Genomic DNA, 144179 nt, shown 5'->3' with positions numbered 1-144179 from the left:
ATCTGATTTTCTCGTAACATATGCGGCGACAGCTCGACGACGCCAAAGTATTTTCTAGTGCGTTTACTCTTTGAAATAACAGAGATGCATATATGCATTCTCCATGGCTGTTAGAGTGGTAACTAGGACAGCTTCTGTAGTATCTGTTGAGGGATTGACGTGTTTCTGAGAGATACATATTTTGCTTTTCTTCTCGCTAAAGCGAGCCATTAACATTTGTGCCGCTAGCAGTTTGTTTGAATAGAAAGAGACTGTAAACGGAAAATAATTAAGACTTGGAATCACCGGAGATCTGGACATGTAATGGTGGTGGATTGAATACACAATTTCCTTCATAAATAAGGTTTGTGTCTTTTTTGTTCTGGAGGGAATGAACGAATCATTTGTTGATCACGTTGGCCCTGTAATTAGTGGGGAAGTTTCAGCTGTGTCGAAGAGAGCCTGCAATCACTGAGTCTGTGTTAAATCGTCCAAAAAGGCTTCGTACACATCTGGAATTCGCAATATTTCGTAAAAGGAACAAATTGTCCACACGATTGATTCTCCCGACTGAATGCAGTGCTTAACAGTAATAATAAATGTAAAGATCTCTTACAGCAAGCCAGCCGCTGAATACCAAGACGGACTCCACCAAAGATTCTATTTGGCTGATTTCACGTAATGAAATATTATATTAAAAACTGTACATAGATAAAGGAGAGAGAGAGAGAGAGAGAGCGCGAATGAAAATAGAGAAAATACTAATAATCCTCCATTAGTCTAACTTTTCGCCTGTCTTATCACGGATCAGCCGACAAAAGGGGAGGCCCTTACTTTACTGTATAGATTTATGTGTGAAGGTGAAGGGATCTTAAAGGCAACAGATACACGTCTATACAGACAAGAGATTACACAAAGTTAGCGGCTAGCTGCATTCATCATCTATTCTTACATGAAGAGACGTCAACTTATTATCCTTAACATTTTTTTTAAATGTTAAATGCTGTGCACGCGAACGAGATTGAAGAGATCGAGGAAGGCTCCAGACGTCGCAGGCTGATGGTAAGTCCCAAAAACACGACGAAAACCCTTTCCAAACCTTTAAACGCGATTCCTTAAAATTTACATTCTTTTCGCTGGGTGGTTGGATTGCCGAAAAACTACTCGGTCGATTTTAATGCCACTTAGCTGCGGTTAGAAACTCTGAAAGCAGCATATATCCAAAGTTATTTTATTTCAAATTCTCGCTCTAAAATGTTTTTGTTATACGGGTGAGTATTTACACTTGTTTAGTGATTTTGCTTAAAATACGTAAGATGTTTGAAATCCTCATGATCGCAACGTTGATGAAATTTTGACTGCTGCGAACATCGAATATTCTATTTTCATTTTCTTAATAGTGTAAATTTCCTTGAAACAAGGAAGCTACTTGTTCCAATAGTGTCCAACAACACCATAGATGTGCAATTAACCTTCCTAAATCGTAATTCTGAACACGTTCCGTGTGTTCCTACTTGGATAGACGCGACCTACGCATAAATTTTGCAAATTATGGACATTTAGAAATCATCCCAGACAATCTTAAAAACTGGAATTCTCTCATAACAAAGCAAATGTCAACCCATTACGTCTGTAAATCAGCCCAAAAAAGCGGCAACAGCACGAAATATATTTTGAAAATTGGATTTTTTTATGTACGTCTGAATGTCCGAACAAAGTCGATTTTTCTTACTTTTCTCAAATAGCCGCTTTGTGAAAGAATGACATTGTTCCCTTTTCACAGGTTCTGACCATAGCTACACTCATATACTTTAATAATTTCTTCGTCTGGCCTGTTTCAGACCACCCAGTTACCTCCACCAGGTCCACCCGCCTGCCAGTGCAAGACGTGTATTACGATCTTCGGCACAAATTTGTTTAATAATCCCTTAATGTTTCTGGACTAAATTTTTTTTCATGCAGGAAAAAGATAGATGAACAAAGGGATGTCAGCACTGTTTGAGCTATCTTTTGATTTCACCTCAAAAAATATGGAATATTTAGTAAAAATCGGAGCTCTAGACCAGAAAACCCCCTCAAGAGTAAACAGCATATATCCAAAGTTATTTTATTTCAAATTCTCGCTCTAAAATGTTTTTGTTATACGGGTGAGTATTTACACTTGTTTAGTGATTTTGCTTAAAATACGTAAGATGTTTGAAATCCTCATGATCGCAACGTTGATGAAATTTTGACTGCTACGAACATCGAATATTCTATTTTCATTTTCTTAATAGTGTAAATTTCCTTGAAACAAGGAAGCTACTTGTTCCAATAGTGTCCAACAACACCATAGATGTGCAATTAACCTTCCTAAATCGTAATTCTGAACACGTTCCGTGTGTTCCTACTTGGATAGACGCGACCTATGCATAAATTTTGCAAATTATGGACATTTAGAAATCATCCCAGACAATCTTAAAAACTGGAATTCTCTCATAACAAAGCAAATGTCAACCCATTACGTCTGTAAATCAGCCCAAAAAAGCGGCAACAGCACGAAATATATTAGTTGCTTACAACCAAACTCGCGTACATGACTTTATTGACTACGTTTTTCTTTCAAGTTAATATTTCATTCAAAATTACTTTGACCATGAGTGAGAAATTCAAGAATGGTTCAAATGGCTCTAAGCACTTTGGGACTCAACATCTGAGGTCATCAGTCCCCTAAACTTAGAACTATTTAAACCGAAATAACCTAAGCACATCAAACACATCCATTCCCGAGGCCGGATTCGAACCTGCGACCGAAGAACGTGCGTAGTTCCGGATTGAAGCGCCTAGAACCGCTCGGCCACAGCTGCCGACGAGTGAGAAATATGGGAGCTGTTACGGAGTAGTGAATAGGAGGATTTGTTCCCAGTCGGCAAAAAATATTTTCACGGGGGGTGAGGGGAGGCATTTAATATGGAGAACATTGAGGAAACACAATAGGCTCTTTCCTGGAACTGAAAGATACGCAGCATAAAACATTTTGATTCAGGAACAGTAAGGAATAGTCTTTGGCTTCAGTTACGTTTGGACGAAACAAGGAAGGATTTGATCAGGTCCAAGCTAGACAGAGGGATGGAAGGTGGTAACGAATTAGCAGTTGGTGGGAAGGCAACGAGAAAGAAAACGCAATCTGATACTTTTATTTTACTTTTATTTAACAGACTTCTGACTGGTTTGATGCAACCCGCCTTTAATTACTCTCGTGCGCCAACCTCCTCATATCAGAGTACCATTTGCAATCTACACTCTAGATTATTTGTTGCATGTAGTGCAATACATGTTTTCTCCCACAGTTTCATCCTATACAGCTCCCTCTAGTGCCATGGAATTAATTCGGTGACGTCTTAACACATGTCCTACCGCCGTCTCCCTTCTTCTTGTCAGTGTTTACATATGTTCCTTTCTTCACGGATTCTGCGTAGAAACTCCGCAGTCCAGCCACTTTCCAACATTCTTCTGTAGCACCATATCTCAGACTCTTCGATTCTCTTCTTATCTGGTTTTCTCGCTGTCCATTATTTACTAGCATACAACGTTGTGTTCCAAATGTACATTCTCAGGAACTTCTTCCTCTAATCAAAGCCTGTATTTGACTCTAGCAGATTTGTTCAGACCGGGATGCTCTCTCTTCCGGTTCTAATCTGCTTTTTACGTCCTCCTTGCTCCCAGTATGAACACTAAACCCAGATATCACTCGCTGCCAGAGTTAAGTGGAACAGAGCCTCAGATAGAGCAAGGAGCAGAAAAGTGCAGTGCGGTTCAACAGGCATCAAGTAGCCTAGGAATGTGCAAAATGATAGCAAGAAAGAAGTGCTGGTGCGTGGTAGCTGTCTTCGGCGAGGTGTCAGCCTTCGGTTACAGGAAAGCTTAGGGACAGTGTACCAGGCCACCAAAATGTAATCACTAAATACAAGGCTGAGGGTATTTAGGGTCTTTAACTAAGGATTTTTCAAAAAAAGGACCTATGAAAATAGTGGATGGGGCGGAAAACAGTTTCAACACGATTGTGTAACGTCCACATTGTACTTCAAATATCTTTAAAAATAAAAGATTCAAGTACAACATTAATCACTCAAATACGTGTCCTGTAGCGCTAAATGTGCGTCTTGTTGTAAGATAAACTCTGTGGAAGTGTCGCAGTTATCGTCCTCCGAAAGCTAAGTTCTGCAGAAGCCAATGTACTTACCTCATGATACACAAAAGTGAAATGCTTTGCGTATAGATATCTTAGTTATTACGCTTATTGTTGTGATGAAGAAAGTACTGTGCTGTAATGTATTGTTGTGCTACGGAAAAGGCTGTCTCATTGTAGCTGTACCACAAAAGTTACTACTACGTCCCCTTAGAACAATTTATACACGACTTTGCTTAACCTGACACACAATATTATTTAGCGCAACGCAATCTGACTATCAAAGATCCCTGCAAAAGAATGGCCCTGACTAACATTAAACTATACCTTTCACAAATGACTTACCTCACAAAAATCTTCATTACTCGAACTACTGCAATACAGCGAGCGCCACTATTGCCAGCTAAATAAAAGATTCAAACTACAGAAGGCACTAACTACTGATAGGGATAGTTAGCAAATGAAAGATATTAATAGAGAACAAACAATGTATTTACCTTAATAGTCATAATATATATGTAGCAGTTCATGAAAAATTACAAAACTCTGCCATCTCTCTCCCCACATCCACCACTGCTGGCGGCTCACCTCCAACTGCGCAACGCTACGCGCTGTCCACATCCAGCTGCCGCTGCCCAACACTACAATGGCAGGCAACAATGCAAACTAGCCACAGACTGCACACAGTACAGCCAGTGATTTTCATACCGAGCGCTACGTAACGTTGTCAATAAGAAAATATAAACAGCCTACTTACATAGCCCCCATGCTCCCCACAAAAAATTTTACAAATTGTTTTGGCCAGTGGCCAATAACGATTTGATAAAATTTTTCATAAATACAATAACAAACAAATCAAATGCACACACTTATTGATACAATGTTGGTCAAAAGCTAAAATTTTCTCACAGTCCATAAAGACAGTCCTGATCATTCATCATAAGAGTAAACCTGCAGTTTGTTTTCTCAAAGTCTGAGCAGTAAAAGACAATGCACACGGAAGTAGTGGATTTCCATGCAGTCGTGAAGAAGTAGTGTTGTCCTTCCAACGGAAAGACTGTGCTGACTCTTGACATGCAGACAGGTAATGGGCCACAACAGAGCAAACCCACAGCAGAGTCATTCGACATTTTCAAGAAGATTGGTAGGTAGGTCATCACAGAGTAGACCCACTGTAGTCCTGGTAGAGAGTATGGTATTGGTGGGTCATCAGAGATGCAGACCCACTGCAGTCCTTGTAGAAATTGTGGACAGGCCCACTGTAGTCCTGGTAGAGATTGTGGTATTGGTGGGTCATCAGAGGTGCAGACCCACTGTAGTCCTTGTAGAGATGGCCAGCAGCCATCTGTTGCGATTGTGCAGGTGCACATTCACCATCGAAGAGTCTTGTGGAGAATTTTACAAGTCCGTAAACCACCACTTATGCACTCACAAAAATTTTGGAATTGTCCTTAGAACCAGCAATGCTGTTATCCAGTCCCTTGCTGAATTCTCAACACACGTGCAAACACTAACAGTCCCTACTTCTCACATATTGTGCATATACTATGACCAACAGAAAAGTGTGCAGGGAAATGAATGCTTACAAGTTACTTAATTTGATGAACTGGTGTCAATTACAATATTACAACATTAGAATACAATTACAAAGGTACAAAATACATCATTAAAGAACATAACAATACAGAGAACATTTGTAGTACAGGCTGTACAACAGAATAGAAATAAACGTATACATCAGTGTTACAAAAATAATGACATAAGTACATACATAAAGATCAGAAGAACTTTTAAAACATCACCTTCACATGTGAGCATTAAAACAAAACAGAATGAATAATGTCTAAGCATATTTACAAGGTAAATAACATATTATTAATGCCAATTATATTCGAGGATAACAGTATTCCTCATCATAGTGAATGTATCTGACTATCAAAGATACCTGCAAAAGAATGGCCCTGACTAACATTAAACTATACCTTTCACAAATAACTTACCTCACAAAAACCTTCATTACTCGAACTACTGCAATACAGCGAGCGCCACTATTGCCAGCTAAATAAAAGATTCAAACTACAGAAGGCACTAACTACTGATAGGGATAGTTAGCAAATGAAAGATATTAATAGAGAACAAACAATGTATTTACCTTAATAGTCATAATATATATATATATATAGCAGTTCATGACAAATTACAAAACTCCGCCATCTCTCTCCCCACATCCACCACTGCTGGCGGCTCACCTCCAACTGCGCAACGCTACGCGCTGTTCACATCCAGCTGCCGTTGCCCAACACTACAATGGCAGACAACAATGCAAACTAGCCACAGACTGCACACAGCACAGCCAGTGATTTTCATACCGAGCGCTACGTAACGTTGGCAATAAGAAAATATAAACAGCCTACTTACAAATGGAGCACATGACATAGGTGATGTTCTGGATAAGATAGCTTCCCTAACTTGCCGTAACAATGTACATTCTCTGGAGTTTTTCTGATTCAGATGGTTCAAATGGCTGTAAACAGTACGGGACTTAACATCTGATCTTATCAGTCCCCTAGACGTTGAAGCGCCTAGAATCGCTCGGCTACAGCGGCCGGCCGTTTTTATGACATCGTGATTGGATACGCCCTGATGCAACTATGAGTCAGATTAGCCAGGCGCTAGAAATGGTATTGATGGCAGTCGATTTTGCGCAAGTTGCTCTGATACAAGCTAGACTCGATAAATAAGGCTTTATTACACATGGCCTGCACCTAAACAGAACTGGAAAGAGAAGATTGATACAACTGATTACTGAAAGTATAGGAGGTTGATCACGGGCCACGAATTTTGAAATACCTATTGTCATAAGTTGGAAGAGTTAGTTTTTTTTTAAGGAAAAATCCAGACAAAACGGTTGCTCTGCCTAAAGACGATTTCGAGTAGTTTAAAAAAGATCTGTGGTAATTATTCTCAACATAGATTTGCACATACTCACTAAATGTCATTCAGAAAAACAAACAATAGGATATTTCACGAATTTAACTGTTCGTCGACAAAATACGCAATCACCAAAAAATTAAACACATCAAATTGAAGTTCACCTACAAATTTCGAACTGTAAAGTAATTTCTCTCGCTAAACTCTGGTGTAGAGAAACAGAAATCCAATATGCAGTGTTATCACTATACGAAAAGGACTTATACTGTAAGAGTACTTGAAAGGATGGAAGACCATGCATTTGTGTCAGGAAAGGAACGTGGTTTAAAGCAAGACATTTCCTTAAAGTGAAGACAAATACTTTGAAACATCAGCTTTTCAATTTATTTAGGTTAACAGCGACAAGAATTGTGTAGTATGGAAATTTTGTTTTTCTATAAATGTATGTAAGTTAGAGCTAAAGTGTCAACCACAAAAGTCAATACAATTTTGTATGCAGAAACAAATATAGGAACAGACATCACAAATGAAAGTAGTAGCAGCCTTATAAATATTCTTCAACGTTTTTCTCATTCTTCCAATTGCTCAGTAGTGTAACAAGAGTAACTGCAAAGACTGCGACAGTAATCGACCACGTGGTCACAAATATGGACAGGTAAAAGTGGTCTTATGCAGCAATAAAACATTTTGGACTCTCAGAACATTATTCCAGATCATAACAGTAAAATCACAAATGGATGAAATAAATATCCTGCACAATTACGAAAGATATTCATCTGAAATCCAAATACTCCATTTTTCTAGAGAATAAGTGAACCAAAGCTGGGAGTAGGTGTACAGGGAACCAAAGCAAACGCAAAATTTTCAACATTATTTAAACTGACCATTGAAAATAAATTTTCCAAAATACCTGCATCAGTAGCAATGTCTCACAAAAACAAAGAGATGACAGCAGAGATTAGGAAGTTTTCCCAAACCTATAAATGTCTCGGTTCCATGAAAAAGGTTCATAATGAAGCAGTTTTGCTTAATTTCAGTCTCGGGTACAAAAATATCTGTAGGAAGGTACTGATTTCTCCGTTGGCCACCGACCTCCTTGAATCCAAACACAGTCGAGGATCTGTGGGAACACATCGATCGGGCTGCTCGCGTCATGGAAACGACGGCACCGGAGACGGCATGGCTCCACATTCCTGTCGTTAGCTCCTAGAATCTCAATGACTCTCATACTGCACGTCCCGCAGCCGTCCGTGCTTCTGACTGGTGGTCACATTTATGTGACTGGTCAGTGTGTATGAATTACGTTATTTTTGATGTTCTTAAATTGTGATAGCACGATATACCCAACATCTTTTTGGAACCACTGCTACTACAATGCAAAAAGACCAAACTTATCGATGAAGTAAAGCTTTCGCTATCGCGATCTATCGCTTGCGCATCTGTCCCGCATCTGTCCCGCATTTTTGCGATTGGTTGGCGTGTTTAAATCGGATTTGGCATGTTAATTTGACAGGGTGGTCGGATGCCCTTCCTGCCGCCTCCCCGTACCCCCCGGGACGGAATCAGAGTACCCCATCTGTCTGCGTCTAGGGTAAATCATGGAAAAGTGCGGATGTGTTGCAAATGTCTGCGAGTCGTGTAATTGAGGCGGGACGTGGGTACCACCCCGGTATTCACCTAGAGGGATGTGGAAAACCGCCTAAAAACCGCATGCAGGCTGGCTGGCACACCAGCCCTCGTCGTTAATCCGGTGGGTGGATTCAAAAATGGTTCAAATGGCTCTGAGCACTATAGGACTTAACATCTATGGTCATCAGTCCCCTAGAACTTAGAACTACTTAAACCTAACCAACCTAAGGACAGCACACAACACCCAGCCATCACGAGGCAGAGAAAAATCCCTGACCCCGCCGGGAATCGAACCCGGGAACCAGGGCGTGGGAAGCGAGAACGCTACCGCACGACCACGAGATGCGGGCGGTGGGTGGATTCGAATCTGGGCCGGCGCGCCTACCCGAGTCCACGAAGTAGCGCATTAGCGCTCTCAGCTAACTTGGCGGTTTCATCGATGTAGTGAAGCATCGTTCGTTAATTTTTCTGCGTTTGAAGGGGAGCAACGCTGCAACAATTTACGCGTAGCTGATGGAAGTATGTGCCATCACGTGATACAGCGAGTAGGTGTTGAAATGCTTCGAGAGTGGTCTACGATGTCTGAAGGATGAAGAAAGAATTGGCAAACCATCTCAGAAACAGGGTATCGTAAGAGGAGTGCAGAACATGGTGCGCGAACAGTGGCATATCGCAATCGACACGACAGTGGGAAAAGTGTAACTCGTCATGAACCAGTTCTCAACATCTTGCACGACATTTTAAATTCAACAAAGATATCAGCCAACTGGTATCCGCGACTTCTCACACAAGGGTAAAACGTCCCCCGAACCGAAGCTGCAGCGGAAATGTAGTTATTTCAGGTCGATATGTATGACAACTTAGCGGCCTAATGACCATGGATGTATGCTGGGAGTATCACTGCAACCAGACAATGTTCTGCAAAGCAAGCAGTGGAAGCATGTGGAATCACCACCACTAAAACAAGTCAATACGCAACCATCATCGGGCAAGTTTACGGTGACAGTTTTTTGCGACTTCCACGCTGTGATGTAAACAGATTAGGCTCGTTAAGGGCAAACCGCCACAGGAACGTACTACCGAATACTCCTGATGTTTGATGGCTTCCAAACGAAAAGGTTACGGGAAGCTGTCCAAGGGGGTAGAGAAAATAACTGGAGCCCGTTCACTCCAATCGTGCTCTTCACAAAAAGTTCTATAGTTACCTCTACAAAAGTGTTAGTGTTTGTATTGGGGAATCACGAGATGCGCGTCTATGATGTCCATACATCTGGATGTGGTGACCCATTAGTACCGTCCCATCTGTCACATGATACACAGAAACGTTTAAAGGGACTGCTTAAGGGCAAAGGGGAAAACGTGCCGCCGTAAGCGCGTGGTAAGAAATATTTGAGCCATTCTGAACGATGGTAGGGCTAAATGGCTGAACCGTTTTAATCTTCGTAGCCCGTCAGTTCTCTTCCTTTAATGCCTCGTGCTTATAAATCACATTACTGGCCTGTTTCGGATTTAGGCCTTTTTCAAATGCTTGGAATATACGAGGGCTATTCGGAAAGTAAGGTCGGACTGGTCGCGAAATGGGAACCACAACGAAAATCAAAAATTTTTTTATTTGCATCAGTTTGCTATAACTTCCAGCTACTTCTCTTCATAGCCGTCGCTCCGACATAGATATTTGTTGTATTATTGTACCATCTTTCCAATATCCTTGTCATAAAAGTCGGACGCCTGGGCTTTCCACCACTTCTCTACACTGGCCCGGAGCCCGTTGTCAGTACTAGAATTTTGTCTTCATAGCCAGTGAGTCATGTGAGTATACAGGGTGGTCCATTGATAGTGACCACGCCAAATATCTCACGAAATAAACATCAAACCAAAAAACTACAAAGAACGAAACTCGTCTAGCTTGTAGTGGTAAACCAGATGGCGCTATGGTTGGCCCGCTAGATGGCGCTGCCATAGGTCAAACGGATATCAACTGGTTTTTTTAAAATCGGAACCCCCATTTTTATTACATATTCTTGTAGTACGTAAAGAAATATGAATGGTTTAGTTAGACCACTTTTTTCGCTTTGTGATAGATGGCGCTGTATTAGTCACAAACGCATAAGTACGTGGTATCACGTAACATTCCGCCAGTGCGGACGGTATTTCCTTCCTGATACATTACCCGTGTTAAAATGGACCGTTTACCAATTGCGGAAAAGGTCGATATCGTGTCGATGTATAGCTATTGTGATCAAACTGCCCAACGGGCGTGTGCTATCTATGCTGGTCGTTATCCTGGACGACATCATCCAAGTGTTCGGACCGTTCGCCTGATAGTTACATTATTTAAGGAAACAGGAAGTGTTCCACAACATGTGATACGTCAACAACGACCTGCAACGAATGATGATGTCCAAGTAGGTGTTTTAGCTGCTGCATCGGCTAATCCTCACATCAGAAGCAGACAAATTGCGCGAGAATCGAGAATCTCATAAACGTCGGTGTTCAGGTTGCTACATCATCGATTGCAGTCGTACCATATTTCTATGCACCAGGAATTGCATGGCGACAACTTTGAACGTCGTGTACATTTCTGCCACTGGGCACAAGAGAAATTACGGGACAGTGACAGATACTTTGCAAGCGTTCTATTTAGCGACGAAGCGTCACTCACCAACAGCGGTAACGTGAAACGGCATAATATGCACTATTGGGCAACGGAAAATCCACGATGGCTGCGACAAGTGGAACATCAGCGACTTTGGCGGGTTAATGTATGGTGCGGCATTATGGGAGGAAGGATAATTGGCCCCCATTTAGCGATGACAATCTAAATGGTGCAATGTATGCTGATTTCCTACGTAATGTTCTACCGATATTACTACAAGATGTTTCACTTAATGAAAGAATGGCGATGTACTTCCAACATGATGGATGTCCGGCTTGCGTGCAGTTGAAGCGGTATTGAATAACATATTTCATGACTGGTGGATTGGCCGTCGAAGCTCCATACCATGGCCCGCACGTTCACCGGATATGACGTCCCCGGATTTTTTTCTGTGGGGAAAGTTGAAGGATATTTGCTATCGTGATCCACTGACAACGCCTGTCAACATGCGCCAACGCATTCTCAATTCATGTGCGAACATTACGGAAGGCGAACTACTCGCTGTTGAGAGGAATGTCGTTACACGTATTGCTAAATGCACTGAGGTTGACAGACATCATGTTGTGCATTTATTGCATTAATGTGGTATTTACAGGTAATCACGCTGTAACAACACGCGTTCTCAGAAATGATAAGTTCAAATAGGTACATGCATCACACTGCAACAACCGAAATAAAATGTTCAGGCGTACCTACGTTCTGTATTTTAATTTAAAAAACCTACCTGTTACCAATTGTTCGTCTAAAATTGTGAGCCATATGTTTATGACTATTACAGTGCCATCTATCACATAGCGAAAAAGTGGTCCAACTAAAACATTCATATTTCTTTACGTACTACACGAATATGTCATAAAAAATGGGGGTTCCTATTTTAAAAAACGCAGTTGATACGGTATCCGTTTGACCTACGGCAGCGCCATCTAGCGAACCAACTATAGCGCCATCTGGTTTCCTCCTCCAAGCTAGACGAATTTCGTTCTTTGTAGTTTTTTCGTTTGACGCCTATTTCGTGAGATATTTGGCCCGGTCGTGATCAATGGACCACCCTGTATATGAACATCAGAAGGAGCTAAGTCCGGGCTATATGGTGGGTGATCAAACACTTCCCATCTAAAACACTGGAGGGATATCTTCACGGGCAACCATACTCGGCGAGAGACATTAATGTTCTAGGCATCTTTACGTGCTCACTGTGCGCTCATTACTGAGAAGAGCGACTTGACGTTTTTTACATCATACTGAAGACACTGCCAAACGTAGCTGTGTAAAGCTTTGTCGTTTCCATTTAGCGACCTATCAGATCTTACTTTCCGAATAGACCTTGCACAAAACAAGGATACATTACAGAAGAACATTAAGCTTGTGAATTACATTTGTTGTTTAAATTACTTACATGACATTAATTATGTGTGCGTTACATTTAAAAAATTTTTCTTACGTATCGTGTGGGGACCGGCAATTTGCCACACAGACACAGGTCCAATGTTGCAAATATAGTCCTGCATATGGCAGTCATGTTAGAACACGTTGTATGAGTACAAATCTTACTTACTGGTAGTTTACTAGTTCTTACTCATTAGATTAACAGCATACCGTGTACTTTTCTGCACCCATACATATACGCAATCATTAACAAATCACAGAAAACATGTGTCATCCAAAGAGCACCCTAAGACCCGTCGTTTTCCAGGGACAAAGGTACTGCCAGACGCAGCTGCAGTCATGTGATCACGGTCTTGCGTACATTTTGTTAATCCTAACTAAACATTTTACGTTATGGGCATTGACAGTACTTATATCGATTATTGGCGTAATCAATCATTTCTTATGGCTGAAATTATGTTGCACTGTATTGCTGTATCATTTTTTTAAAAAATGACCTCAGTTTTCTATATAATTGCTTAAAATAACCGTGAATAGAGATAATAATGTGCAGAGTACGTTAACGCCACCACCAAACTTCACCGTCGCATCCTGATTTTATCGAGGTGATAATTACAATTTTATGGCTATCGCTCGTATTTTAACGAAACAGCATAGTGCTAATGATGTAGCCCTTTACATCTTGTCTTTCTAGCATGCAGTAGAGAGGCTACCAAATACACTGAAGAGCCAAAGAACCTGGTACACCTGCCTAATATCGTATAGGGTCCCCGCGAGAACGCAGAAGTGCTGCAACGAGGCGTGACATGGAGTCAACTATTGTCTGAAATAGTGCTGGTCGGAACTGACACCATGAATCCTGCAGGGCTGTCCATAAATACGTAACAGTACGAGGGGATGGAGATCTCTTCTGAACAGCACCTTGCAAGGCACCACAAATATGCTCAATAATGTTCGTGTCTGGGGAGTTTGGTGACCAGCGGAAGTGTTTAAACTGAGAAGAGTGCTCCTGGAGCCACTTTTTAGAAATTCTGGGTGTTTGGGGAGTCACTTTACGCTGCTGCAACTGCCCAAATCCGTCGGAATGCACAACGGACATGAATGGATACAGGTGGTCAGACATGATGCTTACGTACATGTCATCCGTCAGAGTCGTATCTACAGGTATCAGGCGCCACATATCACTCCAACTGCACACGCCCCACACTATTACAGTCATCAACAGTCAAAAGTCGGTACTGACGGGCCCAGGGCAGTCGTAAAGCCTTGTGTCGTGCAGTCATCAAGGATACAAGAGTGGGTCTTCGGCTCCGAAAGCCCATATCGATGATGTTTCGTTGAATGGTTCGCGCACTGGCATTTAATAATGGCCCAGCATTGAAATCTGCTGCAGTTTGTGGAAGGGTTGGCATCATAACCTGGAGTAGCTCATCATTGAGTAAAAGAGTGTTCATTGCACAAAAGCGAGTAATCAGAATTATTGCCGGAGCTCATCCAAGATCATCCTGCAGACACTTATTTAAAGAGCTAGAGATCGTCACTGTAGCCTCACAATATATAAATTCACTTATGAAATTTGTTATTAACAATCCGAGCGAATTCAAAAGTCATAGCAGTGTACATGGCTACAACACGCAGATAAAGGATGATCTTCACTACTCAAGATTAAATCTAAGTTTGGCTCAGAAGGGGGTAAATTATGCTGCCACAAAAGTCTTTGGTCACTTACCTAATAGCATCAAAAGTCTGACAGATATCCATATAGCATTTAAAAGGAAGTTAAAAGAATTTCTTAATGGCAACTCCTCCTACTCATTAGACGAATTTTTGGATATAGTAAGTGGGTAATTTCCCCATCCCTCAGCAAAAAAGAAATTGTCATGTAATATTTTGTGTAATGTAATATCTTGTATAGACACCTTTTATTAACCTGACACGTTCCACATCATTACGAAGTGACGTATTCATGATCTGTGGAACAAGTACTAATTTAATCTAATCTGTCACGTTGAACGATTCTCTTCAATCGTCGTTCGTCCCGTTCTTGCAGGATCTGTGTACACTCGTGAAATGGTTTTACGGGAAAATCGCCACTGCATCGCTACCTCGGAGATACTGTGTCCCGTTGCTCGTGCGCCGACTATAACACCACGTTCAAAATCACTTAAATCTTGATAGTCTACCCATGTAGCAGCAGTAACCGATCTAAAAACTGCGCCAGACATTTGATGCCTTATATAGGCGTTGCCGACCGTTGTATCATATTCTGCCTGTATACATATCTCTGTACTTGGATACGCATGCCTAATAACAGTTTCTTTGGCGCTTCAGTGTACAATATTAGTGCCGTTTCGACGTTGCGTGATCGCGTAGTGATGCGAACTGTGCAACAGTACCACGCCCTTCAAGAAGTTCCAGAGAAACTTGTTGCAAACTACCATAGCGAAGTCTGTGTTTGCAAGGGGAAAACAGTACGTAATGACTCAGGGTAGCTACAGTCTTCACTGGTGTCCCCAAGTTGGTACAGGGGGCTGATGTGACGGTGGGAATTCTGAATTCGCAAGTCGTCGTAATGGCGGCCGAACGGCAGATCCGGCCGCGCACAGCAGTCGTCGCGCCGAGTTGGGCCGAAGTTCGGCTGAGCCACGCGCCGGGGGCGGCCAGAACAAAGCGCAGCGCAGCGAGTTATCGCGACAGCGCGGCGGTCACGTGGGCCGGCCCGGGCCGCTCGTTAGTTTCTCTAATGAGGGGGCGGCGCCGTCTGAGGCAAAACGTCGCCCGCTGACCGCCAGGGTGGCACTTAGCGTGCGCCAGACTTGCGTCCCGGCCGAGCCGTTCCGCTCAGTTCTGCTCCGCCACCCAACTCCCCGACAGCTGGCGGAACCGGCTCGGCTCTGCTCGGCCGGGCCCTGGCTTCATCTGACCGGCGACGTACGGCTTCAGCCCGCCGCGCTGGACCACCTGCGACGGGCGAACAGAGTTACTGGCGACAGCCGACTCGAGTTCTACACTGCGTTTTTCTTTTCATCTTTCTTGTCGTCGCTTGTACCTTTCACTTCTACAAGACATTTCTCTTTCTCAGCCTCCCTGCCCCACAGCACATTCCTCTGCAGACTCCTTATGTCCAGCACCATTACTAATAAGCTCGCCGGGTAAAATATTAGCTGCCGTCTTAAAGGAGCACACTTGTCATTTAGCAATATTGTTAATGCTGTAGAATAAATATCAGGCAGTCACGTGATAGTTTCATCACTGATATTGGTCTAGGGCAGTGTCTCCCAGCCTGCGACTCATTGCCACCTATGGGGTAAACTCATGTTTTTCTGAAAGGTAAAAACCAAAAGTCAGTCATGAAGCTACATTATTTTGAAAATGTCACTATTAAGGGGGGTAGGACGTCAAATGGGCCGACTTGGAGCAGGAGAGGCACCACAGAACATTTTATTTTCTACTGTCTATACTTTTACAAATAAATTCATAAAACTTTGTCAGCATGACCAGGAAGGTTTCAGGATTCACACTCATAGCAGTGGAAGTGCAAAAACATAATTTTTTTTTTAGATATGAAATTTCATCATTTTTTCACTTACTGTTGGCTGCATTTGTTGCTATAGATTCTTTGACGAATTTTGCACAGCATACAAACCATACTTACAGGTGTATGAAACTCTAGAATTTTCCAAATCTATTAAAAACTGTGGTAAAAATTGAGATAATTAACTACAAAATTTGATTTTTTTCTAAACATAAAGTTTAAAACGTAACATCTCATTCATTTTTCCATAAATTTAATAGATTCTAGAGTTTCAGACACCTGTAAGTATGGTTTGTATGCTTCGCAAAATTCATCGAACAGTCTCTTTTACTTATGAAGAAAAGTGTACCTATAGCAACAAATGCAGCCAATATTAAGTGAAAAAATGATGAAATTTCACATGTAAAAAATTTACTTTGTTATGTTTTTCAACTTCCGCTGCTACGAATGTGAATCCTGAATCCTTCCTGGTCATGCTGACAAAGTTTTATGCATTTACTTGTAAAAGTATAGAGAGTGGAAATTAAAATGTCCTGTGGTGCCTCTCCTGCTCCAAGTCGGCCCGTTTGACGTCCTACCCCCCATAAAGTGACAAAAAAAAATCGCAGCACGTAGGAGTTGTGCGACATAGAATAAAGGTGGCAGGTGTATTTCTACATCTGGACGATGATGTATTTTCAGTTTTCAGACCAGTAGCATAAGAGTGGTGCTAATAGCACTACTATGATGATGCAAATCAGGTTTCCTTTAAATAAACGCTCTAACGGTCGTGAGGATTAGTTGACTTTTTAGATTGGTCGTGTGGGGTTGATGTGAGTCCCCAATGCCTTTAAGGCGATAAAGATGCCATTATCAACACCTCACTGAGTTTGAACGAGGTCATGTAGTAGGACTACGAGAAGCTGTATGTTCCTTCTGCGATATCACAGGAGGATTTGTCAGGAACGTAGCCACTGTAGATGACTGCTGGCAGCAGTGGTCACGGGAATGTACGGTCGCAAGAATACGGGGCTCCAGACGGCCACGTGGCATTATCGAGAGGCAAGACCATGGTATTCGGCGTATGGCTCTGGCGCATCGTACTCCATTGGCAGTAGCAATTTGAGCAGTTTGCTACCACAGTGACACAACGAACTGTTACATGTCGGATAGTTCAAGTACAGCTCCGAGCCAAACGCTCTGTAGCGCGCTATCCACTGATCCCAAAACACAGCCGTTGGCGACTTCAGCTACCTCAAGCGAGAGCTCATTGAAGGGCAGGATGGAGATGGGTTCTGTTTCCCGATGAAAGCTGATTCAGCTCTGTGTCAGCGATGGCAGTGTGTTTGTTAGGAGGAGGTCAGTTGAGGTCTTGCAGCAAAAGTGTCTGTGTGCTAGACACACTGGACCTACACACCTGGAGCTACAGCCTGGGGTGCGACCCTCGTGGTTATCCCACTCACCCTGACTGCAGATGTGTATGCCAGTCTAGTGATTCGATCTGTTGTACTGCCATTCGTAAACAGTATTCCAGTGGGTGTTTTCCGATAGGATAACGCTCACCCACATACCGCTGTTGTAACCCAAAATGGTCTAGAGAGTGTCGACATGTTGCTTTGGCCTGTTCCATCGCCAGATATGTCTCCAATTGAGCACATGTTTGAACTCCATCGTAGCCACCGAACACCACTAAGTGTCTGTCTATTGACCAAGTGCAACAGGGATGGAACTCCATCCCACAAACTGCCATCCGGCACCTGTACAACACAATGAATTCACCTTTGCATGCTTGCATTCAACATTCTGTCCGTTACACAGGTCATTAATGTATGAGCGTTTCACATTTGTAGTGGCTTATCTCACGCTATCATTAATCTGTAATCTTGCAATGTTAGTCACTTAAAAATGTTACTTAGAAAATCTATTTCCGAAATTTCTATACCGTCAGTGAGTTGTCACAATTTTGTAACACTCTAACATTCATTACATAAGTTATTAATAATTAAATTTCTGTCATTTACTAGGATTAATGCGTGACACTATGCAGTGGAGCCTACAAGTGCCTGACATTCTCCACGCACTACACACTTTGTGCTTTTTGTCATACATTGATGACGTTAAAAGTGAGGCATATCCGTAAGGATGCTAAATAGACTATGAAAAAACGAACTGTAGATAGTTCTTGCAATAGACAAGAAATTGTTTCATTACTCAATTCAAAACTGAGAAATGAACTAATAGACAACATGACACAACCGTAACTGTAGTGTCACGCAGATTACTATTATTATTATTATTATTATTATTATTATTATTATTTGGGTGTTCAGACACAAAGCATTGGCAGCTTGATACACTCTGATTTCCTAGAGTTCAGATCTGTATCCAGCTGTTAACTCATTTACAGATTGACAGTACACTGCATACATTTTAACTTGGTTGATTTTAAATGGGCACTGGGTGCGTGGAAGGTGAGTGTCGCTGGGAATAAGAGTTGAGCAGGGGGAGCATATCTTAAAAAAAGTGTGTACCTACACTGTGGATAGTTACTCCGGGAATAGCATCATCATGCATCACACACACACACACACACACACACACACACACACACACACACACACACACACACACACACTCTCTCTCTCTCTCTCTCTCTCTCTCTCTCTCTACCCGAACAGAACACACGGGAAAGACGTATGATATTCTTGATTAATAGATGTCAAAGTAGATTTTTGACTGTAATAGCAATGAAAGGAATGGAATGAATTTTCAGCATGATTAATGATGAGCACTGACTGAGAATAACTCAACCATAAAAAATGTTGTATATAAGTAGTACTGATTGTTTCGTCGACCCATTAGTTTGTGGCTTAATAGAGCACTCCCAAAAACTACATATCATTCATATTTCATTAGTTTAAAAGTTTGTTTTTGTGGGAGCGTACTAGCTATTATGTAATTGCACTCAGGGTAATGGTCTAAGTAAGGTTGGAAACCACTGGTCTAGCGTGTGAAGTGATGTGTATGGTCAGACGGCTATTTTTATTTGTTCTTCTCATTTACAGCTTATTACGTGGTAAGCTAACATAGGACTTGCATTTCTGGTGGTAATAATAAACGTATATACACTGCTGCAAAAGTTGCAACGCCATCAAGGACAAAGTCGTTTTATTGTAAAGTAGGGTGACACATAGTTGACCGTTATAGCAGTATGTGAAACAAACTCAGACGAGTGAAACAGACAGGTCACAGTAAGGGGTGCCCAAACAGTCGCATGGGTACGCAGTGTAATCCACTCTGGCGGCAACGGAAGCGTGTAGTCTCGCATGAAAACGATCTTAAAGGTGCCGAATGATACCCTGCGATAGATTTTCCTAAGCATCATGCACCTTTTGTTGCTATTCGGCAAAGGTTCTCGCAGACAAGTCCTAGAGAACGAGTACGTTCACGCCTCATTATGCTCCAGACGTATTGGCCACTGCTGTTGTTATACATCACGAAGAGCACTTTGTGCCGCAGCAGCCGTATGCCAGCTATTTTAAAAATTCACCTTCCTGTCGAAGAAGTATCAGTAGCACAAGGACAATAGTCTGTACAGGTGAGCGGGCACTGGTTACTTTACTTTACAGAGAAGTCAAACGTGACCGAGAATTGTAACAAAGCCCACACACACACACACACACACACACACACACACACACACACACACACACACACCATCAAGCCTGGGGTATGACCTGAGTGTCTTGGAAGAATAGCCAGATTATCAGTTCTACACCGTACATGTTTACGCCAGTCTCTCGCATACAGGCAGAACCTGGTCACTTCACTGAATACAGCTCTAGTCGAGACTTTCACGACGCCAGAGTAGACGCGGTTGGGGTGGTGTCGTGGCATCAGTGGCAGCATGACCAGAGGCAAGTATACGGTACTAAACGGTCAGTGATGGTACAACAGGCGCAACATGTGCCTGGATTTCGTACCTGGATGAGGTGGGGCATAGTTGTTCATACAATTCAAAATTGCTAACACTCTTCTCCTTTGAATTCAGCACAGTCACTGACTACAGAGTCAAAACAGAGGGCGCACAGACAAGCCTCCTGATCGCCGATGACCTTTACAAATGAATTACTAACACTGAATCCAGTCAATATACACATCTTACAGCTCCGTGCCAGTGAACACGGTCCTTGATGACGTACATTTTTTTCTGGCGTAGTTTATTTATTCCTGCTACTTATAAACACAAATAAAAAATAAAAATACTGATTCCAGAAAAATTCTAATACTACCCCCTACCTCAGCAAAATTACTATGAACGCCTTAACCAATTACCCAACTACTACTACTGTTAGTACTACATATTCTGTTCTGTTTAGTTTCTTTTATTGGTTACAACTGAACTCTAGGTGGTTGTTCCCATTACTGCACGCTCCTTCTTACTATCTAAACTCAAGGTGGTCGTTTCCAATACATCTGCCCTCTTACTATCCAATCAGTAGCAATTGTCTGCTGGATTCTTGGGCATAGCGCAGCAGCTCAGCAGCGTTTCCATTATAACAGGCGATTCCAAGATTCACTGTAACCTCTCAGAATCCCGGTTTCCGTGATCGCTTGCACTAACACGATGTAAAGTCTGGATCAACCATTTCATTCAGTGGCCGTTGACCTCAGCTACTCTCTATCCATCTTTGGAGTTTACTGTCTACCAGGGATGGCGTGATGCTGACGTATGGTTGCATGCCTTATGAAGTCTTCCTTGATCTCCCTGAACACTGCGGCTACATTTGGTCCAAGACGCGCCCGGTTGACTCGTTCATAAGTGTTGCTATAGGACGCACCATCTTTAATGCGTGACGACCATTGAACGCTGCACCTTCGTAGAGGTCAAAGTCCCGCATCGTATGGAGTTCCCACACTACCGCAGGTGCAACCATCGTTTAACTTTCTCTCGATATTTTACAGATACGTAGCGTACGGGTCATGACTGGTCAGGAGAGTGTAAGTCCTCTCGAGGGATGAAGAAATCTTTTATATTCTTTCTCTGATATTAAGGAGAAAGTAATGTGTTCTCCTGACTGTGCCTGAAATGTGCGATTCCTTTTTACACAGTTTTAATATGGCATCTTGCGATAACTTTTTCGTATTGACCTCAGCTCAAAGTAATCTTCGCACTTCAATTTGATTGCCTTTCCTTAACCAACAAAAGGCTCACCTTTTTCTGATTTTCGAGTCCAATGTTCATATCCCTAGAATTACTAGCAACGTATCGGTCGAGATCGAGCAGTAGGCGCCGGTTAATCTTAGTAGTTCTCCTCATTATACTGTTCTGACTAATCAAGGAGGCTTCACAAGCTACGATCTATGAGCCCATACGCTCCCACTATATCCTACAACTGAGGCTAATATGCAGTGGCTGTATGCTCTGAGTCTTTTCAAGGGAAGTCAAAATTGCCCATTTTAACGGTCATAATTTTGTGGATCGCGCCTGTGATGCGTCAGTCTGTTGCAAGGAATCAGTGCAGTAGCATGGGTCGACTTGACTCGTAACAGAAGGGCAGAAAGTAAGGAAGAAAAGATGATTATGGTTTCAAAAATGGCTCAAATGGCTCTGAGCACTATGGGACTCAACTGCTGTGGTCATAAGTCCCCTAGAACTTAGAACTACTTAAACCTAACTAACCTAAGTACAGCACACACACCCAGCCATCACGAGGCAGAGAAAATCCCTGACCCCTCCGGGAATCGAATCCGGGAACCCGGGCGTGGGAAGCGAGAACGCTACCGCACGACCACGAGATGCGGCCATTATGGTTTCGTGCCCCGTCGACATCGAGGTCATTCGAGACCGATCACGAGCTCGGAACCATCAAGGATGGGGAAGGCATTCGACAAATCCCTTTCACAGGAACCACCCCGTTACTTCGCTGGAGCGGTTTAGGGAACTCACGGAAACTTAAAACAGGATTGCCGGAAGCGGATTTGAACCGTCGTTTTCCGGAATGCTAGTCCACTGTGCTTACCAATGTGCCATCTCGCTCGGAGCGATTGGCAAAAAGGAGATATCTTATTTGGACGTGACCTTGGCCACACAGTGAATGAAGTTGTCCGCTTTGTTTGTATATCAGTGCAGACTGTGGACCCCGCACATCCATGAACCACGAAGTGATAAGTGTTGGAATGAAGATGTTAACCGACAGCATCCAGACAGCTCATGCCTCACTTAAAATGCTGTGAATGTTCTATATCAACCAATTTCCGAGCGAACAAGGTGAAAGGAACATCATATAATGGACATTTGGAGACGTATACCATACAAAACTCCATTGGTGACAGCAGAGAATAAAGCTGGGCGCCTTCAGTGGACCAAACAACATAGTAGCTCACTAGAGGCGTGTGTGTTGTGCGTCCACACGGGTTTTACATGTTTCAAATGGCGTGAGGCGTCGAGTGAACCGAGGCCCCAGTCTTGCCTTTATACCTCTGTTTGCGGAGGCAAGATCAGGACACAGGTGGTTCTGTGATGTGTTACGTCCTTTCTCGTTCCTTTCTGGGCAGAATGTTTGTCAAAATTCTGGTAACCATGTGTTGCCCTTTATTCTAAATATTCATGACGAGTATGCTGTGGACAGTATCATCTGCATGAGTGAGAACGGCCGTGTTCTCGGGTCTGCTGCGTAATTTCCTAGGTTTGTAACGCCGGAAATGCATATCCTCCTATTTCCATCTATTGCACTGCAAATTTTTTTTCCTTATTTTGTTACCTGAAGATATAACATTTCTGTGTCTTTGTATATTGTAATTGTTTTACTATTTGTATATATATGCATTTATGTCGATGTATAATTGGTTTGTTTTGTGAATATTATTTGTATTTATACGCTGGGTCTGGTCTAGGGAAAACTATACTATCGAACGAATACATCGATAGGTCGTGTGGAGAACGAAAGTGTTTAGGATCTTTGGTAGTGTTAACTCTGCCGCGTGGAACGCGGGCTGAGCAGAGAGGGTCTGGCTGGGGTGGTGCAGTGGAGCAGGTGTGTTGTGTGAAGCTCCCGCGAGTTGCCGCGCTTTCGGGGTATGGCAGAATGAATTGCGCTCGACTTGCGATGATAGTTTGTGACATGGTGTCGCGGACGGGAAGCATTAGCTGGCGCACATCAAGAGCCCGTTTCGTCTGGTGACCGTGTCGAGAAGAAGGCGCGCCAACATCCATCTTCAGCAACAGCGACGGCCGACAATGAGCGACTGTCGCCACCTCCACAATCGACGGCTTCAAACCTTCAATCAGCCAACAAGGAAGACTGGAAGCACGTAAAGTTTTAGAACTGTATGGCAGACCTCAGCTTTTCAAACTTTTCAAATTGTTGCATCACAAAATTACAGCAACTTAGCATGAACGTTTGTTGCTCATTGTCCCAATTGCATTACCAAGCAGGGTCCCTTCCTTTTCCGGAATGAACCCGAGTGTCGTTGAAATTCAAACGCCAGCATCATTCGATTTCACTGCTTTAATTTCAAAGTTCAGTTAAGGTATTCATAGCTGGCTACAATATTTAGATTACACAAGCACAAATTAAGAGTGCGAGTTTTGTTACCGTATTTTAGCTCACCTGTGACTGTAGCTCAGCTTGGTACGTACTAAATTTTACTAATGTTAATTGTTCAGAATCATTTAATTCAAGTTCAAAGTTAAATCTCTTATTTCTAAATTGCGTAGATTCAAGTAGCTTTTGAAATGATTGTTGATGTAGTCCAAGACTAACCGTATTTTACTGAATTTCGATGTGCTTCAAAAAGAAAGCTCACTATTAACTTCAGTCACTACATTAACTTTCGATTTTCCGGTTTTATTCATTCTTTTGCTAAATTAAGTCAGAGTGTAGCGAAATTTATTACTTCTGACAAACTTTCAGTTATCACACTACACATGTCAACCTTCAGTTGCCACGCTTCTAGTGCTAACCTTTCTTTTTCAGTTACTATAGTAATTGTCCTTAGGACTGGCGACCGTAATTTCCCCCAAATCTCAAATATCTAATTACTGCTAGTTAATTGTTAACGTAACGGCCGCACATTTACTTTCTTTATTAACTTTACCCCTTTTCAAAATTAATTTCCACCAGTTTCATTAGTATTTTTCCTTTCATTTAGATGTAACCCTTTCCTCCCTCTTTACCGACAAATTAACTTCGGTGACGATTGCTTTTCCCAAATTTCCATTAAGTACACGCGGTTTAATTTTTCACTGTCATTAAGGTCGATAAGTGAGGGGGAGGTTACAGGTTGATGAAGATTAAAGGACCCCATTGCAGCTCGACTAGTCCGCTTAATCGATTAGGAAAGTCTTGAACTATGTGAACAAAAGATGAAACGTAAAATTCAGCTTCAAGGCGATTTGGTCGAGTTACATGTTCTAACCATTAACAAAAGAGTTCAGCTGGATGCGGAAAACTTCTCCTCTGTTCCTTTCGGAACTGAGGACATTACCCAGTCTACGGGCGATGTTACACGTATTAGGTTGATGTCTGATGGGTTCACTGCCTTTTGGCCCAGTGTTTTTATGTAAAAAGGTTGAAGTGAAACAGAGAAACAAATATAAAGGGAGAGACCGAAGTGGTAAGGTATGCACTCCATTCCAGAGGGCAGTTGTTCAAAGTCCAATCCGTTCATGGCCTTTGTCTTACAAGAGAAGCGTACTCTCGATTGGTCACCAATTTTGCTCATCTTTTGCACGATTCTAATACATAGTAAGATGTATTAAATGCTGTTCTAGTTCAATACGCTTCGCAACCATTTTCGAGAGATTGAGGATAATAATTTTATGACAAGCTTGAATGTCTTACAAGAGGGTTGACAGTCGAGCAGCCATTGACGCTTTCGTGAAGTATTCAACATGCAAGTAAAACTTTCATCCTCGATCTCTCGAAAACGCTTGATATAGACTCTTGTACTGTAAGGTAACAAGGGAGAGGATGTTGTTATGGGTGGATTAATACGTGAGCATTTACATAACTTGAATAGAGTCCACATGTTTTGGTACAAGCTCATCAGTAATAGACCTCTTGCAGACAATATCGGTAATCTTGCTATTACAAACTTTAGTGCCACTGCTGGAGAAGAACAATCTCCGCTATGGTCGTTAATTTGGTTGCTATGATATGTCGTAACCTGCGATGAACTACACTACTGGCCGTTAAAATTGCTACACTACGAAGATGACGTGCTACAAACACGAAATTTAACCGACAGGAATAAGATGCTGTGAAATGCAAATGATTAGCTTTTCAGAGCATTCACACAAGGTTGGCGCTGGTGGCAACATCTACAACGTGCTGACACGAGGAACGTTTCCAGCCGATTTCTCCTACACAAACAGCAGTTGACCGGCGTTGCCTGGTGAAACGTTGTTGTGATGCCTCGTCTAAGGAGGAGAAATGTGTACCATCACGTTTCCGACTTTGATAAAGGTCGGATTGTAGCCTATCGCGATTGCGCTTTATCGTATCGCGACATTGCTGCTCGCGGTGGTCGAGATGCAATGACTGTTAGCAGAATATGGAATCGGTGGGTTCAGGAGGGTAATACGGAACGCCGTGGTGGATCCCAACGGCCTCGTATCACTAGCAATCGAGATGACAGGCATCTTATCCGCATGGCGGTAACGGATCGTGCAGCCACGTCTCGATCCCTGAATCAACGTATGAGGACCTTTGCAAGACAACCACCATCTGCACGAACAGTTCGACGACGTTTGTAGCAGCATGAACTATCAGCTAGGAGACCACGGCTGCGGTTATCCTTGACGCTGCATCACAGACAGGAGCGCCTGCGATGGTGTACTCAACGACGAACCTGGGTGCACGAATGGCAAAACGTCATTTTTTCGGATGAATCCAGGTTCTGTTTACAGCATCATGATGGTCGTATTCGTGTTTCGCGACATCGCGGTGAACGCACATTGGAAGAGTGTATTCGTCCTCGAAATACTGGCGTATCATCCGGCGTGATGGTATAGGGTGCCATTGGTTACACGTCTCGGTCACCTCTTGTTCGCATTGACGGCACTTTGAACAGTGGACGTAGCATTTCAGATGTGTTACGACCCGTGGCTCTACCCTTCATTCGATCCCTGCGAAACCCTACATTTCAGCAGGATAATGCACAACCGCCTGTTGTAGGTCCTGTAAGGGCCTTTCTGGATACAAAAAATGTTCGACTGCTGTCCCGGCCAGCACATTCTCCAGATCTATCACCAATTCAAAACGGCTGATCGATGGTGGCCGAACAACTGGCTCGTATCAATACGCCAGTCACTACTCCTGATGAACTGTGGTATCGTGTTGAAGCTGCATGGGCAGCTGTACCTGTACACGCCATCCAAGCTCTGATTGACTCAATGCCCAGGCGTATCAAGGACGTTATTACGGCCAGAAGTGGTTGTTCTCGGTACTGATTTCTCAGGATGTATGCACCGAAATTGCATGAAAATGTTATCACATGTCAGTTCTAGTATAATATATTTGTCCAATGAATACCCGTTTATCATCTGCATTTCTTATTGGTGTAGCAATTTTAATGGCCAGTAGTGTATATCCACTCCGCGAGTTTACTGACAGAAGCCAACTGGATGACTGAGTAGGTGCGGACCTCCGGTCAGCGGCGACGGCGGCCTAAATACATGCTGTCGAGAGGTTGTTGCCGGAGTGTTGTCGTCGGTTTGTCTCTGGCCTCTCCCGTTATAGGTGCGCTTGATCCAGCGCCTACTAATCGATCTTGGCTTCATATTTTCCGACTGACGACAGCTTACTCCAGCACTCTTTCAGAGCACATCGTTCTAGAAAAACACTTGAAGCCCCTTACTATGTATTCCAATTGTGCGAAAGATGAGCAAAATCGGTGGTCTGTTAGCTATATGTTTTCCTTTTTAGAGCATGCTAAATATTGAGAGACTAGAAGCCATGGGAAGGCAATTGACGTGGTTTAGTGATCGGCTGCTTATGAACGTATTGCTGTTCTGAGCAGTATTATTTTTTCTTTCCTTTACATTGCCGCTTTATAGAAGGACTGACACTAAATATATATGTTCTTCAGTTCATAACCACAAATACCGGTCTTAATTGTAATAATGCATGTGAATATGCTACAGTTTTTTTTGATACACAACACACACTGCCCGATTAAAAACCAAAAAATAGAAACGCCCAGACGGCATGGTCTGACGCCATTGTAACTCTATACACTTACACACCACCTGCGGGTATATAGCTCACTAAGGTTGCAACTCTCTGAGACAGGTAGCGCGGTCACTAGAGTGCTATAGTGTTGACCGTGTTAATGTTGTCACCAGTCGCCGTAGGGTGTATAAGGGCGGGATCAGTGTCAGATGTTCAGTGATCAGTATGAAGAATACAGAGATGCCGCCTACTCGTCTGAGACAGCTTTATCAGCATACGACAGAGTTTGGTAGGTGTCTCTTTGTTGGTCCCATTTTTCCTTCTGATGGAACCGTGCCATATCCAGATTTTTGAGAAAGTAAGGTGAGTTTACTCGTCGTCTGGATTGCGGTCGATCACGACTCACCACCACAAGGAAGTACTGTCTTATTGTGCACTAAGCACATTGGAAACCTTTCACATATCTGAGGGCAAGTAATTGACTCCCATCAACATTCTGTATCATCCAGCGACAGTCGTCGGTCTACAATATTAGCGCCCCACGAGTAGGCTGCCATTAACATGACAATAGAGACGGCTGTTTTTGAAGTGGTGCCGTGACTGGCATCGCATTAATTTTAGTGGTGAATAGCAATTCTGCACTACCTCGAATAACAATCGTCAGTACATATGGTGGCGACCTGTGAAGATGTACCGATGTTCCCAAGTTTTAGAGATGCGCACGGTGTTAACTGCTGCTGTCGTGGTTTGCTTGGCCATCGGGTATGACTTCAAATCATGGCTGGTAGTGACAGACGGAACTCAGTACGTCAAAGACATCTGTCGTTCTCATATGTCACATTTCACTCGACAGTATTGTGGTGTCATTTTTCAACAGGACAATGCTCGTCCATAGGTTTCTCTATGAACTGTCTGCATGCTGCTCAGGTACTCCGTGGCCAGCAAAATCCCTAGATCTGTTCCTTGAGGCACATGTTTGGAACCAGCTCAGGCATCAGTTCTGTCCCACTACCGGTATCTAGGACATCAAGGACCAGTTACAATAGTCGTGGACTAGATTGCATCTAGAGTGGATACAACGGCCTTACAACATCCTTCCCAACAGAGTCAATGCATGATTTCAGGGGTTGTAACGTCGTACCGGCAAGCAGTCCTTCAACAAAGGAAATTGCTTACACTACGTTAGTTCGTCCAGTCTTAGAGTATTGTTCGTCTGTATGGGACCCTTTCCAGTTGCGTCTGATTCAAGAGATTGAGAAGGTCTAAAGAAGAGCGGCAAGATTCGCAACTGGCACATTTAGCCATCGCGAGAGTGTTACAAATCCCATAGAAAGTTTGCAGTTGGACACACTTGCAGATAGATGACGCGCTAAACGGAAGGGGCTGCTCACTAAATTCCGAAATCTGATCTTTGCCGAGGATGTAGAGCATATATTATTACCACCAACTTTCAAATAGCGCAATGATCACCATTCAAAGACAAGGGAGATTAGAGCTCGTACTGAGGAGTTCAGACAGTCGTTTTTCCCTCGCGTGATCCGCGAGTGGAACAGAGGGGTGAGGTGGGGGGGGGGGAGGGGAATATGGCTTCGGCGTGAATTGTGCTCTGTGCCACACATAGCTTGGTGGCTAGCGGAGTACATATGTAGATGTAGATGAAGATATTTGAGCACGCATGCCTATAACAGTTTCTTTGGTGCTTCAGTGTAGATATTGTCTCACGACGAGGAGCATTTCAGTACACTTAATGGAAGCGGTATCTATAACGGGTGGAGGGTGTCTCTCTGGCTATGTTCTGCCTAGTTGGCGGAGAGGCGTCTTCTTTAGAAAGACGAAATGAACAATAAAGAGATGAGCACCAGGTTGCAAAACGCATCCTTCAGATGCCTTTCAGAAGAATGAGTCGTGTAAAGTATCACAATATACTGACAACTCTATGGAAATGAACAGAAGTGCGGAAGCTTGTTGCCAGAAGTCTACCAGAAGAAAGCTCATTCTCACATGTAGCGAGAGTGAATACAGAGAAAACGGGGACTGTCCCTGCAACACTAGGCAGTAGAAGAAACGGGTAACGTCAATCTCCAGAAATCAGCGAGCAGTTACGGTACACTGTGGATGTGGTCTTCAAACAACTTGACTGAAGACTACATATGGATGACTCCACACAGGAAAGAATCATTGGGAAACTGGAAGAAGGACGAAGGGTGACGGATGTAGTCCAGATATCTGTTATTGCTCACAGAATTGTTTCACATGCTTGGTGAGCATTCTGGGAACCACAAGCACTGCTGCTCAAAGGGGTAGACGTAGCCGACCATGGTCAACTCCAGCAGCAGATGATCTTTACATTGTGCAACAGGCAAGAAGGGTTCTAAGTCAAATAGTGGGTGCAATTGCAACCACACTTAACAGGACTTCAAGGCGCGCAACCTCACGCTCCATAGAGGAAATGGGACTGCACAGAAGTGGTCTCTTCACCCACCGATCAATACGTTGTGTTCTGTTGACACACGTCACCGTTTCTAATGGTGCCAAGATCGTAGGGACTGGACCAACGAGGAATTGGGTTGCGTGCTCTTCTCGAATGAGAGCAGTTTTCGTCTGAGTAGTTCAAACACGTAATTCCATCGGATTTGTTTCCAAACATTATCGTCTTGGTGGTCCAGGTGTTACAGTGTGGGAGGCATATTGCTTCGTTGGTGTACTGACCTCCGAATCTTTGTACACAGTACACTCACTGGTCAAAGTAATTTTGAAACTGTGTCCTGCCTGTCGTAAGAGGCGACTAAAAGGAGTCCCTCCCCCTCAAGGGTGTAGTTTGCGCCTGCGTCCGGAGACGGACGGTTCCACGACTTACACTTGTGGTCATTTTGGTCTTTCGCTTATTCTGGTTTTTTCCTTCCTTTGTTTGGTTCCTTTCTTTGTCCTTCTCCCTCTGTCACTGTCTTCCTTACTTTTTACCTTGCCGTCTTCTCCTTGCCGTCTTCTTCTCCTTGCCATCTTCTTCTCCTTGCCGTCTTCTTCTCCTTGCCGTCTTCTTCTCCTTGCCGTCTTCTTCTCCTTGCCGTCTTCTTCTCCTTGCCGTCTTCTTCTCCTTGCCGTCTTCTTCTCCTTGCCGTCTTCTTCTCCTTGCCGTCTTCTTCTCCTTGCCGTCTTCTTCTCCTTGCCGTCTTCTTCTCCTTGCCGTCTTCTTCTCCTTGCCGTCTTCTTCTCCTTGCCGTCTTCTTCTCCTTGCCGTCTTCTTCTCCTTGCCGTCTTCTTCTCCTTGCCGTCTTCTTCTCCTTGCCGTCTTCTTCTCCTTGCCGTCTTCTTCTCCTTGCCGTCTTCATCTCCTTGCCGTCTTCATCTCCTTGCCGTCTTCATCTCCTTGCCGTCTTCATCTCCTTGCCGTCTTCATCTCCTTGCCGTCTTCTTCTCCTTGCCGTCTTCATCTCCTTGCCGTCTTCTTCTCCTTGCCGTCTTCTTCTCCTTGCCGTCTTCTTCTCCTTGCCGTCTTCTTCTCCTTGCCGTCTTCTTCTCCTTGCCGTCTTCTTCTCCTTGCCGTCTTCTTCTCCTTGCCGTCTTCTTCTCCTTGCCGTCTTCTTCTCCTTGCCGTCTTCTTCTCCTTGCCTCCTCCTTCTCCTTGCCTCCTCCTTCTCCTTGCCTCCTCCTTCTCCTTGCCTCCTCCTTCTCCTTGCCTCCTCCTTCTCCTTGCCTCCTCCTTCTCCTTGCCTCCTCCTTCTCCTTGCCTCCTCCTTCTCCTTGCCTCCTCCTTCTCCTTGCCTCCTCCTTCTCCTTGCCTCCTCCTTCTCCTTGCCTCCTCCTTCTCCTTGCCTCCTCCTTCTCCTTGCCTCCTCCTTCTCCTTGCCTCCTCCTTCTCCTTGCCTTCTCGCCTCCTTCTTCTCCACCCTATGGTCTCCGCCTAGGCGTTTGAGGGAGTCTGTCCTTTCTCTCCCTCTCTCCCTTTTTTTTTCCTCTTCTTCTTTCCTCCCAGTGCGTGCCTGAAGGCCAACCCCGTTCGCACGCGTACCCAGTGACGGGGTAACGCGTAATTCCCCGTCCTGGGTAGACAAGTAAGGCACGCATGTAACCCCTGTTAAAGCCCAGGCCCAGGGAGGGGTGATTGCCTGAGCTGACACCTTCCGACCATGCCGATTGGTCCCTCCGTCCGTTTCTCGGGAGCGGGAGGTGTGACCTGAGGTGTGAACAATCACCTAAGGCGGGAGTGCCCTCTGAGAGGGGCCCCACAAGGAAGGAGCGCGCCATCGGAGACGCTGGCAATCACGGGGGATTCCTCTGCAAAGGAATTCTCTTCTTCTCTCTCGACTTCTGCCCAAAAACGGAAACTCGACCAGCCACCGGTGACAAAAGTACTACCGCCTGCCCCAAAGTTCCTCGTAGTTTCTAGATCTGAGGACGGAACTGATTTTTCATCTGTCAACCCTTTCATTATTCAGAAAGGCATAGATGCCATAGCCGGACCTGTCAAGTCTTGTACCAGGATGCGTAACGGTACCTTCTTGTGAGAAACTGAGAGCGCTTTTCAGGCACAAAAACTGCTTCGGGCCACACTCCTGTACACGTTCCCTGTCCGGGTGGAGGCTCACCGCACTTTGAATTCGTCGCGTGGTGTGGTATGTACTAGATCACTAGACGGATTGACTGACGAGGAGATTCAGTCTTTCCTCACTGAGCAGGGCTTGACGGCTGTCCATAGGGTCATGGAAAAGGTCAACAATGACCTTGTACCGACCCGGACACTTTATTTGACCTTTGATAGTGTTCAGCTGCCGTCGCGCATCAAAGCGGGCTATGAGGTTATTTCTATTCGCCCCTATGTCCCGACACCTACGTGCTGCTACCAGTGTCAGCGTTTTAATCACACCCGCCAGTCTTGTTCCAATGCGGCTAAATGCGTCACTTGTGGCAGGGACGTCCATGAGGGTGACTGTCCACCTCATTCTCCTCCTTGCGTGAACTGTCAGGGTGGCCATGCAGCGTCCTCCCGCGACTGTCCCATCTACAAGGATGAACGCTGTATACAGGTAATTCGGGTCAAAGAGAAAGTTTCCACCTCGGCTGCTCGCAAGCTATTTGCTAGTAGGAAGCCCACGGTGCTCCCAGCGGGGAAATACAGTACTGTCCTCGCCTCTCCTCGGACTACCAGGGAGGTGTCGACGCAGACATGCGGTCTGACCTTTAGCGCTACGGTCGTCCGTTCAGCCAGTGCTAAGATCGCCCGGTCAACGTCTCCTCTTCCTCCCGTCACACATAAGACACAAGCATCTTCATCAGCTTCTGCCAAGACTAAGACCCAGAAGTCAGATGCACGGGCCTTCAAGAAGGAACCGTCCCGTGAAGACTTCCTCCGTACCTCGAACTCTCAGCCATCGATCAGTACTTCGACTAAACGACCTTCGAAGAAAGCTCATAGGAAGCAAAGTTCTCCTTCTCCGCCACGGCACGTTTCTTCTCCTGCGCCACCCAGCGGTTGCCGCCCCAGGCCGTCATCTGTTTCGCCTGGTCGCACCGCTGGTAGCCGAACATCTGGCCGTTCACCGGTGGAGGAAGCTCCCCCTCCCGGCCATCTTAACCAGATGCCCGACGAACCTATTGAACAAATGGACGGTGACCCTCAGCCTATTGATAGCGGCGGCAGTGCTCGCTCGAAGCCAGGTCCTCAGCGGCCTTCGAGGTGACCCCTTCTTGCTTCTCCTTTTTCTTTTTCCTCTCACGATGGCACTTCTTCATTGGAATATTCGCGGCATTCGCTCCAACCGAGAGGACTTAAAGTTGCTGCTACGCTTGCACTGTCCGCTCGTCGTAGCTCTCCAGTAAACGGAGCTACGCCCATGCGATCAAATTCACTTGGCACACTATGCCTCTGTGCGTTTTGACCTACCCCCTGTGGCAGGTATTCTGGTTCATGGACGGGTTCTGTTGCTGGTCCGGGATGATATTTACTACGATCCCATCACATTGCACACTGACCTGAAGGCAGTTACTGTCCGAATTACTCTCCCCACTTTTACATTTTCCATTTATACCGTTTACACTCCATCGTCGTCTGCCGTTACTAGGGCAGACATGAAAATTATTGCTCAGCTACCTGCACCGTTTTTGTTGACTGGAGACTTCAATGCCCACCATCCCCTTTGGGGCTCTCCAGCATCCTGCCCGAGAAGCTCCCTGTTAACAGACCTTTTCAGCCACCTCAATCTAGTCTGCCTCAGTACTGGGGCCTCTACTTTTATTTCGGACATAACTCACACCTATTCCCAATTAGACCTCTCTGTATGTACTACCCAACTTCACGCCGGTTTGAGTGGTACGCACTTTCTGATACGTATTCGAGCGACCACTTCCCTTGTGTTATCCATCTCCTGCATCATACCCCCTCTCCTTGTTCAACTAGTTGGAACATCTCAAAAACAGACTGGGGCTCTTCTCTTCCTGGGCTACCTATCAGGATCAAACCTTCGCAAGCTGCGATAGTCAGGTCGCACACCTCACGGAAGTCATTCTCACTGTTGCTGAATATTCCATCCGGCACACTACTTCTTCTCCACGTCGCGTACCGGTCCCGTGGTGGACCGTAGCATGTAGAGACGCTTTACGTGCTCGTCGACGTGCTTTACGCACTTTTAAACGCCACCCTACGATGGCAAATTCTATCAATTATAAACGATTACGTGCGCAGTGTCGTCGTGTTATTAAAGAAAGCAAGAAAGCCAGCTAGCTGTTTTCACAAGCACCTTCAACAGTTTTACTCCTTCTGTTTGGGGTAGCCTGTGCTGGCTGTCTGGCACTAAGGTCCACTCACCAGTTTCTGGCTTGACGGTCGCGAATGACGTTCTTGTGGCTCCTGAGGATGTCTCCAATGCCATCGGCCGATTTTTCGCAGAGGTTTCGAGCTCCACTCATTACCACCCTGACTTCCTCCCCCGAAAAAAGGCAGAGGAGGCAAGGCCAACTAACTTCCACTCCTCGAATCATGAAAGTTATAATGCCCCATTCACCATGCGGGATCTCGAAAACGCACTTGCAAGGTCACGGTCCTCCGCTCCAGGGCCTGATTCTATTCATATTCAGATGCTGAAAAACTTTTCTCCTGCGGGTAAAGGATTTCTTCTTCGTACTTATAATCGCATCTGGATTGAGGGTCATGTTCCCACATGCTGGCGCAAATCTATTGTCCCGATTCCTAGGCCCGGGAAGGACAAGCACTTGCCTTCCAATTATCGGCCCATTTCCCTTATCAGCTGTGTCTGTAAGGTGATGGAACGAATGGTTAACTGTCGTTTGGTTTGGCTGCTCGAATCTCGACGCCTACTTACCAATGTACAATGTGGATTTCGTATGCGCCGCTCTGCTCTTGACCATCTGGTTACCTTTTCGACCTTCATTATGAATAACTTCTTGCGGAAGCGCCAGACCGTGGCTGTGTTCTTTGATTTGGAGAAGGCTTACGACACCTGTTGGAGGGCGGGCATTCTCCGGAACATGCATACATGGGGCCTTCGCGGTCGCCTCCCTCTTTTTTTCGTGCCTTTTTAATGGATCGACAGTTCAGGGTACGTGTGGGTTCTGTCCTGTCCGACGCCTTTCGCTAGGAGAATGGGGTGCCTCAGAGCTCAGTTTTGAGCGTCGCTCTCTTCGCCATAGCGATCAATCCAATAATGGATTGCCTCCCAGCTGATGTATCAGGCTCCCTTTTCATGGACGATTATACCATCTATTGCAGCGGGCCGCGTACATGTTTCCTGGAGCGCTGTCTTCAGCGTTGTCTTGACCGTCTTTACTCCTGGAGTGTCGCCAATGGCTTCCGTTTTTCTGCCGAGAAGACGGTCTGTATTAACTTCTGGCGCTACATAGAGTTTCTCCCACCGACCTTACATCTCGGTCCTGTTGCTTTCCCATTCGTGGAGACAACAAAATTTTTAGGTCTTACATTTGACAGGAAACTTAACTGGTCTCCACATGTCATATTTGACTGCCCGTTGTACCCGTTCTCTAAATGTCCTCCGTGTTCTCAGCGGTACGTCGTGGGGAGCGGATCGTACCGTCCTACTTCGCCTATATCGGTCGATCGTCCGCTCAAAGCCTGATTATGGGAGCTTTGTATACTCCTCTGCACGGCCGTCCATCCTACGCCGCCTCAACTCTATACAACATCGGGGGTTTCGTCTTGCGATCGGAGCGTTCTATACTAGTCCCGTCGAGAGTCTTCATGCTGAAGCCGGTGAATTGCCACTAACCTACCGGCGCGATATACTAATTCGTCGGTATGCCTGTCGGCTATTGTCAATGCCCGACCACCCGTCTTATGATTCCTTTTTTGACGACTGTCTCGACCGTCAATACGGGTTGTATGTATCTGTCCTGCTACCCCCTGGAGCTATCTTCCGTCGCCTCCTTCAGCACCTTTATTTTTCACTCCCTGCAACCTTTCGAGTGGGCGAGAGCCAAACGCCACCTTGACTCCAGGCTCAGGTTCACGTTCACCTTGACCTCAGCTCGCTCCCAAGGGAGGTTACCCCAGTTTCGGTATACCGCTCCCGGTTTGTCGAACTTCGTTCGAAGTTAATTAATACGATCTTCATTTATACAGATGGCTCTAAGACCAATGATGGTGTCGGGTGTTCTTTTATTGTCGGGGCACACAGTTTCAAATACCGGCTCCATGGCAATTGTTCGGTCTTCACAGCTGAGCTATTTGCCCTCTAACAAGCTGTTCTTTACATCCGCCGCCACCGACATTCTGCTTATGTCATTTGCTCTGATTCCCTGAACGCCATCCGGAGCCTCAGTGATCAGTATCCAGTTCACCCTTTCGTGCACCGGATCCAACGCTCTCTTCAACAGCTGGCGGGTTACGAATTGGACACTGCCGGTTCAGCCATCGCCATCTGGTGACGGCTGCGCCGGCGCCGTTCTGCCCATGTGGGCAGTTGCTGACGGTACGCCACATTTCAACGTCCTGTCCGGATTTTAATACACTGCGCATTGATCTTGGACTGCCATGTACTCTGGATGCCATTTTAGCGGATGACCCAGGAGCAGTTGCTCGCGTTCTTCGTTTTATCCACTTGACAAACCTGTCTAAGGTCATTTGATTATGCTGTTTTCTATTAATCCCTTGCCTGTTAATGTGTCTTTTATAATGTTGTCCTCTTTAGTTGCTGTTTGAACCTTGTGCCTCGCAGTGCATTCATAACTTAGTCTGGGGGCTAATGACCGCTGTAGTTGTGCACCCTCAAACCATCAAAAAAAAAATGTTATCGATATCAATGCGCGACCACCTCGAGCATCACAGGTGGAGGAGCTTTTGAAACGACAGGATATTCTTCAAATGGACGCGCTTGCCCGTTACCCCAACTTAAATCCCATCAAGCACGGGTGGGAGGCGTCGGGAGGGGGCGTGGGGAGGAGGGGGGGGGGGACATATTGTAGTAGCACGTCCACAAACACCAACGACTGTGCACCGACCATCAGTTGTGAAGTGCGCTGGCAGAGGAATAGAACGCCCTATAACAAGAACTCCTTACTAACCTTGTGGCCAGCGTGGGAGCATGAATTGCCGTCCGTGTTGATTGGAAATTTGTGGTATGGTCTTGTGGGACCAAACTGGTGAGGTCATCGGTCCCTAAGCCTACGCACTACATAATCTAACTTAAACTAACTTATGCTATGGACAACATACACACACACACCCATGCCTGAGGGAGGACTCGAACCTCCGACGGGGGGAGCCGCACGGACCGTGACAAGGCGCCCAGACCGCGCCGTTACCCCACGCGGCACCGTGTTGATCACATACCCTATTAAGAACCATGTTCCACTTTTTTGTAATGTCCTGGAGGCCACCACAAATCACTATGGCTTCAATGTAATCACAGTATTGGAATAAAAGTGCCATTTCTATTTGTCTCATTTCTTTCAGTTACCTTCTGCGCTGTGCTTTTACACTTCTTCCTATCTATGGTGCTATTTTCATCGAGCTGTATTACTTAACTGTGACACATCATGCGAAGGTTACTTTCGTTCTCGAGTTCTGCACACCAGTGTAGTTCACAGTACGTTATCAGTGTCACAAACAGTCCTCTTAGTAAACCCTTTATTCCACTGTCTGATCACCGTAGCTTTCGTATTACCAGCAGTTCGTGAGATAATAGTGCATGACAAAAAGTACCTCAACACATTCCTTTACTTTACAGTGCTCTGTTCAAAATGGTTCAAATGGCTCTGAGCACTATGGGACTTAACTTCTGGGGTCATTAGTCCCCTAGAACTTAGAACTACTTAAACCTAACTAACCTAAGGACATCACACACATTCATGCCCGAAGCAGGAATCGAACCTGCGACCGTAGCAGTCGCGCGGTTCTAGATTGAAGCGCCTAGAACCGCTCGGCCACCGCGGCCGGCACAGTGCGCTGTATCCTTCGAAAACATTCCACTTAGGGAACCATTCTTTTCATTGCCCCAATGTCGTAGCTCTCGTATTATTTCCTGACATATTACCTTATGGCCGGCCGGTGTAGCCTTGCGGTTCTAGGTGCTTCAGTCTGGAACCGCGTGACCGCTACGGTCGCAGGTTCGATTCCTGCCTAGGGCATGAATGTGTGTGATGTCCTTAGGATAGTTACGTTTAAGTAGTTCTAAGTTCTAGGGGACTGATGACCTCAGATGCTAAGTCCCATAGTGCTCAGAGCCATTTGAACCATATTACTTTATGGCAAGAAGAAATCTGATACAAACATTCTTTAAGTTCATAGCCCGTGCTATACATCGAAAACAAACACTTTGTCTGGCGCTATTATAATAATGTTACTTCATAACTTTATTTTATACCTTCGCTTTCATAGTAACTGTATTGAATGCTACTGCATGCTCTCTACATAATTTTACTTGAAAATATGTACACGCAAAATTATTATTTATTTTTGTATCTACAGCAACGTGTTGACCAAGGCTTGACTTGATTGAGAAAACATGCAGTATCTTTCCTTCCTGCCAGTATCCCACCGCTCGAGGACGCACTGAACGTCTTCATATTGGCTTTGACGTCCTTTTACTTACTTCACCCGGTCACGTTTGAGCAATCTGCACTGCTAAAACGCTTCTTTTCTCGAAGACACCCGATAAAACTTACTGTGGGTCTTGTGTTTCAACAATTTCCTTAAAAGTAAAGAGTAATCCCGATTTAATTAGAAATGGGGATGTGAGGTAATGGAATAGTGGGAAACTCATGTGGTATATTGCGAGCTCCGTGTTATGTAAGAGTGTTTGAACCGAAAGCGTTATAAGGACCACACCTAACAGACAAATTGATTATCATCTCATCCCTGTGATTCTCTTAAAGACAGTGTTTCCCACGTCTTCACTAATCCACATAAGCCAAATGACAACGAAAACTGATTAACGTAATAAGACGTCGAATGGTGCTGAAAATGCATTAAACCATTTTAAAATGCAAACCAAGAACAAGAGAGCGTGCAAGACACTTCAATAGCATTCAGGAACACAGCGGGGTTCACATTCGCGTCATGCCATCCAGATTTAGGTTTCCCGTGGTTTCATTAAATTGATCCAGGCACATGCCAGTAGTATTCCTTCCTAACCTTTGTCGAAAATCAGCTAATACTCAGTCTCTCTTCGCTGACGAGACGTCAAACACCAGCTTCCCCAGCCTTTTACGAGGGCTGAATGAAAAGTAATGCCTCCACCTTCGTTAACTGGGCTTGTATGGGAATATTTTAAAAAATCAAACGCAGAAATAGTCCTTAGAAAGTGATCTTTAATTACCAATATTCACTTTTCCACATAATCACCAGCCAATTGGATACATTTCTGCCAACGATGAACACGTTTTCTGAAGCCACCACGGAAGAAGTCGACACTCTGTTTCCGCAACTACAGTCTCACAGTTCTCTCAACGTCTTCATCAGAAGCATCATGGTGTCCCCGCAGATCGTCTTTCTTGGGAACAGGTGGAAGCCAGACGGTGCTAAATCTGGACTGTATGGAGGATACTGTACGGTGTTGACACACTGTCTCTGAGGTTCTGCTGTGGTGGTAAGTGAAGTGTGTGGTTTGGCATTGACATGCTGCAGGAAAACATTTCCCTTTTCCTTTCGGACCCTTTTCAGCCGTCGGTTCAGAGTTCGCAGCGTTGTGATCTAATGCTCTGAATTTATTGTTGTTACACAATCAAAGAAATTAATATGGATAACATCACCTCCACCCCAGAACAGTGTGGCCATGAGGGCTGTGTCTTGAATTTCTTTTTCTGGCTCGAGTCTTTGTGTCAATGTTCCATAGACTGAGAGAGAGGCCAAATTACTCTCTCATCTACTTTCCCTATACAGACAATTATTAAAGATTTTATTACAACCTGACACACCTTGAGCAAGACTCTAGAAAGTTAATGCCCGGAGCAAACGTTGATGGTGCCTGGCAGGGCGCTAAAATCATGAGGTATTTTTATGATTCTTATCTCACAGAAACGGCATGTTGTGAGTTGAAAACAATTGGCAGGGAAAACATCCCTTACTAAATCTTGCCAGACAGGTCCACAGCTGTACAGGGCAGCCCCTCGTCGAGAAAGGTCTCCAGAAGAGCAACGCAGCGATACCTGCTGTGGTGCCAGCAGAAGGCCTGGGCTGGGGTGATAGTCTGAAGGAACGTGTCTACACAGCGGAGTTGTAAACCAGGCATTGAGTACAGAGCCATGTATAATAAAGGTTCACAAGTTTTCATGTTTGCTGAACATGCAAATAGGCCAGTAAATCACTCCCTCCCCCACCCCCACCCCGCTGCCTCGGCTGTGCAAAAAAATCTGGCTTCTGGGAAACGTTTGGAGCTAGAATCTTTATTGCAGCTCGTAGCTAGTCCTAACAAGCTCCAAGGCACAGGTGATTTAGATAAAGAAGTTTGAGACTGTATCTGTTCACTTGTTACCGTGGGAAGTGACACGACTTCGGAGAAAAACATCTCCCCCCCCCCCCCGCGAAAATTAAAAAAAAGCCGGTAATGGCTTAGGTTTCTTAACTCTTGCACTGGTTCGACATGAGTTTATGCTGTTATGTGGGAGGGGAGATTTAGCGTCTCTAGAGCCCTGTGATTGGCTTAATGCGGTGCGAAGGCGATGTCGTTAGTGCACTTTGTGGGATTGGTGCAAAGCACTAGGGTGTGGGACTTTGGTCTGGTGAGCATTTCTGGTCGAAGCTCTGGCATGTGTGGCTGGTACTTGGGACCTGTCCTAAGACTGACATCACTTGCGAGTAGTTTAGACCGGGGAGCCTGAGGTGAAGTTCTTACAAGGTGCGTTCAAGTTCTAAGGCCTCCGATTTTTTTTCTCCGGACTGGAAAGAGATAGAAACATGCACATTGTTTTAAAATGAGGTCGCGTTCATTGTCAATACTTCCCAGAGATGGCAGCACCGACCGGCAGATGGAATTTTACCGCCAGCGGCGAGAATGAGAACTGTTTTAAATACTTAAAATGGTGACGTTTTCCTTACTTGAACAGCGTGCAATCATTCGTTTTCTGAATTTGCGTGGTGTGAAACCAATTGAAATCCATCGACAGTTAAAGGAGACATGTGGTGATGGAGTTATGGATGTGTCGAAAGTGCTTTCGTGGGTGCGACAGTTTAATGAAGGCAGAACATCGTGTGACAACAAAGCGAAACAACCTCGGGCTCGCACAAGCCGGTCTGACGACATGATCGAGAAAGTGGAGGGAATTGTTTTGGGGGATTGCCGAATGACTGTTGAACAGATCGCCTCCAGAGTTGGCATTTCTGTGGGTTCTGTGCACACAATCCTGCATGACCACCTGAAAATGCGAAAAGTGTCATCCAAGTGGGTGTCACGAATGCTGACGGACGACCACATGGCTGCCCGTGTGGCATGTTGCCAACCACTGTTGACGCGCAACGACAGCATGAATAGGACTTTCTTTTCGTCGGTTGTGACGATGGATGAGACGTGGATGCCATTTTTCAATCCAGAAACAAAGCGCCAGTCAGCTCAATGGAAGCACACAGATTCACCGCCACCAGAAAGATTTCGGGTAACCGCCAGTGCTGAAAAAATGATGGTGTCCATGTTCTGGGACAGCGAGGACGTAATCCTTACCCATTGCTTTCCAAGGGGCACTACGGTAACAGGTGCATCCTACGAAAATGTTTTGAAGAACAAATTCCTTCCTGCACTGCAACAAAAACGTCCGGGAAGGGCTGCGCGTGTGCTGTTTCACCAAGACAACGCACCCGCACATCGAGCTAACGTTACGCAGCAGTTTCTTCGTGACAACAACTTTGAAGTGATTCCTCATGCTCCCTACTCACCTGACCTGGCTCCTAGTGACTTTTGGCTTTTTCCAACAATGAAAGACACTCGCCGTGGTGGCACGTTCACCAGCCGTGCTGCTATTGCCTCAGCGATTTTCCAGTGGTCAAAACAGACTCCTAAGGAAGCCTTCGCCGCTGCCATGGAATCATGGCGTCAGCGTTGTGAAAAATGTGTACGTCTGCAGGGCGATTACATCAAGAAGTAACGCCAGTTTCATCGATTTCGGGTGAGTAGTTAATTAGAAAAAAAATCGGAGGCCTTAGAACTTGAATGCACCTCGTACTGTGCCGACAGTGTGACTTCAAACGTCTAGGACTACTCGTTTGTTGAGGGCATACTTATACGTTTTTGGTTTACCAGTCTTGACGTTTGGTATCCTTGTGAGCTCTGTCGTATAAGTGAGGCAAATTGGTCCTTGGTTCGACCAGCGAATGGGTGTATCACACACTGTAATCTACCGTGATTTCAGGCCTCTGGTAGAGAGTAAATTGCGATCCGTCTGCCTGATCGCTAGACCGTGAGATTTTGGCACTTCTTTCGTAGGTGCGACCGATTCACAGGTGCAGCCGCAAAGTCTCACTTCCGCAGCACACATTTCGCCAGATGCAAGTTACACTGCAGCACGAAGCAAACAGGGTAACGTACTGCCTCTCCGGAATTGTCAGGGCATACAGAACTCAATCGCCACTTGATCTCAACTGCACCTATGTAGAGAACTACAGCAGATTCGATCAGTCAGTCTGCTCAGCGTCAGATCAATTCAGATTGCGTTATCCACATTTTTACGGCCTGAGTACTTGACTCACTCCACTAGTTAAACTGTCTTGCCACCCAGGATCCTTGTCCAGTGTAGTCTTTAACCACCTGCTAGTTGTTTATGGTATTCAATCAATAACTTGTTTAGCATAATTTATGACTGTTTTTTTGGAAAAATAAATGTTAATAATAAAATTGTCAACATTCTAAATCATTTAAATAGTCCCCACTAGGGTTGCCTTTCAACTGACGTTTCCTTTCCGTGTCGTAGTGGTGTACCCACGTTTCGTCTCCTCTCACAATTGAACAGAGAAAGGCCTCACCTTCATTCTCGTAACGCGAGAGGAGTTCCTGGCAAATTTCAGGTCTGTGCGCTTTCATTTCAGGTGTCAGCATCCAGGTACCCATCGTGCACAGATCTTCCGATATCCAAGCAAAGCAATAATGTGACCCACACGTTCTCGAGAAATTCTGATTGTGCTTGCAATTTCCCTTTGAGTGATACGACGATCGACCTGAATCAATCTATCAACATTTTGCTTTTGAAACTTAGTGGTTGCTGTCACAGGACGACCAACTCTTTGTCACGCATGTCAGGCGTTCCCGCCTCAACATCTGTAAACTTACTTGCCCAACGACGCATAGTACTCAGATCAACACAATCGCCGTAAACTGATTTCATTCTCTGATTAATCTCCTTTGGGATGACACCTTCTGCTTTCAAGAATTCAATGACTGCACGTTGCTTATATCGCATTGGCCGACCGTCTGCGCAAGGTTCCATACTTTACACTGTAACAACACAACCGTTCAATGCTAAGGTTCCCGCCAACTAGAGCTTAGAGAAGAGGCTAAGGAACAAGTTAGTACCTGCCACATACCAATGCTGCCAACTGTTGAAGAGTTACGAAGGTGGAGGCATTACTTTTCAGTCAACCCTCGTACATTCGCGATACGCACCCGCGTATGGACGTATTTAAAGAGCAGCGGCCAAATAACACTAACGGTAAGAAACAGAATGAAATTCACTGGAAGAATTCTCGGGAACTGTAGTCCTCCCTTGAAGGACGTAACACACAAAATCACCATTTGAACACTATTTGGGTATTGATCCTCAGTCCGGAACTGTCACCAGAGAGGGACTAATGGTAGCAAACAGTCACGGTACAAAGAAGGGCGACACGTTTCGCCGCGGGCTCATTTAGTATGGGCGAGAGCCCCGCGGATATGCCCATTCAGCTTCTGTAGCAGACGCTGCAAGTGAGTAGTTGGCTTCCTTTTCCAATTTCGAGGCCGTACTTTCATAGGTGACACAGCCAATATTTTGCCTTTTCCTAAATATATCTCGCGAAAAACCATGTAGATAAAATCAGAGAGATTCATTTTGAGGTGATATTTCTTTATGAAGGATTGATTTTTGTCCAGTTTTACTTTAAAAATATATGCGTCTGATTGATTCTGACTCGAACAAAACAATTATTTTTCAACCTTAAATGTTTCGGTGTTGTTCACCTTCTTCAGGGAGTTTTCCTTTATTTTATTTTATTTTTTTATATTTTTTTGGTACTGCGTGCTGCTATTCACGTTGTTGTCTTTCATCCAACAACAGTAAAGTACATGCTTCAGGATAATTTGTCAGCTGTAATTTTTGTTGTTTCTTCGTTGTGATGACTCTATTAGCTCAGTTCACTGTTCGATAATTCAACTCTTTCCCCATTTTGGTTTGGAATAATATGGACATAGATGTTAAAGGTGGCCTAAATTCAATAAATTCTTTCTCTGTGCGTCATCTTGCAATCCTTCTACCGGGGTGTAACTATTAGTGGAACCAGGATTTTCGTCATGACAGTAAAGCAGGGCTGATTGTTCACCTACAGTCTGCCGCTGCTACTGGGAGAAGTCCATTTTATTACAGGACATCAAACGCGTGTCTCGTCAGACACGAAAACATCTCCGGACGGAAGTAAGTCCAAGCACATTACCAAAGATGTAAACAACCATATTTGTGTCAGTAAAGTGAGATCAGTCTTAATCCATGGATCGTACCTACATGAGAACAATAATTACAGTGGTATATCGCAACACCGCTACGAAATGGAGAAAAAAATGATAGGCAGACTGAAATAAAGACGAGAGAAGATGATGGCAGTGCAAGATTAGAGCAATGTAGTAACAGTGAAGAAAAATAAAACAAAAGCAAATAATAAGAAGGAAAAGAGACAGAAGTAAAAGCTGTAGAAGTTGATCACTGATATATTCCTGCCCTTTTTTCTGAAAGACAACTTGCAAATGCTGAAGCACAATGACTTTCACTTTTGAGACACTTGTGAGTACCAGAGAAGTCTATTTCTTAGTTTATCATATTCGTCGTTCTCTGTTCAGCTTCTGGGGCCGAAACAGTAGGCTGTTATGAATTTACGCTTGCTGTACACAGATGGATATAACGATTCCTCATTATCCAACGTATTTATACGGTACTGCGGATATATATTATTGAACCCATAAACGATTCATCATCTGTTGTAATAATGGCTGTGAAGTACCGCAGCAAAAACATCAATGCAGGAGGCCACACAGCGGTCGTAATTTTCAAGTGCTTAGTGGCAAATGGGCCGTACCACTAATACTGGACCGTAACACTAATACTGTGTAGTCACTTAGTCAATTCAACACGTCATGTATCATCTGCACGATATCTCTCGAAATACAGGGCCCGGCAAAAAGACTTCCCGCAGTGCAAAAGGTAAGTACGAACAAAACAAACGAAGACGCAAGGAAAATATTTTTATTTTCGAACAACAAATACTACACCATTTTACATCAGCTGGCTTTATAAATTACGTACGGTAAATGCCGACCTCCATCGCTGATACATTGAAGAAGCCTTTCCTGGAAGATGAGAATAGTTTTTCGTGTCATTTCGGATGGAGTTATAGTGACATCCTGGATAATGGACTCCTTAAATGTTTGCATCTCTGTGGGGCGATATTTGTAAATTAAATGTCCCCAAAGAAAAATATCACAAGGTGATAAACTGGGTGACCTTGGGGGCCAGGTGATGTCTCCTCATGGAGAGAGAAGACGTCTGGGAAACCACTATCGCAAAATTTGTAGATAACGCCAAGATCCGTGGAATGTGGCTCAATCTTGTCTCCCACTTCATACTCCCCAGAAAATTGGTTTAACTTAGGTTGGAGAAAGGTTTCTGCCTTGTTACAGTAACTATTTGAACTAACAGTTACCGTTAAGGACCCCACTCACAAAACTCAGAAAAAACGCGTGATGGCTGTGAAGTGGTTGTTACTGGTGTACCTGAGAGTTCTCTGTCGCCCAACATCGGAAATTTTGTTTATTAACACGACGTGATATGTACAAGTGGGATTCATCAGACGAAATGAAAACAGGGTGAGGGGAATTTTGTGAAACATTTTTTCACACACAGCTCTGCGAATTTCAGAATCTCTCTCACTTTGTTCTGGGGTAATTATAATTTCGTTTGGATGCACGTGAAGAGCTCTCAGCGGAATACTTCTTACACTCGTATCAGACAGTCCCACAAGAGTTTGAATGTTTAGATGGTGGACAGACACACTCACACGAGCTACATTTTCCGGCGTTGTTACAGTTCGAGGTTGGCCACTAGATTTTCTTTTCAGTGCAGAACCTGATGCTCTGAGGTTCCATTCTCAAACCTGAGTATCATAAAAGAGAGAGAGAGAGAGAGAGAGAGAGAGAGAGAGAGAGAGAGCGCTGGAACACAATAAAGTCGTCTAAGTTCGAGCCGAATGTGTAACGCCGCCCCATGAGTAGAATTCACAGAACCACCGTTACGAGCAGGTTCCTCCACAACAAACGCTCAACGCTCACCTACCCAAGCCATTGCGTCTGTTGAAAATTGCACGTACACCGATGTCAATCGATATCCCGTCCACATCAGTATCCTGATCACTACTCACACAGAAGCCTTTATAAATATGGGAGGTCTTTTTGTCGGCCAGCGATTTACAGAATACGTATTCATGATTGGTTTGTGTCTGCAGATTAAGTGGTACCAAGAGCAAATATGTGTTAGTTAAATAACAAAACTGAATGTATTATTCGTGGGTATTAGGCATACGATTAATGACAAATGCTTTATTTAAACAAGTAAAGTTTTTGTCTTTTGTATTATTTGAATAACTCGAAAACTGAGGCTCTTATCGAAAATTAAACTAAATTATATTTCCTACAGGAAAGGCATTGTTCATGTTTGTAAGCACTAATGGTTTCCACATTGGATGTGGTGCGAAAATCGCAGATTACTGAAAATACTGGTTTGGTTGTTAAAATTGTTTACTGTTAAATGAAGTTGATTAAGAACAACAATCAAATTGTATACCACATATAAGTGTGTAGTAAAGCCTTGTTAACGAATAAATCGTGTTCTGTGGATGTAACATGATAGAAGGGGCGGGTGTGGAGGATAGAAGCGTGACAGCGGAGAGGTCACTGGACTGTCGTCATGCACTTCCCTCCTTCATAGGTCTACAAACTGAAGAGCGAGCAGATGATTCCCCACTCTATCTGCCCTTACGTCGCAAGAAGTGGTTACACGGTGGTTCACAAGTTATACCGACTCTCCACAGCGCGCTACATGGACTAGTCACGACGCACTGCGTAGACATGTCTGGAGGTGTTCACTTTCCACTACATGGAAAAGGGATATGACCTGCTGATATTACTAACGTAAGAAACTGATTTGAACTAAATACACATGAATATCTGTACACTGTTCTACAATGCTAGAGGGTAAATTGATTCTTAGTCACCCTGTACTGTAGCGTTTTATGGGAAGGGCAAATTCCCTCACCACGAGCGCTGTCCAATGAAGTTATTTTGCTTACTCGCGTAAGAGAACTGGACAGGAGGTGTTGGGGAAGTAGTCTGTCTGAATAATGAAAAGTGAGTACCACTCGTGGTGGGGGAAGTCGCCTTTCCTAGAAGAACGCTACACCTGCCGTACAACTTGACTAAGAATCAATTTCTCCTCTAGCACTATAGGACAGTATGCAGAGATTTATCTATTTTCAGTCCGAATTCGGTTTTTTCGTTAGTATTATTCTATTAGTAACTCATAATGGTATTCCATGTAGTGTAAATTCACTTTGTGGAAAGTCCCTGGGCAAGTCTGCGCACTGCGTAGCCTGTGATTCATAAGGCGTATTACGGAGGGTAAGTATAACTCTGTGAAACACCTAGAAGCCGTGGGTTTCGAGTTAATAATGAAAAACTTAAAAGAAAGTAACCATCCCACCTCTACGCTCTCACCAAACAGTTTCTTTAGTATGTTGGTCATGACACTCCTTCCCATCACTGTGCAAAAAATTCCTAATTTGCCTTCCTTGCCTTGTCTATTTAGCTTGTAAATTTTCGTGAGATTACAAACTAAGTAAAAAGACAAACACTTTTTCAAAGGGCGTAGGAAACCAACATCCACAGACACAATAATACATTCCGCATCCAGCCAATACACAACCAGAATATACCTGCACTAAGAATAATGTCATAGAAAATAGCAGGATTCCAACCAGCAACAGAAATGATGAAAATGAAACCAGTACAGTTAGACAAAAAGCTAGGAATAATGGGCATGACAACAACATAATACATAGGCTGAGTCCTAAAATTAAGACGCAGCTACGAAACGAATATAGTGTGTCCAGAATGCAGGGAACCTTATAAGCTCCAGATCCACAAATACACGTTACATACAAACACAATGATAACACTATACAAAGTACGTTAACTAACACTGAAGTATGTCAATAGGAAACCAACCAAGTCAAAACATAAAGAAACCAAAGCAATAAACTGATGAAAAATATTTATAAGCTAAGAAATATGCAAATAACAATTATAAGAAAAATGTTAAGAAAGATGCTTTGTGAAATTTATTTAAGTTCTTTGCATATCGATGGTGACAGTGAAGTATCCGCACCAAGCTCTTTGTTGGCTGGAGAGAGCCAGCGCATTGATACATAGGGATCGTGGCAAGAAGCGCGCAGTATTGTCAATAGAACACTCTTGAGTCAACCTTTGTGCAGTGAGGTAGTGTGTAGAGACAGAGCGGTGTGCCTGTTCGCCACCAGCTATATATTACTTGAAGAATACTATAATTACATAATTGGTAATTTCTTTATGAATTATTAAAAATCGACTTCATAAAGACATTAAAGGTATTTAAGCGCTAATTGCATATTGCAAGTTCGTTGTTAAGTTTTTAATCTGTTTCATGTAAACAATCCCCAAATTAAGTTTATAATTTGAATCATTATAAGGTGTTAAAAATTTATATGCAATCATTTTCAGAACAGATCAGTTTATCTCAGTCAATATCGTATTATTTTCCATTGAACCCAGTAACCTCAAGATTTAACTTTTGTTGAGTTTACTCAATTTTTTTATTTAATAATGACATCGAATTTTGCATCAGTGACTTCAATCAAAAACGCAAATGAATAATAAGTACAGTTTTAGCTCACATATTTCCAATCCTAGTAAATGAATGCCAACCCAAACAATAATCAACAATAGATCAGAGTGAGTATATCGAGACATGCAGTCAGATGACGTTATCCAGAGGTGACCCAGTAAAATAAAAGGTAAGGAAAATATATATGTATGTTTTTAGGTTCACTGCATAGACAACCAGTATTGAGGGCCACGGCGTAAGCTTATGTGTTCATGTCGAAATAACCTTCTTTTGATCAGTCACATTAATATTGTTACCAATAAATGCACAAGGCGTACAACATTGTGTTCGCTAAAGACTATCAGATCAGACACGTTGTCAAAAGCAAATCCAGACAGGAAAGCTGAAAAGCACAAAAAGTTCAATTCTCTTTGTTTCTTTCATTAGATGGAAAGTAAGTTAAATTATTTTATTCTAGACGGGAAGGTTATTGTCTAAATGCATTAAATGCAATCATTATTTCTTTTATTTATTCGACGGGAAGGTTTCAACACACAGAGTGACGGACATTCTACAAACAACGGAGCCTTTATATAGCACATATAACTTCGGTTACTCGATAAATCAGTCAAATCTAAAGGCCATAAATTCAACTAAATACCTTGGAATGACAACTACGAAAAACTTAAATTAGAAGGAACACATAGAAATTGTTGTGACGAAGGCTAACCAAAGACTGCGTTTCACTGCCAGGACATTTAGAAAATGTAACAGATTTACTAAGGATACTGCCTATACTAAACTTTTCCGTCCTGTTTTAGAATACAGCTGCGCGGTGTGGGATCCTTACCAGATAGGATTGACGGAGTACAAAAAAAAGTTCAAAGAAGGGTAGCACGTTTTGTATTATCACGAAATATGGGAGAGTGTGTCACTGATATGATACAGGTTTTGGGCTTGGACATCACTAAAACAAAGGCGTTTTTCGTTGAGGGGGAAAGATACAGGAATTTGTTGTTTCCGAGCGCTGTACGAGATTGGAATAACAGCGAATTGTGAAGGTGGGTCGATGAACCTTCTGCCAGGTACTTAAATGTGATTTACAGAGTATCCATGTAGATGTAGAAAAATATGCTGACTGTCCAAGCACACTTCAGTCAACAAACAATAGTGATGAACGAAGCCCAATATACAGTAGAAACTTCAAAATAAGTTACAAAGAACACATCAGACATCAGAAGTGTAGAACAAACACAACATTCCAAATTCGGACAGCACTTAAAACACCACAGCCAGCATCTCATCAGTGTAGAAAAGTATATGAAAATACCAATAAATAATCACAAAAAATACCTTATCACAAGGCAAGAATATTGCCACACCCAAAAAGAGATTGCATAAAACGAACAGCCTAATAAAACAAATAAAGCAGCATTAAAATATATAGGGATAAATATGTACACCTGACTATACATAAGCATATTAAAAAGCACACGCAACAGATATGTATACACATTGTCAGTTGGCAATAATACTCAATAGTAGCAACAACATTCAGTGGTTGACAACCATATACAAAGGAGAATAGGGAGAGACTGCGTGTGCATCCCAACTGCTAATACCGCTACCCAGTTTCTCTTGTTTTCGAAAAAGCACTGAAGGATATGTTAGCGTTTATAGACGACCTGTTAGAAACTGTGAAGATGGGATGTTTGCTTATGGCCAAGTTATGCGAAAATATTCGTAATATGTTATGACGAGTTAAGGGATGCTCAAGTATTTTAAGTTTTTGATGGTATATTCGTCAGAACGTTGTAGGAGAAAGAATAGTTGAAGATGTTATAGAGAGCAATTAAACAGTGACTGGTTCAGTCCATCGTGAGTTTCATGGACTGGATTAGAAAACTTAATGTCAATACGTATGAGTTCATGTAAAGACATTACACTAATAAGATCCTACTGCAAGAGAGCAGTGAAGACATTTTAGCGAGTGCTTATACCAATGTCTCAAGAAAAGTATGGCATAGTTCTCTAAACACCTAGCTGGAGCCGTGGAAATGGTAACAGCGTTTGAGGAGTTTGCATTATAAACGAGAGGATTTTTCCACTGACGTCAGTTTTTACCTTTGTGGGCCAACAGGACAACTACACTAAGAGTGCCATCATTTGCAGTGTATGAAAAGTGAAGTAGTAGGACATTGTGAACGAGACTGTTGACTGAATAAGAGGCACGAAAGAAAAACATGAAATGGGAACAGTAACTTAATGTTAAACGTCAATGGGAGCTCCAGGCCTGCTTAGTAGCTGTCAAATTAAATTTTAGGACAACTAAAACATGGGCAGAAGCGAAAGTTGTTAGTCTGAAGACCCGCAGTCCTCCAGGGTCTTTGCTAGTGAGCCCAGTGACAGAGTACAGAATCTCAACTCGTAATGAGCTTCTAGTGTATCATAAATGATACCACATACCTCATTACCTACAACTGATGAAGGAGGAGTTTATTGATTAACAGTTACAGGATCATATCATTGTTTTATTGTGATCACAGATATTTCAACAGTCAACAGACGCAGATCTGATTCCTAATATACGGAAACTGCAACAATTTGTAGCAGTGCAGGTACTTTTCTACGATGGATATGTGAATTATCAGTTAGATGCAATACCGAAAGACTACTCAGAAATGGTATTTATGTGTTTTTGGGCCATTAGCAATATTGTCGTATCTCATTACAGCTAAAGAACGAACTAGTCACAGTGTTTGTTAAACAAAGTTTCGAAGAGGCTAAAACCAAAACAGTATGTGGCATATTTTCATGACATAACTCTCTTTGCAAACGATATGTAAGAATATATACTGTACTACAGCTAAGGGATGTTTAAATGGCTACTAGCAGCTCACCTAACACTGAGTATACAGAAGCATTTAGGATTTAGGACATGCGGTTAGTGGTGATAGAATCTAGGCACCTCCTAAATTAGAAAGAGAAATACAGTTTTGTCCAATGCCTCATATGAAATGGAGGAGTTACTGTCTTTTAGTGGATTTAAGAAATGACTATGGAAAGTTTATTCCAAAATTTGCAGTACTAGCACCCCACTGACCCATTTTTTTGAAAAAAGGAGTGAAGTATCATTAAAAAAGTGTGTGAATGTGTTAGGTAAATTAAAAGAATAGTTGTCAACTGACATGGTGTTGATTTTTGAAAACTATGAAAAAAATTCATTTTGTCATATCATGCAGTCAATCACACACTTGGTTTTGTATTCAGTCAAGAAGTATATGGAACAGAGCATCTGTTAACCTTTGCCTCACTTCAGTGAAGTAAAGTGGAAAGAAATTACTCTACAATGGACAAGGAAACGCTGAGTTTCTTACATGGCTATTTATATGATAGGAAATTTGAAGTAATAACAGATCATGAAGCATTAAAGTGGATGTCAGGGTTGGAAGAACCATCAAGCAGATTAATGTATCAGGAACCAGAGATTAACAGTTTGTAGGTAATTAACTGACCAGCCAAAAACCACAGGCATGCAGACGGCCTCAGTTGATAGGTTTGGATGTCAAAAAATGTGCGCCACACAGCTGCAAACTGGCAGAAATCCAAAGCAGCTGCCAAAGACTGTAAGCTGTCTCCAACTAAACCACAGTTCATGGTGCATAATGAAGTGTTATGTTAGAAAACATAATTCAGATCTCATATTTTAGTCTGGCCACATTGTGATAGAAAGTATTGAGACACGAACACGATTACATATCAGCAAGCTACTAGGTTCAAAGAACCATGGAGTGGTATGCGACCATAAAGTACTGCTTGTAAACATGTGAGAACGATGTGGAACGTTATATGAAGCAGTGAATTGCCATGTGGACAGGAGGCTGAATCGATCCATCTGACTATTCCACTGTAAGGATTACTGGAGGCTAGTAAGCCATTTGAAATGACTGGCATGGACTTCTTATGTCCTCTAGCGCAAACACAGGTACGAAATGTCTATGTACTGATGATAAAAGATCACTTTTCATGCTATGTGGAAATGACCAAAACATGAAATTGACACACTGGCTCAGGCCCTGGTAAATATTGGTTGTTGAAGTTGTTCCAGGGATGTTAATTATAGATCAGGGCACCAATTGGATGTCACTGGTTATGGGACCAAATTCCATTAATGTGTTCATAATTTAACACCACAGAACAGAACCAGGGACATAACTAGATCACATCCATCAACAATGACCTCCCTTTTCAGTAGCAAAGAGATTTTTCCACATACAGCTCTCATGAGTCCAACAGCCTGGGACACCGACCAACGTCCAGGAAGTTTCTGTGGTTCGAGCTCTAATGCGTGATGACACCACATCTCACTTCATGATCCTGTTAGAGACCATTCTGGGTGATGCAGTAAAATGGTGGCTTCCCCATTGTCAGACCTAGACAGCTACATTTAAACCAACCGGGCCAAACCATAATTACTGAACAGTCTCTATGTGCTAGACAGTGTCCCACTGATAATACTGGCATCACTGCATCTGTCCATCGTCTGACCATATGGGCAACTCAGTACTCAGCCACCTTCATGGGACTACTTTGCGAGATCCAGCCATCCACTCGTCTGTTAAGGCTCTATGGAGGGCTCCTAGGCCATATGTTACCTGATGTGAACTCGTCTTCCACTGTTCATGGTGACTTCAGTTAAAAGTGTAGGTGGCCCGGTGGTCCCGGTCGCCTACGGTGGACTGGAAGCCGAGCGGTGACCCCTCCAGTTGACAGGATGCTTGGAAATGGCTGTGGATGCGTCAGAAACGCCAAAGAAACATTATTAATTAATGACACCTTTATTCCTGCCGAGTAAAATGTGGCCCGTGTAACACAGGCTGGCTGAGCTTGGTGCTATCAACGACCTTCCCTGAGTCCTCGCTGACTCGAAGCGATGACACCAGCTCCAGACCGCACCAGTCTTGCTAGCGCAGCGCCACGTGCTGTGACATAGCGATGGAATGCCCTTACTTCAGCCGCGCGTGGCTGATGGCGCCCAGCTGGCCAGCTGGCTCAGCGGTGGGCAGCAGACCACTGTGCGTAGGGGGCTCCAGGTTGGAGTCCTGGTGCTTTCGGCATGAGAAGCGTTCTCGTAGTGCGGAGTGTACTCTGTCCCACCCCGTCTTCTTCCCTGCTCCTCCTGGTGGCTCGTCCGCAGTTGATGGGCGGAACGGGTTGCAGTCCCCCAGCGTCGTCGGCACACCAGGTTGTGACGGTGGATTCACAGGGCCTAGGCCCCGCACGATCTCGACGACGGCTCACTGATGTGGTCAGCATTGGCGGCGAGCGAGTCTGCCGCGATGTCTGCTAATCCTGGGTTAATGATTGACTTCGGCAGCAGAGAGGACCAGAGCTGGTACTGTCTCCTCACATTTGCTGCTGGATGGACCGCCCTTACTGCAACATCTCCTTAATAAAGATTAACATGTCGATCACCGAACTGAGCGCTACGCAGCGTCCCAGTACACATATAACTGCAAGTCTAACTGTGAGTTCCTTGTTGCTATCAAACCTAGCGTATTTAAAGGAAGCAGGAGCGACGTCCTGACGTCATGCTCGTTTGTAATGAACGCATTCGTTCCACTTACACTGCTGATTTATCTGTAGTACTCGCCCCTTAGGTGTTCTTGTGACAGAGTTACGTGTTGTTACGGCAGACTTACGCGAAGTTATGAAATGCAGTACAGCCGACGCTATACCTCTGTCTTACACTCTACGAAAGTCTCCGTCTAACACAAACCCGCGGCTTAGCAATTCTCTCTCGCCTGTTGTGTGTAACCAGGCCACTGCCCCTGCGTGATGACACATCCCAATACATGTGCAATCGTCTTACCTCTTAGCTAACCTACTGCCTCTGGCTCTCGGCATAGGGAACGAAACTTTGACAATATTCCACGTTTCCAACTCTTTACTATTCTGTGACACTACAATAGTAGCCATCCAGCTATGGGTCAGATAATGCAAGACTTCCACTGACACAGCAAGTGCCACAGCTGTACACAGCTGGCACTACTGCTGACTGTGGTGCTGGGAGGTCAAGACTCCAGGAGACCACATGTCGGCTTAATTTGCTACGTTCATCAGGGATCAACACTAGCAGCATCATAGGCTGATCAATGTAAATAAATGGTAATAAAGAGCTTCTAGGATCCACAAGCTGCCTCTTTTGCTACACCTACACCCATCTTCAGTAGAGAATCACCGCCCTTACCAAGCCACCATAGACACCCCATTACAGCAATTTAATGACAATATTAGGTTATAATGTAAATAGTCATCATACCGATTAGAATATTTTGTTACAATATTATGCTGTTGTGGCATATAATTCTAGGTTTCACAAAGGTAGGTACCAGTCGCCATACACTGTAGTTTATGACCAGAAAAGTCTTCAGCATTAGAGGTAGTAAACCTGTAGTATGAAGAAACGTAGAATCAGTATGGGATTTCACAAGAACTTTACAAAGGTGTGGAATGAAGCACAAAAAGCAAATACAAAGACCCTGGTATGTCAGAAACGGTTGAGGCAATGGTATGTTAGGTTACCTGATTACTATGTAAGATAGTGGATTAAGTTAAAGACACGCACACCAAAGAGAAAGACAAAATATTCTTCATCCTTTGCCAAGGGTCATACGAAATGATTGAGATGATCTCATCTGTGAATGTGAAGCTATTGATACAACAGTCGTCCACACTGGGAATATCCTTCACTTTTGGAGCAAGGAGAAGATGACACAGCAAGAGGAGCAGACCACTCCTGCATAAGCTACGTACACATTGCCTTGTGTGTTAAGATCTAGAGTTAAAACGATGTAAGGAGGAAGGAGAACTGTATGACAAGTTTAGGAGTTTCCTTAGATGTGTATTTTATATCTTACGCCATCTACGATGGTAATAAAAATGTGTGAAGGGAATAATGTAGAAATGGTGAAGGAATTTTATCATAAGTGTGTATTTTGCTCTAGATGGTAATTTGGAGTTTATAATGAATTGATTGATTACAGTCTTGTGAGGTGTTAAAAATTGTTTGTGGGATATCATGTGCATCGTTTATTTGAACTGATTGTGTTGCTTGTTAGTGTAGAATTTTGGGGGTTTGTTGTGTTTAAAACACACTCCAGAAAGCGTTTGTTCGTTTTATTGATGAATAGATCCTAAGTGGAGTATACCTATGAGTTTTTTAGGTTGTAAATTTAGAAGGAACATCAGGACAGAAAGTAATACACAGTCAGCATGTAGTGTAGCATTAGAGAGGGTGTGGCAGTACAATGGTTTTGATGTGCAGTAATGTTTTGCACATGCTCATTTCAGGGTAGGACAGCCAGCGGGATATTCTCAAAACACGACCACCTTTCCAGAAGCCAGAATCTCACTTGATATATTCAGTACATGACACAATTTTTGTTATCACTACTTGCAATGAGCAAGGACGTTCGAGTTGAATGGAATGCTTAGAGCAACAGGACAACAGAATATTACTGAAAGGTACCTGGGACCGACTTCTCAGCTTCCAGCAACAATTGTGGAAGCTATGATTCAGAACCTAACATATCCGCTGCATTATGTACGTGATAATCAATTAGAAATTCAGCCAGCTAGGAACCCGACCATCCTGAATAATACCACAGAGTCTACAATACTCAGTTACCTCAATAAGCTTATACCCACACATGAGGGCCTTATTAGCGCAGAGTATATGTTTGGTCATATTCAGCAATACCACAGACGTACCAGCATGGGTCATGTTATTCGGAATCTCATCCTCAGCTAACATCTTAATCCTGGTCCTCACTTGTATAGGCTAAGTCTACAAATACTGTAGAACTAGCTACACACTAAAACTTCGAGTCCATTATATTCCATCCGAGTGGGTCATCCCCACGTTGTGAGAAGTTCAGCTGCACCAATCTCTTTACATCTTTTGGCAGACTGAAAGCAGAAGAAAAACAATCAGTGTGGGATTATTAAGAGTGCAAGAAAATGTAAAAAGTTCTTTTTGATTCGCAGGTTTAACAGGTTCATGGGATTCAGAGGTGCGAAACTTCCTAAAGGAGCGAGAATTGTTGCAACAGCAACCTCTATCCAGGTTTCAAAACCTGTTGAGAGGCAAGCAGACAAGCTGCCTACGAAATCCTTCTGAAGGTGCTAGAGTCTTGGTTGGGGAGCATGGTGCACGACCCCAGTCCACCACAGCAGTGTACTGAATTTCCATCTGCCGTGGTACAATGCCGCGCCGCCTTGTCATCTACATGACTGGACGCCTGAGCGGCTATAAATGTCATCTGTTCCGATCTTAGCAGCACCTTCTCTTCGACTGTAACTGTCGTTATGTCATTCTCCATGCCAGCCGTAGGTCCCAACAGGGCCAATCATCTTCAGCTGCCTCTAGCAGCAACATCGGCCAGCGGCGGCTCTTCAAGCCACTCCTAGACCTGATGATTCCAGGTCTCAAGCCAGTGCCACCCAAGTAGAACCTCCTCCAGAGTAGCTCATCAGGCACCCTGGGCGCCTCCTAGAGGTTCGCCTCCTTTCCACACTGGTGACTGTCTGCCATTCAGCATGCCATCCCGCCTACCCAATACCTGATAGCCTTGAGTCCACAAGGCCGCACCAGCCACTGATATTCTGTCGAAGAAGCATTGCTTCCTGGCATACTCAAGTTACCGACAGCCGAGCACGCAACTGTGTGTTATGATGTAATAGTAGCGACTGTTTGGGTTGAGGCTGAGGTGACCACCCACGATACTAAGACGCCACCATTAACCTCTATACAGGCCACTTGCAGAATAAGGTGTGTTACTGATAATTGAGCTCTTATGATTCGGCACTCGCTGTGGCGCTGGAGAACGCAACATACAATCCCACATACGCAGTATGTGGCAGTAAGGACTGTGCTGACATTTAATGGCGTCCACCCTTCCGACTTCATTACATCTACATCTACATTTATACTCCACAAGCCACCCAACGGTGTGCGGCGGAGGGCACTTTACGTGCCACTGTCATTACCTCCCTTTCCTGTTCCTGTCGCGTATGGTTCGTGGGAAGAAAGACTGTCGGAAAGCCTCCTTGCGCGCTCGAATCCCTCTAATCTTATATTCGTGATCTCCTCGGGAATTATAAGTGGGGGGAAGCAATATATTCGATACCTCATCCAGAAACGGAACCTCTCGAAACCTGGCCAGCAAGCTACACCCCGATTCAGAGCGCCTCTCTTGCAGAGTCTGCCACTTGAGTTTGCTAAACATCTACGTAACGCTATCACGCTTACCAAATAACCCTGTGATGAAACTCGCCGCTCTTCTTTGGATCTTCTCTATCTCCTCTTTCAAACCGACCCGCCCTGCTAGTGAAATTTCGGAAGACTGCAAGCATAAGAACCACTTTGAAATCAGCAAACCAAGAACACCTGCAGGGCAGTATCAACAAACTATGTAACTATAGGCTAGGACCATTATTACGGTGAATAAAGTGCTGAAATTCTGGAACTGTTTCTAATCTGAAACTACAGTGTATGTTATCTAAATCAAAATGGTATACTTTAGTTCAATGAGGACTCCTTTCAAAAAATAAAGGCGAAACACTTATGACATGATAAAACAGTTTTTGTTCAGTTGCATAAAGAGAGACCTATCAAATGGTTCAAATGGCTCTGAGCACGATGCGACTTAACTTCTGAGGTCATCAGTCGCCTAGAACTTAGAACTAGTTAAACCTAACTAACCTAAGGACATCACACACATCTATGCCCGAGGCAGGATTCGAACCTGCGACCGTAGTGTTCGCTCGGCTCCAGACTGCTGTGCCTAGAATCGCACGGCCACTCCGGCCGGCCTCAGACCTATCCCGAAAACTATCAACATAATATCGTCTGGATGCCTGTCACAAGTCAAATGGAGATTATATTGAATATTTTTGAAAGGTAAACGAAATGTTGATCCAAAAAATGCTCATAATAAGCTCGCCAAGGTCGTACGTGCGTGCTTTAAAAGAAAAAATATGGTAGTTCTTTTGAAGATAAAAACTTCGCTATCCTACGGAAAAGCTAAAATTGACGCCATGCTACCGTCTTCGTTAATGATGAAGATACAGAACTGTGAAATCGGATGAATCTTTCTGAACACGCTCTGAGCTTTTCATTCTGATTCGAAACCCATTTTATGAACTGTTACAAGCAAATTTATCTGTCATGATGTTACCTATTCAGTAACTTCTACCCCTGTTTTTCCATTCTAGTGCGTACTCTTTCCCGTTGTCTCCCTCCTCCCTCACCCCATCTCACTCGAGCACGCTTTGCAGAATCGCGGTTGCCGAAATACCTAGCTAAATTGGATCGTGCAGGGCTCGGGAAGGCAGCATGCTGCCCATTGTAACGTTAACTTCGAAACTTGCTAACACGCGAAAGCGAGACACAGGTAGTACGGTACGGCACGGCAGAACGTGCGGGGGTGTTAACTGCGGTGTTATTGTTTGTGGTACAATGAAAGTCGTTACCGGAACGGCGGAGCGGGGATTTGTCGCTCGTAAATCGGAGCTCACAGGAGACCGCCCCGGTTTATAGCAGCTGTGGAGGCGGTGCACGGTACACAGGTCGCGGGGGCGGCGGTGGGGGCGGGGGCGGGCGGCGCCTTTTGTGTTGCGTCTGATCTCTCGCACTCGTCTTCAGGGGAATGGTGGGCTGCATCTGTGATACTGTTTGGGTCTCACTCCTACTACTATGCTGTCCGAGTCCGTAATACTTGTCTTTACAAGGTCAGACATTAGTTCGTAGAATTGCTGATACCACATGTTTATGACTCCGTAAGCTTTATCGGCGGAAAAACTTGTGATGATATTCCCGGCTTTGCAGCTGAATCTTCATCTCAAGTTAAAACAATATTTGACGGTCCATCTGGCCGTCATCTTCAAGTGAGAAGGTGCTCTTTCTAAGTCTCTCCAAAACGACGCTGCCGATGACGAACTTCAGTGCTGGAAACTATTAACTTCCATTTTAAGTTGGAGTTCTAACTCTTCCTGTTTTACCTTCGATTTTCTTGCATGGATTAACGTCTGTTTCTTAAGAATGGCTGTCATTACTATCGCCTTGGTTTCACATGTTTCTCATGTGTAGTCTGTAGAGCTACCAGTAGGGCTTCCTTGCACTTTCTCGATACATTCTTTCAGCGGCGGTACACCAGCCAGTAGGTGGAGTTCTCTCGATGATTAATCCCGAAAAAGGTTTAGATCCAGTTGTAGAGTCCCTTCCTGAATTCACTGCTCCCATCGGAGGCATTGTCCCAAGCAACTGCTGCATACTCGAAGATAGGTAACGGTGATGGACTACGCCTTTTTTGGTTTGAAAGATGGCGAAAGTTTACTCGTACGATCGACGAGCTGATTTATCGCCATCTGAAGTCTTTGTTGCAGTATGTGTGTGAGTAGCCTTCACTTGTGTATGTTATCCTAAATACAAACCTGGGAATGTGAACTGACAACTTAAACGTGCTGCTGAGCTCAAAGGTACATCACTTATATGAAACTGAGAAGAATCCCGTGTGTGAAAACCGATCTCATTTATAAGGAAATAAATCAGCAAAACAATAATTTCATGCTCAATAGACTTGGTCAGTACGAATTGTTTGAAATTAAAAGAACTGTAATGTCGATCTGTATAAGAATGTAACCTGAAACACAGTGCTCTGACATTTGGCCCAAGTGAAATAAAGAAACGAACAGAATCTATATTGCGTAAGGAAAACGAAACAATCACGTGTTATGAATCTCACCTGCAAAATGAAGTAGTAGCAAAAATAGCAACACAGCAAGATTCCGAAACGTCCCCTTGGAAAATTTTATGAATTACTATGCTGGTTAACCCCCTTCCGTTATTTGTACGTACACAGACATTTCGCTCTTTACTTATTCTGATCAACACTAAACTGACACACAATATTTTTAGCGCAACGCAATCTGACTTTCTATAATCCCTACAAGAGAATGGCACTGACTACCATTAACCTATACGTTTCACAAATCACTTACCTCGCAAAAATCTTCGTTACTCGAACTACTGCAATACAGCGAGCGCCACTACTGCCAGCTAAATTAAAGATTCAAACTACTGAAGGCACTAACTACTGATAGGCATAGTTAGAAAATTAAAGATTTTGATAGAGAACAAACAATGTATTTACCTTAATAGTGTTCAAAAGTCATTATATATCAGTTCCTGACATCCAGTCTTACAAATTTACTGTCTCTGATGGACACACGTCCAGATCATCCGCTCTCAAAACTCCGCCATCTCTCTCCCCACATCCACTACTGCTATCGGCTCACCTCCAACTGCGCAACGCTACGCGCTGTTAACAGCCAACTGCCCAACACTACAATAACAAACAACAATGAAAACCAGTCACAGACTGCACACAGCACAGACAGTGATTTTCGTACAGAGTGCTACGTGGCGTTACCAACATAAAAACCTAAACAACCTACTTACAACTCCGCAACAGGTAAAAAAAAAAATACTGCTAAAAGCTAGCTACGGTTTGCCCAAGGAAATTGGATTCATAATCTTGATCTAGAATGCCAATGAAACATACGACTCAGCCCTTAAATACTGAAATTTCAGTTACGACGGAACTTAAACAGAAAAAACATGATAATTCATTTAATCTAATACCTTCCATGGTACAGTAAATTAACTCAGTAGATCAATCAATAGAATAACTATCAAAACCTCGACTGTGACGAGGGTGAAGTGGACCAAGAATACAAATCATACATTGTACAATACAATACAAATAATACATTGTTCTTCATTTGAAAACCTTTTTTATGTCCGTATGCTGCCCAACCATTGTTCTGAGTCATCATTCCTCCTCGTAATAAATCAGCAAGTTACATAGTTACAAAAGTGCGTCCGTGCATTACACTGTACACTCAACGAATCCCGACTACTGCACACCGCAGCTATCCACTACTGACTGTGAAAGGTTCTACGACTCTACTGTGATGCAATGACAGACACAGATACTGTTTAACAATTGCTTCTCTGATGACAATTCTTCAAATGTACCATTTTCCTTTACTCGTATACCTTTTTGCGACATTTGAAAGAAGCTATTAAGAGAAGTTCAACGACATAACATGTATAGGACTTGATCAAACAGCATCAAAGTAACAGCGCCGAAAACCATTGTCTCGCTGTCAGAAGAGGTTCAAGAAGCCCTTGTCCTTTTAGGCCTATACCAAATGTTAGCAAACGCATAACTCAGGTACGGTTTGTGTATTTTTTATCACGACTGTCGTACCAAGATCTCAGAATGTTGACCTTACTCACTGCTGCACGCTTTAAACTGATTCAGCAGAAATAATACTCGAGTTAATGGCAGCACAGGCCCACGTTATAAGGTATTTCGTACCCTCACCACAGATGTAAGCATAGAAGTGCTAAGTTTGGTGAGCGTTCAGACCAGTTTGCGTTTCCTGGTCGACCGTTCCAATGTTCACTAAAAGTTCTCTTAAGAGAGTCTGTTATTGCTTGTGTGGAATGGAAGGGGCATCCGTCATGCTAGTACCACACTACTTGCCTTACATCCAGCGGAATGTCTTCCAAGAACTGTGGCAGCAGGATATCTTTGTAAATCGAGAAACTTGAGTGTATTTAGATTTCCATCATGAAACCAGGGTCTCGAAAAGACACACACCAAACGCTGACAGATTAAAAGAGTTGTTCTTATCCACGTCTTTGAGTCAGCGGCGATTTTCAACTGACGATTAGCGCATATTGCGAAGATTGAATTGACCAAGGTTTGTAAAAGATGCTTCTTCCTTAACAAAATTTTGCATAGGTATGACACATATCCACTCTGGTGCATGTTAGTTAATGTTTTATTTATTGCGTATAGCGTAGAAGCATTTAGTGGAAAATGAACTCTCTCCAGACGTGTCTGCGGACTACGTCGTCACTGACTGAAAATGAGGGAGCGACGTTGAATGTTCGGTATAAGTTTACGAAAACGGTTTAAGTGCTTCTAATGAGGTAGCTAGGTAGACAGATTGAGGATTCGCCTGCTCGCCTTGCACTTTATATAGATAGACTACATTAGAAAGCCGAAATGGTTGAGCATTTCCATATGGAGGAGTGGTTTGAATAGGCGCACGACAGCCACATGGTGGGCGAGCGGAAAAGATCTCTTCTAGGTGAGTGCGGAATAAACGGTATCGTCAAAGGAAGAATAGATTATGCTTTACTGAAGAGATGATGGTTCGTTGAAGAAGATGAAGAAGAGTGACATAAAATACGAGTTAAAAAAGAAAGACAGTGTTAGGCAAAAATCTAGCCTGGCCATGGTAAAACTTAATATGCAATCGTGACTAAGCAAGTGTTTTTCATGTATGTTGGTTACTTGCCAATGGCTACATCAAGCAAATGCGAGCTGTACTGTTTAAATCATTGTTACCATGATAATTTGTCTTCTTTCCTCTTATGGTGTACAAGTTCAGATTTCTGAAGAGTATTTTATCGAATAAGAATCGATGGGCTAAAGGCAGAAAAGAGAGAAAGTAGACACCGAACCTGGGAATTTCTAAGGTATCCACTTTATCCAGATAATCTTACATGCATTACTTCCTTCTGTCCCGTAGCGCCTTTAAATGTCGCTTAGTAGCTCTGAACGTACTATTATCTTCAGTAGAGATATCTTCCTCTGAACTTTGGATGCTGTAGATCGCCTGATAAGGAAAGTGAAGCACATAGAAGTGGAGGAGAAAACGAAATTAAAGATCACGAGACGAGAGAGTGTTTGACGTTATTTCAGGATTACAAAATCAAGTCACATTTACAATAAGTTGGCTGTATGAGTTCAAGAATTTTTAGCCAATTGCAGCCCCGTCCGCAACTGCGATGGACTAATATTTTGAGGAATCAGTCTCAGTTGCACAAGTTTTCTGGTCTTTACCAGGTTTCGCCTAAATTAATCTAGCCTTCTTGAGAAGCATAAAATTACTATAACATGCCAGAGTAAGACACAGTCAACATTAAAATTAAAACCTATAGTACCGTGGTACCATGTCGAATAAAACTACTTAGCTTAAGTCCAACCCCGGCATCTCTTCACTACGCGGTCGGTTGGCACTCTGCCCCTGCTGCTGCCAGCCGACCAGAAAATTTGTGCATCTGAGGCTGATTCCTCAAATAATTTGTATGAGTTCACTTATCAGTATGACGTTGCACACCCTCTGACCTGGATGCATACACTAATAAAGTGAGGAATGATGTCATAAGGCCGTTTCATCCTCTCCTGAGGCAACCTTGCTCACAACTAATGTAACTGAACCTCGATATCCTGGATACCGACAATGGGACGGAGTTGGCGACCCAGTTGGTTCCGCACAAGTTCTATCGAGGACAAATCTGGAGATCTTGCTGACTACGAGATTGCCTCAGCTTCACGCAGACAGTTCATAGAGACAAGTACGGACGTGCATTGTGCTGTTGAAAACTGACACCACATTACTGTCGCATGAAAAGTAACACGGGAGATGTCCATGACGTAGTGTTGTACTGTGAGAGTTCCCCAAATCACAACGAACAGTGACCTGATGGCTCCCCATACCAGCACGCAAGGAGTAACAATGTTGTGTCTCTCCGAAACATTGGAAGAATACGTTTGTCTCCAGGTCGGAGTCGTATTCGCCGACGACGGTCATCCGCGCTAGTACAGAACCGCGATTCCGAATACAGTGCAATGTATAACATTTACGTACGTGCGTTGTGCCAAATGTGACCTTAACATACAATATAGCGTTACCCTCTGGGAGGAATTTTGAATCTGACCGTTTGTTAACCTACCGGGTAGAGTGTATCGAACCTGAATTTCGTACTATGGCAATTACCAGAAAGCAGAAAGACTTTAATTTTGTAACAAATGAAAGCAATAAATTAAAACGGTCGTCATCCTAATTAGGCATAATAATGTGAAAACGTTGTTTTCAGTGGATTTAAATATACCCTTGTAAAAGAAACTTTCGTAAATTCTTTCTTAGTAAAGTGCGATGAACACACACAACTATCAGGCGAAATGCACAGTGGATAGCAGTAGCTATTAATAGCATAGGTTAGCAATCACAGAAATGTAAAAGAGACCTTACTCCTGTTAACTATAATTACTACCTCAACCATTAATTAATTGAGCACAATATGTTCTCAAAGACCTCACGAGATTAAGTGGCACCTGACAAGAGTTCGACTAACACATACGCATCACCAATGCAATAATTTAACACTATACTAACATATTTCATGTTCACTCTACTGTGGAAATGTTCCAGATTTCAACAGCAAAAACCGAATTGAAATTTACCTTCTCCTACTAGCAAAGATTAAATTGGGGGCCCTTAAACTGTCCCTTCCCTTACAAGCAACTATGCACACGTTTCAGAAACAATTTTCATCACATAAATGCTGAATTACAGCCCCACTTAAGATTATTTAGTCCTCAATGCTTTCTACCAATTTACACTAGCAATATTCTTATTTAGCTTGGAAAATAAATTTAAGGTAAAGTAAAATTTCAGATAGATGTAGCATTATCTGCGTTTTTCATTACTTAGTAAGCAAGTGATTTAATTACCAACATTACTCTCTTTAGCACTAAACTTTGGCACAATCAAAGTAGTAGCAAATCAAAGCAAAATAAAGCTTTTTAACAAATTTAAAATAATATACCTCTCGCTTCATCTATGAAACAAATGATTTAACTAGCAACTTTTATATACAGTACTTTAAAACTGAAACTTCGGCACATTTAAATACACTCCTGGAAATGGAAAAAAGAACACATTCACACCGGTGTGTCAGACCCACCATACTTGCTCCGGACACTGCGAGAGGGCTGTACAAGCAATGTTCACACGCACGGCACAGCGGACACACCAGGAACCGCGGTGTTGGCCGTCGAATGGCGCTAGCTGCGCAGCATTTGTGCACCGCCGCCGTCAGTGTCAGCCAGTTTGCCGTGGCATACGGAGCTCCATCGCAGTCTTTAACACTGGTAGCATGCCGCGACAGCGTGGACGTGAACCGTATGTGCAGTTGACGGACTTTGAGCGAGGGCGTATAGTGGGCATGCGGGAGGCCGGGTGGACGTACCGCCGAATTGCTCAACACGTGGGGCGTGAGGTCTCCACAGTACATCGATGTTGTCGCCAGTGGTCGGCGGAAGGTGCACGTGCCCGTCGACCTGGGACCGGACCGCAGCGACGCACGGATGCACGCCAAGACCGCAGGATCCTACGCAGTGCCGTAGGGGACCGCACCGCCACTTCCCAGCAAATTAAGGACACTGTTGCTCCTGGGGTATCGGCGAGGACCATTCGCAACCGTCTCCATGAAGCTGGGCTACGGTCCCGCACACCGTTAGGCCGTCTTCCGCTCACGCCCCAACATCGTGCAGCCCGCCTCCAGTGGTGTCGCGACAGGCGTGAATGGAGGGACGAATGGAGACGTGTCGTCTTCAGCGATGAGAGTCGCTTCTGTCTTGGTGCCAATGATGGTCGTATGCGTGTTTGGCGCCGTGCAGGTGAGCGCCACAATCAGGACTGCATACGACCGAGGCACACAGGGCCAACACCCGGCATCATGGTGTGGGGAGCGATCTCCTACACTGGCCGTACACCACTGGTGATCGTCGAGGGGACACTGAATAGTGCACGGTACATCCAAACCGTCATCGAACCCATCGTTCTACCATTCCTAGACCGGCAAGGGAACTTGCTGTTCCAACAGGACAATGCACGTCCGCATGTATCCCGTGCCACCCAACGTGCTCTAGAAGGTGTAAGTCAACTACCCTGGCCAGCAAAATCTCCGAATCTGTCCCCCATTGAGCATGTTTGGGACTGGATGAAGCGTCGTCTCACGCGGTCTGCACGTCCAGCACGAACGCTGGTCCAACTGAGGCGCCAGGTGGAAATGGCATGGCAAGCCGTTCCACAGGACTACATCCAGCATCTCTACGATCGTCTCCATGGGAGAATAGCAGCCTGCATTGCTGCGAAAGGTGGATATACACTGTACTAGTGCCGACATTGTGCATGCTCTGTTGCCTGTGTCTATGTGCCTGTGGTTCTGTCAGTGTGATCATGTGATGTATCTGACCCCAGGAATGTGTCAATAAAGTTTCCCCTTCCTGGGACAATGAATTCACGGTGTTCTTATTTCAATTTCCAGGAGTGTAGAAACAAATTTGCATTTCTTCATAAACAGAATACTCGGTCTTTAACACTTTTAGGATAGGACCCTGCTTGGTATCATGAAGAGGACCGTCTCAAAGTTCAAACACAAATTTTGCAACACTTGAATTACTATTGCAAAAGCACACACAAGCATATTGGCTCATACTGGCATACATATGTTTCCAAAAGGAGGTGAAGCAGGTGTGCAGTAGAGGTGGCAAGCACGTGGTGGCTACCAGGTCTCCTTCTAGAGGTTTCAACCTCTATTTAATTGTTCTTGGCGACGTATTCATCATCTTTAGAGCCTTTCCGAATTCGAGACCACCATTTTACAGCCGGAACCACATCCGAGGCCATTCCATCATAGATTTGGTTTCAGAATGCCTCACTTGGCATCTGCAGTGTTGACTATGCAACTGCTGGCCATTGACTGCCTAGCGTCCTCTCTCTCTTACCGCGCAGATTGACCGTCACTTCCACCTTTTCTCACGCGCCAAGCCCCTTCCGTAATGGAGGGGGTTCCCTACGTCTTTTCTATTTCACAATACAAGATACCTAAGTATGACCAGTTTTCTATATACAATTTTGGTTTTACAAACAGACATATTTTATAAAATTCCATTACTTAAACACACCGTTAAATATTTACAAAGCATACATCACAAATTTCCACTTCCCTCCAACAATTCAAAGATCTTAACTCATACAGAATAAATACTTCATAACAAAATTACAGTGTACCAATTACTCACAATCGATAATGGTGTAGCAAACGCTATTCATGAGCAGTCCATGCTTTCCGGCGATGGAAACCCTCCAAACACAACCGTTTGTGTGACGGCGTTAACTTCAGACTGCGCATGTGACGGTAATTCCCTAGTCCGCCTGTTGCCACTCTCTGACCAATGCCGTGGGGTGGCACAGTGTGTTAGGGGGAGCTCATTACTTTTGGTGGGTGGTAGGTGCGGATGTGACGCTGTTCCGATGTACCAGGTGCCCAGTACGGACATCCTCCCTCGTGGCGGCCAGACTGATCGACGGAAATCTTGAGGAGGAGGAGTATGTCTGTCCTCACTTCCCCTGTAGTACGACATCGGGACACTACTACATCCCAGTGTCCCATAAACCTGGTTAACTGCACGATTCGACCGGTTGGCGAAATGGAGACCCACAGTGACTCCCCCTCCAAAGCATGACAGGTAATGATAACTCGGTCGCACACGAGTCCTTCAGAGTGATCACTCAACATCTGACACCGTTCACGCCCATCGTAAAATATGTCCCCCCTAAGAGTCGTCGTGTGCATTTTCTCGGGTGTTTCAGCACACATTTCCTATTTCCGTTTTGCCTCATCACGTCTTTCATGCGACGTCCAGTTTCGACGGAGAGTATGGGATTGTTCCCCGTTTAAAAGATATTCCATAGAGCGATCTCAGTTTACTCTAGTGCGATATTTGTTTTATCGACACGTTGTAAATGAGACAGAATAATCAATTCTCAAGCGGCAACAGCTCAGCCCTGGCTCACGCTGAGTGCTACCGCCAATCACGCAGCTCTCCTGGGTCGCTGACGGACTGCTGTTTATGCTTCGTGTTTTGTTCTCCCTGTTTATAAATATCGATAAAAGGAACACCAAACTAATCTGAGACTTCTCTATGAAATGGACCCAAACCATTTTGTCCGTAAGGGGGGGAAACCGATGTTATCCGTCGACATTAACATTCACATGGAAGACGTGATGAGCACTATGTGTTTGGGCTGACTTCTGCTGCACAATACAACATGAAATTGGAGACATCTGCTGAAACAAAGGAGAAAATGCTATTGACGACTCCTAGGAAAGACATCCTGTGTTTCCTACTAGGCCTAGTAACAGAACTAAAGACAAACAACACTAATGCACTCTAGTGGGCATTCTGTCTGTCACAAAGAATTTCAACTCTAATCATTAACATAACCACCGATGGTGTGTACGAGTACGAAGCCATTCGACCATGTCTTCTGGGTGCTTCAGTTTTTCACTAGTCGAACGATACCACAAGTAACAATGACTTCAAAGGTGTCGAGCCAGATTCAGTTGGTATTCTAATGGCTTGCTGTGATGATCAGCAATGAGTGTACCTCATGAAACTTCCTGGCAGATAAAAACTGTGTGCCGGACTGAGACTCGTAATCGGGACCTTTGCGTTTCCCGGGCAAGTGCTCTACTAACTTCCAGGAGTATTAGCTCTGCAAGGTCTTCAGGGGAGTTTCTGTGAAGTTTGGAAGGTAGGAGACGAGGTACTGGCGGAATTAACGCTGTGAGGACGGGCCGTGAATCGAACTTGGGTAGCTCAAATGGTAGAGCACCTGCCAGCGAAAGGCAAAGTTCCCGAGTTTGAGTCTCCGTTCGGAACACAGTTTTGATCTGCCAGGAAGTTTCGTATCAGCGCATACTCCGTTGCAGAGTGAAAAGTTCACTCTGGAGTGTCCCTTATGTTTGTGGCAATCTTACCGACGCCAAAGTGTTTGTAGAAACCGTGGCAGAAGATCAAAGCGATTCTCGAGGCCCACACTTCACAAACTCCTCAGTTCGTGGTATGACGACCTATTGGATATTACAGTAACACTGAGTTCGTAATTGTCGAAGGGAATGTTTGACAGTAAGTGGCTAGAATTGTAAACCCTCTGGGCATAGCCTTCATGGTCGGGATATCAGATGGAATGCAACAACCTGCTTCCGTCCACAACACAAACGTCTTGACATATGTACCACCCCTGATGGCTTGCTCGGTCACCTAATTTGTCACCTATATACCCATATTCAACTTTTGTTTCATATGTTGTTGTTGTTGTTGTGGCCTTCAGTCCTGAGAGGCTGTGATGCAGCTCTCCATACTACTCTATCCTGTGCAAGATTCTTCAACTCCCAGTACATACTGCAACCTATATCTTTCTGAATCTGCTTAGAGTATTCATCTCTTGGTCTCCCTCTACGATTTTTACCCTCCTCGCTGCCCTCCAATGCTAAATTTCGGATCCCTTGATGCCTTAGAATATGTCTAACCAAACGGTCCCTTCTTCTCGTCAAGTTGTGCCACAACTCCTCCCCAATTCTATTCAATACCTCCTCATTAGTGGTGTGATCTACCCATCAACTCTTCAGCATTCTTGTGTTGCACATTTCGAAAGCTTCTCTTCTTGTCCAAACTATTTTTCGTCCACGTTACCCTTCCATACATAGCTACACTCCATACAAATACTTCCAGAAACGACGTCTTGACACTTAAATCTATACTCGATATTAATAAATTTCTCTTCTTCAGAAACCCATTCCTTGCCATTGCCAGTCTACATTTTATATCCTCTCTACTTCGGCCTTCATTAGTTACTTTGCTCCCCAAACAGCAAAACTGTTTTACTACTTTAAGTGTCTCATTTCCTAATCTATATCCCTCAGCATCACCCGACTTAATTAGACTGTATTCCATTATCCTCGTTTTGCTTTTGTTGATGTTCATCTTATATCCTCCTTTCAAGACACTGTCCATTCCGTTCAACTGCTCTTCCAAGTCCTTTGCTGTCTCTGACAGAATTACAATGCTGTCGGCGAACATCAAAGTTTTTATTTCTTCTCCATGGATTTTAATACCTACTCCGAATTTTTCTTTTATTTCCTTTACTGCTTGCTCAATATACAGATTGAATAACATCGGGGATAGGCTACATCCCTGTCTCACTTCCTTCCCAACCACTGCTTCCCTTTCATGCCCCTCGATTCTTATCACTGCCATCTGGTTTCTGTACAAATTGTAAATAGCCTTTCGCTCCCTGTAATTTACCCCTGCCAGCTTTAGAATTTGAAAGAGAGTATTCCAGTCATCATTGCCAAACGCTTTCTCTAAGTCTACAAATACTAGAAACGTAGGTTTGCCTTTCCTTAATCTTTCTTCTAAGATAAGTCGTAGGGTCAGTATTGCCTCACTTGTTCCAGTATTTCTACGGAATCCAAACTGATCTTCCCCGAGGTCAGCTTCTACCAGTTTTTCCATTCGTCTAGTATTTTGCAGCCGTGACTTATTAAACTGATAGATGGGTAATTTTTACGTCTGGCAACACCTGCTTTCTTTGGGAATGGAATTATTATATTCTTCTTGAAGTCTGGCGGTATTTCGCATGTCTCATACATCTTGCTCACCAGATGGTACAGTTTTGTCAGGACTGGCTCTCCCAAGGCCGTCAGTAGTTCCAGTGGAATGTTGTCTACTCCCAGGACCTTGTTTCGAATTTGGTCTTTCAGTGCTCTGTCAAACACTTCACACAGTATCGTATCTCCCATTTCATCTTCATCTACATCCTCTTCCATTTCCATAATATTGTCCTCAAGTACATCGCCCTTGTATAGACCCTCTATATACTCCTACCACATTTCTGCTTTCCCTTCTTCGCTTAGAACTGGGTTTCCATCTAAGCTCTAGATATTCATGCAAGTGGCTCTCTTTTCTCCAAAGGTCTCTTTAATTTTCCTGTAGGCAGTATCTATCTTACCCCTAGTGAGATAAGCCTCTACATCGTTACATTTGTCCTCTAGCCATCCCTGCTTAGCTATTTTGCACTTCCTGTCAATCTCATTTTTGAGACGTTTGTATTCCATTTTGCCTGCTTCATTTACTGCATTTTTATATTTTCTCCTTTCATCAATGAAATTCAATATTTCTTCTGTTACCCAAGGATTTCGACTATCCCTCGTCTTTTTACCTACTTGATCCTTTGTTGCCTTCACTACTTCATCCCTCAGAGCTACTCATTCTTCTTCTACCGTATTTCTTTCCCCCATTCCTGTCAATTGTTCCCTTACGCTCTCCCTGAGACTCTGTACAACCTCTGGTTTAGTCAGTTTGTCCAGGTCCCATCTCCTTAAATTCGCACCTTTTTGCAGTTTCTTCAGTTTTAATCTACAGTTCATAACCAATAGATTGTGGTTAGAGTCCACATCTGTCCCTGGAAATGTCTTACAATTTAAAACCTGGTTCCTAAATCTCTGTCTGACCGTTATATAATCTATCTGAAACCTTTTAGTATCTCCAGGCTTCTTCCATGTATACAACCTTTTTTTATTATTCTTGAACCAAGTGTTAGCTATGATTAAATTATGCTCTGAGCAAAATTCTACCAGACGGCTTCCTCTTTCATTTCTTACCCCCAATACATATTTACCTACTATGTTTCCTTCTCACCCCTTTTCCTACTCTAGAATTCCAGTCACCCATGACTATTAAATTTTCTTCTCCTTTCACTACCTGAATAAATTGTCTTATCTCATCATACATTTCATCAATTTCTTCATCATCTGCAGAGCTAGTTGGCATATAAACTTGTACTACTGTAGTAGGTGTGAGCTTCGTGTCTATCTTGGCCACAATAATGCGTTCACTATGCTGTTTGTAGTAGCTTACCCGCAGTCCTATCTTTTTATTCATTATTAAACCTACTCCTGCATTACTCCTATTTGATTTTGTATTTATAACCCTGTATTCACCTGCCTAAAAGTCTTGTTCCTTCTGCCACCGAACTTCACAAATTCCCACTATATCTAACTTTAACCTATCCATTTCCCGTTTTAAATTTTCTAATTACCTGCCCGATTAAGGGATCTGACATTCCACGCTCCGATCCGTAGAACGCCAGTTTTCTTTCTCCTGATAATGACGTCCTCTTGAGTAGTCCCCACCCGGAGATCCGAATGGGGGACTATTGTACCTCCGAAATATTTTACCCAAGAGGACGCCATCATCATTTAATCATACAGTGAAGCTGCATGCCCTCGGGAAAAATTACGGCTGTAGTTTCCCCTTGATTTCAGTCGTTCGCAGTATTAGCACAACAAGGCCGTTTTGGTTAGTGTTACAAGGCCAGATCAGTCAATCATCCAGACTGTTGCCCCTGCAACTAGTGAAAAGGCTGCTGCCCCTCTTCAGGAACCACACGTCTGTCTGGCCTCTCAACAGATACCCCTCCGTTGTGGTTGCACCTACGGTACGGCCATCTGTATCGCTGAGGTACACAAGCCTCCCCACCAACGGCAAGGTCCATGGTTCATGGGGGGTTTGTTTCATAAATGGCAAGAAATTCCTCAAGATTATGTTCAGAGGCCGTTCGATTCCTCGCTACAAGAAGTAATTGAATTTGTTTGAGCCTGCGGGTCATGCAGTGTGCTGATGTTGATGATGGAAATCAGTTCTGAGCTGAGTGATTGTTCAGTCATTTAATACCTGTTGTGTGAAGTTTACCAAATTTGCCCTCGGGGTCATCCGCGACACCGTGCCTGAATAAAATCTTCTCCGTTTTCAAGCAGCGTCAATTCAAATAAAATTCTCGAGCCTTCCTTGGCTATCTCCGTCATCGTCGTCAGGAGTAAAACTACCGTGACGATGTTGGCGGAGACAACTGGAGAATTTTATGCGAACTGACGTAGCTTGAAAACCGATAAGTTTTTATTAAGATTACTAAATACTGACTGGTTAAATCATTTCATTTCCATCAGTGCATATTACCAACCAAGCTTGAATAATTTTTTCTTCTGCAGTGATTTCCTATAGTGGTGTGAAGCTTTCCTTTCTGCGTTTCTTCTTCTGAATTTTCAATAATCTTTGTTTCGCAACAGTAGTCGTGCTGGTAGTGTAACAGCGTCTTTGCATCACCGGACCACCTTGACTTATTATGAGGAAATATCATGCTCGTAACACTGACCCATTTCCTTGTTCTTTATCATAAGCCGAATCGATTTGTGTTTTTCTTTAATACAAAAAAAATGGTTCAAATGGCTCTGAGCACTATGGGACTTAACATCTATGGTCATCAGTCCCCTAGAACTTAGAACTACTTAAACCTAACTAACCTAAGGACATCACACACATACATGCCCGAGGCAGGATTCGAACCTGCGACCGTAGCGGTCACGCGGTTCCAGACTGAAGCGCCTAGAACCGCACGGCCGCACTGGCCGGCTTTCTTTAATACAGTCATGCTCATAAATTAAGAATAATTGCAGAATGTGGTGCCTCACAACGTGGCATTACACAAAACTGACGCTAATAGTATAGGGACATAAGGAACACACACGACACAGATCTGTCAGTCCACGGTATTGCTGATAAGTTGAGAAAACCGTCCCGAAACACATGTGCTACAAAACGCCACTGTATCCTGCGCATACATCCCGACATCAATATGGGATATGATTACCATGCATACGTACACAGGACGCACAACGGGTTGGCATACTCTGGATCAGGTGGTCGAGCAGATGCGGGGGTATAGCCTCCCTTTCTTGCACCAATGCCTGTCAGAGCTCCTGAAGCGTCCTAGGGGTTTGAAGACGTGCAGCAATACGTCGACCGAGAGCATTCCAGTTGTGCTCGATGGGGTGTAAGTCTGGAGAACAGGCAGGCCACTCCATTCGCCTGATATCTTCTGTTTCAAGGTACTCCTAAACGATAGAAGCTCGGTGGGGCCTTGCGTTATCATCCATCAGGAGGAAGGTGGGACCCACTGGACTCCTGAAAAGGTGGACATACTGGTGCAAAATCACGTCCCAATACTCCTGACCTGTTACAGTTCATCTGTCAAAGACATGCAGGGGCGTAGGTGCACCAATCCTAATCCCACCCCACACCATGAAACCACGACCACCATACAGGTCCCTTTCAAGGACATTAAGGGGTTGTTTTCTTATTTCTGGTTCACGTCAGATGAAAACCCGGCGAGAATCACTGTTCAGACTATACCTGGACTCGTCCGTGTACATAACATGGGACCTCTATTCCAATGACCATGTACTGTGTTCTTGACATCAGGTTTTACGGACTCTCCTGTGACCAGGCGTCAGTGGAATGCACCTTTCAGGTCTCCAGGCGAATAAACCATGTCTGTTCAGTCGCCTGTTGATTGTGTGTCGGGAGACAACAGTTCTAGTGGCTGCGGTAAGGTCCCGAGCAATGCTACCTGCAGTACTCCGTGGCCGTCTGAGAGCGCTGATGGTGCGATATCGGTCTTCTCGTGGTGTTGTACACTGTGGACGTCCCGTAGTGTAGCGCCTGGACACGTTTTCTGTCTGCCGGAATCGTTGCCATAATCTTGAGATTACACTTCATGGCACACGGAGGGCCCGTGCTACGACCTGCTGTGTTTGACCAGCCTCTAGTCGCCCTAGTTTTTACCCCTCATAACGTTATCAATATGTGTTCTTTGAGCCATTTTCAACACACAGTCACCATTAGCACGTCCGAAAACGTCTGCACATTTACTCGCTGCACCGTATTCTGACATGTACCATCACACCTCTGCGAATGTGGACTGCTTCGAGCGCCACCGTGCGACGACCGCAGGTCAAATGCACCGCATGGTCAAACTCAGAGGTGATTTAAACCCACAAACCGCCCACCAGAGCATTGTTTCACCGTGTATCAGCATTATCCTTAATTTATGAGAATGAGTGTATTATGTATACTCTGTCAAGCATGTTAACGTGAGTGCTCTTCAGCAGCCTCAGTAACAACCTTTTCCAGAGCGGACGACTTTGAGACGTGCAGGAGGAGAGCCAGTGAAGTTCTGTATGATATCAGTGCTGTGACCAGCTGCACTAGGTTTCTCGGTTGTGGATCCATGGCCTACAGATTCTCGACTGGATTTAAATCCGGAGCATTTGGTAGCAAGAAGGAGTAGAGCAACCTAAACTTGGAGTTCTTCGAACGACGCAGATAGAATGCGATCGGTGGGACACGTTGCATTGTCCTGCTGGTAGATCCCATCATGCCGAGGATAAACAAACTGCATGAAGTCCCGGCCCAAGGATAGATGCATACCTATGTTGATCCACTGTGCCCTGCAGAATCACGAGATAACACAAGGAATGTCACGAAAACGTTACCCAGAATATAACGCTCCCTCCTCCGACCTACGCCCTTCGGACGATTGTTGCATGCTGTTTGCTTTCGTTCACCCCTGTCATCTACGGCCCACGGTGCGCCTCATTTGCATCGGCGCCTGTTTTGGGTAGCGCCTTTTGCCATGCACGGCATACTTGAAACGCAGAGGCAAGCGAACAGTTTACAAACTTTGCCGTTTCGGAAACGCTTGCGGCCTTGGAGCCAAAGCCTGTGATAATGGTCTTTTAGACATCAAGTAAATCATTCTGTTTCCAAATTAGGACCACAACTGCACTGTTGTCCGCATTTCCCCGACACGCTTTATATATCCTCTACTGCTAGTGCTGCCATCTACCGTTTATAAGTGGTTATTGTACGTTGACGTCAAACATAGGCGGTTATCATATTAATATTTAGAAAAGCTAATTAATGTTTTACAATTAATAATTAATATTTCAGAACAGATACCTGAATGGTGCGAAAAACGGCAGTTGACCCTAAATAACGAAAAGTGTGAGGTCGTCCACATGAGTGCTAAAAGGAATTCGTTAAACTTCGGTTACACGGTAAATCAGTCACATCTAAAGCCCGTAAATTCAAATAAATACATAGGAATTACAATTACGAACAACTTAAAATGGAACACGTAGAAAATGTTGTGGCGAGGCTAACCAAAGACTGCTTTTCATTGGCAGGACACCTAGAAAATGTAACATATCTACTAAGGAGATTGCCTACAATACGCTTGTCCTTCCTCTTTTAGCATACTGCTGCGAAGTTGGGATCCTTACCAGATTGGACTGACAGAGTACATCGAAAAAGTTGAAAGAAGGGCAGCACGTTTCGTATTACTGCGAAATATGGTAGATAGTGTCACTGAAATGATACAGCATTTGGGCTGGACATCATTAAAAGAAAGACGTTTTCCGTTGCGACGGAATTTTCTCATTAAATTCCAGTCACCAACTTTCTCCTCCGAATGCGAAAATATTTTGTTGACATCGACCTATATAGGGAGAAACAACCACCACGATAAAATAAGGGAAATCGGAGTTCGTGCGGAAAGATATAGGTGTTGGTTCTTTCCATATACGAAATTGGAATAATAGACAATTATGAAGATGGTTCGATGAACCCTCTGCCAGGCACTTAAATGCTATTTTCATAGTATCCATGTAGATGCAGGTGAATGTGAATGAGCCGCGTATACGGATCATCCTTTCACATTCGAGTGTTATAAATTAAATACATAATGAGCTTTTCACTCTGCAGCGGAGTATGCGCTGATATGAAACTTCCTGGCAGATTAAAACTGTGTGGCCGGCCGAGACTCGAACTCGGGACCTCTGCCTTTCGCGGGCAAGTGCTCTACCATCTGAGCTACCGAAACACGACTCACGCCCGGTACTCACAGCTTTACTTCTGCCAGTACCTCGTCTCCTACCTTCCAAACATTACAGAAGCTCTCCTGCGAACCTTGCAGAACTAGCACTCCTGAAAGAAAGGATATTGCGGAGACATGGCTTAGCCACAGCCTGGGGGATGTTTCCAGGAGAGCTTCTGTAAAGTTTGGAAGGTAGGAGACGAGGTACGAGCAGAAATAAAGCTGTGAGTACCGGCCGTGAGTCGTGCTTTGGTAGCTCAGATGGTAGAGCACTTGCCCGCGAAAGGCAAAGGTCCTGAGTTCGAGTCTCGGTACGGCACACAGTTTTAATCTGCCAGGAAGTTTCAGTTAATTACATATTCAGTATTTTGTGATATGAATGGTTGTCTTGATCGATAACAGCCTATGTCCGCACTGCATTTTGTCTTACAAAATGCAGTTAGTATTCTTTCATACAGTTCTCCCTGCTTCCACACACTGTGGGAAATCAAATCATTAACCTATTCTCCTCTCTCACGCGCACTATCGGTAATCAGTAAAGTCGTGATGAACATCTTCATACAAAAATAATGGTATGTGTAAATATGTTTATAGAGGTCGTTGACGACTTCACGCTGAACGTGATTGTCGTCAGCTAACAGCTATCTCTCATATTAAATTGTTAAATAACACGCCGCATCAGAAATGTATAACCTTTCTTTCTCCAGATAGCGTGGCAAGAACCCAGAGACGACGTTATAATCGAAGAGACCGAATCGCCTGACAGTCGCAAGAGGCTGAGACGTCATCGGAAGCCGATACCGTCTCCACTCCTCGGGGTCTCCTGCAAGGCGAACGCAAGCCTACCACTGGGAGAGATCAAGGGTCAAATATTTAGGAATTATGTCTTCTTTCTTTTGTTTTCTATCTTACTTCACCTACAGTTCTCTTGCTAACGCCCGTGTTGTCGCATTACTTATGATTCTCGTTGTCTCCTTCCACATTCTCTGTGGAATGTCTTTCTAGTTATACTGCTCTATTCTGAAACCAACATCTAAACAGGATGCATACCTACTCTTGGACTTAGTTCAGTAAGGGATCCTGTCTTTGGTACACAGTTTAAGGTGGTGCACTTCAGGTTGTTACTAGCTGCACTGGAATTAAGAACCCTTGTGGATGGACTAGTTAAGAGATTGGATGCATTACAAGGCAACGGGATGGGTACGTTCTCGGACCGATTGTTTCTGAGAATCTATATCCTAAACAACGCTTAAAATTCGTTAATTATGAAGAGACAGAAACCGTTACATGCGGATAACTTCCTCTTTACATAAAAAAAAATAATACTGAGGGAGAGAGACCAAAATCTCACTGTGGTAATTAACACAGTCACGTCGATTAAATATCTAGTCGTAATGTTGAAAAGCGATCGCAAATACACTGAAGAGCCAAAGAAACTGGTAAACCGGCCTAATATCGTGCAGGACCCCCGAAAGCACGCAGAAGTGCAGCACAGCAGTTCCGGAGACTTGAAAATGGTTCAAACTGCTTTAAGCACTGAGGTCATCAGACCCCTAGACTTGGAACTACTTAAACCTAACTAACCTAAGGACATCACACACGTCCATGCCCGAGGCAGAATTCGAACCTGCAACCGTAGCAGTCGCGTGGTTCCGGACTGAAACGCCTAGAACCGCTCCGCCACAGCGGCCGGCCTGCTGGAGGGAATTTACACCATGAATCCTTCAGGGCTGCCCGTAAATCCGTGAGAATACACGGGGATGGAGATCGCTTCTGAACAGCACGTTAAAAGGCATCCCAGATATGCGCAATAATGATCATTCCTGGAGACTTTGGTGACCAGATGAGGTGTTTAAACTCAGAAGAGTATTCCTGGAGCCACTCTGTCGCAATTTTGGACGCGTGGGGTGTCGCATTGTCTTGCTGAAATTGCCCAAGTCCGTTGGGATGCACGGTGGATATGAATGGCTGAAGGTGATTAGACAGGATTTTTACTTAAGTGTCACCTGTCACAGTCGTATCTATTCGTATCAGGAGTCCCATATCACTGCAACCGCACACCAGCTTGAACAGGCCGTCCGCTCGATACAATTTGAAGCGAAACTCGTCCGACCAGGTAGCATGATTCCATTTATGAACAGTTCAATGGCTGTGTTGACGGGCCCAGGTGAGGCGTAAAGCTTTGTGTCGTGCAGTCATCAACTTTACACGAGTGGGCCTTAAGTTCCGAAAGCCCATATCGATGATGTTTCGTCGAATGGTTCGCACGCGACACTTGTTGATGGCCCAGCATTGAAATCTGCAGCAATTTGCGGAAGGGCTGCACTTCTGTCACGTTGTACGACTCTCTTCAGGTGTCGTTGGTCCCGATCTTGCAGGATCTTTTCCTGTCGCAGCGATGTCGGAGATTTGATGTTTTAGCGGATTCCTGATATTCACGGTACACTCTAGAAATGGTCGTACGGGAAATCCCAACTTCATCGCTGCCTCGGAGATGTTTTTCCCATCGCTTGTGCACCGACTATATCACGTTCGAACTCACTTAAATCTTGATATCCTGCCATTGTGAAAACAGTAACCGATCTAACAACTGCGCCAGACACTTGTATAGGCGTTGACGACCGCAGCGCTTTATTGTGCCTGTTTACATATCTCTGTATTTGAATATACCAGTTTCTTTGAAGCTTCAATGTAGAACGATTACGTAAGGTCGTTGTAGGGTACGTGCTTTATTTGCACGAGGAACGAAAAAGGAAACGACTAGTGATGGTACAACGTACCCTACGCAATGCATCAGACGGTTCCTTGTGGAGTACGTACATGGATCTACATGCAGCTGTATGGCGTATGGACATTTAAGTCGTCAGGTGTGGAGAAATGCTTGTGTTGGATAAGGATGTGAGGGGAAATGGGCTGCGGCTTGGATGAACGGACAGTCACGGTGCAGTTGTTTGAAGTGATCTAAGGTAACCACGGAAATTCCTGATCAGGAGGGCTGGTCAGTGATGTAGGTCCAACGTATCAGGACGCAGTGACCTCACTACAGTGCCACCTCGCTCCGCCTTCCGCAACGATCCTTTGAGTGCCATCACACACCCTGTATTAGGTTGTTCATTCTATACTTATCTTGTAGCTTAATGCCGTTTGATTTCTCGGAATCTTCACATTTAGGATCTGGAGCAGAAACTGAGTAGTACTGTGTCACGGTTAAAGTATGTCCAATCTCACAGTCTGGTGCAAGTTTTTTTTGGACTACGCTTTGGCGACATGCGCGCCCCTCACATCACAACGAAGTGAAAGCTAGGTTCAAAACAGATTGAAAATCTCTTGTCTAACACCAATGACAATCTGCCTACGAATTCGTGCCAGTCATAGTTCCTTCGATGAAACTATCCGTTTCACCATCAAACCCAAATTTTTCTAATCCATTAGTAAATTAGTAAATTTTTTCCAAAGACCTTTCGGTTTCCAAGCACTAGTTCTGTCATGAGACTGTCAAGCCTGACAATCTGCTTGACCGTCGATGCTCACAGGCACAGCGCATGGTACAGCAAAAATAAATTCCCAAATTCGTTTCGCCAAAAATGTCTGTTATGACATGATCTATGATCGGTCACTTATCCTATTATTTTGGGTAATAGGTCTCAGTTCCTAAAACATAGCTTTTTATTGGATGGAGACAGGCACGCACTGGAAGGTGACGGATGCGGGAGAGCATCATTTTTAAGACACTAATGCCGTCATACGCAAACGTCAAGATGCACTGTCACATCCAATGGAACACATCCTCGAGGTGGTATAACGGTACAATGTAGCTGTGATGACAACTGAAAATAAGTGTGCTAATTTCAAAATTTATTTTCAACAAGTGAAAAGTATTGCGAATGACTGCAAATTTACTGCGAAGAATGGAACATTTACTTCTATTATCAGCTGTAATAGATTGTTAAAGCGTTAGACAGATAATAACAAGTAGCATACCAAAAAAGATTTTAAAATGACTCAGAAACTAAAACGTGTCGGATAAAGACTCAAAAGTTGCAAAACAGCTGAAATATTCAGGGAAACATGTAATAAATAAGTTAAGATCACTGTTATAGGAGATTTAGAATGCCTAGAGATTCCCAGACGAATGAAAGTCAGCGGTAATTCAGCCATTGACCCAAATAATGACAAGACAAACGTCAACTAAAGGGAATTTCACATAAAACATTTACATGTAAAATTTTATCAAAGTTATTACAAAACAGGATTAAAAATCATATTAGAAAAGATCTGACTGATACTAGGCTTCATTCGGAAAAAAACTAGGTCATACAGAGAATAAATATTCACTTTAACTTCAGTAATACAACCACGTGCACTAGAGACAATAAATTTGGTAGTAACATTAATTAATCTCAAGAACATATAACATTCTACTGGTAGACAATATTTAGTAATGGATTAGAAGAATTTGGGTTTGATGGTAAAACGGACAGTTTCATCAAAGGAACTATGACTGGCACGAATTCGTGGGCAGATTGTTACTTGTGTTAGACAAGAGGACAGGGTATCGCAACTCTCGTATAACAGTGTCCTGAAAACTCTCCAATGAAAAGAGAAAAAAAAGATGATCTAAACTGAAATAAAAAAGTATGACATTAGGAAGGTTCAAAATAAAAATCAGCTGTCTCGATTTTGTAGATAATATGATAGGAGTGGAGGAAAACATATATAAAGCCAAGATATCTGTAAATCACTGAAATCGAAGTGTTACCGATGTATTACAAAAAATTCAAGTAGGCACACATAGGAAGACAGACCTCTACCACGTTAACATTACATACAAAGTACGGAATAAAAGAGGTCAGAAATTTAAATACCTAAGAAAATGGGTAACACCAACAGAGCCTGTATTGCCTTACAGGAAATGGCACACGAAAGGGAAACAAGATATCAATTATGCCAAACTATAGATCTCAACTATAGATCTCAACTAATGCCAAGCAGAGTTACTACGATTTACTAACAAAATCGGGAAATCTAGATTCAGATTCATATTGAACAGAAAACAGCTGATACAGGATCTGAAAATAAATGGGAGAGACACTTATGAAGATCCAATGGTCTAAGGGAGACGGCAAAGAGTAAAGCTACATGATTTCCTTCAGGTGGCAGAATAGTACCAAATTGGTGCTGTAAATCATCAAGACTAATAGTGAATTTTATTTGTGAAGAATAATACATACATGAGTATATAATAAAAGTTCAAGAATAAAAGAATTACAAATTCTAAAATGTAGAATAAAAACCAACAAATGAAGTCGGTGCAAGTAACAAATGACATTATTTAGAACAAAGCGTTGGTAAACGATAAAATCTGTATCTATGAACCGATACAAAAACGCAAGACTTGCCAAGAAACATGCAGGTACAGTATTATTACTGCTGATATAAAAAGTTAAGACATATGAAAATGAGAATAGGATACAACGTCTTTGAAACTGTTGTTTGTAATCGGAGATGAGCTATTCACAGAACGTTAACATGAATGAAATATCCATAACAGGAAGGTCAGTGGGAGGAGGAGGGAGGGAGGAGCGGGAAGGGAAGAAGGGAAATGCAGTGGACCAAGAAGGTGTTACTGTAGAAGTGCCAAATCACATACCTGATATTGTACAGATCTGGTTGCTTCCCAATGCTTTGTTCTAAGGAATATGATTTGCTACTTATGCTGTAACACCTCCGTTCTCCATTACATTCCCCTACATCTCCTCCCACCTTACTCCCCCAACCCTTCTAGCTATGAACACTTTACACAATTCCGTTACTGTTCTACAAATAGTTGCTATCCAAACAGAAAATCCAGTTTGTACTGACCTTGTATTTTATTCTCATTTGTACATCTCTTAATTTTGTATGCTGGCAGCAATAAACTGTACCATTATGTGTCTTGGAAAGGTGGAAAGGTTTGCGTCTTTATATCATGGTACATTTATTTTGTTTATTCTCTTTCTAAGGGTTTACAATTTTTCTTAAGAGACTTCGTCGACGACATTTTACGTCCCGACTTGTTACCCTTCATAGCAAGTCATCTAGGGCTCACTTTTCACCAAGATAATGCCCGCCCGCACGTGGCGAGAGTTTTGCTTGTCTTCGTGTTTGCCAAATCCTATCTTGGCCAGCAAAGTAGCCGGATCTCTCCCCAATTGAGAATGTTTCGAGCATTATGGTGAGGTTCCTGCAACCAGCTCGGCATTTTGACGATTTAATGCACCGCCAACTGGACAGCATTTGGCACGATATCCCTTAGGAAGACATCTAACGACTCTTTCAATCAGTTCCAAGCCGCATAAGGGCCAGGGGTGAACCAACATTTTACTCACTTTCACATGATTAAGTCATCTGTAACCGTTATCATTTTTTGTCGGGAAAACAAAATCATCACAGCTTGCAGCAAAGCTATGCACAGATGAAACACAATGGAATATGCAGATGACATCATAATCTTAGAAGAAAATGAACCAGAAATTAATTCATTCGCTACAATATTGTATAATAGCTTACTTGAGACAGGGCTAACAATTAATACGAGTAAAGCCAAACACTTCAACTACATCCACACTCCGCAAGCCACTCGACGGCGTGTGGCGAACGGCACTTTGAGTACCTCTATCGGTCCTCCCTTCTATTCCAGTCTCGTATTCTTCGTGGAAAGAAAGATTGTCTGTACGGCGTCTGTGTGGGCTCTAATCTCTCTGATTTTATCCTCATGGTCCCTTCGCGAGATATAAGTAGGAGGGAGCAATATACTGCTTGACTCCTCGGTGAAGGTATGTTCTCGAAACTTCAACAAAACCACGTACCGAGCTACTGAGCGTCTCTCTTGCAGAGTCTTCCACTGGAGTTTATCTATCATCTCCGTAACGCTTTCGCGATTACTAAATGATCCTGTAACGAAGCGCGCTGCTCTCCGTTGGATCTTCTCTATCTCTTCTGTCAACCCTACCTGGTACGGATCCCACTCCGGTGAGCAGTATTCCTTTGTTTTCGGATTGCATTTTCTTAGGATTCTTCCAATGAATCTGTCTGGCATCTGCTTTACCGACGATCAATTTTATATGATCATTCCAATTTAAATCACTCCTAATGCCTACTCCGAGATAATTTATGGAATTAACTGCTTCCACTTGCTGACCTGTTATATTGTAGCTAAATGATAAGGGATCTTTCTTTCTATGTATTCGCAGCACATTACACTTGTCTACATTGAGATTCAGTTGCCATTCCCTGCACCATGCGTCAATTCGTTACAGATCCTCCTGCATTTCAGTACAATTTTTCATTGTTACAACCTCTCGATATACTACAGTATCATACGCAAAAGGCCTCGGTGAACTTCTGATGTTATCCACAAGGCCATTTATGTATATAGTGAATAGCAACGGTCCAACGATATTCCCCTGCGGCACAGCTGAAATCACTCTTACTTCGGAAGACTTCTCTCCATTGAGAATGACATGCTACGTTCTGTTATCTAGGAACTATTCAATCCAATCACACAATTGGTCTGATAGTCCATATGCTCTTACTTTGTTCATTAAACGACTGTGGGGAACTGTATCAAACACATTCCGGAAGTCAAGAAACACGGCATCTACCCGGGAACCCGTGTCTATGGCCCTCTGAGTCTCGTGGAAGAATAGCGTGAGCTGGGTTTCAAAAGATCGCCTTTTTCGAAACCCATGCTGATTCCTACAGAGTAGATTTCCAGCCTCCAGAAAAGTCATTATACTTCGTCGTGTATTGGCAAATCATACCTTTAAAATTAGTGCAGCGAAAATCTAAATACAAACTCAGTCCGCTCATCTTGGAACATTGCTATTGACAAACAACATCACCGAAGAAATAAACCATAAAATACAAGAAGCCAATAGATGTTATTTCGCTCTACTGCACGTAATAAAAATCAAATTTATTTCAATAAATTCAAAGATTCGAACATATAAAAGTCTTATCATACCTTGTGAGACGTGGTCATTTAAAAAACTAAAGAAGCAAAATTAAGAATCTCTGAAAGGAAAATTTTGCAGGACATATTTGCCAAGAATTAAGATATGAACACAGTGGAATAGAGAATCTCAACAAAAGAAAAGGTGTTTTGATGTATACCGAGAGGCAGGTATTGTAGCCAGAATTAAAGCTAAAGGACTTTGACGGATGGGACACGTATTTTAAGCTGGAGAGAAACGGATAATCTATCAAGTATGGACAGAACATCCTCAAGGAATAAGACCTCTTGATAGACCAATACTTCGCTGCTTCGAAAACATCAGAGAAAATATGAAAATATTACATGGGACGAAGTGGAAAATTAAATGCATATGTATCTGTAAAAAACTGTTACTTTAGCAGCGAAGAGCTTTCGTAGTCTGTGAGGCTTGCTAATAATAATAATAATAATAATAATAATAATATTTAATGATACAACTTTGTGATGATAGTAAGATTTTACAATCGTTGATGACGGGTGCCAGTTGAAATAGAGCTGTGCTGGTGTGAACTCCCTTGCTTCAAAGACGATACTGTCCCGTACTTAACTTCTGGCATTTCCTCGTTGGACGACTGGTATATGAGTTCGCTTGAGTTCATATTACACAACCTAACGACGATTTTGACGTATGTCTGGGATGTTAGCTAGTCTGTAGTCCTTTAGCGTGGAGGGCGCACGAAATACTGCGTTTTCCCGCAGAAACACAGGGGCTGTCCTTCCGCAGGAATTTCCCCCCAGAGAGAGTCGGGAGGTGGAGGCAGGTATTAGTCAAGAGCTTTGCCGCGACGACAGCGCACCGCTGTTCGGCTAAGCCCGCCATTTGTATTCGCAGGAGAGTAATTTCTCCAAAAACGCTAATCCCTCTTTCCGGCTTCCCTGGATCCTGCCGTTTTTGAGCGCTCCCGTCTCTGTCATTTTAAGGACTCCCGTTCCACTGCAGCTGAGTTCTGCCCACACCACACCATTGTGAATTCTCTTTTTACAGTTATTCATTATTCAACTGTCATGCTACGGTAAAGGCACAAGGCCTTCCATCTGCGTCACGCAACTGTCACGAAGGACGAAGCTGAATGTGTCACTCTCAGTTTCGATTGATTTCCTTTTGGACCCCCGTGAATCATTACACCCTCACTTACATCAAATGCAGTCTACTCATTGCGAAAAATTGTATGTTCCCATCAGCTCCAGAAAATCACGCAACCAAATTCTAAATTGCTATACGAGGGAGAAACATACAAAAAATACCACAGGGATGTCTTGCACCTTACTGTTCCGCGAATAAAAACGAAAATCGATGAAATAGTGCAGCCGCACACAACTGAGAATTTAAGAAAGAGAAACTAAAATTTCATAATCCCATTGAACCTCAGAATACAAAATCTTTCCATTCAAGCTCTGATTTTTCTTATTTTCTCACGATTGTCATTTCCTCCTATGTAAGTGGGAGTCAACATTGTATTTAGCATTCGGAGAAGAAAGTTGGTGCTTGAAATTTCGTGAAAAATATCGCCACAACGAAATCCGCCTTAATATCAATTATTATAGTTATTATTATTAATCATATGACAGTTACATAGAACTTTATGTATACGAATAAAATATGACATAATTTACAATTTTATAGACATAGTATTTACATAATTTATGATATTTGCCTTAGCGTCCAGGGTACGAATTGTGAGGGCACTCTTCAGCAATAAGGCTGACAGTCTGTCTTGGAAAGCACCATGTGTATTCTGCAGAGCTGATCTTCCCCATCTCGAATGGTTACTATGGGTCCTTTGAGTATACTCTATGTCCTACGGGGAAGATCAAGTTTCCATGGTTTGTTGTTGACGTGGAGAAAGCTATGGAGCTGTGGTGGATATATTCACCAGGTTGACAGCTGTACTGAGCAGGGGATTTTTGCAGCGAAGTCTGTTAATTCGGATAACAGGTAAGTCATCTTGATCTGGTAGCTACCTGTTGTTGCAGACAAAAATGGTTCAAATGGCTCTGAGCACTATGGGACTTAACATCTTAGGTCATCAGTCCCCTAGAACTTAGAACTACTTAAACCTAACTAACCTAAGGACATCACACACATCCATGCCCGAGGCAGGATTCGAACCTGCGACCGTAACAGTCCCGCGGTTCCGGACTGCAGCGCCTAGAAACGCACGGCTACCACCGCCGGCCTGTTGCAGACATTCTCACTTCCCTCAGAAGGATATCTTTCTTCTGTGGTTAGGTGGCGGAATGCGACTCGGGGGCAGGTAACGATAATACTGCAGTGGACTTAATTGTTTGATTTAGTTACGCATCAGTCAGTTTCGTATAGTTAGCCTTATCAAGGTAAGGCTGCAACATTCTGCATCTGAGTGGACAAGGTTGGGGACAGACGATCGTAAGGTCGAAGCTGCAGTGCCCGACGTTGTGCCACATAACCTTTGGCGATGTTATTTTTCACCTGCGTTTAGCTGCAATCTTTGTTAGATATTGTTTAAATGACAACGTTCTGTCCAGTATAACTCCAAATTACCATAGATATTTGTTAAAGGCCAGGCTGTCACCCTCGAAAAATATGCCCAGATCACGGCTGTCTTAAATGAAGGCATATGGATTCAGATTTGTCTCTCAGATTTGTCTCACTATAATTAGGTCTGTTAATATTTCCTGGAGTGTCTGATTTTTTTTTGTGATGTGTTGCTATTACCCGGTCTTCAACACAAATGGAAAACAAGGAGTTTCTTCTTGGCAACTTCTTCTATTCCGTTTAATGTGTAAAAGGTGTACTAACTAACATCTGTAAATTAAAAAAAAAAAAAAACTTTATAAAAGCCAACGTGTAGTCATATTAACAAATTAATTTGCGATTAGAATGTAAAATTACTCGTTCCATATCATTACGATTTATCGTGAAAATGATCCATGGAGAAATGAAACTAACTAACTAATCAAACTTTCTGGAATGAGTGTCTGGCATATCTGCAGTATACTAACAAAATAAGAATGGACCTAGGGCTGAGCCTTGGGGTTGACCACTGTTAAAGATCTGCTGGTCACTCGTGACTTGCCTGTGATTATCGTTTTGGTCTCTCATTTAACATATGTTAAGAAGCAGACAGCCTTGTAGGTGAGGCAAACACAGCTATGAGTATTGATCTTGAGTGTGAATAACCGCTTCAGCTGTATTTAGCCCTTTATTAGTTGATCACTACTGATTTAGTCCGCCCCGATAGCTGAATGGTCAGCGTGATGTACTGCCGTCACAAGGGTTCCGGGTTCGATTCCCAGCTGGCTCGGGGATTTTCTCCGCTCAGGGACTGGATGTTGTGTGGTCTCCATCATCATTTCATCCCCATCCGGCGCGCAGGTCGCCCAATGTGGCGTCGAATGTAATAAGACCTTCACCAAGGCGGCCGGACCTGCCCCTTAAGGGGCCTCCCCGCCAATGACGCCAAACGCTCGTTTCCATTTACTACTGATTTCGTGGCTCTAACAGCCACATCTTCAGGTGAACATACGATTAAGACATTAGAGCGGAAAATCTCGAAATCTTTTTGCCCATTGTCCGTCAAAACAAAACAGCGTTAAAAGATGGTATGTTGTAGATTAAAAACTGCCATATTCCAATATAGTGAATGGATCGGAAACAAACTATACCATCTTGATCGCTTTTACGATCTATGCGGAACCGCGTACCTGGGACGTGGCCGCATGCTCCGTCATATAGGCATACAGTGTGAAAGGGCACGCGGCCACGTCCTCCCACTTACGCGGTTCCGCATTGGTCGTAGAAGCGATCAATATGGTACAGTTCGTTTCCGATCCATTCACTATATTGTAATCTGGCAGTTTTTGATCTGCGACATCCCATCTTTTAACGCTGTTTTGTTTTGACGGAAAATGAACGTTGGGCAAAAAGATTCCGAGCTTTTCCGCTCCAATTTTTTAACCATACTGTCATCTGAAGATGGGGCATTTAGTGCCACGAAACCGATAGTGATCCAGTAATACAGGGATAAATAGAGCTAAAGCGGTTATTAACACCCAAGATATTAAGAAGTTGTGCTATTCTTCTACAGTAAGATCCGTAAGTACAGCAGAGGTTTCTAGTTGTGTCCAAAGCGATCTTCTATGTAAGTTGTCAATGAAAGCACTTGACCTACACAGCTTCGGCCTGGTCGAAATCTGACCTGTTCAGCACGTATCTTCCGAACTATCTCCATACATATCAGGGTATTTGTACATCACTCTCAGGAGGGTAGTAGGACAGTGACTTTAAGATCTTTTGTTGTGTTTACCTGGTTTTAGTCCACCAAAGATCTTTATCTGTTTCGTATGTCCTGGAATGGATCTTGTTTGAAAAATAACGAAGAAAAATTGGGCTAGCCAAGTTTTAGCATATTTATCACAGTACAGAAGGAATTCTGCGAGTATACCGTCAGAAAATGGTACTTTATACGGTTTAATGTTTTACAACGGTGCTGATATGACCTCAGGAGTGAATGAGAAAGAATATTTGCTATTTTGTAAAACGATGAAACAGCACAACAGTTGCTGAATGGACAATCTTTTACGGTATACTCGACCGTTTCGGAACGTGTAAACTGTAATAACGAAAACTGTGTGTTACAAGTCAGTGTGACGGGATCCACAAGCTTTTTCAAAAATATCAGAGATGTTCCTATGCTGCTAAAATTTATAAAATAAAACAAATGAGAGAACAGGACGTTACTTACAAATAGAATCACTTACGTCTCAGAGAAGAATATTGGAAAGAAACTAATTCAACCAACAGAGCTCCGGTATTTTTCATACCAAAAAATTTGGGTATCGTGAAGTTTCCAAAAAGGATTCTTCCTACAGTCCTGACATGTATTGGATTGAGTCTGAGAGCGATAAAATTAAGTTGCGTAAGAGTGGGTATATTCTCCAGACAGGTAGGAATTTTCATGCGGGATTTAAAGAGCACATAAACCTGGTTAATCCAGATCAGCTTTGTCAGTGCATTTTGTTGATAACCATCATCAGATGCGGCATGTTAATGATTACGTAACTTTCTCACACACTGCAGAGAAAGGTCGTATATTCAGCATTCTGGAAGAAACTGAAATCATAAGAAGTGTTCATTCCCTTTAACTTCTTCCTATTAATGAACGCAATGATCTGTGTCAAAAATATTTTAGTTAATTGTGATATAATTCAGGCAACATAAGGTGTGCATGGACTATAATATTTTTCCTTTTTCTTAGACGTGCAAGTTTTCTGCCCTTCTAATGTTGTTCCAGCTCGTCTCTGCTGTCATTTCCCTCTTTCCCGGTTTAAACAGTTTACTCTGATTCGAACCGCGCCTGCCTTTGGGTCGCTTTGGGTCGTGAGCGTCCTCAAAACTCACGGCTAGCAATATTTACGGTTACACAGTTTTCCTGTCAGTATACAATCATGTAAGTAATTCCACACAATGCGTGTTTTCTCTTTCCATTTTTATTGCGTCCTACATATTTAATTATTCTGGTGACTTTCAGTGCTCGGTCGTGATGTCTGTTTCTTTTCGGATTTCTCTAGGCACCCCTTTTACTCTTTTGACACACAGGTTTTACTTAAGGAAGTGGGAAGCAGTCTTTTTTTGTGGAAATAATTTCTATACGATATGCCGCTATAGCGCATTTATTTAAGAAACACCATAAAATGAACTTGTTCACACTGACGATCAGCTAAGTATTAATGGTACGAGAGCATGGTCTACTGCATGAATAAAACGAAAGGCATCCTATTGTGACTGGCGACATGGCGCCCAATCTGCTGCTTTTCGTATAAGACCGTTCATCTTCGGTTACAACATAGCTATTCATTTATTCATTAATATCAGTGTTTCCTGGAATTGTAAAATCCATGACCCATAGGCTCCTCCTAACGTTCGAGTGACAAAAGGCAAATTTCGTTAGCAAATATTTTCTCTGCCTTATAACTGACATATGGTGGTAAGATGTCGCCAGCCGCATTCCCACAAATCATGACAGAGACCGCTGCTTTGCTTGAATTCATTATGACTTCGGGATATTTACAAGCCCGTCTTCTTTCCTGGGTCATCTGTAAGGTTTGTCTCATGATAAATGTAAACATTTTCAGGAGCAATGCTTTCCACTTCCTTCTCATCGAAATATAAATTTATGACATATCTACTCACAGCAGCTCTAACCCTCTCAATATTAATTTTACATACTTGTGATAAACGGTCATGGTGTCTCTGAATAAATGATACAGCCCAGTTTTCCAGGAGAATTGTTGGTGAACCTCATTTCTTTACGGCCACATGAATCCAGACATATCTTTACTATGCAACTAGGATCAGTTGTGGAAGTAGGGAATCTGAACTCGGTCAATTTGACAGTATGCAGAACAAATGATTGTGATAAACGGTCATGGTGTCTCTGAATAAATGATACAGCCCAGTTTTCCAGGAGAATTGTTGGTGAACCTCATTTCTTTACGGCCACATGAATCCAGACATATCTTTACTATGCAACTAGGATCAGTTGTGGAAGTAGGGAATCTGAACTCGGTCAATTTGACAGTATGCAGAACAAATGATTCCTCCTCTTCTGAAGTAAACACACAGCTTCGTCCAGGTTGTGCCACGTTGATTTCCCGTACAGCCTTCATTTTAAGAATTATGGAACCACGTAGAGTTCCATACACAACTGCAGCCTTGCGAGAGGACAGCCTTTTTTGCCTTGATATCTTCCAAATACAGTTGTATCGCGGCTTCAAAATAAGGTTTGTATGGGCGACCCCCGATCTTCCTCCTTGATTGTCCATCCTGAAAAGTGCATCATAGATGTGTTCAATGTCACACGTTTTACTCTTATTGCACATTTCTCACATATAATGTCAGCAGGTAAGCACCAAACTAAATATAGTATATCCCAAATATATTAAAAGATAATGTAAATAAGTTATACACAACTGCAACCAGTCCCTTTTTTCAATAATAATGCTTTATTACATTAACCGGTTTTCGAACACTTTCAGGTTCATCTTCAGATGATTTCGGGAGGATCCGGGAAGTTACATCATTATTGGTAGTAGCATAATGCTGGGTGCTGGTTTGCGACAGTATAGGCGGCTTTTTTCGTATCTGTCTGCCTCCATTTTGATGTCCAGAACACTTTCACACGAACTATATTAGTTCACACTTTAACAGTGACACTTTACCAGCATCCATCATGCTTGTAAAGCGCATGCTTAACATCTGATGTCATCAGTCCCCTGGACTTAGAACTATTTATGAGGGGCGTTTGAAAGTTCCTTGCGAAGTCAGAGAGATAGCACCACCGGCGCGTATCGAGATCATGTTTAGTTAGTAGCATCTTTGGAAAGAACGCACACCAAGTTTAAGCCATATTGGTCTGTTTCTTTGTGTTTGGTGTACGTGTGAATCAAGGAAGTCGAGTGATTGTCAAAAAATGGACGAAAAAGAATTTCGTGTGGTGATTAAACATTACTTTATGAAAGGCAAAACGCCTCAGGAGACTAAAGAGACGCTTGATAAACATTACAGTGACTTTGCACATTCGATTACAACAGTTTATAAGTGGTTTGAAAATTTTCGGAGTGGCCCTATGGGCACAAGTGATACTGAATGTTCTGGACGCCCTGTGGAGGTTACGACTCCAGAAATCATTGATAAAATCCATGATATGGTGGTGGATGACAGAAAACTTAAGGTGCATGAGATTGCTAGTGCTGTGGGCATCTCGAATGAACGGGTACATAATATTTTGCATAAACATTTGGACACGAGAAAGCTATCTGCAAGGTGGGTTCCTCGATTGCTCACGCTTGACCAAAAACGGAATCGTGTGAAGTGTTGCAAGAATGGTTTGTAGCTGTTTAGGAAGAATCCGCAGGACTTAAAGCGTCGTTTCGTCACTGTGGATGGAACATGGATACATTACTATACTCCTGAGACCAAACACCAATCTAAACAATGGGTTACCAAGAGAGAATCTGCACCAAAAAAAGCGAAGACCATTCCTCCGGTCGGAAAGGTTATGGCGACTGTCTTTTGAGATTCGCAAGGGATAATCCTCATCGACTATCTGGAAAAGGGTAAAACTATTACAGGTGCATATTATTTATCGTTATTGGACCGTTTGAAAACCGAGCTGCAAGAAAAACGCCGACGATTGGACCACAAAAAGTCCTTTTCCATCACGACAATGCACCAGCACACACCTCAGCAGTTATGATCGCAAAATTAAAGGAAATAGGATTCCGACTCGTTTCACATCCCCTCCCCCCCCCCCCAATTCTCCAGACTTGGCTCCCTCGGACTACTACTTGTTCCCCAATTTGAAGAAATGGCTAGCGGGACCAAGATTTTATTCAAACGAGGAGGTGATTGAAGCAACTAACAGCTATTTTGCAGACTTGGACAGTTCCTATTATTCGGAAAGGATCAACAAGTTAGAACAGCGTTGGACGAAGTGTATAAGTCTAAAAGGAGACTATATCGACAAATAGAAAAGGTTTACCCCAAACACGTAAGTAGTTTTTATTTTTGCACGGACTTTTCAAACGCCCCTCATAAACTTCACTAACCCAACGACATCGCACACATCCATGCCCGAGGCAGGAATCGAACCTGCGACAGCAGCAGCAGCGCAGTTCCGGACTGAAGCGCTTAGAACCGCTCGGACACAACGGCCGGCGCTTGTCAATCATATCTGATATATATCTCATACTGTACTACTCCAGAAGAGGACGGAAAAGCGTAGTGTAGGCAGTCTCTTTAGTAGATTTGTAGCATCTTGTAAGTATTGTGCCAATAAAACCTTTGATACGACTGGAATCCCCTGGTAACCCTGACATCACAGCGGCTTCTGATACGCAGCATCTGACCAATCCGTCCTCACCCCAGAGTGGGTGGTAGACAGTGTTGGGTTCGCGTGTTCCTGGCCAGAAGGTGAAACAGGCAGCATAGGTAGGAGATGGAGCCTCTCTGGCAGATACCAGGCAAGGATGGAAAGAATTCCAGTGTGCATTCGGTAAGTTTGCGGGGAGGTCTCATTCTTGATGTGGAGGAGGCCCTGCCGGCGGATATCGAGAGCACTGGGTGCAACCGGCTGCATGTAGTGGCAGATGTCGGCACGAATGACGCCTGCCGCTTGGGTTCTGAAGCCATTCTCGGCTCCTTTCGGCAGCTGACTGATTTGGTGAAGGGAACTAACATCGTACCCGGGGTGCAAGCTTAGCTGCCTATTTGTAGCGTCGTACCCAGTGTTGATCGCGGTCCTCTGGTTTGGAACAGAGTGGAAGGTCTAAACCAGAGGCTCAGACGACTCTCCGACAGTATCGGATGCGAATTTCTCAACCTCCGCTATAGGGTTTCCCTTGATAGGTCAGGCGTGCACTATACGCAGGAAGCGTCTACTAAGGTAGCCTAGCACGTGTGGTGTGCACATGGAGTTGTTTTAGGTTAGAGAACCCTTCCCTTGGGATCAAAGACGATTTACCTGTTAGCCACAGTGACCTCAGAGAATCTTGGTCCTCGCAGATCAGAGATAGAAAGGATTAATATGATTTTAGTGAACTGCAGGAGCATCCAAGAAAAGGTCACAGAATTAGTACTGCTTACTGAAGGTTATAATGGACACATAGTATTGGAAACAGAAATATGGTTGAAACCAGGCGTCAATGACAACGAAACCATGAGTTCAGATTGGAATGTTTCTCGGAAGGATAGGTTACTCGCCAACTGTGGCGGCGTGTTTATAATTCGATAAAATTTAGCAAGGTTATCACGGATTCCGGATTTTGGTTAATCGGAGTGAAATTGAGTATCAAAGAACGGCCAAAAATGGTGACTGGGTGCTTTTATAGGCCACCTGGGTCAGGATCTGTAGTTGTAGAGCGCTTCAGACAGACCTTGCAGAATATCATTAGTAATATTCCTGATTGTGCCGTTGTCAAAGGGGGTGACTTCAACATTCCACGTATAGATTGGGAGTGTTATGCCATCAAAATTGGTGCCAGAGACAGGGATTCGTGTGGCATTGTTCAGGATGTCTTGTCCGAAAATTAGCTTCAGCAGATAGTTAGAGAACCAACACGTGAGGAAAACGTCTTAGAACTCCTGGCAACAAACAGACCGCAACTTACCGAATCAGTTAACGTAGAGGAAGGTGTCAGTGATCATAAGGATGTGACAGCATGTATGACGACGGGTCCTACAAGGAATGTTAAGAAAGGTAGGAAGATACATTCGATAGCAAGGATAACAGGATACAAATTTCAGAATTCCTCAGCATTCAGCATCAAATATTCGGCGATGAAGATATAGGGTTCAAATGTTCAAATGGCTCTGAGCACTATGGGACTTAACATCTATGTTCATCAGTCCCCTAGAACTTAGAACTACTTAAACCTAACTAACCTAAGGACATCACACAACACCCAGTCATCACGAGGCAGAGAAAATCCCTGACCCCGCCGGGAATCGAACCCGGGAACCCGGGCGTGGGAAGCGAGAACGCTACCGCACGACGAAGATGTAGGGAATAAATAGAAAAAAATCAAAGGCATCGTTCAATATGCCCTAGAGAAGTATGTTCCGAGTAAGCTTTTAAGGGATGGGAAATATCCACATCGGTTTAATAGCCGTATTAGAAAAGCGCTACGTAAGCCAAGAGCACTTCATCTCAGATTCAAGAGAAGTAAAAACCTAGCTGAAAAACAAAAGCTGAACGAAGTGAAAATGAGCGTAAGGAGAGCAATGAGAGAAGCGTTCAATGATTTTGAAAGTAAGGCATTGTCAACCGACCTGAGTAAAAACTCTAAGAGATTTTCGTCGTATGTAAAATCAGAAAGAGGGTCAAAATCATCTGTTTATTCTCACGGTGATCACACGGGCACCGAACGAAAGATAATAGAAAGAAGGCCGAAATACTGAATTCGGTCTTCCGAAGCTGTTTCACCGCGGAAGATCGTAACACTGTCCCTATTTTCAATCGTCTTAAGAACGTCGAAATGGTAGATATCGAGATAACCGATCGCGGAACTGAAAAGCAGCTACAATCGCTTAGTACTGGAAAGGCGTCAGGACTGGATGAGATACCTATAAGATTCTATAAATAATATGCGAAAGAACTTGCTCCCCTTCTAACACTAATTTATCGCAGACCGCTTGAGCAACGAAAGGTACCTAATGACTGGAAAAAAAGCGCAGGTCATTCCCGATTTTAAGAAAGTCCGTAAGACAGATCCACTCAGATTTAGACCAATATCGTTGACGTCGCATAAAATAGATAGTGAGAACAGCAGATAGCAGTCTGATTCATCGAAAGAATCTTGAGATATGTAACTCATATACGAAAGAAGTGTCTTATAAGGCGCTTTTTCCCCAGATTCTTGAGTATTGTTTATCTATCTGGGATGGCTATCTGGTAGGACTGGTAGAGGAGATAGAGAGGATCCAACGAACACAAGCGCGTTTCGTCATGAGATCGTTTAGCTGGCGAGAGAGTGCTACGAGGTTTAGACTAGATTAGATTAGATTAATACTAGTTCAATGGATCATGAATACGATATTTCGTAATGATGTGGAACGAGTCAAATTTTCCAATACATGACGTAATTAAGTTAATTTAACAACATACTTAAGTTAATATAACAACTCTTTCATTTTTTGTGTTTTTATTTTTATTTTTTATTTTTTTATTTTTTTTATTTATATCTAAAAATTCCTCTATGGAGTGGAAGGAGTTGTCATTCAGAAAATTCTTTTAATTTCTTCTTAAATACTTGTTGGTTATCTGTCAGACTTTTGATACTATTTGGTAAGTGACCAAAGACTTTAGTGCCATTATAATTCACCCCTTTCTGTGCCAAAGTTAAATTTAATCTTGAATAGTGAAGATCATCCTTTCTCCTAGTATTGTAGTCACGCACACTGCTATTACTTTTGAATTGGGTTTGGTTGTTAATAACAAATTTCATAAGAGAGTATATATACTGAGAAGCTTCTCTGAATATCCCTAGATCCTTAAATAAATGTCTGCAGGTTGATCTTGGGTGGACTCCAGCTATTATTCTGATTACACGCTTTTGTGCAATAAATACTTTATTCCTCAGTGATGAATTACCCCAAAATATGATGCCATATGAAAGCAACGAGTGAAAATAGACGTAGTAAGCTAATTTACTAAGATGTTTATCACCAAAATTTGCAATGACCCTTATTGGATAAGTAGCTGAACTCAAACGTTTCAGCAGATCATCAATGTGTTTCTTCCAATTTAATCTCTCATCAATGGACACACCTAAAAATTTGGAATATTCTACCTTAGCTATATGCTTCTGATTAAGGTCTATATTTATTAATGGCGTCATACCATTCACTGTACGGAACTGTATGTAATGTGTCTTATCAAAATTCAGTGAGAGTCGGTTTACAAGGAACCACTTAGTAATTTTCTGAAAGACAGTATTAACAATTTCATCAGTTAATTCTTGTTTGTCAGGTGTGATTACTATACTTGTATCATCAGCAAAGAGAACTAACTTTGCCTCTTCATGAATATAGAATGGCAAGTCATTAATATATATTAAGAACAACAAAGGACCCAAGACTGGCCCTTGTGGAACCCCATTCTTGATAGTTCCCCAGTTTGAGGAATGTGCTGGTCTTTGTATATTATGGGAACTACTTATTTCAACTTTCTGCACTCTTCCAGTTAGGTACGAATTAAACCATTTGTGCACTGTCCCACTCATGCCACAATACTGAGCTTGTCTAGCAGAATTAAATAATTTACACAATCAAAAGCCTTTGAGAGATCACAAAAAATCCCAATGGGTGGTGTTCCGTTATTCAGATCATTCAAAATTTGATTAGTAAAAGCATATATGGCATTTTCTGTTGAAGAACCTTTCTGGAAACCAAACTGACATTTTGTTAGTACTTCATTGTTACAGATATGTGAAGCTACTCTTAAATACATTACTTTCTCAAAAATTTTGGATAAAGCTGTTAGAAGAGATATTGGACGGTAATTGTTGACATCCCCCTTTTTATGCAAAGGTATAACAATAGCATATTTCAGTCTATCAGGGAAAATGCCCTGTTCCAGAGAGCTATTACACAGGTGGCTGAGAATCTTACTTATCTGTTAAGAACAAGCTTTTAGTATTTTGCTGGAAATGCCATCAATTCCATGTGAGTTTTTGCTTTTAAGCAAGTTTATTATTTTCCTAATTTCAGAGGCAGAAGTGGGTGAGATTTCAATTGTATCAAATTGCATAGGTATGGCCTCTTCCATTAATAGCCTAGCATCTTCTAATGAACACCTGGATCCTACTATACCCACAACATTTAGAAAATGATTATTAAAAATATTTTCAACTTCTGACTTTTTGTTCATAAAGTTTTCATTCAATTTGATGGTAATACTGTCTTCCTGTGCTCTTGGTTGACCTGTTTCTCTTTTAATAATATTCCAAATTGTTTTAATTTTATTATCAGAGTTGCTGATTTCAGACATGTTACACATACTTCTGGATTTTTTAATAACTTTTCTTAATATAACACAGTAGTTTTTATAATGGTTGATAGTTTCTCGGTCACTACTCTTTCTTGCTGTCAGATACATTTCCCTTTTCCAGTTACAAGATATTTTTATACCCTTAGTAAGCCATGGTTTGTTACAAGGTTTCTTAAGAGTACATTTAACTACTTTCTTGGGGAAGCAGTTTTCAAATGCATTTACAAAAATGTCATGAAATAAATTATATTTTATAACTGCTGTAGGCTTTTCCTGAAATTTGCAATTGTTAAATCGTTGACTGAATGTACTACTTTGTAGGACTGTTTAGTATTGCTGAATGGAGCTATGTCATATATTGTAACTAGCTGTGCACCATGATCAGAAAGACCATTCTCAACAGGCTGAGCATTTATCTGGTTAAACTTATCTTGGTCTATAAAGAAGTTATCTATCAGTGAGCTGCTATCCTTTACCACCCGAGTAGGAATATCAATAACGGGTGTCAAATCGAAAGAACCGAGTAATACTTCAAGGTCATTTTTCCTATTACCCTCTTTCAGAGAATCTACATTGAAGTCCCCACAAATAATAATTTGCTTCCCCCTGTCTGACAGATAGCACAACAAGGAGTCCAAATTTTTCAGAAATAGATGAAAATTTCCTGATGGGGACCTATATACAGTTACAATTATAAATGTGCCTTTATTTAATTTAAGCTCACAGGCACATGCTTCTATAAGTTTCTCTATACAAAACTTTCTTGTGTCTATACTTTTTGCACAATGATAACTTTTGACATATATTGACATATATGGCAACTCCTCCTTTCTCCATATTTTCTCTCATTACATGTGCAGAGAGCTTATATCCACTTACATTTACCTTATCCATATCAGTAACAATGTGATGCTCAGATAGGCACAGTATATCTATTTCATCCTCAGCTTCTAAATCTTCTAAACAAACCAGAAGCTCATCTATTTTATTCAATTGCTAAACAAACTTCAGTTGCGGACGTTACAAGAGAGATGTTGTGCATCACGGAGGGATTTACTATCGAAATTCCGGGACAGAACTTTGCAGGAGGATTCGGACAACATAACTCCCCCCCCCCCCCCCCCCAATACACATCTCACGTATTGATCACGAGGAGAAATTTCGAGAAATTTGAGCCAATATAGAGGCTTACCCTGTTTTACTCACGAATAGTGCGTGAGGATAATGATCGTCGGTACCAATACGAGTATATAAGATACGAAATGCAAGCAACCTGCTGAATTATAGACTTACATCACAGACTTCTATCTGTAGTGGGATTCTGGAAAACACGAGTATACTGGTTTCAAATATTGTGAACTACTTCGAAGACAAGAATTTATTGACACATTGCTAGCACGGATTCAGAAACCACTGTTCCAGCAATGATTTCCTGAGATATCTGTGTTAGTAAATCCTGGTATCGCTGTCAGAAATTCTGCTAGCAAACTTGCATGAATCTACCAGCTGTTCAATGTTTGCAAATGATATTATAATGGCTGAGGCCATTCCCGTTTTTTCCTGATTTCTTTTATTTATTTATTAAAAATCCAGTATATTACCTTGTTGCCAGTTCTTTCTGTCTTAAACACTGGACTATTCAGGCTATTTCTGCTATACTGAGCGTTGTGCAATTATCGTTTGCTGTTACTATGGCTATATTGACCGACGAGTTGCTTTTGTGAGAATTCTGCTTCAGAATTCCAAGTTGCTTTCCGTGCAGCTGCTCTGGATCTGCTAACGCCTGACCCCTTTTTTGCATAGAATAGACAGCCTTAAAACAGCTAATTTATAATAAACGATACCATTCTTAGCCAAATTCATTTTATTGCTGTCATTACTGTCTGTCAGCCGTAGTCTGTTTCCAACCAATGTTGTTGACAAATTCTCAAAAACCTCAAAGCAGTTATCATGAACAGAGGTTGCGGGCACCTGATACGCAGTAAAAATCGACCACACACTTTAAAGTAACGAATAACTACAGACACCGACACTTTTTATTATTAGTGTTAACAATTCTATCCTGCCATGGACAATCAGTCGTGTCCATTATAGTATATTATCAAGTACTTTGAAGTTCTGAAATAAATACCTTTCTTTGGACAGTAAGAACATTTTCCAAGTTTGAAAATATTTGCATGACATTTGATGCTGAATGAAACATAACAATGTTGACAGGAGATAAATTCTCCAAATATTTTCTTGTTTTCCCTTCCAGCACTAAGCTGGCATCACGAATAAAAGGTAATCCTACATTTGCTTCCTCTATACTTTCCCATTTTCTACAACTACATCTTCATCTACATTTATACGACTGTCTGAAAGCCTCCGTGCGCGCTCTAATCTCTCTAATTTTACATTCGTGATCTCTTCGGGAGGTATAAGTAGGGGGAAGCAATATATTCGATACCTCATCCAGAAACGCATCCTCTCGAAACCTGGACAGCAAGCTACACCGCGATGCAGACCGCCTCTCTTGCAGAGTCTGCCACTTGAGTTTGCTAAACATCTCCGTAACGCTATCACGGTTACCAAATAACCCTGTGACGAAACGCGCCGCTCTTCTTTGGATCTTCTCTATCTCCTCCGTCAACCCGATCTGGTACGGATCCCACACTGATGAGCAATACTCAAGTATAGGTCGAACGAGTGTTTTGTAAGCCACCTCCTTTGTTGATGGACTACATTTCTAAGGACTCTCCCAATGAATCTCAACCTGGTACCTGCCTTACCAACAATTAATTTTATATGATCATTCCACCTCAAATGGTTCCGCACGCACACTCCCAGATATTTTACAGAAGTAACTGCTACCAGTGTTTGTTCCGCTATCATATAATCATACAATAAAAGATCCTTCTTTCTATGTATTCGCAATACATTACATTTGTCTATGTTAAGGGTCAGTTGCCACTCCCTGCACCAAGAGCCTATCCGCTGCAGATCTTTCTGCATTTCGCTATAATTTTCTAATGCTGCAACTTCTCTGTATACTACAGCATCATACGCGAAAAGCCGCATGGAACTTCCGACACTATCTACTAGGTCATTTATATATATTGTGAAAAGCAATGGTCCCATAACACTCTCCTGTGGCACTCCAGAGGTTACTTTAACGTCTGTAGACGTCTCTCCATTGATAACAACATGCTGTGTTCTGTTTGCTAAAAACTCTTACTTTATCAGGCGACAGTGCGGAACTGAGTCTTTAGTAGCAACATATCACTGGTCATTGGTAAAAGAATCGTATATTCCCAGAGCAGATACCAAAAGAAGTCCTGTCCCAAACAGTCGTTTGATTGCAGATGCCAGATTACAAATGTGTGATCTGATGTATACAACTTGATTCTGAATTCTTGTTTCACCTAATTCTTTAATGGAAATCTGGGTGCTGTAAGATTTCTCTGGGTTCAGGACAGCAAAAGCCTTGTATAAATTATCGTTCAATATGATTACCTGCTAATAACTTTCTCGAGCTGTTCAGCCCAAGAGTACAGAAAGACTCTTTCAAAAATTAACACAGTAAGTGCCACAACAGTGAGACACTTCAAACGCTTTCAGAACGTTAATGAGAGACATCATTAGACATTTCTTTTCTTAAACAACTCCTTTTTTAAAAAATTAGTCCAAAGAATAAGATAAAATTGGCAGGTTAAGTATTTTATAGTTTCATAAAAAATTGATTACGTTTCAAACCTAATATGTGGCATTTATGCATACATGTAAAAATCTGCCATCTATTTATGAACAGCCAATTCTTAAAAGAAAACATGGGTTTCAATCGCATGTGAAGTATCATTAATGTAGTATTCAGTCACTTCAAAAATAAACCCTTTGTACAAATAAGAACTGACAACCGAGATCATTTTAATATTATGTACAACTTTCCAAGTGGTTCAAATGGCCCTGAGCGCTATGGGATTTAACTTCTAAGGTCATCAGTCCCGTAGAACTTAGAACTACTTAAACCTAACTAACCTAAGGACATCACACACATCCATGCGCGAGGCAGGATTCGAACCTGCGACCGTAGTGGTCACGCGGTCCCAGACTGTAGCGCCTAGAACCGCTCGGCCACTACAACTTTCCAGTACGATAGTATTCGGCAGTCACAGATACACTAGTTGCGATATTAGCACCAATGGATCCCAAATATTTCGCCGGACTGTTTCCATCGAAACGATGTATGTTTCTGTTTCAAACTAGTGCAGATTGTAATTGTAACGCACTACAGGTAAATCTTCAGAATTTTCTACATTATTCTAAAATAGGCAAAATTCTGATTCACGGTAGTTTGTAGTTATTAATAATTCACCATGATATTATGCAGAGTGTGAACTTACGAAGTGTTACGTGCTATGTGTTCAGGCGTTTAGCCTACGTGAATATCCTGTTTTTATATGAGATTTCAAGAAGACACAGACGATTCATCACGAGGATAGTGAAATAGTGAAGAATATTATGAAATCATGAGATCAAGAAGCAAGGCCAAAAATCCATACATAATATAAAAATAGATGTGTGTGTGTGTGTGTGTGTGTGTGTGCGCAGTCGCTGTCGGAATCAGAATCACCCAACCTATGGTAGTTCAGGAGATATGACGTAATAAACAAAAATATGAGCGCAGAACTGCTGCTTAAGGTATGATGTCTAATTTATAACTTCTGTGCTACTAAGTTTATTCGCAATAAATTTCGCAAACGCTATCCACATATGCTGCTAAATGCACTTGAAAAAATTCTATCATGGCACCACACATATTTAAGATAATATGACGTCATAAACAATGAGATGCCTGGAAAACTGCCACATTGTTTATGACAATTAAATTTATTAGTTCTTGGCTACTGACACTATTCGCACCACATTTTGCAGACCGTATCAACATACGCCACTGAATGTACCTACACGAATATGTCATTGAACGGAACATAGTTGAAGAGATATGTCGTCATAAACACTGAAATGCGTGGAAATTTTCCGCGTCATGCATAAATCATTCATTCTTCACAGCTAATATACTCATACAGTCGAGTCAGTTTAACGAAATCCCATACACTTCGCAGCGCTTTGCCAGCTTCCAACTGCGAAGCGCAAACGACCGTAGACGAAAAAGTCGTCATCTATTGATCTATGAAGAGGCATTGCCATAGAGACGTTAATAAAATCGCGTTGGAGTTACGCGAAGCAGCTGCGCATAGCGTACAGGAACTGTCCAGGAAGTTACAAACACAGTCAATTTTTTTTTCGTTTCTAATAGAAAATTGGCTAAATGAATACCCGGCTAATGCCGCCTTGGTCTACGCTGACGTATCTCTTCGATCTGTTACTAAACTTCGAAAAGTGGAAATTTTCATGGGTGTATCCCTTTTGCGACAGAATTTTATGTAAGTTTCACAGTGATTACTTGGATATGGATGTAATAAGACACATTATATTTTCACTTTAAGGTAGAAACAGTCGAGAAACCTCCACGAATCACGTCGTGACGAGAAAAACCGTGGCAGTGGTTGAATACACGGTATCAGCTTTCATAAACTTATTATACAACAGACCACACAAATGGATAATGTGGTCGGCATTATTTTGAAAGTCTGAAACCAGCTTACCCATTCATCTTTCCTCTGGTTTAGGAGGCAGGGAATCGAATGTGATTCAAATTTTAAGATTCTGTGTAATGTCTCACCTTACACATAGTTTCCTAAATGGAAGATTTTAGTGCGTTTCCAGGTAGTCTGACTCATCAATTATTTTCCCATTGCTGAATAGGCCCAGTTCCCTGTTACATTATTTTAGCTGTAGAATGGTTGTTGTCCACGTATTTAGTAACTGATTTTACAAATAACTTGAGTCATACGTATTTAGTTCTTTCGAAAGAAAATACCAGTGCTCGTGAGTCAGAGTCGAGCATGGTCGCTGAAATCTGTTATTTCCTATATCACTCACTAGTACATAATTTTAAAAATTTCGTCACATTCGTCTCCAGTTAGTTTATTAAGGACAATGAAGACTCGCTGCTCAGCACCCTACACATACCACCACCACTACCTCCTTTGTAACTGACCATTCTGCTACACTGGCATCAGTATATTTATAGTGAAGGAATTTCTTTTATTATTCTGCACTGTTAAGGACATTGCGTTCTTCTATCTCTACATGCAAAAGTGGAGCAAGGATTTCATTCCAGCTATTGATATCACTTAAATAACTCACAGGGAGAAATAAAGTGTTTTCTCGCGGGAAAGTATGGCACTTGAAGTTTACTTAGTTAAGTGAAAACTTAGTTATGGAATCCTTAACTGGTCTTAACTGGACAAGGTGGAGATCAGTGGATCTGACCTGGGTTTTTACATAGACTCAAATCGTTAAATGTTTACTCACTCTAGTTAGATTCTAATATTCTCTCAATGACTAACAACTTATTAGTTTTCTAAAACTGGAATGAAATATGTATATATTCTCCTATCGATTTTATATGTCAAAGTGGGGCGCACAGGATGCGTAAATATTGGTTAACTGTGTAACGGCCTTGGTATGCTAATGTATTTGCTATTCTGAATGACTCTCATGTGAATGTAAGCACGAATCTGAAGAGCAGGACAAATACAGCAGACCACGTTAGAGAGCGTTACATGACAAAACAACGAACCACAATATTATTCTGACACGACTGCTACGGGAAGACTGTATGGATGCATTAATCGCACCTTTCTTCCCAGCTTCTCTCTTGTCGTCTTCCAGTTTCTCCCCAACATTAATCCTTATCGTGTCTCATCTTCTTGTAGTCTTACGTATGTAACAAACGAAGGTCTGGAAGAAACATCAAATTTTTTGTTCAAGATACAAAACACTGATATAGTACACTACGCTGGATGGAGACAAGGAACATCTGAGGAGCAAAAAATTAGGAACAGGCTTCTCAATACTGAAGTGATTTAAGACACTATATCGACAAATAAGATCTGAACGTTGGAAGGAAATGTAAATGTTTTGTTGTTTCTCTTTCATTTCACGTTCAAGGATGCATACTTCCAGACAGGTAAGAGAATTTTAAAAATTGTTCTCTCTGGGTATCATTCAGTAACATGATATTACCTAATTTTAATAGTAATGAATATGCTTGCTCGACTTAAAACGAAAAACGTTGTTGAAAACATTTTAACACATAGGGTATGAGTGGCCAAATGCATAGGATAAGCTGAATTTTGTGATTTTTCACTTACAATGCTACTGTCCATATGAAGCTTTCATTGCTCTGGATAACGGCAGGATTTAGACAATTTACCGAGCTTTTATTAGGTTGCTTCCCTGTCTGTCTATTCAGAGCACAATTTACAGTTGATTTTAAACTAACTTCACGATGAGCTAAAGACCTGAAATTTTAAACATAACTCAGAAGTGGATAGCAGGGCGATATTAACTAGCTTCCCTGTCGATCTCTTCGATAGAGGGTGGGATGAGGGCGAAAAAACATAAGTAACGCCTGACATATATGCTTCTTTCCACGACCAGTATGTTGTGTGGGGTTAGTATCATAATGCGTTACAAGCAGTAAGCAAGCGGACGGACGTGGTTGAGCAGAATGGAGGGGGGGGGGGGTATGAATATTGTTTTCTTCCCTGATCATCTGTTTCATACAAAACTCATTTTGAATTAACTTCCCCATGTACGAAACATTTGATATTTTAAACACAACCCACAACTGGATGACTTTTCTGTCCGGTTTGTGGCGGAGGGTACCCTTTTCCTGTTCCAATTGCAAATGGTTTGGGGGAGGAATGATTGCTGGCACGCCTCTGTGTGTGCTAGAATCTATCGAATTTTTTCCTTCACTGTCATGTCATGAGGTAAAATTCCCTGGAAACAATAAATTAGTTGAGTCAGACGAACAGAAACTGAAATAAAACTGAAGTTTACCACGTGTCTCTGTTGTACTCGCATCAAAATGTTAATAATAAATTGAAAAATTTCGCACACCCAAGACTAAACTTGAGAACATCATTATTTTAATAAAAATGAATTTTTAATGTGCCACGTTATTAAATCAAACTAAGAGGCCCCTATCTCATACGGATAGGCCCGAAAATTTGTGATTGTGAATTTTTAATAGTAATGAATATGCTTGCTCGACTTAAAACGAAAAACCTGGGGCATACACAATACGCAATTGATGTAGTACACCTCTTTGTTGTCTCTAGGACGCGCCCTACGTTTTTCGTTATAGCTCTTACAAGTGGTTTCACAGCTGCTCATAATTCACCATCACAAATTTCCACGACTGTCTCTGTTGGATTAGGAATCTGTATGGGTCTGGGAGAAATTGTTTCATACCTTTTAGTCTAATTTTAAAAAAGTGGTATATTAAAAATTCATTTTTATTTCAGTGATTATTTACGTTCCACACACTGAATCGCAGCACGCCCTGAATGGTAAAAAAAAAAAAAAAAATAATTCCTCCCACCAGGTAGAAGACCCCCTTAGTTTTCAATTACAGCTTTATATCTACATATATGCGGTTGGTGCATAAGGACGTAGCGGTTTTGCATAAGTTTATTAAGCACAACAAACACACATAACAGGGACTTAAGTCATCAGTTCATCCTTCACTGTTTGCAACAGTCTGCACATGCTGGGGTAACTTTCCGAATACATGACTGTAGAAGTCACTTTGTAACGTCTCCCTCACTTATCGATCTTAATGACAGTGAATAATTAAGCCGCATCTACCTAATGGAAATTTGGGAAAAGCAATCGTCACCGAAGTTAATCTGTCGGTAAAGAGGAAGGAAAGGGTTACATATAAATGAAAGGAAAAATGCAAATGGAGTTGGTGAAATTAATTTTGAAAAAGGATAAAGTTAATGAAGAAAGTAAATGTGCAGTCGTTACGTTAACAATTAACTGGCGTTAATTAGATATTTGAGATTAGGGGAAAATTACGGTCGCCAGTTCTATGGACAACTACTATAATAACTGAAAAAGAAAGGTTAATGCACTTATAATTAGCACTAAAAGCACTAAAAGCGTGGCAACTGAAGGTTGACACGTGTTGTGTGAAAACTGAATGTTTGTCAGAAGTAATAAATTTCGCTGCACGCTGACTTAATTTGGCAAAAGAATTAATAAAACCGGAAATTGGAAGTTAAATCTGAAGCACTACGAAATTCAATAAAATAAGGTTAGTCTTGGGCTACCTCAACAATCATCTCAAAAGCTACTTGAATCTACGAAATTTAGAAATAAGAGATTTGACTTCGAAGTTGAATTAAATGATTTTGAACAATTAACAATAGTAAAATTTAGTACGTACCAAGCGGAGCTGCAGTCACAGGTGAGATAAATATGGTAACAAAACTCGCACTTTTAATTTGTGCTTGTGTGTTGAAGGGTTGAAGGGTGTTCGGTAGAGGTGAAACTCTGAAGTCTCAAAATCAGGTGAATAATGTGTGTAACTTCCCAGCCGAATTCGTATACAGCGCTTTTTGTCAGACTAGCAAAATGCGGGTGGTCATTGTCGTGGAGACTGAACTTTGAAATTAAACCAGTGAAATGGAATGATATTACTTTAATGCTGGCGTTTGAATTTCAGCGACATTCGAGTTCATTTCGGAAAAGGAAGGGACCCAGCTTGGTAATGCAATTGGGACAATGAGCAGCAAGGGTTCATGCTAAGTTGCTGTATTTTAGTGATGCAAATGGAACAGTTTGAAAAGCTGAGGTCTGCCATACAGTTCTAAAACTTTACGTGCTTCCAGTCTTCCTTGTTGGTTAATTGAAGGTTTGAAGTCGTCGATCGAGGAGGTGGCGACAATCACTCATTGTCGGCTGTAGCTGTTGCAGAAGCTGGATGTCTTCTCGACACGGTCACCAGGCGAAACGGGCTCTTGATGTGCACCAGCTAATGTTTCCCGTCCGCGACACCGTGCCAGAAACTATCATAGCAAGTCGAGCGCAATTACATGCTGTCAAACCCCGAAAGCGCGGCAACTCGTGGGAGCGTTACTCAACACACCTGCTCCACCGCCCTACTCCAGCCAGACTCTGCTCTGCCCACGCTCCACGCGGCAGAGTTAACACTACCAAAGACCCTAAACACTTTGGTTCTACGCACGACCTACCGATGTAATCGTTCGATAGCATGGTTTTCCCTAGGCAAGACCCAGCGAAAAAATACATCATAAATAAAATAATTACAATATATAAAGACACAGAAATGTCATATTTTCAGGTAACGAAATAAGGAAAAAATTTATAGTACAATAGATGGAAATAGGAGGATATGCATTTTCGGCGTTAAAACGTGATTTTGAGACGAAAAACTAGTCGAGCCACGTTCGGAGCGCATTTTCCTCTGGAAAGGAAGTTCGTTGAAGGGTGTTCGGTAGAGGTGAAACTCTGAAGTCTCAAAATCAGGTGAATAATGTGTGTAACTTCCCAGCCGAATTCGTATACAGCGCTTTTTGTCAGACTAGCAAAATGCGGGTGGTCATTGTCGTGGAGAAGCATCGCTTCGCAGTCTTCCTCGTCGTTCTTCTTGCACTGCGTCTGCAAGACGTCTCATTTGTTGACAATAAATATTATCAGTGATGGATACACCCCGTGAAGGCAATTCGTAGTACACTATACCGTCACTGTTCCATCTGATGCATTACATTACCTTTTGTGGATGCGCACAGGTATTTGTACGAGGAATTGCTGCTTTGCTTGGACTCAACTATTCCTTTCTTTTCCTGATGTTAGCTGAAAGACACCAATTCTCGTCACCTATAACGGTATAGAATAGGAATAGTCGGCGTTGTTCACGAGCTAGTTGATGAAGAGCATGCAGAAATGCACATAGGGCCACCAGCTAATTTTTTTAATTTTGGCTTCGAGCATGTGCTACCCATACACTCGATTTTTCAACCTTCCCCATTGCATGCAAATGTCACACTATGGTGGAATGATCACAGTTCATCATACTTGCCAGTTCTCGAGTACACTTACATGGATTACTGCGGATTAATGTGTTTAAAAGATCTTCGCGAAATACCGAAGGTCTTTCTGAACGTGAAGAGTCGCTGATGTCAAAACGATCCTCCGTAAAACGAGAAAACAGATTTCTTGCCGTACTCTGTCCTATGACATTATTTCCACACACGGCGAAAATGTTTCTGATTGCCTCCGCTGCTGTCACCCCTCTATTGAAACTCAAACAGAAGAATATGTCGGAATTGTTCTAATTCCGACAATTGACACTCCACTTTCTGGAGTCCACAGCTCCACTCACCATCCCCAAATGACAATATGTAGACTGAAATAGCAACACTGAACTATAAATAAAAAATTTTTATCGATAAATAAAACCGTATTATCGGGAATACCAACATGTAAAGGAAAACCTCTACGAGCTTATGCACCAACCTAATGCATTCTCAATAGCAATGTAACGTAAACGGCAGAGGGTAATTTGAATGGTACCAGTTGTTAGTGCATCATCCTGCTGCAATCTCGAATAGAGCGCCGGAGGAGACAACACTTAAGGGGCTCCGGAACGCCCTATATTTGCAATGTTAAAATAACGCTTATAAATTACATCTTCCCTCACAAAGTATTTGAGGTAGGAAGTTGAACTTTTTACAGATTATTTATTGCAATATGGGCTACAACTTAACACAGGGATTTTACAAAATTTTAGTTCAGTTATTAAAGATGATTTTTTTTTCAATTGTAATGAAAATTCACAACATTTTTTTGCAATTTTTTATTTATATATTCAAAAATATACAGTTTTTTGGAAAAAGGCTGTGTTAAATTATGCAGAAGTTACTGTGTAACATTTACTGAAAATTTTAAACAAATATGTTTGGAACATCCTTAGAAAACATGTAATTAGTATGAGAAAATAAAAAGTTTTGGGAATCGAACGACAAAGATTGGATTAACTTTTTAGTGCATTCCAGGTCCATAGAATGGATTATCTTCATCCTCTGCAAACTCCTCCTCCAGCTTCCTCTTGTTCCTCCTCCTGTTTACTCTTGCTTGTATTTCTAGACTCTTTACAGCCCTGTCTGCAGCCCGAAGGCGTTCCTTGTCTAAAGCAAGCATCGCTCATACCATGTTAGAATGTTATTATTTACAGTAATAACACATACCTTTGGCTTTCCAACATTTCTCCTTTTCTTAAAAGCCTTCAGAGGATTTCTAATAACTTTACTTTTACTCATTATTATACTTCAACAAAACAGAGACTCAAGAAACAGAATTAATTACGAATATTTTCGAGATAACGACAGAGTAAATAAACATGAAACAATAGACAATCACACCAGCGATATATATTGAACCATCACAGGTTAGCCACAACACATACTTTATCTCACATCACTAAAATGTACCTGATGAACACGGACGTTAATAATAACACCATTTGACAGCAGTTTAACAGCGCCACAGTGGGTCACGCCCATGTAGAACACTTTTCAAAAAATATTTAAAAATAGTTGTAGTCTTCGGAATTGAATAAATTATATATCTATTAAAAGGTATTAGTCTGCAGATTCAGAAAACGCAAAAAAGTAAAAATTGAACTTTTCATGATTTTGAGCCTTTCCGGAGCCCCTTAAATGCCTCTATGCATAGTCTAATTAGTCTACTCTGTCGTCGACAGCTTGTGGATAGGACACAGTTTTACATTTCTGGACATTTAGCACGAATTGCCAGTCTTTGCCCCATTTTCAAGTTTTATGTTGTATTGTATCGAACTGGGAACCTAGAAACGATAGAGAGGCTCCTTCCCCGCCGTAGCCTTCAGTGGTTCACAACCCCATAACAGGCTACAGCAGTCCACTCAGCCCACCGCCGCCCCACCCCGAACCCAGGGTTATTGTGCGGTGCGATTGTGCGGTTCGGCCCCCAGTGGAACCCCCCCCCCCCTCCCCCCAGGGAACGTCTCTCACCAGACGAGTGTAGTCCCAATATCCCAACGTTCCCAATGTTTCCGTAGTAGAGAAATTATGGTGTAGGCGTACGTGAGAAAAGTGTCTGCGCAGCAATCGCCGACGTAGTGTAACTGAGGCGGAATAAGAAGGATTCGTGCCGGAGACCGGCACGCCCCCCCCCCCCCCCCCCCCGCCCCGGAAAGCAGGCTGGTGACCGTCAGGTTGATATCACACCGCCATCAGTGGCGTCTCCAGACACGTCTTCGCTGCTCATCGTGACTCAATTCGAAGCGAGACTCATCGCTGTAGACAATTCGGCTCCAGTCGAATGCGCGTGACACGGGCCGAATGTACCTGACACAATGCAAACAGGCTTGATGGGAGTAGTAGTCGCCGCAAGTACCCTTCCTGTAAGCCGCCTACAAACGGTACTTGTGGTCACTGAAACACCTGCCGCTCCTCGGAACGATGATAACGATGAATCCGGAGCTCTGAGTGCCTCTCTGACGATTTCTCGATCCTCATGTTGTGTCGTCTCTGTGCGTCGACCACCTCCTTCTTGACGCTGTGTTCGGCCATATTTTACCCATTCGTGCCAAAATCGTTCACTCCCTTTCAAATGTCGAGCGTTACGGTGATTACCCCAACCGGCTTCATTGAGCCCAACTACACGACTTCTCTCAAATGCTGAAATCTCCGTATATTGTTCACGCACCTCTCTTTGATGCACAGTTACTGGCTCACTGAGTACACGGAACGAAATTCGCAAATTTATGCCCTGTTATCGATATGTACCGAATGAAATATCGGTGCAACCTGCGGGTGAAATTGCGCTGCAGCCTCACAAAATCATCCATCGACCGCCGAAGTTTAGCATTTTGCATTCACCGTCGATACCTATGTGACTGTATGAATATAAATTCTAATTTATATATATATATATATATATATATATATATATATATATTAGTCTATAGGGCGTCATACTCTTCACAGGCTTCATACGACAGATACAAACTTGGCGTAGTATGGTGAGTGCTAATGAAGGAAGATAGACCCTACCTCAACAGGTCAAATGAACGCCTGGGAAAACTAGTTACAGCATTTGAAAAATTGAGATTGAAGTTTGGGCTCTGACGCCACACGGGTGACAAGTTCGTTAAAGAAGATTTGGAATGGACAGGGAAGGGAATCGATCGTGTTCTCTGCAAACGAACCATTTCAGACAATGACTTTGGCGCTTCAGAGAAACAATGAATACTGTAAGGAAGACCGAACACGCGGATGAACCACTGTGCTTCCGAAAGAGAGTGCAGTTAGCTAAATACTGCACCACGTCTCTCTGACTAAGCTAAGGAGTCATAGAGCTGTGGATAGAACGATTAACAGAAAAAAAACCGTTTAGCTAAGAATAACACAACCCCGTGGGAAAATAATCTTTCATTTTTCGGAAATAATCTTCTCTTTTCTAAGGGTGCATGCTGATTTCGGCATGTTTATGATGTATGTGTATAAGGATGGGTACTACCGGACAACCAGCAAGGGATCTAACCAATAACGCGAGGAAATTCTTGTCCTATGTAAAATCGCTAATCATGTAGAAGACTTCTCTCCAGTCACTCGTTGATCAATCCAGTGTGGCAAAAAAAAAAAAAGATAGCAAAAGCGAAGATGGAGTTCTAAATTTCAAATTTAACAAATCATTCACACAGGAAAATCGTACGAACATACCGGTGTTTGAGCATCACACCAAGTCTCATAAGGAAGACGTAGCAACACGCATCCTTGGCGCAGAGAAGCAGCTGAAACAGCTGAAAACAGACAAGTCACCAGTTACAGATGGAATCCCAACTCAGTTTTACGAATATTGTTCCACGGCATTGGCCCCTTACTTACCTTCCACTGCCCACGGCTCGTGGTCTTGCGGTAGCGTTCTCGTTTCCCGCGCACGGGGACCCGGGTTCGATTCCCGGCGGGGTCAGGGGTTTTCTCTGCCTCGAGATGACTGGATGTTGTGTCTTTCATCCTGATTCACACGCAAGTCGCCGTAGTGGCGTTAAAGAACTTGTGGAGGGGCGGCCGAACCGCCCCGCGAGGGGTCTCCCAGCCACCAATGCCATACGCTCATTATTATAATTATTATTATTATTATTACCTTTCATTTATCAGGAATCTCTTGCCCATATCAGACTCCCAAGCGACCGGAAAAAAGCACGCCGGCCTCTGTGACCCATCGGTTCTAGGCACTTCAGTCCGCAACCGTGCGACTGCTACGGTCGCAGGTTCGAATCCTGCCTCGGGTATGGATGTGTGTGATGTCCTTAGGTTAGTTAGGTTTAATTAGTTCTAAGTTCCAAGGGACTGATGACCTCAGATGTGCTCAGAGCCATTTGAACCATTTTGAAGAAAGCGCAGGTGAGTCTTGTGTATAAGAAAGATAAAAGAACTGACCCGTAAAAGTACAGACCAATACCCATAACGTCACTTTGTTACAGACTCCGTGAACATGTTCCGAGTTTGAAAAAAATAAATTTCCTCCAGGGGCAAAAGCTTCTGTCCACAAATCAGCGCAGTTTTAGAAAGCATCGCTGATGCGAGCCTCAGCTTTCCCTATTCTCATGCGACATCCAGCAAATTATGGCAGCAGGCCGATTCCATATTCCTAGATTCTCGAAATATATTTGACATGCTGCCCCATTACAAACTGTTAACGAAGGTACCAAGTCTGTGAATAGCCTGAAGATCAGTACGTTGCCCTCGGCGGCGAATATTCGTCTGATACATGAGTGCCGTCAGGAGTTTCTTAGGGAAGTGTGATAGGACCTCTCTTATTCTCTGTATACGTAAATGACCTGAAGGACATGGTGAGAAGCAATTTACGGGTGTTTGCCGACAGAACTGTAGTATAAGAAAAAGTGTTGTCGTAGAGTGACTGCAGGATGATTCAAGATGACCTAGACAAAATTTCTAGTTGGTGCGATGAATGGCAGCTTGCTCTAAATGTAGAAAAGTGTAGGTTAGTGCAGATGAGAAGAAAAAACTGTTTTGTATTGTTCGAATACAGCATCAGTAGAGTGCTGCTTGACACATTCAAAACGATTAAACATCGAGGCGTAACGTTGCAGAGCGATCTAAAATGAAGCGATCATGTAACAACTGTAGTGGGGAAGATGAATGATCGACTTCGGTTTATTGGGAAAATCTTATGAAAGTGTTGTCTGTCTGTAAAGGAGACCGCGTATAAGACACTAGTGAGTCAGATTGTTGAGTATTGTTCGAGTGTTTGGAGTCCGCACCAAGTCGGATTAAAGGAAGATATCGAAGTAATTCAGATGCAGGCTGCTATATTTGTTATCTATATGTTCGAACAGCATGCAAGTATTACGGAGATGCTTCGGAAACTCAAATGGGAATCCCTGAAGGAAAGGCTACGTTATTCTTCAGTGCCACTACTGAGAAAACATAGAGAACCGGCTGATTGCAGAATGATCCTGTTGCCGGCAACATAGTTTTCGTGTAAAGACCACGGAGACAAGAGTAATTAAATATACTTATATGGATGCCCCCCCCCCCCCCCCAGGGGATTTCATCTAGAAGTTCGCGGGTGGAATCTGTGGGGCGCCGAGCTGAGCCTGACATTGCTTCCACTTACTTATGTCAGACCCCTCCTGTTTCCTATCCTGTCGGCCTCCCTTTGACAACTCTTGTTTTTCGACCCCATTGATATTAGGTTTCGAGGGCTGAGGGTGTCTTTCAGTTTCCTATCTCTCTCACCCCAGTTCTGCGGGGTTTGATGCAGGACCCTAGCGCAAGGTTGTGGGTGAAGTCCCCAACGGCAGCTGCGGCGGAGGAGGAGATCTCTGGTACGGTGCATATGCTTGACGGATGGGGCAACGGATCCGGAGTACCGTAGGCGACAGTAGGGTTCAACCTGAACAAGATGGCAACTCCTGCAACCCACTCAACTCCACATGTAGTGACCCGTCACTCCTGTGGAAACAGTTGTTTGGGTCGAGAGAAAGCTATGAACGCTGGGCAAATTCGTGGCTTTTAAATACGACCCAGGCGATGCAGTGCCTGTGGAGAGGACACTCCGCCTGCGCCCGCAAAGGTACGGATAACAACACGGGGAGTCGCAGTTACCGGTTTTAGGCCTTGCGCTGAGGGACGTGAGTGCGGGCGCCAGGGGTGACTCTCGTCGGTGGGATAGCCCCCTTGCGGCTAACTGACTGACTGGTTACCGCCCGCCTCAAGCTGGGCAGCCCCCTGCCAGTAAGGTACCAGTCCGTCCCCCACCTTGCTCTTCTATGGGTGCATGGAGCAGCAAGCATCTCACAGTGCTTGATACAAGGTGGCTTACTGAGGCACCTGGAAAAATGAACAATAAAATAGCTCATACGAGCAAAACCAAGTATTCAATAACACGATTTGCCACCTGGAATATCTGAATTATGTTACCCGGATATCACACTCCTACAGGTGCTGCCCCTATAGTCAGAAAAACAGCCATAATTGACAGAGAACTCCTGCGTCTTCGCGTTGATGTGGCTGCATTACAGGAAACTCGTCTCTCTGGAGAAGGAAGCCTGCGTGAAGAAGGGAAAGGGAGAGAAACTGGAGGAATACGTGAACACTGAGTTGGCTTTGCAGTGCGAAACAGTCTTCTCAGCTGCTGCGAACAACCAAAATCTATGTCTGAACGATTAACAACTTTGAGATTAAAGACAACAGCAGGCCCCGTCACATTAATCGCTGCATATGCTCCCACTATGAAAGCGCCACCTGAAGTCAAAGACATGTTCTATGAAAAGACCTGCAGAAATGCCTGGAGAATGTTCGTGGATCAGATAAAGTCCTGCTACTGGGAGACTTCAATACCACGGTTGGGGATAAACGTAACAACTGGGCCGAGTGCATTGGCTCATATGGCAATGGAAATACGAATGAGAACGGTCAGCGACTGCTGGAACTTTGCACCTCTCTTTCTCTCTGCATCACTAACACTTACTTCCAGAACAGAGACGTGCACAAAGTAACATGGAAACACCCACGTTCAGGCCATTGGCATCAGCTCGACTTCATCATAACCAGAAATCACTCTTTAGTTATGACCAAATCACGGTTCACACCACAGAAGATTCACTCAGCTGAGAGCGTTTGTCGAAGAGAGATCAACACCAAAGCCATTCAAGATGATGCGCTAGACAAGAAGTTCAGTGAAGAAATTGAGATGAAACTGAATCCTGAGCAATTTATAACTGCACAGAGCGCAGAAAATATGTGGCATCTAGCTAAAGAAAATATTATGCAGACAGCTATCGGAACATTTGGGAAGCAGGGTAGGACTAAAAGTGACTGGTTTACTGAATGTGAAAGTGAGTTGCGTCCATATATAGACAAGAAACGTAATGCTCATATACAGGTTATGAATAATCCTAAAGACCTACGAGCAATAGCTGAATAAAAGGCCTGCAAAGCAGATCTGCAACGGGTTTCTCGCCATTGCGCAGACAGACATTGGACCAACCTTTGCAAAACCATTTAGATCTGGCGAGACAAAGTAGATTATAGTGGCATGTATCAAGGCATCAAAAAGGCCATTGGACCAACAAGCAGGAAGTTCGCTGCAATAAAAGATCTAAATAGAGACCCAATCAACAATAAAAATCAGCAGCTAGATATATGGGTGCAGTACTATGCTAAACTATACTCAGAAGAGGCCAACATTTCTTCAGAAGCTTTGGCTACTTTACCAACTTACCCTGTTATGTCTGAGCTTGATGATCCTACCACTGATGACGAATTAACCCTCGCACTTAAAAGTCTAAAGCTAGGCAAGAGTACAGGTCGAGATAACTTACCAGCAGAATTCATCAAACGTGACTGCGTTTTGCCGATATTGTATCAAATCCTACTGCAGTGCTGGGAAGAAGGCACAGTACCTCAAGACATGCGAGATGCAAATATAGTAAAAAACTATAAGAGAAAAGGCGACAGAGGTAATTGTAACAACTTTAGAGGAATCTCTCTCTTGAGCATTGCTGGAAAGGCGTATGCAAGGATAATCCTGAAGACACTGGAAACCTTGGCTGCTCGGATCTACCCTTGGTCACAGTGTGGATTTCGAACTGGCAGATCCACAAGTGACATGATATTCACCTTGCGCCAACTACAAGGGAAGTGCCGCGAACACAGAGCGCCATTATATGTGGCTTTTGTTGACCTCAACAAAGCCTTTGACACCGTCAGTAGCGAGGGAATCTACAGCGCATTGGAAAAAATTGGATGTCCCCCAACTTTGCTGTCTCTAATAAGATCTTTTCACGACAATATGCATGGCTCTGTAATCTTCGATGGCAGTGCATCTAAACCATTTAGTATGAACTGTGGCTTAAGACAAGGCTGTGTGTTGGCACCTACACTTTTTGGAATTTTCCTCTCGGGTCTGCTCCAAGTGGCTTTCGAGAATTGCTATATAGGAGTACATCCGCATACTAGGAAAGATGGAAGGCTCTCCAATGTCACTCTTCTGAAGAGTGAGACAAAGCGCTAAGAGATAGTCGCTCGTGAACTCCTGTATGCTGATGATGCTGCAATTGTTGCGAACTCTGTAGAAGAGCTGCAAGAGCTAGTATCAAGATTTAGTCACGCATGCCACCTATTCTCGATGAGTGTAAACAGCAGTAAGACCGTAATTATGATTCAGGGTGCTAACACAAAGCCGAATATCACACTAGATGGCACTACTCTGCAAGGCGTAGATAACTTCTGCTATCTTGGATCTACTATAGAATCAAACATGTCTGTTGACAAGGAAATTGATGCTCGCATTGGAAGAGCTGCGACAACTTTTGGCAAACTCTCTTCACGTGTTTGGAAAAACAACAAACTCTCTTTGACCACCAAAAGTCATGTATATCAAACTTGCGTCCTCAGTATCCTTTTGTATGCATCGGAAACATGGACTACCTATACCAAACAAGAACGTCGCCTTAATGCTTTCCACATACAGTGCCTGAGATCCATCCTCAGAGTAACGTGGAAGGACCGAGTGACCAACGATGCATTGCTATCTAAAACTAACTGCAACAGTATTTCAGCTATCTTTAAGCAGAGACGACTCCGCTGGCTGGGACACGTCCACCGTATGGACCCTGACAGGTTACCACTTGAGGTCATGCTTGGAGATATCTCTATAGCCAAAAGACCTGCAGGACGCCCTGTATTGAGGTTCAAGGACTCCAGAGTGGCGTGGTGATATATAATCTGGAATGTTGAAGCATGATGAAGGCTTGTTAGACAGATTAAGGCAGAAAAAGCTTCGCAATGCTGCCACTGCTCCTGCCTCAGCAGCCAGATACACTTGTGACAATTGCGGCAAGAGATGCCGTGCCAATATATATATTAGTTGACCTACAGCCGCCAAAATGAAATTAGATTTAATTTGATACCTTCAGCTGCTGACAGGCGTTGATATATATCAAGTGGGACAGGTGAAAATGTGTGTCCCGACCGGGACTCGAACCCGGGATCTCCAACTTACATAGGAGACGCTCTACCGATCTTTTTTATGTCAGGAGTGAGGGTTTTTTATTATTGTTATTATTATTTTTACTAAGGAAGGTAGGAGAAACAGAAACCTTTATTATACACAAAATAAACATAGTACGTCCTTATACATTATAACTGCCTTGGAAGGAACCTCGCTGTCGTCCTACCATGCAGCATGAAATAGCAACGAAATCAATGTGGAGCCACCTCCGGTACCCTAAAGAAAAGTATTTATAGATATGAAAACAAAATTTGAAGTACATACCTTTGCTAAATGTGCAAGCGTTAGTTTTTCCTAGATCGCTTACTCGCATAGTGTCCTTAGCTGATCACTTTTCTTGGTCGGTTTCACAACGATAGCATCGCCGCTCATCTTTGCGCACGCGGCACACACCAAGTATATGGCGGGTCCGCAAAAACCGTTACTAGGAAATTGGCATACCAATCCTTGTACTTTTGTAGGAGTAACAGTTTTGTGTGTCCATCTTGCAAGTATTGCCAGTAATCCAGTACGTTCAGACGTGTGTCTCTATAAATGTAATGGACCGTCATACCTGTGATCAACGACACTGCGTTCGTCTTATGACGCGGAAAAACGTTTCCTCTGGAAAAAATACTATGTCGTAAGAGACTGCTGTATAGATAGTGCGCCGCGTGAACGCTATTATCTTTCTTGCGAGAGTTCAGACAGCCAATGCCTTGCCGCAGACCAGCCGATGGTCATCCGTATTCAGCACGCCGCATTGCTGACACAAGCACGAATCCGCCAAATGTATTGCGTACTTTTTCCATTCGTAGGGTATTTTCGGTCCACGACAATATGCCATGTTGATCTGACTGTTGTAGGTAGGTGGGGGTGGTGTACTGTGCGCCACACCACGTGCCAATTAACAGCTGGATGTTTCCGTTCCACCCTATTCCGGGCGATCTGTCGAAGAAGCAGTTGGTACACGTCCTTCGATGTCGACTGTCGGGTCGTCGGTAAACGCTCTCGAACGTAACTGTGTTCCACGATGAACGTGCGCACATACGTTAACAGGGGCGATATGTGGCCGACGCTGACTGGAGGAAGATGCGATGTTGGTACTAGTTCTTCAAAAATGTTCAAATGTTTGTGAAATCTTATGGGAGTTTACTGCTGAGTTCATCAGTCCCTAAGCTAACACACTACTTAACCTAAATTATCCTACGGACAAACACACACACACCCATGCCCGAGGGAGTACTCGAACCTCCGCCGGGACCAGCCGCACAGTCCATGACTGCAGCGCCTTAGACAGCTCGGACTAGTTCTTCGACGATCGTCCCCGTAAGCGAGTGATTACTGTTGCGCCACCGTTTGAGCATAGTATTAAAATACATGGCACGCGCCTTCTCATGCACGTTCACTAAACCAACGCCCCCCTCTCGCGCTAGGAGGGTAAGCGTATTGTACTGTACCTTAAAGAGCTGTCCCAGGCATACACAGTACCCAAGAGCCGCCTGAATCCTCATAGCCATCGTGCGCGTCAAGGGGAGAAGGTGTGTCAGGTAGCACATCGTGGGCGCGAGATAAGGGGTGGCGAGTAACACTCGCTGCAGCATATCCATCGGCCGTCGGGCGTTTAGTCGTACAGCCTTCGATACTTGTCCGCAGCCGTTCCCGCTGTCCTTCCGTTCCTGGTTCTAGACCATGCCCCACATGCATGAATTGTGATTTTCGGTAGATGACCTCACTTCCAGCTGCCATCCCACACGTCTGTAGCCAATCCAGTGCTGTTTGAGTCTTCGCCTCGTTCCGTACGAAGAACACAATGTCATCCGCGTATGCTCTGCATTTGAATAATAAATGCCGTAGGGAGATCCCGGTAAGACGGCGGCGAAGACCTGCGAGGCACAGTTCTAAGGCGATCGCACATAGGAGGATCGACAAGGGGCAACTCTGTCTGACTGATCTTAAGATCTTAAAATACTCAGTTCTCCCTCCGTTGATCACCATCGCTGATCTGGCGCCATGCAACAGCCTCATCATAGCAGTGGTTAATAATGGCGAGACACCCATCCTGTTCATCACTGCCGCGAGGTACACATGATCCACGCGATCAAAAGCATGATCGAAATCTACTGCAACCATCGCCCCCCGGAGGCGGCACGCAGCCGCGAGGGCGACGACGTCAGGATAGTCTCCCAAGGCTGTGCGGATATTACTGATGCCGCCAAGACAAGTCTGATCGGCATGTATTCGATTCTCCAGCGACTTTTTGATACGACTGCCCAGTATGCGCATGAAGATCTTGTAGTCACTATTAAGGAGGGTCAAGAGGCGATAATCACAAGGCCGTTTGCTACCACGGGGCTTTTGGTATCGGATTCATGACCCCTTCCGTGAATTGAATGTGAACCGGTACTTCTTGTCGCAGAAGTTCATTAAACATGCATAGCCACATCGGTGTCATAATGGTCACAAAGGTACAGTAGAATTCCAACGGTAATCCGTCTGGACCTGGGGACTTGTTGCAGGCACCTCGTGTAATCGCTTCCTCCAGCTCTTCACACGTAACTTCAGATAACCCGTACGCTTCCCCGTTCACACTCATCGCGTCTGGGATCTCTTCCAGGACGTTCCCCAGCTCCCTCTGACCCTCCCCGTTGCTCGCATAGAATCTGCTAAAATGATCCGTGAACGCCTGTGCTATGCCCCTTTGTGTTGTAAAACGACGGCCATCGCCGAGATCGATCTCATGTATTAATGTCCTTCGTCTTCTTCGTCTTTCCTTTATCACATAATGCATCGAGGGTACCTCGTTGGGCAGGCAGTCCTGCGACCTCGCACGTATCATCGTACCTGCCATCCTCAGCGTCGCATGTTGTGCCAGCTTCGCATTGACTCGGTGGACGGGCGTCTGGCGTTCTGGTGTTGGCCGTTGAGCGAACAGTTCCCGGAGAGCCGTAAAGAAAAACTCAGTGGTCGTGTGCTGCCATTGAGAAACCTCCTTCCCGTAACCTACTAACGTAAAGCTGGCTTCGCTCACTCGATCCACCACTGCAGGACAGAACCGAAAGAATTTCGTCGACGGAGGCAGCCATGCCACGCGTCCTCCACCATGCGTCGGCATTCTGTATCACGCAGGTGGGAGACGTTCATCTTCCAATTAGCCCTCCGTCTCCATACCTGCTGTCCATCAAGGTTAACCGTACAAATATATTCCTCATGGTCTGTAAACGCTGTCGGCCATATTTCTGCCTTCACCGTCGACATTGCTAACGCCCTTGAAACGTATATCCGATCCAAACGGCTCGCGTAGTTGCTAGTAAAAAATGTATATCCTGGTTGGTTGCGATACTTCAGGTCCCATGTATCGACTAATTCCATCCCGTTGACCAGCTCCCTAAGTTCTTGGGTAATAGTATAGTTAGGTCGTTGGTCCTTTCTGTCGAGCACACAATTCAAATCTCCACCGAGTATGCAACCATCGTATCGTCCCTGGAACAACGGTGTAACCTCATTGGCGTAAAAATCTGCTCTGTCCCTTCTCTTATCCGATCCTGACGGTGCGTATATGTTGATCAAACGTATTCCACCTATGGTCACGGCTGTACCACGGGCACAAGGCAAATACTCTACTTCGTCGGCACGTATCCCTTCCTTTAATAGTATAGCTGTGCGAACGCCTCTCTCATCACACGGGGAACAGTAAATGTCGTAATCGTGAAAGTCCGAGAGGGGGGGGGGGGTGAAGTACCCGAACTTCCTGTAATAGTGCTATGTCTAAATCTGCAGCCTTTATCATGTCACTGAGCATCTTGATTTTTACCGGCGTCCCAATGGTTCAAATGGCTCTGAGCACTATGGGACTCAACACCTTAGGTCATAAGTCCCCTAGAACTTAGAACTACTTAAACCTAACTAACCTAAGGACATCACACACACTCATGCCCGAGGCAGGATTCGAACCTGCGACCGTAGCAGTCCCGCGGTTCCAGACTGCAGCGCCAGAACCGCTAGACCACCGCGGCCGGCTAGGCGTCCCAATGCTATTGATGTTAACAGACCCTATTCGATAAGCTTTTTGCATGGCTGTCGACATAGATAGGGCACCGTACGGTCGCTAATTCTTCCGTACATAGGCTGCTGTCGTACTTACGTCCCCCGCCGTCCCCTTATATGGTCTGCCGTTATTCCGTGTACTCTTCCTGTCTTACACCGGGAGAGTGCGTGGAAGCAGTTCCTCCGGTATCTTCTGTTCTCCACGGGGTGGGTCTTCTGACCAGTCCGCTAGTGTCCCATCGTTGTCGTGCGGTGCAGGCGCCGTAGCCTCCTCAGTAGCCTTTTGCCGTCGATCGAACTCCTTCGCTGTGTCTGGAGGATAGTCAGCGGTACGTCGTGCCGCCGTCCCGCTGGCCACCGTTGCATCCACGCTAGGCAGTTCTTCTGTATCCATGGTCGTCTGCTCTGTACCCGTAAACGTCTCAGAAGTGCCTGCTAGATCAGAGTGGTCGTTCTCCACCGTGAGGCGGCGCTTCTTCCCGCGTTTTGGTGATCGCTGTTTACGGTGCCGGGCTTCGGAATCAGAGGTCAGCATGGTCTCCGTTGTTCGTGGGGGACGTCGGAATCGTGCGCAGTACTGTTAACGACGTCACCAAGTGCCTTATCTGAAGGGGCCGCAAGTGGCACCGAAGAGAAGGCGTCCTGTGACTGCTGCAGGCGATCCAGCGCAACGTCATCCTTCCGTGGCTGGTCACGATCTGCCGCTGTGTGTGTGTCTTCTGGTACGCGTCTGTCTCGCGGCCCACGTCATCGCGTAATGCGGCGACATAAGTCATGGGGAGCACAGTCGGATGCGGTGTGAGGGGTGGATCATCCCGTGGCAGCTGTAACAACCTTGGTTGACCACACTCAGAATGGACGTGTCCCTCCTTCCCACACCCAGAGCACGTCCTTGGTTGTCCGTCGTAGATGACAATCGCCCTACAACCGGCGATGTACAAGTATGACGGAACGTGTTTTCGGAGTTCGATCCGTATTTGTCTGACGCCATTGAGGACAAGATATGTCTTGAAACTCGCCCATTTTTCAGCCACGTGGGATAGGACCGTTCCGTGTGGACGCAGGGTGTCTGTCACCAATTCTTCTGGCACTTCAAATGGAAGCTCAAAGACGCGGATCGTTCGGACTCCCATGCCGGCGTGTTCAACTGTTACGGCTCCAACGTTCCCGTCCGAATAACAGAAACGAAGTCCTTGTCGGTGTCGGAGTAGTAGTTCGTCACATGTCGCTTCATTTATTAGCTTGACATAGACCACGCTGCTGACTATAGATAAGTGTATTCCAACTAGAACGTCAGGTTCGATTTTCACTTCGTCCCGTAAATAACGTTCGATCTCGTAAGCCTTCGGTCGATTGTATTTGTTAACAAAACTGAATTTCAGTGTCTCTTTGTGGAACGACAAGGCCATGATTCCTTCTATGTATACCGCGGCACACCGCTACACACTCAACGTAAACACCTCTCGCGCAGACTTGCGGCATGGACGTAAACACCGTCCGAACCGCTGCGCCGCTGAAGGCTGACTGAGCCACCGAGGGCACAGATGATAGTGCGACTGCAGGGACTGTCTCGCGTACGCCTCCCGCGAGACCCACATTCTCACCTTGTATGCCCACACACTACATTCGTAGTGTTCCACCTCAACACACTCATTACTCGTGGCAGACATTCTTACCAAGTCCCGTAAGAGTTCGGGGAACATAAGCGCATCCGGTTCTAGGCGCTTCAGTCTGGAACCGCGCGACCGCTACGGTCGCAGGTTCGAATCCTGCCTCGGGCATGGATGTGTGTGTTGCCCTTAGGTTAGTTAGGTTTAAGTAATTCTAAGTTCTAGGGGACTGATGACCTCAGATGTTAAGTCCCATAGTGCTTAGAGCCATTTGAACCATTATAGTGATATAAATTATGTCTACAACATTATTTGGTGCTGTCCTGAAGCCTCTCTCCTTCCTCAAGTCAATGATAAATTAAAACCCGCTAGAAGCGTTTGTCAAATTGAAAAAAAGGAGGTGTCCCGTATTATCAGCTGGTTGCGATGCGGGCACGCCCATGAGTTCTGTGTGTCTTATGGCCATGCCTGCATTATCTGCAGCTGATAACATGAGACACCCCTTTTTATCAGTTTGACAAACCTCCTAGCGGGTTTTAAATTATCTTTGACATGAAGGAAGGGGAGAGGCTTCAGAACAGCACAGACTAATGTTAGAAACAATTTATATCACCTGAGGATGCGCCTGAATTGGAGTGAAACCGGCCGCGGTTTTCATAAGAACGTTTCTATAGCCTGAGTGGTGTCTTTTTGCCTACTTATAAAAAAAGCTATTTTTTTGTGCACTCTTCGAGAGTGGAACGGTAGAGAAATAGATAGAAAGTGCTTCGATGAACCCTCTGCTAAGGAATTAAGTGTGAATTGCAGAGTAGTTTCTTATATGCAATTTTAGATGCAGATGTAGAAGTAAAGAATATGAACATCATTTAAATAATGGAAATTAAAAGGTCCTCGTAATAAACATAAGCATATCTGCCCAAACTTCATACTGAATAAACAGACACAAACTATGGCGTTATTACCATATAACCAGTAATACTGTAATAATTACTTATTCTAATTGTTCTTTATAATACTGTCCATTGCCTAAAACTTTACCGAGCGAGGTGGCGCAGTGGTAGCACACTGGACTCGCATTCTGGGGAGGAGGACGTCGGTTCAATCCCGCGTCCGGCCATCCTGATTTAGGTTTTCCGTGATTTCCCTAAATCGCACCAGGAAAATGCTGGGATGGTTCCTCTGAAAGGGCACGGCCGACTTCCTTCCCTCATCCGATGAGATCGATGACCTCGCTGTTTGGTCTCTTCCCCCAAACAACCCAGCCCCAAAACCTTAGTTTAAAATGTTTAAAAAAGAAGTTCGTTTCATCATCCAATGACAAAAAAATTACATTATAACCGTTTAACCTGTAATAATCTGTAGTTTAATTATTTATTGTGCTTAACATTCTGCATCGTGTAAAGTGTAATTTCAACATTAAGAAACAAGTTTGATGCCTAACATTCTATCCGAGTGACTGTATCTTCGTCTACAATGTTCGGTTATCTAAGCACTAGTGTCCATTCCAAACGCTAGTCAGTTGTTTTCTGAACATGGCCTAATAAGCGGAAAGCCACTTCGGAAACAAAAATCAGTAGAACAAAAACAGTGTACTTGTTACTCAGTTTTAAATATGCAGTTGTTCTACCAGGAAGTAACGGTAGAATCCACAAATAACACTTAAATAAGATAATATTACCTTGCTCAGTCATACTCTTGGAGACAGTCACCAGACTTTCGTGCATTTTATCGAATTTGTTTCCATTCCCTGAACAATTCGTGTAATTTGTCATGTAGTTTATTTACCCAATGTGTCGTATATTTTATCTGAACTAAACCGTTTTAATTCAATTTTATCGAAAAAAAGTTAATAATTGTGATTTTTGACAGCCAATTGAGAAAATTCTTACGTATATCTAGTTTAAAATCTTTTTTCGCAGCCACACATACTTATTAGAATATGTCTAGCTAACGTTAATAGATGTGTAACTGTGCATTTCATTGTGTACTGTGTTTTTTATGACGCAACAATCAGCGGTGAGCACTGCGTATATGGACGTGGACATTTGCACAAGGTACCTTTCGATTTTAAATGTTTTATTTATGACAAACCGTTCTTTTACGTGCAACATTTTTTCTGACATGGAGTCAGGTGCAGCTCAACTGAACACACTTTCTAGCATAAATTTTTGAAGGTATGTAAATGTACGGTTCCATTTCTGTTTCTTGTAATGCCGAAATAAAACTTTTATCTGAAACATTACGTCATAACTCATGATATAAGATAAATATACGCACTATGTTAGAAACCTGAAGATGAGAGCAACGTCTATCGGAACCGGTTGGCTGTAAATAAAGAGATATTATGCTATATTGGGTTTAGAAAATTTTTACTTATTTTTGCGCCTGATGTTGGTCTAACATCCGCAAACCGGTGACTTAAAGATTAAATGTTGTAGAACATTACACAAGTGTCGTGTGTTTTCATTCAAAATGTATAAAATTTTCTGTCAAGGACCAACAGGACAGCTAGTTAACGCAAAGTCATCTTAGTACAGTAGCTTAGATTTTGAGCTCTCATGGCATGGAACAACGTGACTTCCCGTTCGCATTCTCTCAGTTACCGAGGGTCTAAATTGGAGCTAATCTTGCTCCGGACACCCTCCGCGGTTGCTGGCTGCACATTCCGCGTGAGCGGCAAGAAGCCGGGACGCTCCTGCAGTTGCATCCCGTGCCTGCCTTGTCGGTTCCGCCGCAGGAATCTCGCTCCTCTGCGCAAGCCGCTTTGCCATCTCGAGAATGCTGATTAGATGGGCTTTACTTCACACGTAGGCGCCAGACGGATGTCGCTGATGAGAATAGCCGCACGAGTTCAGCACAGGCAAGAGGAACCGCCTCAGGAAATATAAACTTTTACGACCGTTCTAAACAAGTGGCCGCTAACAAAAGGTGTCAACGTACTCGATTCATCACGAACCCTCTTTGCATTCTGATGATTTTCCACTGAAAACGACTCTTCCTGTATGAGAAACAATCTACAACGTGCTTTTCTCTTATAAAGCGGTTTTGTTCAAATATCTCGATGAGATTTTTGGGAAGTTAGATGCTCATTTGGAAAAGGGGTTTGACGATATGGACTCTCCGGAAATGTGAAATTAACGAGGACAAAAGTGATCTGCAACATATAAATGAAGCTGACATCAGTTGAAAAGTGGAAATAGAATAAAAGGAATCATTAGCTGGGAACCTATACACAGCGCCAGCAGTAGTAGAAACGTACTTTGCGAGGAAAGAACTAATAATTCAAGCTTTTACAACGCTATTGCAATTCTGTAAGAGGTTGCAAAAGTATGTGGAAGATCAGTTGAACGAAGCTGGCAGTCAATTGCTAGTGGTTTTACCGTCTTAAGCTTAAATCAAATAAAGAGTATTTCCCTGTAAACGAGTTTCGCTTTTACATATAAAGCGTCATCTGTGGTCATCCGGGAACTATGGATACGTAATATGTCTAACATTCGGGTATTTATAGATTAAAAACAGTAGTTTCATAACATAGGCTTACAATTTACTCACTTTCTCTGCTGTTTTTTCCTTCGTCATTATCGACGGTTAAGGTCGAAAGAAAATTATTTGCACATTTACTTTTGGCAATTTTTCTCCTATTTTTTAATTCACTTTATCTTACCCTGTATTTGTGTTTATTTCACCTCACCTCACTTTTGTAAGACTTCATAAGACAAATAGTACTGTTGTTTCATGTGGTTAGCTCTCAGCACATTGTTGATGTTTATTCATTTGTCTTCTGTGTAGGTTATGAGTGTTACCAACCTGTGATGCATTTTCTTCGTACTCGTTTGTTCGTGCGTGCGTCTGTGTGTGTGTGTGTGTGTGTGTGTGTGTGTGTGTGAGAGAGAGAGAGAGAGAGAGAGAGAGAGAGAGAGAGAGGGATAGAAGACGACAATGGTTACAGGAAAAGCAACTGCGAAGATGTGGCAGTAATGAAAACTAACTGAGTGAGAGTGTGTGTTGGGGGGGGGGGGGGTATTCGTAGTGAGAGCGTGACATATATAGAGCCGTCATCGTATGTCTGCATTTAATATCTTTCTAAGTGATCTCTTAATTTAAAAATTGTTTAGTTTATCAAGTTGGTCTAATCAGTTACGAGTTGTTCTGTTCTGCTAATTACCTTTTAGGTTGAGGTATTTCTAGTACTGTTAGTTGATCCTACGATTTCCACGTCTGTGTCGCTGGTGATAGTTTTATGTTGTTTGTCCCGTACCTCCATGTTCTTACACGCTCTTTGTATCGTCTGTCATCCGTCTTCCTAGTATTACCTACGTATTTCTCATCACATGCAGTAAATATTAGTTGATGCATTCCTACTTTATGACGTAGACATATTTTTCTGTTTCTTTTGGAAAGTAGTTTTGAACTGAATTTTTAGTCTCATGAGCTATCTTTGTGAATGGCTTTCTGAAAATATTAGATACTCTGTGTATGTATGTCATTGTATACCATATTTTCTTTTTCTTTCTAATTGTGTGATGTTCTTTACTTGTGTCTTGCATGTTTATTTGAGTAAGAGTCTGTCCTTGTTTTGGTGCCATCGGGATTTTTGTTCTTTCCTGTTTCTTGATTTTATTGCTATTAACTTTCTTATTATGTATTGTTTCTGGTTATTTCTAATAATACAGGTAATAAATTATACAGACTGATTAGCTAACTGAATGCCAAAAGAATCACGGAGAAACTGCTTTTATGTGATTGAAAATCACTGATGAATGCCGGAGTGACTGCTTGCGATCACTGCTAATAACACACATACAGAATGCGACCACCAAACCTGCTACTGTTACACCAAAATAATTCAGCGCTAAACAAATGCTTTCACCAAACCTATACATGACTTGACTCACGTATGCTCATGTCAGGTGACATTGTTCCACACACTCATAGGCCCTTTCATACCTACATAAAACAGGCACTACTATAATAAAAATAATACGAATAGTTATACATCGCTATGTTACTTCTTGATTTTAACTGAAAGGTTGGTATCAATGTAACTACAGTGAATTTCCTGTATAAAATTGCTGACGCCTAATCTGTTATGAAATATTTAATCTATTGAGCAATATGTATGGAAAAATGAATTACTGATGGAAACAGTAACATTAGGCGTCTATTGTAAGAGAATTTCTGCGATGTACAGCATTGCATATGCTGAAGTGACTTGGTACAAATCGATGTACTTTTGCAAGGCAAATGGCAGAGCTACTAACAGCAGTTAAACTGCATAACATTCCCTTCAGTATGTTACTGTCGAGTACGTAACATTTTGCCATATGAGTTAAGTAGTGAGACAAAACACTTGACTGTGAGAGCATTGTACATTTGAATGTAACATCTAACATACTTGGATTTATTGTCCTTGATATCAAATAATTTATTTGGCTTCAACATCATTCACTGTCCCTGATGTTTATGTTAAGATTACTACATAATGTTTTCTTCTGAGGTAAATAGTACTGATGTCTCTAAATAGTATCTACCAGAAGAGAAATGTTCTTGTTTCCTCACCTGAGATGTGTCTTCTGCAGCTACTGACTATTAAAGACATAGCATCAGATGTTCAGCGGTCTACGGGTATATGATCTTATAAATGCACAAAGTGATTTAGGAATTCGTTATAAATCCCCTCTGTCAGTATGGTGCTCCATTTTGCGCCGTAGGCTTCACTAATATACCTTTTATAACTTTTTAGGAAGGCAACTGGAACAGGATATTCTGGGATGACATATGAACACAATTTATTAAGCATATCAATGGCTGTCCGCATAATTGGTGCTCACACAGAATGCGTTTTCACGTTAATTGATCTGTTCTTTGGCCACATTTTCAAATGTGTAAATCAGTAAATAGTCAATTTTCGGAACACAGTTCATTGTACTACTGCAGTTCATAGTCTGTCCTCTTGGCATAAAAGTAACGTCCTTATCTCCCTCATACATAGTCTCTGTTACTACAGCGATTATGTGCAATTTGTGACGACAATTGGACCATTCTCGAATTTTAGATATCTTGATTCTTCTGCGTTCTCCTTTTGCTGAATGTGAAGTTCCTGAATCATGTCTCTTGCATTTTCTTTGTCGTCTTCTCTTCTCCATTGGCAGTTTCTATCAATTCGAAGTCTCCTCTTAATTTCTGGTATTTTACTGCAACGCTGCTGCTGTGATAATTTTGTTAGATCCCTCTTCGTTGCACCCATCTCTACACTCTCAAAACTGCTTCCACTGAATCCACGTTACACATTACACGTATCGACTAGTACTGTAAAGCAAACTGTCTCTGTTCCGCAAAATCATCGATTTTTTCCTTTGTCTTAGCTTCAGCTAACTCGTTTTGAATGCCACTTTTGTTCAAACAATATTTACTCAGAAAATAGCATTCTTTTCTTCGTCTAAATTACATAAAGTCAACGTTACGAACGTTGTAGAAATTCTGCACCTACATTTTTCGTGTCTACATATTTATTTCTTAACGCAGTTACCCTGTCGACGAAGACATTTCAGCCAACGAGAGACCTGTTTGTTGATAGAGTCATTGTAAAATATCTGACTTTGTTCACAGAGCCACAACCTCACCTGCACGTGCACCACTTCATCACTATCAAAGTGAAGTCCTCGAAGATGTTCTTTAAGTTTTGGAAACGGATGAAAATCGGATGGGGCTAAGTCGGGACTCTCTTTTTTATGACTGTGAAAGTAAAAGTAAATCATAATTTACCAAAAAAATTACAAAATTACATCTAAGCCTACTCATCATTTTTAAAAGTATTTCACTCTATAACCAAAAAGTTGGACACTGGAGCATACAACAAAAGGAAACTCACTAATTTATTCTATTTGTATAAGTAATGTGATGTGAGTTTTTTCTATACATTAGAAGATATAGATAAATTATTTAATTTTTACTATCCATAAGAGCCTGTATCAAACTTCTCTAGAAACATTCTTTTATCACCCTGAAATGAGATTTCTTTCTTAGCCGGTTTGTTGACTATATTATTTTTTAGTATCATCATTTCTAGTGATATGGCTGTATTCTAGCTGTATCTTTTCCTTTCAGCACCCTCAATCTTATCATAGATTCGCCATTCAGCTTCTGGATATTCTTATGGTTTAAAGGGAACTTCTTTACTTTCATTTCTGTTTTTTATAATTTTTCTCATAATAGTAACTTTTTAGGCCAGTTGAAGCCCAATCTGTAATCCAGTTATTTCCTAATTCATCAGTCCCTTTACCTAACATACAATATTTTTCCACTATATGTTCACCATCATCAATATATACTACAAAATCAGTATCAAAATATATAACAGATTCTCGTACTTCATCTAATGTATCATATAATCTACGCCTTGCATTTTATGTAGTGAGCACAGCTATAAAAATATTTGCAGCTGTATTATTTTCCACATAATAATCCTTGAAATTGAACTTCATCTGAACCATATTGTCATTAAGAAAATTTATATCCATATTATCTAATCGATCATCCAATAGTCTCTCATAAAAACATTGTAAATTTGTTACATATTCTGCTTGACTAATATTTTGCCTTTCGCCAAATTTCCCCCATAAAGAATTAAGACATATCTTAGCAACAGCTCGTTTTCCTGGAATTTCCTTCCTGTTGTCAGGATCTAAGACAATATCTAATTTCTTTTCAACTGTTTTGGCATACTCTTCACCAATTTCAAAATCATGTGGACTGGTCTCTAATTTTATTGCCAGAGTACTTTTTAAACAGCATATCCCTTTTCTACAGCTCATGTTACTTAATCAGTTGTCCAAGTACCATTAAAACTTCTTTCGTCATCACTGTGAGTCCATTTATCTATTTTTGCTTGAGTACATTTGACATACAAGGGAAACATCAGTTTTTCATTTTTATCGATTTGTATATGTCCAGGCCAAATAGGGTGATACAATCCTCTAGGCGCCCATACTTAGCATTTTATTAAGCCATAGTAATTTTTAGAATAATATCTTGGTCTATACATTTTTCTCAGACGCTATTCAGGATAAATGTCATAAAATTGCACAATAGGGTAAAGACTACATACATAAATGTATATTTTGTGCAGACCCCATCTGCCTTACCACTTAATTTTATCACATTTGTACTGCCACCATAAAAAGCATCTCTTTGATTCAATGGCATGAAAACATCTGGTAACTTTTTCAATTTTTCAACTTTTTTATACTCTGCTGCCTTAAGCCAATCACATTCCCACATCTCTACTAAATTATATCCTGCATTTCGTATTTCTGCACTTCTTGTTAAGGTCTTTGATAAAAGTCATCCATGTTTACTTTATTTATATTGTTAATCATCTCACTTTTAAAACATTTTACAGCCATGCCAATAACAACCATGGTATTGATAAACAGTATTAGTTTCTTTATCAAATCCAACGACCTTTGCACCAGCTATTCTTACTTCACAACTATTTAGGGCATGACACTGTTCAACCAAGCTATGGATTCTTTACTATAGTTCTCTTTCTATTCTTTATCCAATACAGCAATTGCATTTGCAGATACATATTTAGATCTGTAAGTAGCCATGGCAATTCCAGCGATTGTTAAATAACAGAACGGATCAATATTAGCTATTCCTAAGAATTGTTTTCTTAACTCTAAACAATCTCTTCTCAAAATAGCTACATCAGAATTACAGTACTCAACAATTTCTTATATTGAACACAAAATTTTCTTTAACTCTTCAGCGGTGCCATTTGAAGGAAGCTTCTTTATCTTTTGGCTTCATAGCGTCATCACAATATTATTGTGTATCTGGAATGGGTCCTACATAATTTTCATTTTCTTGTTTATTGAACAAATGAGGGAAGTATACCTTCTCCAGTTATTTCAAATCAAATATTTTTGGAAAACTACTAAGAGGACCTTGTACAAAAATACTACTATCTATAATTTTTAAGCCTAACTGTTTTCTGTCTGATAACATCAGTTTTGTTTCTGTGTAGATGGTATATGCCTTTATTGTATTTTCAACACAGTACTTCAAAATGAATTGGGAATGGTAATCTTTTGCTTAGTGAGCTATAAATGTGTGATAACTGTTTTTTCAGGTATCAGCCACCTACAGACTTGTTCATTTGTCTTAAATTTTTAAACAGTATCTCTATTAAAATTGTGAAAATTATGAGATACCAGTTTCTCATTGAGCTTTGTAATGAAACCATGTAAAGTACGTATGAAGAACTGTAAATGGAACCTAGCCGAAGCTGGATATACGTTACATACCATGAATAATGGAGATGTAACCCTTGTGCACAATTTCTGGTTAAGCCACCTCCCAAGGACAATCATAAATTCAAAAATTACAGGGTCGCCACCCACCCAAGTCCTTCCTAACAATTAAGAAAAGGCTCAAACTCGAAATTATCGGTTTAATTATATTAAGAATTTAATTATAAGAAAGAATACTTTAAAGAAACTAACAAGATAAACAGCGTTGTATGTCGTACATCACTGAGCTTATTTAAATGTGATGATTTTTTAATTTTGAGACAATACACTGTTCACTTCAATTTTTTTTTCCATTTCTGTTCATCACAAGCAAACAGATTAACTCCAAAAAAATCAGGGAATAGAGAATTAATTTGATAATTGGTATCAATGAGAAAGATAAAGGGTGCAGAGTTTATCTTTTACATAGCATATTTATTTCATTACTGAATTTGATGCACATCCTATGAATACACATGACTGGTGACTGAATAAAAATAGTTTAACTAAATAATTCACAAAAATTGTAGAATCTGGCAATTAAAAAGGAAAAACACACAAAAGGGAAGTGGATCACAATAATTCAATCATTCCATCTACATACCCACGAGAGTCCGAAGAGAACAAACCAACATCGCCGATGTTTAACAAAATAATTATGCCATATTCCGAAAATACATAACTAAACACGCTTCAGTTGAGCTGAAGCATTTAAATATGTCATGAATTTAACATAGGGAACCTCTAATTTGACCTACTTCTCATCAGCAGAAACCCTCTCTAGGAGCTACAAACTGTACTCACCAACCACTAGCTGCAGTGTGTCCTTTCTCCACTGAGCTTCCCCTAACTACCAGTCCAATGGAAGCTACCAGAGGGGTAGGCTTCCGCCACCAACCTGACAGACAAACTAGCCTCAGAATAAAAGGAGTAAACATCTCTGTCCAGGTACTGGGATCCTAAGTTGGTCATCCTGTGCTACCCTCCAAACAAGAAACCCAAAACCACTCATAAAAACACTCATTCAACACATTCATGCACACATAGGGTAGGGTGAAGGGAAAAACGTAATAAATACAGCTCATGGTTTCCTGTGGAACAAAAAAAAAATCGAACGTAAAATCATTTCATAGGCCTTAGTTTGACTGGTTGGTCTTTCTGGAAGAGGTAATAAAGTAAACTGCAATAAGTTGGTGGACAGAATAGGATGCACAGAATCCAGAGAGACAAGCGTCTTATGAAACTGCTTACCAGCAACTATTTTACAGCATATGAAGCATTGGTAAAATAAAATCTTTGAATTCTCCATTAACATAGCAACCTTCTTTATTACAGTTTGTGCAACCTTGCACTATAAAATCCTCACCAAATTTTCTTTCACAAATACCTTCTTTTTGTATATTGTTTTGCATGTAATATTTATGATTTCCAATTTTCATTGCTTGTTTGCAATTTTTGCAAAGTTCAAAGCCACCTATATGGTCTTTAGATCTCAAACAAATATTTTTACAGCTTTTATATTTCTAAGCTGTATTACAAACTTCTTGGTAAACGTTTAAGCATTCTTAATCATAACAGTATTTGTTGCACTTTCCACAATAAATTTGATTTTCCACTCCTGCATATTCTGTACCATTGTGTAGTATACAGATTGTTATTTCTCTTTTGCAATTACGGTTATCTTTGTAGTTATACAGCATTTTACATTTATTACAGAAATATACCAATCACAAGAAACCAATCGCACTGTTAATTACATGGAAATAGTTGTGATCTTTGCACAGATATATCATTATTTCTTTCTCAGGATAATTATAAATAACATAATTGAAATTATCTGTGCATACAATATTTACTTGGACATCCAAAAATTCTTCAACACTTTTAATGTCATCTAGAGTAAACCCATCTTCATTGTATTCACCCAACTGATTACATATTGTCAGTTAACTCTGTTTGATATTTGTATTATCTCCTACTCTAATTTTCTTAATATTATTTGTAGTTAGTTCTCTGCCCAAAATGTTACTTGTATGGTGTTTTAACGCCACAATTACTGCTCTAAGACAACGTAAATTATCATTGTTATTAATTCTTGTGATACATCTTTTAGCCTTTTTGTCATCAGCTAGATTTATTATTTTTTTTTTTACCTCGACCACCTTGGCTCTAGGACCTGCTATCATCTGAATGTTAAATGAGGCATGTAGTATATCAAGAGACTCATCAGATGTTAAGATATCTCTCATTTTATTGCACAAAACCTGAGCAGATTATTGACTATTATCTGATGCTTTATATCCTGTGGTAATTGGATGCAACATTTTTGTGTTGTTGATTGTTAAATTCACCGTATCTCCTTTGTTAAATTCAACTTATCTCTCTTTTGCTGTTTCAGTCACAGAATGGACTGCTTTCGTTATATAATACGTTTTATTGCTAACTGCATTGAGTTTAGCAGTATTAGCATCGTTAAAGACAATTTTATAGTCAACAGACCATACTTTCAGTTTTTCATTATATCTCGATCTAATTTCTTTAATCTCAAATAAATACTTTTTAGATGGCTCAACCTCTTTTTTATTGCTCAAATAGTTCGCTACTGAATGGATAAATTTGATCTGGTCTCACTATTTTTTCTTGTCTCAGTGGTCAAGCTTTTTCAATAATATCATCATCATATCCAGAAAAATATTTATATTAGGTTCTCGTATTGGCCTTGATCTCGTTTCCTGGAATAATTCTGGATGAAATTGAAACTCGTGTAACCAACAGCATTAACTAACTCTGATTTCTTTAATTTACAGTAGAATAGACACTTTATCTAAAAGAAATCGTGATCTATAATGACACACTATTAAGGAAATTACTGGTGAAATTCCAGGCACCAAAGATCTGTCACCTTAAAAATAAAGAGTGTACTATAGAATTTTAATATATTTTTATTCTACATAAATGGAGCTGCTTCCATTGACATCAAATACATCCACTACTGTTCTTTGTGGTTCACAATCAAGACTATATTTCAATTTATTAACCACAATAACTATCAGTTAAATTTGGAAGTTTGGTTCAGAGATATTTGGGTTCCCTTAGTCGAATAGAAGAACGTGTAAATTTCAAACAATATTTTAGCTTTATTGTCTGGAATTCCAGGGGATAAAAATGTGACCACTGAAAATTTTAGACACAACAAAAAAAAACAATTTCTGAAAAGCAATGAAATTCCATTTATAGAAATCCAACATAATGATCCCTTAGCTTTAGAATATAAATTTATTCAGAATCAAATAAAAAGTTTAAGACCAAATAATCTTGTTCAAAACAAATTGGTTTTATTAACCATCTGAAATGACATACATCACACAAAAAAATACAAGCTGGTACCACTTAACTGTAGAAAAAATATTTATCGATTATTTAAAATACACAGCATATGTTAAAGAACAACTCACACCCGACTTTGAAAGTCATTTAAAGAGAAAGAGTTGGAAGAAAAGGAAACAGAGTGCCTTCATTCAAAATATGTAATATCTGATGTAGTGGAGATGAACAAAAAACAAATTATTTACATTGTAACATCTGTGCAATATGCTAAGAAAAATTATTTTAAAGTTGGTGGCATATTATACAGTTATAATAGTGGAAGACCTAACGACAATAAAATATTTTAGGTCAGAAAATACAAATGTACATATTCAAAGTAGAAGAGATTATGCTTGACACTTCTTATGGAATACACAGAGTAGACAAAAGAAAAGGAGTGTTCAATATGCACTTCAACAGTTATTTTGTTGTTAAATCATGTGACCAATCCCACAATATTGTTGATGAAAGAAATAAGAAGAGAAATAATATTTATGACGAAAATTTTAATGTGGCCACTATAAAATTTTTATTTAGCTACTATATTTTCATAATATATTAATGGAGTCGATTGCAGACACCATCAACAACAAGCTTACATATAAAATAAGCAAGTTCTTATGATTATTGATGAAAATAATAATCTGTGGTTTAAAACAAAAGAAATTGCAGAAATTTTAGATGAAGTGATGAAGAAATTAGAAGTAGATGTTGAAGATAAGACAAAATATGCAGATTTTTTGGGGCCACCATAACGGTGTGTCTAGCTTACAATCAAAAAGAGACAATATTTATCAATGAATCTGGTGTATTGTCAATGATTATAAAGTCTAAAAAAGAAGAGGCCACACAGTTTGGAAAATAGGTTACACATAATGTTTCACCATCAATTAGAAAATATGGTCAATATAAATTAAAAATAAAATTAATTATTTAGAAAATAAAATTGAAAGTATGAGAAATAGTAATAGAATTATGTTAAATGTTGCTAGGGATATTATTCAAGACAAAAATGAAATTATTGACAATCATGTCATTACTCCAACCATTAATCGAGATAAACATAGTGAATTTATTTTTATCAAGAAAAATCATATGGGGGAATATCCACATTATGATATGATTCAAAATTGTTCTGTAAACTCTAGATTTAATAAATTACAAGCAGATTACGCAGATTGGAAATAATGTTGAGAATCAGAAATCCGAACTCAGTAAATCTTTAATATTTAATGGAAGATTAACAATAATTTCTAATGGAAATCATTTTGATAGAAGTTTAAATGAAGATATTCTTATAAGAGAGATAATGAGCACTGAAATAGATCATTAAGTAACTATGGAATTTCAGCAGATGTGAGCAGATCTACTCTCTAAAAATTTTAATTTTTTGTATGGAATTATGGGGTTGGAAAATTCCCCCACTAGTGGAATCTGAATATTCACTTGAAGATCTATATTAAATGTCTCTTACGATTTACAAAATAACATTATTTTTATTTACCCATCTACTATCAAAACCTAGCCATTTGGTGTATACTACATCTCCTTCCTTTCTAAAAACATTTTCAAGAAGGTACACATCAAGATATTTTGATTGCTTTAGCTCTTACTCAAAGAAATTTCTTTCAATATCTTTTAATTTGTAATGACTCAATTAGAATGAACAACAGATTCAATTTCAAAAATTACTGTTGACCAATTGGCAGGAAATCCTTTTTCAAAAGTCATTTAAGTTTAGTGATTCTAACTCTACCTCCGTTTTTTATTTTGGAGATGCTAGACCCATCTCCCATTTGGGCCTCAAATTTTTCTCATTAACTTCTATTGGTTTCATTTTCATAGCTGAAAGTTTTGTGTTATTGTATTCATCAACTAAATTTTTAACCATATGAGCCGACTTATGATTTCCTTGAAGAGCAAATCCTTTCCACATGTTTTCTTTATGCATTCTGTTAAATCTTTCAACAACAAATACTTTTAATTCTGTAAAAGATGAATAATGATTAGTGTCGTATTTCTATATGAATTCTGGAAAATCTTTATTATAGCATTATGTACCACCATCTGTCTGTAAATTTTTAGGTTGTCTCGAGTTGAATATTTTTTAAAAGCATCAACTCCATTCTTACTAGTTTTATCTTTAACTGGGATAGCTGAAGATGTCGATAACAGTAAATATTCATATCCCTGATTTATCTTCGAAATTCCTTTCAATTTTCCAGAATCCATTTCGACTAGATCAGCTTGCCGTAGATCATCAATTTCTTCTTTTAAAATTTTTTATCACTGGTTTATGTAATTCATTAATGATTTCTTCACAAATATTAGACATCTAGTGGATGCCCTTCACCTACATAAATGTTTTGACAAATTTACTCTTTTTGCTTTTACATACTGTACAAAGACCTTCAATTCTTTGTCTGCTAAATATTAGTTGTTAATCTTTGAGGATTATGAGCCTCAGTAAATTTCTTACACTTCATACAGTAGATATGGTTATGATTACCCATTTACATAGAAGTAAAATTTAATGAGGTTTAAATTATATCACCAAATGTAATTAACTTTACATCATCTGGAGAAGTTGTAACAGAATATTTTAAACTTACAGTGAGAAAATTTCATTTGTTTATCAATAGTGATTGATTACTATTATTAATTTGGTATAGTTTATCAGCCACACTTACAGTGACATCAAAATCATCATATTTTAAAAGTCTGCTTATATTCTTACCAACAACAATAATTCTGAATTATTGGGTAGCTCAGATGGTAGAGCACTTGCCCACAAAAGGCAGAAGTCCTGAGTTCAAGTATCGGTCTGGCACACAATTTTCATCTGCCAGGAAGTTTCAGTAACTATAATACTTTTAAGCATGAAATAATGTGAATTTTATTTTGCTCCAGTCATAAAACTAATTCAATAATTTGTTTACCATATGCTTTATACTGTTGTTTGTCATATACTTCTCCATTCTTAAACCATCAAATAATCTGACAACGCTTCATCTATTTCTTCTCTGTAAAGGTATTAGTTAGATTAGTTTTACTGATATAATTATTTAGCTGTGTTAGAATACTTGTATATTCAGGTTTTGTAACATCATTTTGTAATTCATTTTGTAAATAATGTTTGTTCACTACTTCCTTTGCATCAACTGAGTGATTTACATTCGCAATTCTGTAAGTAGGCTGTTTAGGTTCTTATATTGGTAACGCCGCCGCCACGTAGCGCTCTCTGTATGAAAATCACTGGCTGTGCTGTGTGCAGTCTGTGGCTAGTTTGCATTGTTGTCTGCCATTGTAGTGTTGGGCAGCTGGATCTTAACAGCGCGTAGCGTTGCGCAGTTGGAGGTGAGCTGCCAGCAGTGGTGGATGTGGGGAGAGAGATGGCGGAGTTTTGAAATTTGTAATACTGGATGTCATGAACTGCTATGTATATTATGATTTTTCAATACTATTAAGGTAAATACATTGTTTGTTCTCTATTAAAATCTTTCATTTGCTAACTATGCCTATCAGTAGTTAGTGCCTTCTGTAGTTTGAATCTTTTATTTAGCTGGCAGTAGTGGCGCTCGCTGTATTGCAGTAGCTTGAGTAGAGAAGATTTTTGTGAGGTAAGTGATTTGTGAAAGGTATAGTTTAATGTTAGTCAGGGCCATTCTTTTCTGTGGAATTATTGAAAGTCAGATTGCGTTGCACTAAAAAAAAATATTAAGTATCAGTTTAAGCACACTCAGGTATAATTTTTCTAGGGGGACGTTTCAATTCTTCTACTTTTAAAGCCAATATAACTTTTGTTACTCTAAAGATATCATTATATTCTTTATGAAATTGTTTAATTAGATTATTTATTTTTGCATTTATGAATATTTAGTCATTGATTTTTGATTGAAAATCTTCAAATTTTGAAATTAATTCACTATTAATTTTTGGTTGACAATCTAAGTTGCTATTGAACTTATTTCCAAAAATGTCCGTATATTAATGTCAAAATACCATTAAACTTGTAATTTTCTGACAGCAATTTCAATGCAAATAGACACATTCTCTCTGCATTGTAGTACAGAACTATTTTTCCAGATAATTAAGTAGTATTATGGGTATATTACTGGCAAATCAATCTAAAACAAATTTTATATCTTTGTTCTTCTAATAACAATTCCAATAAGAACCAATATGATTAGATATATCGAAATAAAACTGTTCCTGATCTGTATTCTCTACGATGATATGGTAATTCATCAATTACAAAAATGGCAAGAACGGAATTGGTTTTTAATTTTTCTATATCGAAATTACTTAATGCATTAGGATAGAAATAGATTATATTTTGAATTTTGTTTAGATCCTGCATCCTTCTTTTCCAGTGGTTGATTATATCTTTTTTGTTCTGCCAATTCTGCATCAGTATTTGTCTTGTTTATTATTGTCCCATTTATTATTTATTTGTAATTGTTGCAGATGCACCAGCAAGTGAAAAAATAGTTGCTAGATAAGGTAATGCAGCTAATAGTAAAGGAAGAAATTCTCCTTCATGTTTCGTTAGTCTTTTCCCTGTTTCTGTTTTGTTAGATATTCAATCATCTTTTTCATAACAGGTATACCTGTTGTAAGGAGTAAATTACCACCAGTTTCTTTTTTGAGCATCTGTCACAAAACGGTTCAATACCATTTAATTCATCATTATTCAGTTTAAATTAAATAGATATTGGTTTCGTTTTGCTGCTAGGTAGCAAAGTATAATGGATTGAAAAGATATTCATTTATATAGATTAATATTCATTTATATAGACTTATAGGGATTAATATTTTTTTACACTCCCCAACCAATGTCATCCACACTTGAGCCCATACCTAATTTTCGTCTTCTATACATCATGCGTCTAAGTGACTGCAACATCTACATCTACATCTACATTTATACTCTGCAAGCCACCCAACAGTGTGTGGTGGAGGGCACTTTACGTGCTACTGTCATTACTTCCCTTACCTGTTCCAGTAGCGTATGGTTCCCGGGAAGAACAAGTGCCAGAAAGCCTCCATGCGCGTTCGAATCTCTCTAATTATACATTCGTGATCTCAGGAGGTATAAGTAGGGGGAAGCAATATATTCCATACCTCATCCAGAAACGCACCCTAACGAAACCTGGACAGCATTGAGTATTGAGTTTGCTAAACATCTCCATAACACTATCACGCTTACCAAATAACCTTGTGATGAAATTCGGTGCTCTTCTTTGGTTCTTCTCTATTTACTCTGTCAACCCAACCTGGTTCAGATCCCACACTGATGAGCAATACTCAAGTATAGGTCGAATAAGTCTCTTGTAAGCCACATCCTTCGGTGATTGACTACATTTTCTAGGACTCTCCCAATTAATCTCAACCTGGCACCCACCTTACCAATAATTAATTTTATATGATCATTACACCTCAAATTGCTCCAAATGCATACTCTCAGATATTTTACAGAAGTAACTGCTACCAGTTTTTGTTCCAATGTCATATAATCATACAATAAAGGATCCAGGCTTTCGGATCTCCTAATGAAGGATCACTTTGCATGCATTCATTCTTTCACAACTAATTGAAGGTATTTATCTGCTTCATGTCTTTCTATATCTTCATTATCTCTGTAGGCAGTACCACGTTTTTTGCATGCTTCATCTAATAGATTAACTCCTTGATCTCATCTAGCTAATCTTTCTTCAAGTTTTGTGAACAGGACACAGTAATTAAATCCCAGTAGATGCAACTCAGACATTGACAAATCATTTAAAACCCAGTTGACTAATCCTTTTGAATGTTTTTCATTTCTCCAAATTGTATGAGGAAGAATATTCAAAATTCCGATCAAATATGGAATTCCTTTTGGATTGTTGATGAGGAAATCTTTAAATTTGTCTGTCAACGCTTGCTTTATTCCTGCATTTTCATTCTGATAATTTCTATTTCCAGCAAATTCCTCCCTATATTTACAGCTAATCTGTCAATTAATTGACAGATATCATTCATGCAGAAATATTCGATTAATTCTTCTGAATATATTTTTACTAAGCCTTCAGCAACTTTTTCCTTATTCACTTTGCAATGAATCACCAAAATTTTTTGTATCGATGTTGGAAAAATGTCCTCAATAATTTCTTTTATCTAGTCGATTTTATTTTATTTGGATATTTATCAGAATATAATGCTACTGAGTTGTATAATATGTCCGCATAATTTGATAAATTACAATATGTAAATAATGTATTCATGTC

General features: G+C 42.1%; 1 protein-coding gene across 1 annotated transcript; it reads right to left on the bottom strand.

The window, feature by feature from the left end:
• Positions 1 to 30799: 30799 nt before the first annotated feature.
• Positions 30800 to 124176, bottom strand: LOC126101218 (translation initiation factor IF-2-like). Its single transcript, XM_049911910.1, has 3 exons — positions 123797 to 124176; positions 59568 to 59720; positions 30800 to 31208 (listed from the first exon to the last, which is right to left on the bottom strand). The coding sequence occupies exons 1-3, from the start codon at positions 124174 to 124176 to the stop codon at positions 30800 to 30802; spliced, it is 942 nt and encodes a 313-aa protein (XP_049767867.1).
• Positions 124177 to 144179: the final 20003 nt, after the last annotated feature.

The sequence above is a fragment of the Schistocerca cancellata genome, chromosome 9 (genome assembly GCF_023864275.1).
Source record: "Schistocerca cancellata isolate TAMUIC-IGC-003103 chromosome 9, iqSchCanc2.1, whole genome shotgun sequence".
NCBI lineage: Eukaryota > Metazoa > Arthropoda > Insecta > Orthoptera > Acrididae > Schistocerca > Schistocerca cancellata.
The sequence above is the reverse complement of the archived record's forward strand: the minus strand, read 5'-3'. Positions and strand labels throughout refer to the sequence as shown.

What these genes read in the sequence shown, in the direction of transcription:
- LOC126101218 (XM_049911910.1), bottom strand. Translation starts at nt 124,176, where the DNA reads ATGCTGACCTCTGATTCCGAAGCCCGGCACCGTAAACAGCGATCACCA. An exon ending in CTTCCACGCACTCTCCCGGT is followed by an intron (nt 59,721 to 123,796) that starts GTAAGACAGGAA and finishes AGACCCAAACAG; the next exon opens with TATCACAGATGCAGCCCACC. An exon ending in ATAAACCGGGGCGGTCTCCT is followed by an intron (nt 31,209 to 59,567) that starts GTGAGCTCCGAT and finishes GGCAAGGAGAAG; the next exon opens with GAGGAGGCAAGGAGAAGGAG.